This window comes from Dermacentor albipictus, chromosome 1 (genome assembly GCF_038994185.2).
Source record: "Dermacentor albipictus isolate Rhodes 1998 colony chromosome 1, USDA_Dalb.pri_finalv2, whole genome shotgun sequence".
Taxonomy (NCBI): domain Eukaryota; kingdom Metazoa; phylum Arthropoda; class Arachnida; order Ixodida; family Ixodidae; genus Dermacentor; species Dermacentor albipictus.
This window is the reverse complement of record NC_091821.1, coordinates 246330311-246450111: the sequence shown is the minus strand read 5'-3', so window position 1 is coordinate 246450111 and position 119801 is coordinate 246330311. Positions and strand designations below refer to the sequence as shown.

The following is a 119801-nucleotide window of genomic DNA, read 5'->3' as shown; positions in this document are numbered from 1 at the left end:
ATGACATTGTCCTGTTCAGCAACACTGGGGACGAAGAACAACGAATGATTACGAACCGTAACAGAGAGATTATAAGAGGAGTTGAAGATTAATATGCAGAAAGCAAAAATAATGATCAATAGCCTGGCAAGGGACAAGAGTTCAGGATTACCTGTTGGCCTCTAGAGTTGGTGAAGGAAAACGTTTACCTAGGTAAATTGTTCACAGGAGACATTGATCATGAGAACGAAATTTTCAGAAGAATGAGAATGGGTTGGAGTGCATACGACAGGCACTGTCATCTCCTGGCTGGAAGCTTACCATTATCATTGAAAAGAAAGATGTACGACCAGTGCGCTTTATCGGTGCTACAGTGTACTAAGTACACTGTATCGGTGCTGACATATTTGGCAGAAATGGGGGGGGACTGACAAAGAAGCTTGAGAGAAAGGTAAGGACCGCGGAAACAGCGATGGAACAAAGAATGGTAGGCGTAACGTTAAGGAGACGGGAAGAAAGTGGTGTATATCAGAGAGCAAATGGGGATAGCCGATATTCTAACTTACATTAAGAGAAAAAAAAATGGAGCTGGGCAGGTCATGTGATGCATAGGTTAGATAACCGTTGGATTATTAGGGTTACAGAATGGGTGCCAAGAGAAGGCAAGTGTAGTTGACGATGGCAGAAGACAAGTTGGGGCAATGAAATTAGGAAATTCGCAGGCGCTAGTTGGAATTGGTTGGTGCAGGACAGGGGTAATTGGAGATTGCAGGGAGAGGCCTTCGTCCTGCAGTGTACATAAAATAGGCTGCTGCTGCTGCTGCTGCTGATGATGATGTTAACTTAGACGCCGCGACTTCCGCCTTTGGTGTTAACGACGAGCTAAACATAAGCCAAACGCGGTTGTCCTCAGCGAGCGAGTGGACTCGTTGAGGCACCCCGCGGTGGCCGCGGTATCAAGGCCGCGTATCCGACCGCAGCTTTATGCCAGCCATCGGCCAATAGCAGCCGTCTGAGGGAATAACTAAATAAAGCGTCCAGAAGAGAGTGAGGACAGGGCCTTCTGTTGAGAAGAGAGCGTTTGAGAGAAAGGTGACTTCGCGAACCGCTTGCGAGCTCCGCGTACGACAGCAAAACTTCGCTGAGATGTTCACTGCAGCGTATGTTAGCTGCGGACTATCTTGTTACACTAAGCCCGAGGGGTGCTTCAGGGCCCCTTTAATCGCACATGCTCCAAGCATCCAATCACATTGTTACATGTGCACCCACAGATTAAAGCAATCCGCGCAAAAAAACAAACAAAAAAAAACACACACACTTATCGCTATCCATTAAAGAAATGTGCCACTTACGCACGCCTTCCCTCTAAGAGATACATATAGAAGACTTCCATCAGCTCCCTGCAGGGCAGGACGTGGTACTGCCTTAATTGGCTTTTACCCAAGATAATCTTTTTTTCAGAAATCCGGAACGCACATGCAGTCTTCACAATGTGCAGGCAAATGAGCTATCCCTTTATTTTTAATCGAACGTTCATGTTGCCTTGCGTGATCGCTAACGCAACGCCGGTGGTTTGCCCTACATATGGCTTTCCACAATGTAGCGGAGTACGTCTCGTAGACAACGCCAACCGCGCATTTCACCCACCCTGAACGTGCTTTTGGCCGCAACCTCCGGGTTCTTTCTTCTTTTCAGTAGAGATTCTAGGGCAAAACCCAGCCAGCTTGCTGGGTTTTGTTAGACGATCTGAAGCAGAGCTGCAGATCGTCTAATGTTGCTATCGTCTCCCTTGCCGTCAAAAATCTTGGTTCGCTGACAGGATCTTCATACTTGTCACCTTCATTAAGATTCGTGTCCTTCCCGCCTGGGTGGCTTTGAAGACGTCAGTCAAGCTCACATCATGTCATCAACTGCGACGTATTCGTCAGCCGACGCACCGGTTGATGCGTTAAACAAGCAGCGTACGAGTTGAGCGAGCCCTGTAGTTTAGCGTAGCTAAACTACTACTGATATATCGGCACGACCGTCGAGTGTGATGCCGCTATCGGAGTGCCCATCTCGGTCGCGTCTTCGGAGGGCAGCGGCGTCACCCCTTCGTGGAATTCGCACAAAACCACGAATCAGCCGTCGGGGACACCGAAATGCAAATTCGTTGTCGTGGTCTTGATTGTACACGCGTTCACAATACATATGAAAGATAAGAATCTGTCCGGGACGTAATCAATCCTTCATTGTACAGGTCACTTCGCCGCAGCTATTGGCCCGCCAGGCGTTGGTCAATTTACTGCGAGTTCCTTAAAATATCAAGAGCAGCACTTCGTTCGTACCGCCTTCGCAGAAAGCCTCGAGCAACGCCATTGACGCCAATGGAGTGCTTTGCTTAGGGAACGCAAGATGCATCGAGGTGTTGGGCGACGCAAACCGCCAGGCTTACAAAAGAACCCAGTGCGAGCACAAAAGAGCTCGAGGGATCCCCACAATGGAGTTCGCTTACCTTAACCCAAAGCTCTGTAATGTTACTCCAAATAACCTTGACTGCCGCTGCGCCGCAGTGTAAACAAATATTTGTAAAAGTTGAAAAGTGAGGCGAATGCACCAAACAAAACATCTGTTCGCAGGCGTTACTGACCGCGATCATGCAATCTAAACATGGGAAAGCTTATCCAATTATGGACGCTGCGCCAATAATCTTGGCGTTCTTGACGAATGTGCTCGGTTGTCATGCGCCTTTCTTATCTACCCCCAATTAGACGTCGTACGCTTCCGTACCATTTTTGGTTTAAAGAGACACTAAAGCGAAATACTGCATCATTTTATAATAATAAAATATTCTTTGGAAATCATATTTTCGTAAATTTCGCGAGGAAAGGTTTATTGTAGAATGAGAAAATAAAGTTGAAGGCTTCATTTTTTTTTTCATTTAGCGCTGAAACTCTAGCGTTGGAACATTAGTGTGACGTCACGGACTTCAAATGAATTTTTCATACTTGGGCCGTTTTGGCTCGGTAAGTGTTCTTGCAAGTTGCTAAGTTCAACTTGCTAAGGCTTAGAGTACAATGCAGTCTATCCTTACCAATACCGAGCGCAGACGTTTATCCAACATTCAGTTTTCTTTTGGGGAAGGGGGCGGGGGGAGTGCAAACACACACGCACACACACACACACACACACACACACACACACACACACACACACACACACACACACACACACACACACACACACATATGTATAAATATATATATATATATATATGGGTCATTCGACCTCAAGTCTACTAGGTGTTATTCGATCATCTCCGATTCTGCTGAAAAAGAAAATACTATTTTACCTCAATGTCGGTAGTAACTATTCAAGCGATTTCTTTCTAAAAACTTTTATGATGCCGTGGGGGTGCTTCGAAGGTTGCGCACACAAGGGAAACTACGTCGGGCATAAAAGTTTCTGCAAAATTATTGCTTTGACCTATTACTGCGAATTTTTAAAATATATGCTTCAGACGGCACTATTTCATGACTATTGCAGTTAATTACTTTTTGGTTTAATTGACATTTTCAGACATGAGAAAAAGTCGACAATTGCCGCATATGTAATATTTTTAGAGAAATAGCTAATTGTTCTATGAGGAATATTCACAATATTGGCTTGGTATGCGTGTATACTAGATGATAAAGATACTCTGAGAAGAAATAAATGCTAAAATTTCTGTTAAAGTAATGACAAAAACAGAAAAAAAACGATGTTCTGACTTACTTTGTGGCTTCATTTTCACAAAGTAGCGGTCCCAGTAAGCACTCAGGCTATATTTGTGCAAGCGCAGTTACCACCATTCAATGCGTGCATACGTCAAGTTCATCCTTCGAATTATGTATTGCTGGCCTTGAAATTGAGTACGAAGACATCTTTCCAAATAATGGTAAACTATTGCCTAGCAGACATTGAAGTGATGCAAGACCACCTATAAGCCAGCTCTCTACTGACAACGTAATGGCTTGGCGCTTTGTGCAATGAGTATAGGCAAGAGTGGGGATCTCTGAATCTCTTCAATGGTCTTACATCTCTTCGTCTTCCCGACTTGACACCCATAGTTCAGGCTGAATTACTGGTGATTGTATAGCATTACGAAAACTTCTTTAAAATGCTTCGTTTAGCTATTATTGTGACAGGCTCGCTTAGCTGTACATATGTACATCACGTACTGCATGCTCAAATGCGACAATTCTGCGAGCATTTTGTTGAGTGATTCACGTGCTCTTACGGCAGGTTCCCTTGTTTTGTGTACCAGGGGCGCTATAACGTAAAACTATTCCAAACTTTTCTATTCCAATTCTGCAATCAGCCCACCGCGATTGGGCAAAAACTTTTTTGGACCACTCCCACTTCACCTGTCTGTCACGCGACGTCACGAAAACCGCGATAGCTCCCCATCTGATATGACGTGAACATACTGATTATGCATAATTTGACAGAACAAAACAAAAATAGTTATTTCTGATTCGACGCCTTTTTGCCATTAGCCCTCGGCTATTCGTCAAAAGTTTTCGGGCTGCACCCACTTCACCTGCCTCTCACGCGACGTCACAAAACCGCAAAAACTCACCGCGTCAAAGTGACGTGTACGCGATAAAGATGCATTAATATGCCGAACAAAACTGAATTTTCTTCTGAATAGCCGCAGGTTGCCCCGTTCCGAAAGGAATAAAAGATGGCTGCCGCCGATCGCTCCGGCACTGGCTACTCGCCCCTAACGCAGAACACGTGTTCATTTGCGCGCAATAAATGCTTTGCGTGGCCGTGTAACATTTTCGAGGACTTTCGGCACGTTAATGACCTCGTTCTGCCAACTGTTCTTTGCTGAGGATCCGTTTTAGCGTCATTCTTAAGTTTACGTAGCATGCAGCCGCGATTGTCGACGAGCCACCGCAAGCTAAGAGAAAGCGGACCAATTGCAGACGCCGGCACCACCCTCTTCATCCGGTTATCGATATTCAGTGCAGTGGCTCGGCCCCATCGATTCTCTTTCCACATGAGCATGCTCCTCGCCTCTTGCGTGTCAATTAGATAAGACAAGCCACTCAGTGCAGGTAATGTTATTCGTTTTTCAAGCAAACAAAAGTGACCTCCTATGAACGAGGAGAGTGTTTGATTGGTTTGTTCAGACAACCCTGCGGGCGACGGCCCGATGCTTGCGTCGGCGGTTACGCAAATTAACGTCAGGAAGCTAGAGTAAAAACATATTGCAATAGTTTTACGTTATACGGCCACAGGTCACTGTGCATTGTACTTGAATGAAATGGCGGAATCACTGCACGAACGTGCCTCGTTGGCCCTGTTATCTCTGCTCTACCGACGTCGGCGTACGTAAACCACGGCTTGGTGCAGAAATTTCTACACATCTCACTATTCCGCATTCCTCAAAATCCACCCTCACATCGCCTTTTTTATCATACGTGTTTCCCAAGGAATAATAAATCAAGAAAACGTGAAGTTTCTTTTACAAAACTGCGCTGCCGTATACCAACGACTAACTTTTATTTGCAAAGGTCTGGTCTGGCTTTGTCCCCTTTGTGTTATTTTTGCAGTGTACTTAAATCTATTGCGCATTTTTTTTTTCTATCTGGCCGCCGATTTACAGGACAAAGAAATTTTCGCTACCTTTCACGCCACACCGCTCGGGGCAGATCCCGGCGGTTCCACCTAGGAAGAGCAGCAGCAAAGCTGAACTTGTAGTTTGTCCCATCATGAGCAATAACTTGTTTGATGGCACTTATGGCACTTTCATGGTCCTTGAATCTAAGCAACACTTTGCCTTCACGGCGGTCAATGAGCAAAGCATCAGGAAACAGCAGTTATATTTCGCCAACTTGGGCTGTCTAACTTCGCCGGCCATTCTATTTCTTCGGGCGTCTGCATGCACTGGTATTCAGCCGCAGGGACGCTTTTCTTGCAATTTACTGCTTTATTGAAGAAAACAAAACGATTACCTGATTAAATTTCCAAAATTAAATTATCTCGACATTCATTATCTCTTTCTTTTCATTTCGACATTTTTATCTTCTCCCGCCCACTTATAGATAATATTGTTTTATTATCTTATTGTTATTATCATCATAATATTAAACACTCCTAAAAGTGCCTGCTTCTTAGCTAATCTGCCGTAGTGGGTATGGGTCATGGATGGGAAAGGACAACAATATCAATTGCTTTTATTTTGTCCCCGTTTTTGTCGCGTTAACTTCAAATTTCGTGAAATTGACCGAAAGAGTAATAAATTTTCGTTTGATAAAGTTCCATAATGAGCGATCAATCCTGAGTCCGAAGCAAATTGGTTTCAGATCAGGAAACGGCATCAGGAAACAGCATCAGGAAACAGTGCTTAATATGGCATACTCATATTGACCTTGAAAGCCGTATACAATTGGAATGGTGCCAAAGGCAGCGTGCGGCATTAGTCACTCTAGACATATCAAAAGCATATCAATCACCTCCGAAACTTCCTAAAATAGCTTCAAGCATGCATTACAGAATTTTTAAGGAACAGATAATTTTAGTGTTTCCGAAGCGGTCTTTCTTCGCCTAGGTACGCGCAGGAAAGAAGCATTCCACAAGGGCCAGTGCTTTCTTCAGTCTTATTTAATATTTTAATGAGCTTTAGCCCATGTCATGATGATGACCTAGCGTTTTCTCTTCGGCAAATTACATCCAAAAACTTTATCGAATATTACAGACGTACTTGCCCGTTATAGAAAGATGGCTTGATACGATGCATCATTGTCTTCATCATTGTCTCAACGTCAACAATTGATCTGTGCTAGCATTTCCATTAAAAGGCCGCATAAATATTTTTCTCTCTTCTCATCTAGATTTCGTCCCACAAGTAGAGACTGTCAAGTATCTTGGCGTGACATATGACGGTTCTCTGTCTTGGAAGGCGCACATTGGCTATATTGCAGCAAAGGGTGTTCGTGCGGTTGGTTTGCTACGTAGGCTGAGCAATAGTCGTTCAGGAATGCGAATAAACACGCTATTATCAGTCTACTGCATGTATGTTCACCCGGTATTGCAATTTGGGTGTGTGTTGAACTCTGGAACTACTGCATATAAACTTCGACTCCTTGTTCTTCTGGATAGGCAGGCCTTGAGATTATGTGTAGGGCTACCTATATGTGTAGCAAATAAAGTATTACATTTGGAAGGTATAGGATCCCTTCTCTCATTACGCGTTTTTGATTGTTAGCTGTACAATCATTTTTAAGGCTATATGAATCTCCTTAAAGGCGTTCACAGACAGTTTTTATCTCCCAGTCCGAATTTTTTTGGGCTTGTACTGGCCGAGATTCCACGCACCTCAAATTATGTTCATGAACATTCTCATTGATCAGTAATTCTTTAGGTGACTCTTGTATGCTGCAACACCAATTCTATTAAGGTGCAGGTTGATTATACTTTTCCTAAAAACGCAGAGGTACTATCTTATCGCATGTTATACTCTATCGTAAACGATTACTTTTGGCACATGCCGGTCAAGAGAGTGACGCTTCCCAAAACGAAAAGCGTGCAGAATTGGAATATTTTCTCCTATTTTCAATTTGTAGTTTTCGGTTCGCCTCCAAAACTATACCTGTTTTTCTGGCGATAGCTTTGGCTGTAATTCTAGCACTCCGTAAATTAAATACATCAACATGTTCCACAGTGGTCGTGACGGATTTTCTGTCGTTGTGCTTCTCCCTCACTACTTCTGGTGAGGTTTTGCCAGATTTCAAATCATTAGTGCCCCTTCATTTAGCTTTGATTAGATTGGTTTGGGTTCCAGGGCATAAGGGCCTATTTCTAAACGAACTGACAGATTCGTTGAAGTGTCCCTTAATGGTCCGGCTGTTCAAATACTACCGGTATCAGATTTCATCATAGAGGCTAGATTTCTGAGGAAAATGATGTTGCGTGCATTTTGCACCCCGTCTTGAACAAATTCATCAGATTTTCAGCACTTGTCACATCATTGGAATGGTAAGCTCTGTTAATAAACACGAACACTGGAAGTTGCAATAATCACTCTGTCGAATTAAATTTTTTTACCTGCACACAGAGCCGGTCTGGCACCCTCACCGAAGCGTTCCTTTTGCGGCGAACATGACATATCATTTTCTCAGTGATTGTCAAGTATATTCTAATTTGCAAAAATGAAGCTTATAAACACGGTTCTACATTCTCAGATTAGACTTGCACGTTCAAAATTTACTATCGATGGGGGCCTCGATCCTTGGGCACAAGGACACGAAGGTTGACGATGCCATCCAGGATATTGCTGCAGGGTCTAACGAGATTTAGACATAAAAATCAGAACTTAAGATTTGGTTATCTTCGTACAAGATACATCTAGGTCAACTGTATTCTTGCTTACATTTATTCCCTAATTAAAATAAAATCATTAGCTACAATCTATCTTAATTCTCATTTACCTATCACACATCTTTTTTACATTCTCCTACATTTTTTTCTTATTTTTATATTGAACTGCCTAGGTCTTGGCCAATCCCCCAGAGTGGGTGTGTGCCACTAACATCTAGGCTTCACATCTACACTATGTGAGTGCTGCACAAACCACAAGATCAGGGAACAAAATGTTAGGTGCTACTGATGCTTCCCTTTTCGTTTTTGGTGGCTTATATAGTTTTAAAAAATTAGGCCCCGTATGAGTGCAGCAGATACCGCTAAAAAGTTTACTGGTGTTCCGCAACCGTTTTCCAGGCATTCCTATAGTCTCCAGAAAGAAAAATTTCGTTTGCTTTGCAATGAGATCAATTGCGCGTATCTTCACAGTGCTCAAGCTGTAGCAATGTGCAGAAGTGCACTGAAGAATGAAGCATCTCGCTGACTATAGTCAAAGCAAAATGAGGTTTCAAGATCCATATTCCTTCTTCACAATGGAAAGCCGGCTAGACAGAAGGTTGTCAAGGATAGCCATGAGCGCACGACACAGAGTTTAAGAGCGCAAGTGATTGAGGGCGCCAGATGATACATTCATTGCGTTTTTTATAGTTTTAATGATTACAGGTTCAAGAGTGAGCCTTGTTGTCAAGTTCTTCTGTGTGAATATGATATATGCGCGTTGTTCCAGTTTATTTTGTGACCCGTCCTTTGGGCATGCTCCACGGGGACATTTCGCAGGGCTTGGTTTTGGTGACACCATTCTTGTGCTGCCTCATGGCATCGATCTTCGAAGTTCAGTTACCTGATTCATTCCTAACAATAATTTTACTTGATCAGACGGCATTCTGTCGAAATGCCGAGTAGAACTGTACCTGTGTACTTGCAAATGGGTTGGCTTCTTTGACATTAATTTGCTTTTCACTGCTTGCTCTTGTCAGTGGACGTACCACTGGTTGAAATTTGCAGTATGAAACAAAGCAGCTTACGACACGTCACTCTTCACAGACCATTCACTAATAACTTTCCGCTTTATGAAATAAGAAAAATAAAATTCAGGGACGCTTTAGTGTTTTTCATTTGTTCCTCTCACTATCACCTTTACATGACCATTCATCTGCACCGAGAGTAGAAGGGTAATTGCGAGAGGCAAAATATACCTCAGCAGCCGCGCCTGTGCTTATTTCGATGACTATTCTTTGGCATTGCACTGAAAAAAAAAAAAGGTCGATCTAGGTATCACGTTGAGAAGCGATTGCCTTCTAAAACTCGAGATTAAAAAGTTATGCAGATCCAACGCACATTTTGAAATCTTAAGCGAAGCAAAGCTTTTGTAAAGCGGTTAAAGAAATGAAATAAATTTGCACATTTCAATTCTGCGTCGTTGGTGTAAAGGAAATTGACGCTAGCTCATGTGCTCTCGCGCCGCCGTGCTACGCGCAATGTGACGACTATTTTATTGCCTTGTATTTATTCATTTATTCTTATTAATTTCAAAGGTACCGACCGCTTCTTTGCCAATCACCCGTTGTGGGTATGTGTAGGGAAATCTTCGTCAACACGTCGCAATCATCTCAAAGAGATAGTTGGCACGATAGAGGAATTCGTGCGATTTTGGTCTAATTGTTAGGAAAGTAGGCAAAGGAAGGTTAGAATGCTTTATTAAAGGTATTGTGCTCTTGATGACGTATATATACATATATTTTTGCAATCACCGCGCAATCAAAGGCGGTCGTAGAGCTCAGCAGGGGAGAACGCGCTATCGGGAGCAGGACGTAACAACCTGTGATGCTCGGTTCTCCGCATTGCACACCTATGTACGAGGCTCACCAGAGAGCTTGTAAGTCCGACCCAATCTGCGCGTTGGTCACAGGTCCAGGACCGCTACGCGTCGGACACCGGATGGTCTTCAGCCAAAGTGTTTCCGCATGCAACGGACGCGCTGCATACGAAGCTCGATTTTAGACGGACGATTATTTGAGCGGATAGTTCGTGCTCTACTTCGAACGTTTATTGCAACAGATACTACGCGAAACAGCAGTGCCAGTGTTGACGCGTAATACGCACTGCAGTAGCTTTCGCGGTCACTGCTTCGCTCTCTGAACCGAAACTACTTCTTTTTTTTTTAATTTTTAAGTGGCATATTTTTTGCGTTGTATTGCATGTTGCATAAGTATCTTAACTAATGGCAGAAGCCTGAATTGCTGTTGATATTGAGGTTACGGACTGACATATGCTACCGATGTCTCAATATGAAGTCTCATATACGGTACTGATGCGCTACTTGTTAGTTGTAACTGCATGTTTTTAATTATCATAGACATTTTTTTTCAGAAGGGATCGGCGCCAATTAACATTACAGCAGAAGGGATAGCAAAACTCATCTCATATCTCAAAGTATCATCTTCCACAGGCACAGGTAACATGAATTCCAAGGTGCTAAAATATACCTTGTCCATAGCTAAATCACGCGATCGTTGTTAGGACTGCTCCCGAATGACTGAAAGGTTGGCAAAGGTTGGTTGGTTGGTCAAAAGTGGTAACAAGAATTCGTCTGAAAATTACCTCCCTATCTGACTAAACTGCACCTGTTGAAAATTGCTCGAGCATATATTTGCATCTAATATCTTTAACCACCTCGAGTCCAATAACTTTTTTATTAATCAACATGGGTTCAGATAATCATTTTCGTGCGACACGCATCTATGTGAGTTCACATCCGACTTGTATTTTAACATGGATAATAACCTTCAAACTGATTGTATCTTTCTAGACTACTCTAAAGCATTCGATCGTGTTGCTCAGTCTAGGCTCATTTCAAAGTTATCTGCTCTTGAACTTCACTCATATACGCTATCTTGGCTTCGAAATTTTTTTCCATTTCGTAGGCAGTTAACAGTTGTACATTCTTCTTCTTCTCTTTCTCGTCTGACTTCTGGCGTACCACGAGGTAGTGTTTTGGGTCCTCTGCTTATTCTAATTTACATTAATGACTTACCATCTAACACTCCCCCCTGCATGCGACTATTTGCCGACGATTGCATTATATATAGAGCTATTAAAAGTCCTGATGACCACATCTGCTTTCAAAACGATTTTAGCCTAATGCATTCCTGGTGTTTTAATTGGAAAACGACCCTCTACTCATCCAAGTGCAAAATAGCCTCATTTTATCGTAAACAGTCAAATTCAAACTTTTCCTACTCCATAAATAACTCTCTAGATGCTCAGGCACACTCGTATAAGTACTTGGGCTTAAAGGCTTAAATCTCACGCCTAATCTTTCATGGAAAACACATATCATTAGCGTGTGCTCTAAGGCATCACAAACACTAGGTTATTTACGTCGAAACCTACGTCACTAACTGTCAGTACACGCATATTAGCTTACCTAACCTTCGTTTGTACGCAACTTGAATTCGCCTCGTCAATTTTGTCACCTCATCAAGATAACTTAATTTCAATCTTAGAATAAGCAGTGCAAAACCAAGCTGCGACCGGCACTCTAGTGTCACTAGAATTAAAGCAGGCTTATCCTTTAAAGAATTATGCACCCGTAGAACAATCGCACTGTTATGTTTGATGCACAAATGTATTCACGGCACAACAAAACACAAATTGCCCCTTGCAACCCCACTGCGTATCTTCATAATTATCTCAGCCTCAAGCGAATATATTGCATATAGAAGCAAAGCTTCTAATTCCTGAGCGTTGCCACAAGCCATTGCACTCTAGAATGACCTTCCTGACAGCTTGTCTCCATCGCTAACCGTGAAACATTCCGCCAGAATTAGTACACTCACTTCTTGTAAAATTGTGCGTTAAGTATTGTATAGAATTTTTATAGTCGTTAACAACGTTCATTTGTTCCTGTTTATGTTTATGCAATTTTGTTGTACTTCCTTATCACTCAATGTTCTTATTTGAACCTGTGGTGTACTTATAAATAAAGAAAAAAAATTGAGGAGCCATTTCACCCTGTGAAGGTGGTTGACCAGCAAACCTGCTATGGTTGTATAAATCATGTTGGCGTAGGTTTTTTTTTTGTATTCAACTATTGAGGCGTACTGATCACGCGTGGTCTTCCCATAGCGAACGGTGGAGCGAAATGGTGCCAAAATTCCCTTTATTCGCCTTATCAGGCGCGCACTACGTCACGCATGCATAGCTACCGCCGAAGAGCTTTAACGACACCGCTCTAAAGACGCAGGTATTGTCGAGACAGCCACTGCGACGGAGCGCCGTTTAGACGCAGGTGGCCGTTATACCGAGCCTCGACGCGAGCAACGATACGCGTTGACCGGGGCGCAGTTCAAAGGAGTGCACGAAACAAAACACGTTTGCTTGTAATTTGCGATTGAGCATACTTCCTAGTTAATTAGCTGAATGAAACTTGGAAGAACTAGAGTTTTATACTAGCGGACAAACATGGAGCTGTCCGTTTCCCTCCCGCAGAAGCCCATGTATTGACAGCACTCGGGAATTCCGCAATATCTATAAATTCACTGTGAACTACGTAATTAAGAAAAGTAAATGAAACTCAACGTGATGTTAGAGTCGTGCTAGGGGCTAATTGTCATATAACTTGTTTCGGGATAGTTTCTATAAAAGAAGAGTTACAGCCGTTTTCTGTAATCATACTCCATTCGTAGATGCCCATGTATTGACAGCCGACGGGAATTTTGTAACGTTTACAACTTCACTTTGAGCTAACTAATTATGACAAGTAAATGAAACTCGGCGTAATGATAGAGTCGCCTCAGCGGCCAATTTCAGTACAATTTTTTGCAGGATACCTGCGTTAGATTGAAAGCTACAGAGCATTCGCGAGAAAGTTGGCTTTGCCGCAAGGCGTTTGCTGTTCGCCCCCACGATTTTTCCAGAGGGTAGCCGCAGACAGCTTGGCTGTAAAAATCACTGCTTCAAATGCCAACCTTAAATAAAAGGCTTGTCTGGACGGGGTGTATGCGCGCTACAGTGGCCTTGTCCCTGATGCGCAATCACAAATCTGCAGGCTGCTCCACAAGCTCTTGTCACGGAAAGCGACGCCCTTGACCAGCGGAACAAAACAGGGCTCCTCTCCGAGAGAACAGTCGCGCGGGATTCGAGGAGCGGCTTCCAAAGTCAGTCGAGCCAGCGGAGACAATCCCTTGTTGACTCGCGCGGCGCCCGGTGCTTGCCGGGACGATCGGATTGCGCCGCTTCTCGTGTTCGCATCCCTGCGTACCACACCTCGGCGCTCACGCATTCGCGCGGCTGCTCAATAGCGACGGTTATCTCGTCTGCCTCTGTCCACTGCGTGATTGCGCTGACGACCGCCCTCAATTCGCTCCGCAACCGTAAGTGAACACCCTGTTTACATCACTGTGCGTCACCTTCATAATGTCGGATTACTAGCACACCGAGACTGGCGATGCTCTAGAAGGATGCATTCCGAACCCGAGAGCGCTCATTGCAGCTAAAAAATGGAAACACCACACGTGACAGTGATTTGTGCTTTGAAGGCTTCAACTTTTTCAACTGGCCAAAAATGAGATGCCGTCACTGCAGCGTGTGGTAATCTGTTAAGGGGCGTTACTGCATGCCTTTGCTATTGAGTAGGCACCTTTTTGTCGCAACATAAACGGTAAAAATCACTCAAGAGTCGTTTGAGAAATAGAGCACATCTGGTAGTACAACGTGTTGGGTCTGAAGATTTGATTGATCGCTTTATTCTTCGCCGACTGGGCATTTAATCTCCTCCCTTAAAACGCATCCATGTCGGAGCGTTAATCGCGACCTGAACATGTCGTATACGAGTAAACGTGTGACAGCGTTTGAAAGCTTCACACTACAGCGCTTTGCATATGGGATTTCGTTCTTTCTTTCCAGATGCATGTACAGTGTATTGTGCCCTCTGTAAACTTCGAAGTTCTGTTTGTTTGCAGAAGCTAGGCGCGGACCTACGCTTCAAGGCGCACAAGCTGGTAAATCTGGCAATGTTAGGTACACATATTATAGGGTGGCGCTTCATTAACGGCAATATCTCGTGAGTGAGATGTGCGAAGGTTGCCTTTCGCCTGAATTATAGAAGTCTTTGTGTAAACATTTCCTAGGCTGTATAGATTATATCGCGGCTTATTAAAGCACTGCGTTTGACTCGTGCTTCAAGCGTTTGAAGACGCTAATCCTCTTATGTCTGATTGCCTGAGCCCTGTGGACAATGAAATACTTTGGCATTTAGGGCGTAGTGCATTCCATTCAGTTCTGCTCAACAACAGCTTACGACTCCGTAGGCTTCTTTCTTATGCCCATGTTGCCTTTCTTTCCTGTCCTTGATATTCTTTTTTACTTGCTCGTTTATGTTAGCATTATTCAGTTCCATCGTGCATTCTAACATTCACTGTGCTGGAAACAATATTGTTCACTCTATATTGTCACCCGCTGGGTGTTTTTTGAACTTGAAGATGTACACTCATGTCGAGTTCACAAAGGCCTTCATTCTTGTAAATGCAGCGCGCTCGCGTACACTTCGACGAGCACAAAAGCAGACAAACACGTGGCCATTCGACCCCGCCCTTCATTTCACCTGCGCATGCGTTGTGTTCAAGCATGAACATAAACGCTTCTCGCACAGCAATAAATCTTTAGTCGCAGTTCGGCGCTCGTGTTTGTATTCTTTAGTGTTAGTCCGTGAGTCCACATGCGCTGCCTTTGCAACAATAATGTCCAACCGACTAGCCCACCAATATCTCAACAAACGTCTTCGTTGCTGCAATCCGCCCGTTTAAACGTGAGAAACTTTGGTGGGCTAACGATACAACCACTTGGCCTGAACTTTTTCACTGCTTTATTCTTCCAACTCTTTAAAACGTAATTCTCCATAGCGCACTGGCCAAGGTAGCCTGTGCTGCCCGAACACGCGGTGCTATCGCTGCTGCACTGCACGTTGGCTTTCACTGCATACTATCTTTGCTGAAGAGGAAGCATCTTGCGTGAGGTTGGTACATTTTGCAGTTCACGCCGATGCCGAGACGCAGGCGGCACAAAAATGTTGCTTCAGCTTGCGGTATCTCAAGCGGAATACGAAGCTGGAGACAGAGGCCCACGCTATGGAGGCGAGTGTTCGTAAATTCGGTATTAATGTAAATTCACCGGCCAGTGAAGGAGGCCTTGTTCCTACATCGGTTCTGGACAGTAGTATTGCAATACAGTGGACACCATCGTGGGCGGATTGCCCCAGCACCTGCCCCCTTATTTGCAGGTAGTATTCATACAACGGCCATTACAGGTTGCTATCCGCGTGCTTTTAAACAACCAGTACACTATGTCTGCTCAAAGTGCAATGCATATACACAGAGTGCAGTGCTGGCACCCGTTGATTACAGAATGCCCCACAAGTTACCATCATTTCCTGCACGGAAAAGCCAAAAGTAGCCTTATCGACTGCCAGCAGAAGATGGTGCGCTTCCTTCGAACAACTGCCTGTGCGAACGACTGCACGCCCCAGAGTGCTTTTTGCTCAGCCTGATATTACAAGCCCTATCTTTCTTTATCTTTTATTTTCCCTTTTCCCTCCTCCACTGCAGAGTAACAAACTGGATATTGTTGTCTGGTAAACTTCCCTACCTTTCTCTTTGTTCCTCTCTCTCTAATCCGCACGGTCGTTATCAGAGATTCTGCTGTGGCCCGGTGTACACCGTCAGATGATATTGTCTCCCTTGTCGAATGTGTAGTGTTGAAATTTTAAATTATATAGTTTGATATGAGCTGTTCACAGGTAATGATGAAACGGCATCACTGGAGGGATGCCTTAAAGTCACAGAAGATGGACATTGGACAATTACTGATGATTGCTGAACAATGAACTCCAGAGTAGTACTTAGGGCTGCGAAGCTCTCCAGCCGTCGATGATGTCAAATGAGATATGTTGAATTTGATGATGATGGATGTCAAGGGAACGACCTTGCACCTAGCGAGATTGCAGAGGAATTAACCAAAGTAGCCGTGAGAACGCGAGGACATCCACTGCGATTTCCACGCAGCAATATTAGCAATGGCCTGATGGAGGGCCAATTTAAGCTTTCCTTTTGATGCCAAGAATGCTGAGGAAGGCTTGAAGTGGGTGCAGGCATCACAGCTGTAAAGATGGCCTTGCCGCAATCGTGACGCTCGACAGTGCATTTCGCGGTGGGAAGCGACAATAATAGCGCTATACGCTGAATGCGCATGGTCTAGTCGCAGGAAGGGAGATGAGATGGTGCAGTGGAAGCGGGGCGAAGTGTCTGAGAGGGACCCTGAAACGTCGGCAAAAGTGTACATAGCGATGTGGTGTCCATGTGTGATGAATGCAGTTGTTGCCGTAAATGCACAGCTGGGAAGGTCAAGGCATTCCAAGGCAGGGCTTGAGCTTACGCAGTATGCTAGGCACTGAGGCTTGTGCTACACGCCCCTACTGAGTACAAGCCAGCTAGATCGTATAGGAAACACAGAAATAGTGCGCTTTAAAAGTTTTAAAAGAGACGCACCACGCAACCTTCCGGTGAGAACTTATGAAACACGGGTAAAAGTAATGTTATTTTTTTTCTTTAGGATACGTCACAGCTCGAACACATGTTGCAATTTATTATTGCTCCGGGAATGCGGCGCGTTCTTTCATAGGTGATTGCTTGTCAGTTTATTAAAATTACGGTTTTAATGCATTGCGTGTGAAAGCAACCAAATAGAACTCCTATAAGATATATCCAAATCTCTTCCTCGAAGAAAATCTGACGTCAGCGTAATCGCTTCCTGGAGTCTAGTAAGCGCATCTGGACACGTCACTCCAGATGCCAAAATACATATATCACTTGCATACAGACTGAGGCATGAGTAAATCGCAGAAGGGAATCAAATATAGACCGACGAGCACTAGGGTAAAGAGCGGGCGACTCGGCAGTACACCTAGTAGTACTTCTCAGTAGCCTTCATGGTGCGATGTCACGTCATCCTTTGCTTCCACGGAGAAATACCTATCCTTCAAATTGCTCTGTATCCGTTGAACGGCACATCCACCTAATTGGACATCCTCTAAGGTGTCAAAATGGCTTGGTAAGTAACGTTATCGTAAGCTCCAGGCGAGACAGGGTCAGTGATGTTATCTATAGCTCAACGTCCGCAGCAGGTCATAGCGTCAGTGTGTAGGTTTAATGGTATAGATTCCACCCTGTGCACGCCGGTAATGTTATCTCGATCACATTTCCCAGGCAACTAGCCAAAAGGAATCTGGCAACAAGTGTCCAATGGTCACCGAAGTAGATGCCTGAGCTTGTTTAATGCAAAACTAAGAGAACGAAAGCGCGCGCGCGCGCGCACGCACGCACGCACGCACGCACGCACGCACGCACGCACGCACGCACGCACGCACGCACGCACGCACGCACGCACGCACACAAGCCCGCACGCACGCACGCACGCACACAAGAGAGCTGTGTTGTCCAGCCCTTTCTTTGTGTCCTTTTTTTGCACTGTTAGTTTTAGCAATCTACGGGCCATATGCCTGATTTGAGCAGCGGCATGAGGAGACTAGAATTCCATGCTGAATGAACCATACCTTTACACCATGAATCGTACTTCGTGCTGTTTGGTGGGGGTTGTCAAGAGGCTGCGTATATAATACCACCAGGTCCAGGCGATGAGGAACACATGCACGCTGCCAGTGCTGCTTGCAGCTCCTCAGTGTAATAAGAACTGTCCATACGCGAACCCTGCGAGAGTGGAGCGCCTCATGGATCATGCGCAGTGAACGGGGACAGTTGACCGGTAACCTCAAGAAGTGATCTGCTACGTCAGTCTCTTGATGACCTTCTTATAGAGCAAGGCATTTTGTGGCGAAGTTAGAGGATCACGCACTGTTCTCATTATTTACGACAGTGACTTGAGTTGATCAAGCGAATCGTTGAAAGACTTTAGCCTTAGAGACTGCGGTGCATTGATACAGCGCTGAATCTCCTGCGTACGTAAATGGACTTGGTGCGCATATTCTGCACAACGGTGAATCGTTGAGAGCCACTTCAATTTATTTGCAGGTAAAAAAGAGTTAGATGTTTAACAGTGTATGTATAGCATATAGAGCGGCATTGTTAAGCAAAATTAAAATTATGCAGATTACAGGAAGAGGTTCACAGAAAGACGGCTAATGGTCATATTGGCGCTAGGTCAGTAGCATTTGGAGCAACCTTGAAACGGTTCTTCACACGACCGTAACTGTGCTATACTCTACACTACCCTGTACTCTGTAATGCAAATGAGATGGTGGGGAAAGAAAAAGTGCCACTGAGTGGTTACGCAGGAGTTTATTGTACTCACTCGAATAGAAACTTATACTATACGGTTCCCTTTAAATGCTATATTTGTTGATTTCTATAAATATTTCGATGACGAAGGGCACGTTTTCTTTATAGTTAAATATGTTTCCCTGTTTGCCTCAAAAGGCCTCGAAATGGGAGGTTATATGGTTGCGCAGAAGACACTAGCCCCTTGCAGTCATATGAGGGGTCAGGATTGAGGCAACGACACCCACAAAAGGAAGAAACGGTTCTTCAGTGTATTGATCATACGAAGCCGAGACAGCTGTGAAGCCACGAAAACAACAGGGAAAGACTACTCGTTTTTCATCGAAACATATAATTAATTAGGAATGATGAATAAATTTGCGCTAAACTTCGTTATTCGCAGAAGAAAAAAAGAAAATGATGAGAATTGGAATGAAAATAAAACTTGCAAGAAAAGATGATTTACCGTTGGTGGGCGCCGAACCAGCAACCTCCGCTTGATGCGGGCGGAGCTCTACCAGTTGAGTTACGGCGACGGCTCAGTCTACTATCCTGAGCACCTCTGTACATGCATTTATAACCTCGCTCTAGAAGTGTTAGCCCGCACTGCTCACGAACATGGCGGCGGGTGCGGAATGTCGGTTAGTAAACCACATGCGTTATGTTGCACGCGATATTAGGAGCAGGAAACTGTCCAGTAATCCTCGTGCGCTACCACAAGGTATCGGCTGCCATAGAGTCTAAACCATCGCTATGCAATGAAGCGAGAATAACCAGAGGCTTATATTTTTAGTAACAACGATGTGAAGCCAACAGGTAATGAAGCCAAGAAAAGCACAGGGTCAATTACTCCTTTTTTAATGAGCTGTATAATTAATTTTTCTTGTTCTTTCACTGATTTCAGTGTTTGATAATTTTACCGCATGTTTCTGCGACTATTTCAGATCATTAAAAATAGCGGATTTGAGACAAAAGGATAATTTGATAACATTTACTGATGAGGCTTTTAGCACTAGTCGACATCGAAATTGGTGCAATAATCGCTGATTTAATTACTAATTAACAGCATTTCACTAACCTGTGCATTACTGACTTTAGAAAAAACTGCAGAAATAAAGGCAGCAAACTACTGCTGCGGCTCGAGGTGGCGTGTGGGCCAGGAATCCACCAAGCCCACCGACGAGCACGTCCGGTAGTAGGAACGAAGAAAAAAAGAGTTTATTTTACATTATTTCCACTAGCTCCAGATACGGAAGACCACTCCATGTAGGAGTATATTAAGCGTCTGAGTTCACACCTAGGACACGTCAGCCCCACTTTAGAACCAAGGTCTCCGCTTTTAATCCTGTCGTCTTCCCTAACCGACTGACTAGGGAACCTGATGACTGTATCGCGGCCAACACAGTCGTCGAATCGGTCGCAAACTCGCGCCCATGCCGCCGCACCGTTCCGCCGGATTCGCCTCCTATGTTGCACTTTCGTCGCCGCGTATGGCGCAACTGCGTACACTCCTAAGCAAAATTACACCCTTTTGGCACACAACGATAATCGTCATCTATCTTATCCGCATTTCCTTTCTTTAACGCGGCGAGCCCGGTACTTCTAAGCCCCGAACGGCATGTCCGTTATCAGCATGACAGAGCATTCTCGACAGGAAAGTAGCGAGCGCAGCGTTTTCAAGGAAGGAAACGCAAGCAAGACAGATGCCGATTATTGTTGTGTTGTGTGGCAAATATACACCCTAAAGGGTGTACATTTGCTTAAGAGTGTAGTAATCTGGGAATACGAGGTCGATGCTGTTCTCACGGTAGCCTTCGACGTTGGCCCAGTTCATCAATTAGCTCAACTTGTCAGGCTCAGGCAGAGGAGTCTTTGTTGAATCAGCAGTCCACGTCAGCGCTGCGTCGACTTCTGGATAGGCGCTGATGAATGGGGGGCGAAAAGGGGGGCGGGAAGGGGGGGGAGGGCTGCCCCATGGAGAACACCGAAGGAATTCGCTTTGCCGTGTTGAGACGTAACACAACTCAAAGCTTAAACTTTTGATGTAATGTTCGTAGCTAGCAGCAGTTCCTAAAAAAAAAAAATGGAATGTGTCGTTTGATGCACTGCTCAATATTTTTCCGTACTGCGTTTTCCCACAGTGCATAAACATATGAAGTGGAATCACCTGCACTTCGCAACATATTCTGTGTACCTAATTCTCGAGCCTAGTGAAAAGCACAGAGTTTAGTTAACTCTGTAATAATAATATACAATCGTATTGGCGATTACAGCTCAAATTATGGTGTCCGTCGCTGCTATGAAGCTTGGCGAGCGAAAATCAAATCCAGCCTCCCTGTTCCCCTGATTATTTTTGCTTCACTGGATTGACCAGATATGCACAGAAGGCAGCGAAACTCTGTCCCTAAAAGAATCAGAAAAATAACCAGTGAAGCGTTAGTCGTGGCACTTATGCGCTGAAGCAGTAGCGAGAAGTGGGTAGATAAGCAGAAAGCAAGATAACCAGGCTAAAAAAACGAACACAGCACGAAAGAAAAGGGGGTGGACACGGGACAAGTGCTTGTTGCACTCAATAATTATGGCTAGTATAGATATGCACCAACTAGGTCCTCAGCAAGTCCTTTTGAGATAGCCAATGCTCGACAGTCGACAAAATAAAGAGCGGTTCGGGACGGAGATGATGCCAAGAGAGATTTTTCAACGTGAGAACAACGTCCATGAGTAAAATGAAGATGAATTGCAGTTTATTGGTTTTGCCAAATCAGAGACGTTTGGAGCGCAGCGAAGAGCACAGTGAGAATTGAAGAAATGTTCAAGTGGGCACCAATATACCCTCATCAAAACGAGATCTTCAGTCTGTTAATTACGCCAATGCAGCGCGTTGCGCAGCCTGGAAATCGTGTCTACTGTGGAATTTCTAGGGTATTCACTGCACATGATCTATAGAGTATCTAGTTAAAGAAAGAAAACGTAGGGTCGAGGAGCTAGGAAGCCGAGCGGTGTTCGCGTATCGAAAAGTCAACATCCTTAATTATTCAAGATAACCCATTTGCCCCATAGCCCCAGCATCCAATGATAACTTATGATCACATGGAATGATGTATGAAAACCCGTATGGTCTCGCGTCATGCATGGCATTATTGGTTATGGGAGTTATGACGCATGTCGTGCTTTTTTTTTTATAGGGATCCGTTGATTGGCAGTTAAATGTCAGAAAGCCGGATCACATCGGCGTATATGTGTAACGCAATATCGTGCTTTCTAGTTTCAGAAAAGTCCTTGACCTCTGAGATGTGTGCTTGTGCAACACGGATAACGTTCGGTTCTGCGCGTGGGCACAGCATCGCCGAGCAATTGGCAGCAGTGACTGGCGAACGTATCTCACCTGTCGTTGACTCGGGAGAGGCGATTCCGCGACAAATGGGCTCTCAAGCCACCCTCGACCTTGCTCGACGACGGATAGGGAGAAGCCTTTGTATCACGATCTTTCACGCTCACTTCGGCCGACAGCGCACGCTGCTGCTGTTGAGAGAGATAGATGCATGCATGCATGGGCCATGCGCCAGCTAATGCAGGGCTGATAAGGCACGCGTCAAAAGTCGTCTGCGCTGTTGGACGGCCTGCCAGAAGTCCTCGGGCGGTGCTGAGCGGGGTGAACATGTGGCTGCGAGCGAGTGCCCGTGGCCTGGCCTACGGCAGCCGCGCCGGGCTGGAGCCGCAGCAGCGAGCCGCGGGCGGTCGGAGGCCGGCGGCGTACCGCAGCGAGCTGGCGGCCGCGCGACGTGTGGTGGTCAAGCTCGGCACTGCGGTGCTGACGCGCGAGGACGAGTGCGGCCTGGCGCTGGGTCGGCTCGCCTCCATCGTGGAGCAGGTGTCGCAGCTCCACAACGAGGGCCGCGAGATGCTCGTGGTGACCAGTGGCGCCGTGGCGTTCGGCAAGCTGCGGCTCAACCGCGAGATTCGCATGTCCATGTCTATGCGCGAGACGCTGGCTCAGCGTGGCGAGAGGAGCTCGAGGCTAGCCGCCGAGGAGGCGCAAAACCCCAAGAAGCGGGCCGCGGCTGCTGTAGGTCAGAGCGGGCTGATGGCTCTCTACGACGCCATGTTCAACCAGTACGGAGTCAACATCGCCCAGGTGCTAGTCACTCGGCCAGACTTCTACAACCCGGAGAGCAGGCACTGGCTGCGCAAGACGTTGCTGGAGCTCATCAGCCTTAACATCATTCCCATCATCAACACCAACGACGCTGTGTCCTCGCCGCAGCTCGAGGATCTGGTGAGTGAGTGACGGTCCTTTTGTGCAGTCACTGAATTTAACAGAAGGCTGCTTAATGACATCATTCGAGCACTGTCTTGGTGTTTCCGCGACATATCATGAGCTAATCGCGCGCAGGCACATAGCGACGAAGTGGGCCTGACCGACAACGACAGCCTTGCGGCCCACCTGGCCGTCCAGGCAGATGCCGACCTCCTGCTCATGATGTCCGACGTGGAAGGAATCTTCACACACCCTCCAAATCAGGACGGTGCAAAACTTCTACACACTTACAACCCTTCCCTGAACGGGACCATCAAGTTCGGGTCCAAATCTAAGGCAGGCCTCGGAGGCATGGAGTCCAAAGTGAGCCAGGCTGCACTGCGTGCTAGTCGCGAGTTTGCTAATGCTCTCTCTCTCTCTCTCACAGATCAAGGCAGCTTCGTGGGCGCTCGAGCGCGGCGTGTCAGTGGTTATTGGCAGCGGCTTAGAGGAAATGGCCATCACGCGCATCGTGCAAGGCAAGCGCGTGGGCACTTTCTTCACCGAGCACCGCTCCAAGATGATCCCCCTCGAGTCGCTGGCCGCCGACGCACGAAAGGCTAGCCGCACACTGGAGTCCTTGACAGCGGCGCAGCGCTCAGAGGCAGTGATGGCTATGGCTGGTGTTCTGGAAGAGCGCGCGTCAGTCGTAATGGAAGCCAACCAGCGCGACTTAACCGCAGCGCGGGAGCAGGGCCTCAGTGCACCTATGCTGGCGCGCCTCGCCCTGACGCCAGCCAAGCTGTCTTCGCTGGCTGACGGACTGCGCACTATCGCACACATGTCTCCTAATGTTTTGGGCCGCGTCGTGCGCAGGACGCGCCTGGCGGAAGGCATGGAACTGAGCCAGGTGACGGTGCCCATCGGCGTTGTTCTCGTCATTTTTGAGGCTCGCCCGGATTGCTTGCCGCAGTTGGCCGCACTTGCGGTGGCAACAGCCAACGGACTTTTGCTCAAGGGTGGTCGTGAAGCCGCTCATACGAACCGCTGTCTCTGGGAGCTCCTGCAGGAGTGTTTGAAGCCGTACGGTGTTGCCGACGCTCTCGCCCTTGTCAGCACGCGTGAGGACGTAGACGAACTGCTTCAGCTCGAGGGGTACATCGACATGGTTATACCCAGGGGCTCAAACCAGTTGGTGCGCGAAATTCAGCGTAAAAGCCGTGGCATTCCCGTTTTAGGTCACAGCGACGGCATCTGTCACGTGTACGTGGACCGAGAAGCGGACCCGCGAAAGGCCGTGCGTATTGTGGTGGACTCCAAGTGCGACTACCCGGCAGCCTGCAACGCCATGGAAACCTTGTTGGTGCACCGTGACCACGTGGACGGCGGCTTGCTCTCGGAGTTGTGCTCTTCGCTCAAGACGCGCGGTGTGAGCATATACTCGGGCCCTCGCTTAGCGCAACTGCTCACCTTCGGACCACCGCCGGCCCCCTCCATGCGCATCGAATACAGCGGGCTCGAGTGTGCCGTCGAGGTGGTCGACTCTCTCGAAGAGGCTCTCGAGCACATCAACACGCATGGCAGCTCTCACACAGACGCAATCGTCACGGAGAACAGTAAGTGAAGAATTACAGGCCTCATATTAGCGTTGCTTCAAACGGTTCCTTGCCTTGCAGAGGATACAGCAGAGCGGTTTCTTCAGGGCGCAGACAGTGCCTGTGTCTTCCACAACTGCAGCACGCGGTTCGCTGACGGCTATCGCTTCGGGCTAGGTATGTGTTTCCACTTTCGTCTTGTCAAGACGCCGTGGGCGGCTTGCCGGTTCGTACTTTATTCTTGTTTTTATATTTGTGAGGAGAACGGACCGCACACTCATCATACATGACAGGCACAGCAATTAAGCAAATACACTACGCGCCAGCAAGCAAGCAAGCTGTTTAGTATGTCACAATCAGTCACAAGAACATGGAGACTCGAATTGATCAACAGAGGATGAACACACAGCCGCATCCCGAAGGCAACGTTTCGATAAAGGAACTTGTCTCCGTCAGCATCCTGATGAATTCTCCTTGTCGAAACGTTGATTTCTGGCCTAACGCTTCCATTCTTCGCAAACTGTTGATCTAGAAGCGAAGGCGGGACGCGGCGCATAAACCCATGATTATACGATAATAAACAAAAGAGGCACTTTAATAATAACACAGAAGAAAAAAAACTAAGGAAATAATTGTTTTTTTTTTGCTAGCTTTATTAAGATATCCCTCCTAAGTCTGTGTCATCAACGTGGTCCGAACAGACAAATTATAATAGGTGGTAGGCAAATAACATCTGCGACGTCTAACCCTTATTGCCGAACGCACGAATCCTTTCAGTCGAGTAAGTCGTGTCTAATCGTCTCGCCTTAAACTAACCTCTGTTCAAGAGTGTTAGAACTGACTGCAAAATGACTAGCGTATTTCCTGCATACTTTAAACTTCCTTAAATGAAGGCATACATATCATATTTTGCCTCAATGTACAAACCCTATAGTACTACTAATAATTGTGAGACATGCACATGAGTATGTGTAGTGCTATCGCACGTTAAGAACTCAGGGCTATTCGCTCTCCTCAGCCTCCTGGTTCCTACTCAAAGTCGTTTACATGAGATCGCCGTGTAAACAATCCGCTACCAACGCCATAGTTAGCAGGCCGAGTTAGAATGCAACGCATTGGGCTCAGTATTCATAACGGGAGAGAAGAAACGCGGTGCTACGTTCCGAGGCCTACACATAAGTGAGTGACGCGAATATTTTGATAAGTATATTTATACAGACTAGTTCCGTTTTCCGCTTCATCGTATAGTTTGTATCGCGACTGATATGGTGTAATTTTATCTTCAGTCTGGCGTAATCGACGCATTAAGAACGAACAGCAAAGATTGATCGCCGCCGAAGTTACCGGTGGGACAATTGTGCGGGAACCGCTTAGCCATGATCGGTTCTTCTTTTCTTTGTTTCGTTTGCCTAATGATTGCAATTCCATGCTTCCTACAATGTCCCTCAAGTGAGACGACAGAGTTGATAAGCAGGTGCAACCTTTGCCTCAAGTTTCGAGGCCATTGTGCTCGTGACAGGAGCTGTCGCCGGGCTCCGCGTCAGCGCTCCCGCAGCACTCGTGGTAAGGTGCCTGGATGCCCTCCCTCCCGAAACTCCGCAGCTCAGGGTGTGATGCCATCTCTGTACTCCGTCTCACCAACTGTGCGCAGTGCAGCGAGATATATACGGGTCGCGTCAGCCAGCGAGCCAAAGGTGCTCGTCCTTTGTATCTCGCTAATCCGCTTCTGCGCGACGCTGGCTGAATGGAAGGGCCGTGGAAGGATTAGTGACCCCCAATGAGCTTGTCATCCTCCATTCTCTGAAACATTCAGACGGTTCTCATTTACGATTGGCTGACACGAGCCGTAGCTAACGCTGCACTGCGTGCAGTTGCCGATATGAAGAGCTCTGGAGCATCGGACGCTGAAGTACGTGGCCCGGCGGCAGAGGATTATTGCAATTCATTGGTGGCGATAATTCGCTACATACACACACACAGTTACGGTTCGGTAAGTTGACAGTCACTGAGTAGCAGCTTACAGCTAAGTGCTGTTCATTGTCTTTTAGTGGGTTTCGCTCTCTCCGATGCTTAGAGAGCCGTGCGAACTTGCTCCCGCAGGTGCCGAGGTGGGCATCAGCACGGGTCGTATCCACGCCAGGGGACCCGTGGGCATGGAGGGACTGCTCACCACCAAGTGGTTGCTCAGGGCGAACGGGAACGTTGTCCAGGACTTCGGGGACTCGGGCTCCTCGATTTACTTGCACGAGCAGCTTCCCGCGTCCTGATCCCACTGCCTTACCTGCCACAGCCTATACTGTACATACTCGTCTCGCGGACCTTGTGCATTGCAGATAAATTGCCCGTAACCTCTTCACACCACTTCACACCACTTTCCCGCCGAGGGCGGCGTGTGGCCTGCACGTGCACGCGCCGATAAAGGACACGAGTGCACGTTGATCCGCTTCAAGGGTCGACCGTATCTATCGCTCAGTTATCACCGCTTGCGATTCGCTTTCGTCACAGGAAGAGAACGAACCGTATCAGGCGCTCCCTGCTGACACAAGCTCTTTTAGCCTGTACTGCAGGTTAAAAGCGCGATGTGCTTTCACGGACACTTTGCACACACACACATATATATATATATATATATATATATATATATATATATATATATATATATATATATATATATATATATATATATATATATATATATTACCGCCGCTCGTATTGTTAGGCCACAGCTACTCAGCTTGTTAGCAATAGATACCGCCGTCTTTGCGCTATCGCATAGCACACGCGCTGTTAGTTAACGTGGATGCACCACTTACTCCATTTACCGCTGAGGGAAAAAAAAAAGACAAAGTATACTTGGTTGGAAAGCACGTACAATTTACTTAACGTTTGGTTTCCAGATGATGTTGGCATTGAAGTTGAGAGAGAGTAGAAACGATTTCCACACGTAATCCAGTGCATCTATCCAAAACACGTGAAATGGTGCCGACCAACAGTGTTCCGTAACCAGCTGGAAATAAATTGAAACTTTTAGGACACCCAAGGGAACTATTCGTGCATACGTGGTCGCTTTTCTATTGAAGATAGATATCATGTCTTTGATGTCTTGGTGTGGATGTAATCTTAGGCGTACAAATGATATATATATATATATATACCAGGGCTATATATATATATATATATATATATATATATATATATATATATATATATATATATATATATATATATATATATATATATATATATATATATATATATATATATATATATATATATATATATATATATATATATATATATATATATACATACATACATACATACATACATTTAGTGCGCGCAAAATGTGCTTCATTCCCGATTTGCTAAACCTGATATGTACAGTCGGCGTAAAAAGTTTGCGGGATACGAGTTTTCGCAGCCAGTAAAACAACATAGCATTATGTTGGTCATGTACACTATATATAAACGGGAAAAATGCCGAGAACTCACAGGATGCCACGTTGTGTAGTGTTGCTTTTAGCAGCGAAAGCTGTATATGACCTAACCCTCCGCAGTTTTTTTCGGCGTCCGGCAACATTAAAAAAACATCATGTGGGCCGATCCTGGTGATGGCGCAGAATGAATGAATGAAAAACTTTATTTTCACAAAGGAGGTATCCCGGCGAAGGTGGAACCCTCAGTCCAGGGCCCCTATGATCGACACTGCAGGAAGGATCCAAGCTCAATGCCCCATACCCCTGTGGAAAGGACTTAAAAATTATCGGCACCAATTCTTGGCCGGGATTTGATCCCGCGAGCCCGTGCTTAGCAGCGCGATACCATAACCGATAAGCTACCGCGGCGGTTGTCAACGACATGGCAAATATTCCTCCACTTCATTCAGCCAATTCATTTAGTTTCCATTTTTATTTCTATGTCGTTTTCTGAATAAATTGCCTCTCTCCACAAGAGCCCAAGTCAAAGTCGCGCGCGTGTATGAACTCCTGAGTCTACCGATCATTATATGAACGAAAGTTTCAGCTCAGTCTTGTGCGATACTTGTGCTGCGCCCAAAAAATACGTCGAAGAGATTAATTGTTTTGATGTATATATATATAAGCATATTGTATTTGAAAGTATCGAAATTAGTTCCGAAAACCAGTGCTCCTTTAAGATGCACCAAAAGTTCGGCCCCCAACTCGGCATACGGCATTACGTTCTGGCCCCATCATAACGCATCGGTCGCGCCCATCATGCCGCGCTACAGAATGGCCCTGGGCCACTATGGTGGCTGTCACGGCGTTCGATCGACGACATATTCAGTTAGGCCCCATTAACGCAGCCGCGTCATTCGTCCTGCCCCGTCACCGTCACGGCAATGGTGTCCGTCAGGAGAGAGCGTTTCTTTCGCCGGTGTAATTCCGTCTCAAAAGCGGAACGCCGGCGACATTGACCGGTGCTTTTACCATCGTCGAAGTCCAATTTTTGAAAAGAAGTCTGTGATGCCGGTGTCGAGACCGTGATGAGACAGGGCGCACGACGGCTGCGTGAATCAGGCCTTACGCAACTCACCCAGGGCCTATAACGTCTCTGAAAGGCATCTCAGATGGACAAGCGCAACTGCAAAACCTGTTGTGTTGGTGCAAGACCTAGATAGCGAAAAAGTGAATGATAAATACCTACCCCCTCCGCTTCCAGGCGCCGTTAGAAAAAGAAGAAGAAGAAAGAAATGAAAGCGTTAGCCAGTGCAGCCGAATATCCCACCTTGGATAAGTAGCTTGCGTAATGAATTGAGAGCTGGAGCTGGCACTCTCTTGGCAAGTTCGTTGTCGCGTCCTTCCCGCGGCGTAATTTAATCTGAGCAGCGGCTTTCACAATATTGATGCGGCCGAAGAGATCAAAGACTCAGCGATGCAATCCAGCGGATGCGACAACCGCACATTTGGGAACCACGTGCCAGATATACGATGGACACCTAGAGACGAGGTGCGAGCGCTCCCGCTAGCGTGTAGAACGCTGTACGCATATATCTTAAATAACGCACTTGTGATAAGGCGAAAAGCTGTGAAGTGGCACACGAGAACATTTATTTTCACGCGATGATGTTTGTGGCGGTACGAGTGGATGAAATTGCGACGGTTACAATCGCTCGGCGCCAGCAAAGAATCTGGCTCACGCTGCTTGTGCCGCCGCTGGTATCACTGCGTCACCCGTGGACGAATGCGAGCACGCTCATAACGACCAGGTTACGTCAGCATGCATGCCCGTGAACAGATGCTCACGAAACGACCTACGAAGCTCGCTCTTTCTATTTTCTTTTTCCTTGGAGCTGTTCTGTAAGCACACATGCATACGACTGCAACGCTAAGAGTGGTCGCAAGTGCGCACATTGTCTTTCTACATTTTCCATTACATCTTGTACGCCTTGCCTACAGCTAGAGGACCAAATAAAAGACCTTTGCTCAGAATTTACGCAACAATCTTCATCAGGGATATCTACACGTATGGTTTGCAGCTTTCATAAGCTATGCATTCTGCAAATGCGCGCATAAGCGCGTTTCTTTCTTTCTTTCTTTGTCTAGCCCACCACGGTTATATGTATAAAGGTTATATGCGCGCCGGTTTATATAAGCACTGCATGTTGAACTTCAAAATATATAGTGCCATTGCGCGCACCTCCATTCTGCGTAATCAAATTATACATAACGACATCAAACATGTGCAGCACTCATAGGTTGAAATGCGACACTCGAAGTGCTTGGCTGCCTGCGCTTTTTGAGCCACCCGTGGGCGGTATATGGATACCGAGCCGATGCATTTCTGTATCACATGAAAGCGAAAACGTTTGCGATGCATTGTCACTGCACTCGGCTCCTCAGCGATTACCCAGAGATCACCTGCCTGGGGTTCAACAAGAACGCCGGCCGCCATGCGGTCTGAGTATCGCGTTTCAATCGCTGAGCACTGCACATATAATGTCGTCTCATAGGTATCTCTAAACACCGACCTCTTAATGGAGGAGCGAGTGATATTCAACGGCTTCTTCGAAATTTCTTATATTTGGCCCATCCCTATTCGCGGGACACTGCGTGGCTGCCCACTCCTGGCCAATTCCCCCAGAATAGGCATACGCACCACTGTGAGGCAGGCAGCATAGGAGCCCTAAATGTACTTGTTTATCTGCACTGTGACATAAGGGGTATGTTATACGTGTGTGTCGTTTGTCTTCCTGCATACGCTTATCCCCACACTATTCTTTCCTCGACAAGAATCAAACATCGCCGACGTCTCACAGTGTACATGCAACTTACCTGGTGCAGTTGCACTTCGGCGAAGCTTGTGAACAGTGCCGTGGATAAATATAAACATTGCATAACATTAAAGTTCTCATCATGTGCGGTGCATAAACACTGTCTGAGATTACACGTAAATGAAAGAAAAGACAATTGTACGCATGGCCTTAAGTTGCATATATCATTTAATTAACCCCTTCAGGATAGCTTCGCTTCACATGATAGATTCCAACACGTGCGTTGTATCTGCATAATCTTTGTTTCACAGCGAAGCTGTTTATGGCTAGAGTTCCGTGCATTTTTCGTGTCCGTCAACAAATCTGTGTGAGCAAAAACTATATCATCATCAGCAATGTATCGTGCTACTGCTCGCCCGTTCGTCGTCGTCGTTTTCTTGCACAGCTGGCTCCGTTGCCGCTCATCATGATATATAGCGTTCCTATATGCCCCTTCATCTGCGAAGGCGCTGACAGCACTGGTCCACTGCCAGTGGGTGCGGTTATTTCGGTCTCATATTCTTTGCCTCAATATATCGCGAAATGAAAACACAAATGTATATGACGAATGAACGCGAATGTACAAAACAAATGTCCGTGCGTAATTTTCGGCGCGATGACCACCGATCACGACATTAAATGCGTTCGTACCTTTGTTCAAAACTATTTGTCACCTCTTTGACGTGTGCTACACAGCTTCGCTGGTCATCCATCTTCCCGGAGTGGAATGGCTCATGATTTTCTTTTAATGCGAAGCATTCTTTGCCTCATTTCAGGCACTTTGCAGGAGGTCGGTCGGTAGGCATAGATAGGCAGTTAAGTAAGCCTTTCCTGCCTGGCCACTCTTAGGACCTCTGTAATAAAAAACGCATAAACCACAGTTGAATCAAACCTCTGTTTTCGAGCGCGGCCAGCCCAATGATCTAACCACTAGTATATTATTTCTTTTTCTTTTTTTACTAGGACATGACAGCACGTGCCAAAGCCCTCGCGTGCCAAAGCCGACTATATATAGTTCTTTGAGACATTTGACGCGTGCGTTCCGTGCCACTTCCTCGTCTTCTTTCCTCGCGACAGCTGGCGCTTTGGGCGCTCTGTTAGACTTAACTATCTCTGGGATCGGCTCACAAGCTTCAGTAACTTCCTCGTAGCAGCCAGCGCTACTTAGAAACCGTGCGACGTTGCGTCGCCTTCATAAGCCCAGGCTGATGACGCTTTATCATTTCTTCGCAGGAGTACAAATGACATCGTCGTTTTAACATAGATCTCACGACATAAACATAGGTACGCACGATCGTAGAACAGTTAGAGACCGTTTATACTGTCCCTGTGTATAGCGTCCCTCCCACATGCACTCAGTGATTACTCTCTCCCTTCTTTCCGCTTTCTATGCCCCTTTTCCCCACCACCAGTGTAGCATAGCAAACCGGATGCTCTTCTGGTTGACCTCCCTGCCTTTCCTGTCCTTTCTTTCTCTCTCTAGCCGCAGGTCACGTCACAATCCATGTTTCGTTCGCTGACGCCCCAGTGCAATACCCATGCAAAACCCAACAATGCCCATGCATAAATTTGCGTCTAACGTGCGAAGTAGAAATCATGTCGTTGCCGTTGTACGATTGTTTTCAATATGGTCATAGTGTTGCTTCTGTTGTCACACACACGTACACACTCGCATCAAACACATAACTACTCTATATACAAAAACAGGTTGGGCCACCTGGTAAATCTTTGCGGAACCCCGAACAATGCTAGACAGGCAGCTACTTGCAAAATGCTCCGCATAACGTCGATTCCCACGGTGCGCGAGATCTTCACTATTCTCTTTCTTTCTTTCTTTCTTTCTTCCTCTTTCTTTCTTTCTTTCTTTCTTTCTTTCTTTCTTTCTTTCTTTCTTTCTTTCTTTCTTTCTTTCTTTCTTTCTAATATTTCCGTAATGTTTCGCTCGTCCTCGGCTTCATTTTACTGTGTAACTAGCGGCAGCTGCGCTAATGTGCGCCTGGAGCCTATCCACGTTATCCACCTAACCTAACCTAACCTAACCGAGAACAGTGGTGATGCTGCGGCACTGTAAAATACGTCGGGCCGACACCACATATGTTAGATAGCAGCCAATACTATACTTTCCGGCATTTCTCATCGCCGCAACGAGATTGGCGAACGACTGAAGACGTCAGAGTGCATTCGCTTAGAATCGCGCGCCTGCACTTGCATGCCCTGAAGATTCAGGGACCGTATGCCTCGGTCGATGGTTTTCCAGGATGTCATTTGCAGTGAGCGTTCATAGGTTAAGCCAACGCACAGGGGACGCATTCTCAATCGGACTGTCACTTTAGGCGATATCACTTTCAGTGCGCGCTGATTGGCTGGTTGAGCGAAACCTACTGAATCATGCAACGCGTCATGTACTACGTGACGCGAAAGCCATAGTATCGCCGAAAGTGATCGTCTGAGCATACTTCCCCAGGACACCCATCGCAACAATCAGATCGCGCTGGCCGGTATAAATGTCACGCAAATGTGACACTATGCCCTGAAAGGATAAACCGTCAATGCGGCTCCAGGAGATTAGATTATGGGGTTTTACGTGCCAAAACCACTTTCTGATTATGAGGCACGCCGTAGTGGAGGACTCCGGAAATTTCGACTACCGGGGGTTCTTTAACGTGCACCTAAATCTAAGTACACGGGCGTTTTCGCATTTCGCCCCCATCGAAATGCGGTTGCTCAGCAGCCTAACACCATAGCCACTGAGCAACCGCGGCGGGTACGGCTCCAGGAGAGGCAAACCATAAAGCACATGGCGTTCGATTCTCGTGCCCCAATCATTCGGCGAACACAGAAACCGTCAGCCTGGCTACAAAGGTGACAAAAGTTGAGCGCGCCCAATACAGCTACGACGCACTTGCGGTCATTGGAGGGTTTGTAAACAGAGATAACACGCTTCCAATCTTGGGCAAAGAAAAACACTCCTTCTTGAGGAAATGTAACAGAGGCTCTTACCCGGAGTACTTCAGGAGGCAAGGTGCCGGCCATAGGGTCGCTGGCAACAGTCAGGTAGGAGCAGAGTTGACCGAGGTAAGCGTATTTGATAATGATTACAGTGCCTTGCTTTTGGTGTTGGGACATTTGCCTGCCACATAATGTTTCGGGTCAAGCAGGAAGCACACAAGAAAAAAACAAGGCTTATCGGTATGTTGGGACTGCTCGTCGAAGCTGAGGAAGATGTTATATAGCATGGGAACCTGACGACGGCGAAATGAGCCGACAAGTAAATGATTCACTTCAAATAAGGGTGAGCGAATATTCGCATTTCCGAAAACGAATCAAACTTTCATTGCTAGTTGATTCGTACTCGATTCTAAAATTCGCTATTCAAATTTGTCGAATATTGGTTTCTGTTCGAATGCTATGAAAGATGCCAACTGTTGTGGCAGTCTACAGGGAGAACAGACGCAGGTGGGGATTGTTCTGAATTGTACTGGTGCAGGAACACCGTGGTTGTGGCGCAGACGCACCAGTTCCTCAGCAGATGCATGGAAAACAGGTCGATCACTTTTGCATAATAGTTTCCAGTCGTTAAATAAGCATGCCTCACCCATACGCAGCCTATAAATTTGTTGTCCCAATTTAGGCAAAGGAACTTATTATTTGGCCAATCTCATCATGTTTGAATTCCTTTAAAACGATGTGTGATGCTGTATTACTCCATTTAATTAGCTCCTTCGACGAGCACGACACTCGACTATATGCATGCATCTGGTGACGTGCTGTTCCTTTTTTTGATTACTGTCATTGTCATATGGCGCATCAGATACGATCACCCTTCAGATGGCACTTTTACCTGTGGACTTGTCTCTTTCAAGGCGACAGATGCTTTCCTCGCCCCAATATGAATAGGTCGGCTTCTTCTAAAAGGGAGAGGGGGTGATGCGGGTGGGTGCGGCCACGAGCGAAAGTGTGTTAGCGGCGAGGGTGTACAATTGAGAATAAATTAAAAGGCCGGTGACACGGGCGTCTGTCAATCATGTTTCAACAGCCGTGTATATCAGCCGGCGTGTAAACGGCGTGCACAGCAGCCCTCTATTACCTGTTTCGCTGGTGGTCGTGGGCTATCGTGTCTCTGAAAGAGATAATAGAAGGAGCGGCAGAAACCGGTGCTCGTGAAAAAAAAAAAAATATTTATAAAACAAGATATTGGAATGGAGTAAATAAATAAATAAAAGGGAAAAAACTGAAAGAAAGGAAAACACACACATACACACACAAAAACCACTAAGCAACCAAACTACGTATTGTTGCCTATAGCTATAGGTTGAAATTTAGCATAGCGAATAGATTCTAAAGCTTCCTTTGAAACGTTTATGCCTGTTGGTTGCAATGTCTTGAACTATGGATAAGGTATGATTCTCTGTATTTTCTTTCTCGTTCAGAACGAAAATTTTACTGTAAGATGTAGAGTTTAAGTTCATGAAAGGTATGACCTGGTTGGTTGAAATGCTCGGCGACAGCTTTGGGAAGCTTTTTAGCTGTGTCCGCGCGATATATTCCTATAGGGCATGCATTGTCGCGATTGTGGTTGCCGGCCTCCTTTTTTTATCAAGCGCGTGTAATCGCGGAAGGCAAAGATAGAATGTAGAAAGCGCAAGAAATTTTGAAACGTAGTGCGTCAGTGTGACTTCGCTTCCCCTGTCAACGAAGGAGTGAGATTCCTATCGCGAAATAAGTGACCCGTGTGGCGAGTTATCTTCCGCAGAATGCAATTTTTGCGCCTCACCTCTGTTGTTTCCTGTTTTCCGGGTGAAAAGTGCATTTGTAGCTGCGCTGAGAAAAATAACGTTCAGTCGTCAGTTCGGCACTGTGTGTGTCCTTTTCTGTCGTCCTGGTTTGATGTGCCCGGGAGACGTCGATTACGGTCCACCTAGATCAGTAACGTAGGAGCGCCACGGCTGTGGCCAACCGCAGGCGGCACTTACTTAAGAGAGTTTTGTGAATTCGAACCTAGAACCTCTGCTGATTCTTCAATAGTATCCCAGTGCAAGTGCACAGCGCAGGCTGTCAGGAGAAAGGGTACAAGAACGTGAACAGTACGTTGAACAGCACTTACAGTGAGTGTGAGCACCGCTCCGGACATGAGGGGGCCTGCGTTGGTTTTATGGACGCGCTCCTTGCAAAGAACGCTTCCTTTCGGTGTAAGGTTCCCCCGTCTGGGCGCGGCCGTGAGAAGCGTGAGCATTCGCTAAATGTACTGTACGTCACAGGGCGAGAAGAAGCAGGGTCCGTGCTCTCAAGGCAGTTACGGCAGTTTGCAAGAACAGGCGCCAGCCAATCCTGACAGCAAACACGTTATTGGGGAGGGCGGCCGGCCAAGTAGTGATACGTTTTTACGAATAAGAAAACTTTTATAAACTGGGCCTCAGTTTTACAGTCCGGGGACTGTTCGAAATAGGATTCCCCCGAAAGGTGCAGCGAGTTTTGAGGAGTGTTTTTTATCAAAGAGCGCACGAAGCGGGAGTCCGACAAAGGGACGCGCGTGCTCATTTTTACTACTGGGTTATTCGGGTTGACCTGGAAGGGCTTGGGTGCGGGCTAGTTGGCCCAAATCACTCTTTTTAAGCAGCGCCAAAAGACACACGGACAAGGAAGATCACAGGACAAGCGCTGACTGCCAACGACATTTTCATTGAAACGTGCACAAATATATACTATTCGCAACGGGCTGAAAGAGAGAAAGGAAGAAAGGAAAGGCGAGTCATCGTCAATCAACTCTTGCTGCGCATGTGTCAGAAACGTACAACTGTGCAAATGTAAACTACGAGATATGGGCACAACTGAAACTGATTAACTTCTAAGGTACTTAAGTTCTTTATCGCAAACAGCTATAGAAGGGGCGCTTAGGCAAGTGACTCCTAAGTCACAAATTGATGATGATTTGCCTTCCCTTTCTTCCTTTCTCTCTTTCAGCCCGTTGCAAATAGTATATATTTGTGCACGCTTCAATAAAGATGTTGGCAGTCAGTGTTCGTTCTGTGCTCTTCCTTGTCCGTGTTTTTTTTTTTTTTGGTGCTGCTTAAAATGAATGAATATTCGGGTTGACTTAAGAACTACATAAACTCCTTTTACAGCCAGCGCGATTGGCCGGAAGAGCGGAAGACAGCTGGCAGGGGTGGCTACATCTAACTTAACCACTATACTCATCATCAGCGTTACACCATACCTGAACGAGAGCTGGAAATCGAAAGCAAGCTCTTCGTCGTTAAAAAGCAGTATCACTACTACATCTTTTTAAGCACGTGATATGGACACATATATTTCTGTTAGAAATTTTAGCAAACGACTTCCCGCCTGTAATAATCGTACGCGCGATGCGTATCTGCGGCGTAAGAAAGTTGAATACCGACATTTGGTTGGAAACCTGCCTGCTGCGGACTCAAAATTATCTGTGGCCTATATTTCCCAAAGGCCCATATCGTTATCGTCGAGTGTGTTTCATCATCTTCAGTTGCTCTGAGCTGACGTTTTCGTTCTGCACATTCGGGACTGCGTTTCTTTTTCTCGCCTATGTCAGAAACGAATAACAAAAGAACCGAGGCTCCTTGCGAGTCAACTTGACTGATCGGTCATCTGGCAGGCATCCAGAAATGCCACCGCTCGTCGAAGAAACACGGAAGGCGCCCGAACACTATTGTGCAATTTCTCTCGCGCACAAAGCGGCAGAACAAACGGCGCACCCTGAAAAGTATAGGCGTCTGCGCGCTCTCTCTCTCTAGCGCCTTCGAACCCCAATTGCTTGCCAGAACTCAAAGAGCTCTCGACCCGGCCTTCTTGCCAAAGAAATAAGGGTCGACAAGTACGCGTGTGCTTCTGCGTAAGGGACGCGTTAGATAATTGACCGGGAAGTGCGTTGCGTGCGCTGTCTACGAGTTGTGCTCGGAGCCCGGATAAGGTCGGAAGGCGCAGGAACCTCTCGTATCGTGATTGCTCATCCGATAACGTGTCACCCCCATACGACGTCAAACCGAGCTTCATCAAACCGAGCAATTGAGCACATATTTTTTGGCCACACCAAGTGCGTGCAAAAGGACAGACTGATGGGCGGCATGGTATTGCGTGATGCGTAGCGCCAAGTGGGGCACGGCAAGACGGCAGAGGGTACGAAAGCGCGGCGCTGCTAACGAGTGATGGCTTGCTGCTGCTTACAACCGCATCACACGCAGTGTGCAGCAAGATGACCAGTCGTTGCGGTTATAGGCCTTCGTTCCGTAAAGAGCAAGTACTGCTCAAGAACGCGGTAGCTGACTAGATAAATCATAGAAGCATTTGAGATAAACAGCAGAAGTGAAAATTGCGCGATTTTCCCATCTATTTCCTCGAAAAAAAAGAAAAGAAATCCTGCTCCTTTCGCGGTAGCAGCCTGTGACAGATGACTTTGCTGGTATGTATATATGTTGTGTTGTTTTTGCTTTTTTTGTTTTCTGTTGTACGATGTTATATATGTGTTGAACACGTGCAATAAACCATCAGTTACACCATGCCTTCGTCTTCTCTGTTGTCTTGCGTGTTCCGTTTGGGCTACACATCATATAACTTAGATGCAGTCTGCTAGTCATTACAGCTAAGGGCCTGTGTTTATATTTTACAGCGAAGCTGTCTATGGCTAGGATCCCGGGATTTTCTTTCCGCCTCCGTCACGTGGACAGAAAAAGCAGATGGGCCGATCACGGCGGTGCGATCAGGGCCTGAAGCAATGGCTCATACCGCGGTAAGGCAGAGGCGTGAAGCGCACATACAGCACAGCTTTCGTTTCACTACAAAACGCACAAATAAAAAAAAGCCGTCAAACCACAAGACTGATGACGAGGCGCGCGCACTTCCGTGTGGATCAACGTGCGTTGCCGCCAATACTTCGCCGGTGGTCGTTGTCGGAGACTTTAACTTAGACACCTCAAAACCGGAAACAAAGCAGTGGTTGACCCACTTCGTGCAAGAGTTTGGCCTCGGTTACTTGAACGATCAATCAACAACCGTACAATCAGTCCATCAACAACCGTACACGCATATCGACCACAAGGCAGTTACACCAGTTATTTTAAAGTAATAAATAAAATAATGGTTTTGTAAACTGCATTAAGACGTGTTTCTGTCATATGTCACTTTGAGAAATGTGCGTAATGGGGGCGCATCATGGGATCGATGTTTAAATAACTTGTCCCTACATTAGGCGCAACATATATACAGCTTCGCTGACCAACCACCTTCACAGGAGTGGATTGGCGGTGTATTTTTTTTTTTTCTCTGACGATCTGCTTTCTCGTTTATGTTGTTCTTATGTGGGATTAGTGACAGATAAGCCACATGTAGGGGTATAGAGAGAAATAGAAAGAGAGAAGTGTACTGGTATTATTTCTAGCTCGTCTTCATGGTAAATGGAACGCTAATGAAAGTAGAACAAAACACACCACGCCGCAGGTGGCTATCACGCATTCCGATTGCGGCGGAATGAGAAAATGCCCGCGTTAGATTTAGGTGTGCATTGAGGAATCCGAGGCGGTCAAAGTTAACCTGGAGCACCGTCGCCTCATGCTCTCGTCAAAGCTAGCGAATGGATGCAGCGTATTTTCACTCTAAATGTGAATATTACGCATACACTAAATTCACGCGTTATATGTGTTCACGTATATGACAACCTGCACCTCGGAAACAGTAATACGGTATTTCGCGTGATTACATGTCAAGCAAGCAATATTGACGACAAGTGTTAATTACAAACTGCGCTGCACATGCTATACATGCGCCGTCTGCGTAATCACGCAAGTGTAGGCGCTCTCTGTCCCTACTACATTGCGCGATATAATAATAGGTGATCAAGCGCGTATTGTCACGTCTCTACGTTGCTTCACGAACACCGAGGAAAGTGAACGACTATGGCGCGCTCGCGCAGCCATACAATGGCATCGGTCAACCTACTCCCGACGACACTAGAAATTTTTCGACTGGGTGGAGTGCAGTGCGCACTAGCGACATATTTAAAACAGAACAGCTGATTTGCATCTACAGTAGCCAATTATCTTTTTTTCTTTAGTATGGCCGGATTCTGCGATGGCAGGGCTACTTGGCAGTTATAGGTAAGTGATGTCTGAGATCATATGTCCACACTAAATGAAGTCTGCGCACCGATTATGTGTTTCTTTTTCATGTTTGAGCGCCCTGTACGCTTTGATGATGACAGCTGGTTCCAATAGCAGACAAGGAAGCGCCCTTCGGTCCATAGCTCTCTTTCTTTTTTACACTTTCGCTCTGCTGCGACGCACGTCACATGCTAGAGGAGCTAGGCTTTCCCGCACGCACAAAGGCTCGGCAAGAAGCAAACTCACCTTCAACGGGGGTTTGTAGAGCAACATGAAAAACTCCTGCAAAGTGCCTCGAGCGCCAGTCGCGCGGTAATTTTGCGTGTATTTCCCGGGTTTCTTTCACGCTAGGAAAAACTTTTATGTAGCACATATTGGGTAAGAGAAAGCCGTATCGGGAGTTTTTCATGTTGCTCTGCAATTTTCTCATTGACACTGTTCATCTAACTTTAATATTTGAGAAGTTGATTAATTAATTAACACTAATTATGTAATTAGGCGGAATGAGAAAAATAATTTATCTCCAAGCGACGGCAAACAACGTTGCCTTGGGTAGGTCGAGGTACGTGGCATTTGCATATTTTTTAAAATCTTGGTGCATGATAGTTGGGACACCCCGTATACCGGCAGTTACGTGGTATTATAGCATATTGCGGCAAAAATCCCCGCGAGATATCGAACTAATCTAGCAGTTATAGCGTTCTGGAGACAAGCCAGGAAACAACGGAAGTCGTCCAAATAAATAAACACGAAATTAAGCTGACGCCAAGTGTTAGTCAATGGTTATCACAATGCGTGAGTACACTTCCGATACTTCCGCATAATTTATCTTGTAGTATTTCTTTATATATATATATATATATATATATATATATATATATATAGAGCTATAGGCACCGCCTATAGAGCGTTATAGGCAAAACCACTGCGATCAGTACGAAAGCAAGAATGACCGATAATCGGAGGCACTTCATTCATGGCGCGTTTCACAGCGCCATCGATTTGTCTCAAATTGCGCAGAAATACATCTCCAGTATAAACGCACGCATCCAGGCACACGATGATGCTGCCTTTGAAGGCACGACCGCATCCCATTGCAAGAGAATCGACAACTTTGCCTTTGCCTTTTGCTCCTGCTCGACACTTCAGACACGTTTGGAGAAGGAAAAAAAAAATAGAAAAGAAAAAGAAGCAAAGAGAAACAATGAGAGAAAGAGCAGACTGAGACATTTGTTTTGTTGTTGTTGTTCTAGCGCGCACGTTATCGGTTTTATTGGATGCTATACGATTCACATACCAGATCTTTTTCTTTGTACCAACAGCAATTAAATTATCGTCTGAAATACAGTTTGTAAAAATACTATAGTGAATATATATTAAAATAGAGTCGTAAAAAGAGGGAGATCACAGAAGGAACAAAGGGGTTTCAAGGTTCCACGTTTCTGTCTACTCTGATACAACAATATGGCACAGCGAGAAACAATTATTGCCCACAGCGGACCCCCCCTGCCCCCATGGAGCGGGGAAGGGGCCAGCTTGTCGATGCCGGTCAAGCCAATTGAGCGCCGTCGCACATTGCAGCCAATCCACAAACACATATTTCTCCTTCACCTGGCTCAGTTTGATTTTCTTTGCGGAACAAAACGGGAGGGGGGAGGATTATCAAATCTTTCGTTGCTTCAGCCAGTGTACATCAGGAACCGCTTTGCATTTAGATCAACCACGTAGCACGACGTCTCAACCAACGAATGCAGTTGTTCTTTGGCATTTTTTTTTTTTTGTGGAGGTCACGAGTATTCGACTAGTGTTGCACGCCTAACTTCGTCGGCGTGCGACAATCTTCTACTCTTTCGGCACTAACCTTTAATGCTCAACAACTAGCCGCGCGCGAAAAAGAAAAAAAAAGAAAAGAATGAAAGAAACGGTGGCCGAAAGAGGACCCGCAACATCACCAGTCTTTGGTGCAGAATTGCATGGTGCGAGCGAACAGGGGTGCGGTCTTTCGCCGGAATTTAATGCTCGAGTGAATGTGACTGCTCACGCGACGACATACACAGGCGTGGAACGAAAGACACACAGTTATGTGCACCGCCGTCAACGCGCACAGGCGGCGCTGGTGGCGCCGCTCCGGGTCGGCTTCTCCTCGACGCGCCCAGACCCCGAAGCTTGGAGGCGAAGCGCGCTGGGAGACAATCGCAGCGCTCTGCCGCCCTACTTGTGTATCTTTGATTCTGTCGGTGGCTCATCAGTGCGCCCGGCGCGCCACATTGGCCGCGTAAAGAAAAAAAAAGAGAGAGAGAGAGAGAGAAACACGCTCATGCGTCTAACAAAGTGGACGCGCACACACACATAGATAAGACTCTACAGCGGAAGCCCTGGATGTTCCGTCGGAACGAACGCGCACTGGCCGACACACACGGTCGTGGTTTCGGTACACAGAGAGATGGACAGGGCCAGCGGCGGGTCTGAGAAGCGGACCGTCCTGTCCTCCCCGAAACAGCAAAAATACGTGTACTCTCAATGTAAGACATCTAAAGTTACCCAAAAAGTTTACAGACACCGAGAAGGCATGCGGATACCTCTGCGAAATGGAAGACATGGTTAATCAGGAGTTTCCAGCCCTGACTTGATCACAAGAGAGCGAGGGGAGCGCCGCCGCGGCAGCCCCTCGCGCGTGGCTTGCTTGCGGCTGCTGCTCGCAGCGGTTGCTGGCAAAGCGCGCGCGCGCGCGCGCCGGCCGTGCGTCAGCGCCGGGAGAACACAGGCAGCCGAGCGCGCCGGTCCCACTCCGCCGGAGAGAGGAGGGCGCCGCCCTGCACCGCCGTCAACAGAGCGCGGCACGGCGGCCGGCGCGCGGCGCTCCGTTGTTTATGGGCGCCGCTGCCCAGCCGCACAACAGTCACCGGGTTGCTCACTCCACGCACTTAAAAAGCTACTCGCCCTGCCGACGGTGTAACGTAGTCCCAAAAAACCAGGGCTTAGCTCGCTGGGCGATGGGGTTCGTTGGCTGCGATCGTGGGCGTGGTTCGCCGTTGCCATTGCCGAATCTGGTTGCTCGTGCTTATAGCAACGCTTCATTAGATACGCTGGTCGCTCGTCACTGGCCAAGTGCAGTCATATAGGCTCTGCGAGGAACAGATCGTGATCCAGCTCAAGCTTTTTCCGCTGTTATCGCCCAGTTAACACTTGTAAGGGAGTGTTGGAGCAGCCTGTCCCATATTATTGGCTTAATTGCTTTCAGTCGAGGGACTGTTGGGCATGGGACGATGTTACACACTTAGGGGCGTTAACACATCAAGCGTGCGAGGAGCGGGTTAACTTTGGAGTGCATGCTTTCTGCTTTCTCGTGCAGTGGCGCCTGAAGAAAACAACAACTCACGAGGAACGCTCGGGGGATAATGCTCTGAGTGGAGCCGCGGCATAAGTCGACAGCTACGGCCAACAGCAAAAACAAAAAAAAAGTTAAATATCCGCCTATCTTCGTCTAGGAAGTGTGCAGTTTCACAGACTTACACTGCACCTTGGAGGATGCAACAAGTGGTGTCTACAGAGCCCGTGGGTGCTCACAACAGCTTGAGACGATATGTTGTCACATTCTAACGCCACCTTTGCCCGTTGCTACAACGGCACGCCTGTACAAAAAAGTGCTGCTTGAAAGCGGTTTTGAACGCTCGAACCAAATGCTGCGTGCAACCAAACAAGCACCATATGTAGGATCTGTGCAATTCAGGCGTTCGAACCAATGGCTACGGTCTCGTAGAAACTGTACACATCGTGTGCCTCGCATGTATGCAAAAAAATAACGTGCAGCTCCAAAGCGTCGTCAAATAAGCGGGGCGCGACAACACAGGATGCTAATGACAACAGTGGCGCTCCGCGGTGGCTGAAACCGAAAGGCGGCCCTACGCCTTGAGAACGGACTGCAGCAGCATCTCCCTGTGAGAAGTGCGCATGTGCCGGATCAGGGTGGCCTCCTTGGCGAATTTCTTGTGGCAGTGGCCGCACATCAGAGGCTTCACTTGCAGGTGAATGGAGCGCAGGTGCCGGTTGAGGTCCCCTGCAGAGCGACAGTCAACGCATTCAGTGTACGCCTCGCGGGAAACGGCTGCCAAAAACTGACGTGACTGCACTGGTGCAAGATAATCGACATGTGGTTTGGAAACACGCTAAGCTCCGAACAACCGTTTCTCTGGTGTGCAAACGAGCAGGGCAAGTTGATTCGCATCTTGGTGAATATGGTAGTCACTGTTGCGAGTGCAACACAGGTCATAACCTCCTTACGTTAATGGAAAAGAATGTCACTTGTGAATCAGTTCTTCTTAACTCTTTTCCAAGGTTACACTATTTGAGGCTGGTAGGAAGGCTAGAAGAGCGGCCACAAAGAAGCCCGATTTGCGCATTGTCAAGCTATAGGCGACAGCTGGCTAGAGTCAACACCTGTCTGTCAAGTGTCCGTGCAGCGACGCAAGACAGGGAAATCACACGAGCTCTTAAAAAGGCTATTCTCAGAGAGACCATGACAGCAACTAGCAATTCAATACACGCGTCGCCTAGAATTTCGCGGCCACCTACTAAGTATAGCGATGTTGTTTTGTCATCTTGTTCTTCTCTACGATCCCGTAAATGATCCCTTGATTTTCCCTTATTGTTTCGGCGGGGGCTGAAACTGAAAGGCGACCCTACGTCCCACTGCTTACCACCTTAATGCGTGTCCTAAAATCTGCCAGCTTCACACCAGTCAGCAATTTCATCTCTTGACAACTGAAAAGTGTTTCAAGACCCAGTAAGAGACACCTGCTGGCTCGTTGTTCCATCAACCACGCACTCAGGCGCCCCCCCCCACACACACACATTTCTTCAGTGAAATTTGTAGTAGGACGGTCTCCCCAAGTACCTTCCTCACGCCTCATTACATAACAGCGAGATTTCCTTCTACTCAGACAGCATTACTCCTCGCATGATCACTAATTTCGTGAGATTTACGTGTGCTGAATACGCGCAAGTTTTCGAACACGGATTTTTATGCGTTTCGTTAGATACATCGTCCACCAACCTCCGCTGATTTGAACCTGCGTCACTGCAGTACCCTGCCTGCCTTTATTACTTACTAGTGAGCTAGTTCCTTCAGGTGTACCATATTACACCGCAACGGGGCTCTGTCTTCCAATGGACTTCTTGCGCAACATGGACCACAGCCATCGTCATTCATCTCTCTTTTTTCATTACCCTTTTCTGAACCAAAAGCCAGGAATCAGGCCAGAACATGCTGATACAGGCCGGCTTGTTGACTCTTCTGACGTAGTAAATCTCTCACTTCTTGTTTCGGTGCAAATTTTTTTTTTCGTTTTTCTTATTTTCTACTGTCCAACTATCACGCTTCGCTGCACAAAAACAGAAAGAAAAACGAAAATGCATCATAGCTTGATCCAAATAGTATGACTGGGACCACTAGTGAAAAAAAAATTGACATGAAATTCGCCATTTTGTCATCTTTTGATCTTGGTAGCTTGCTTGATATTGTGCCACAAATTATGCCCTAAGCTAATCGGACACGCAACGCAAAAGGAATGGCAAAATTTCAGAAAAGTCCTAGTCCCACACTTTCATGCATATGTGTCCGCTGACATTCTCTGATATTAGGGACCAAAGCACAAAATAAAAGTTACGATGCGCCTACCACCCCCCTCCCCCTCCGTAAATTATGCACGTATTAGCGAAGGCGCACGCCTAGGTATTGTTTCTCTCTTTCTCAATTAACGCTTACTCACATGCTCCCTTTATACACAATATAACAGTACAGTGCCACTTTTTGCGTTCTAACTGGTGTCGACAGCACCACCAAAGAACCAAGACGTTTGTTTATAGACGGTTTCACCAGCGCGATAACAGCAGCGAGACAGCGGCCCCAAGAAACTTCCGGTGACGGGTCTTACCACTCTGCTGCGCCGGAACACAAAGCGTGTTTTTAAGTTCGTTCACTGTGCGAAAAGTCTATTTTTAAGCTTTGAGATAAAAGACATACACATTACGCTTTAAAATTAATACATAAAATTTCTTGTATAACTTACGGCAATTTTGACTAGCAAAATTGTCGTTATGTACAGAGGAAAAGTGTTGAAAATCTGCGAGATTAGAGTTTAACGCACTCCTGATGCTCGATATAGCCGTCAATGCTTTTCTTGCTCGCTAGATTTAACGGACTACATCAGTGAGCAAAACCGGAAGCCGCCCAGGGCCCATGTTTGTAAACAGCGAAAGGGTATATACAGGGTGTTTCAGCGAACGCTTTCAAAAATTCTTAAAGGTTGCCTGTGGCCAGGTAGCACAATTCTAGTTCCTGAGGTGGTGGACTCGAAATGGCGGACACTACATGAAAAAAAATTGAAATGCGTAATCAACTAATTAACAAAATTCACTAATTAAGTTTTCAACTAATTATCTTATGGCCCATATCGCAATTTACAAATTATAGCCGTGGTGTTCGCAATGCAGATCCACTTGGAACGAATTCTCAGGATGACACCAGTTTCGAGATATGAATTCCCGAACTTTGCGGAGAAATACATTGGCGTTCCAGTGACTTTTTTATCAAAACACTGTTTTATGCATTCCAAGCACAAAATAACTGGAATGCGAATTTCGGGAATTAATATCTCGAAACTGGTGTCATCCTGAAATTCGTTCCATGTGGATCCGCCTTGCGAACTCCACGGCTGGAATTTGTAAGTTGCAATATGGACCATAACATAATTAGTTGAAAACTTAATTAGAGAGTTTTTGTTAATTAGTCGATCGTGCATTTCAATTTTTTGTGCAAGTAGTGTCCGCCTCTTCGAGTAAGCCAGCTCACGAACTACAGTTGTGCTTATCAGCCACAGGCAGCCTTTCAGAATGTTGAAAGTGAAACACCTGGTATTCTAGGTACTTTAGTATTTTGTTATCGCAAAGCCACAAAAGCCACACTGATCGAAGACAAATCCAGTGCACGTGTCGGTTTCCTTGCTTAGAGCCCAACAGCGCAATACAAACATTTTCGCGGTCGTGCGCAATCAGCTCCTAATACGCATTATCAGTTGACACAACCGCTGAGAACACAGCACTTTAGTTGAGGCCATGCTAAAGGGCTGTGTCCTAGAGAGGTGCATCAACGCCATGCCATTGCAATTCGAATGTTCGCCGATCCGTCAGCCCAATGGTCATCGTTCCCTCAATACGTCTTTGTTACGACGCGACCCGCCAGCAACGGGTCGAGCGCGCCCGAGTTGCTTCCGCACTGAGACGCCCACCTCTTTGGGAGAAGCCCTTGGAGCAGTGAGGGCACCCGAAGGGCTTCTCCTTGTTGTGGAATCGCTGGTGGGTGACCAGGTCACTGTGGCGGATGTAGCCCTTGCCGCAGAGCGAGCACCGGTGCGGTTCCGTCCCCGTGTGCACGTGGAGGTGTCGAGTCAGGTCGCAGCGCTGAATGAAGCTCTTCCCGCACTCCTTGCAGTGGAACCGCTCGTCCTCCTGCGAAGACTGCTGGGATGTGGTGCAGCCCTGGATAACCAGCAGCATTACTCACCTTTGTGCGTACCGTGTGGATCTTCTGGTGGCGTGTGTAGTTTCCCAAGCGATTGAAGGTAGCGCTGCACATCTCGCACTGGAAGGGCCTCGAGTTTTTCGGTGGGCTCTCCGGGGTTTTCTTTAAGGATCCTGGGCTTTCGCCGGCACCTGAATTGTCTTTGTTCGTGGGATTAGTACCTTCCAGCTTGCAGATGGCATTGATGCTCACTTCCTTGATGGTGGTTCCGTCTTCATGCAGAATCTGCGATAGCCGCCGCGAAGAAAGCTGCCATTCAAACTCGCAAGTCTGTTCACGTCGTGACTTACCTGAAATTTGACCGGTGACATCGCGTCAGGCACCAAAAGAAAGTTCCCAAGGATCACCGAGTCCACTGGCAGCACATCCAGGTTGAGACTGTGGGCCAACTGGTTGCTGGCGGTGATCTTCAGCTTGCCTTCGAGCATGGCCTGCGGCTCGGGCTTGTCGCGGGAGGGCTCCGGCTCGTCTGGCGCGGAGCAGCACTTGTCCTCCTTGGCCGGCGGCGACGCAGGCCGCCTGCTCTTGAGCTTCTTGTTCTCCTTGCCGTCCGGCTGCGCGACCAAGCTGTTGGGCGCGTTCTGCTCGCCCAGCGGTGTCACGAAAAGGTCGGTCATGTCGGCGGCCTCTTCAAAGGCCGTGCTGTGCTTGGTGAGGTCTTCAAGCAGCATCGACGGGTCCTGGTTGATGGTGCTCAGGGCCACGTCCTTGCTGTTCTCGTGCAGCAACGGCGACTCGCTGGCGAAACCGTCCAGGTTGAGGCTGTGGTCTTCGTACGCCTCCACCTTGATGAACTGCACCCCTGGTGGGCAGAGCGCGGTGCTCAGCGCACGAGCGCCACGCCGAGGCGAGGGCCACTCACCGCTGTCCTCCTGGGCGCCGAGGAAGTCCAGGCCGGACACCTTGACGGCGTCGCCGGCGACGAGCAGCTGCTGCGGGTCGGCCTTGGCGTCGCGGCGGCCCCCGAGCGCCTCGTCGTCCTCCCTGGAGGGCCGCCGGCCGTCGTCGGCCGCCAGCACGTAGTGCACGTCCTGCTTGAACTGGCTCACCAGCTCGCCCAGGCTGGGCACGAGCAGCAGCGAGGGCAGCGCCAGGCCCCCGTCGCGGTGCTGTGCGCCCATCACCAGGCTGTTGATGTAGTCCATGGCTGGAGGGCTCTGCATGGCCCCGCCAGGCGCTAGGGCCCGGCTCGCTGTGGATCACCGCTCGCCCAGCGCCGTCGCATGGCGTCTCGGCTGCGCCCTGCAGTCGCGGCCCTGGGGCCCTCGGCCCGGCTCCGTGCCACTCCGAGCGGCTCGGGAGCGCGCCTCTGGCGACGATCGAAGAGGTCGCCAGTGCGCACGCTCGCCGCCCTGCGCACTGGGGCCGCCGCTGACGCCGCCACTGGCGCCGCATTGATCGCACAGCGCGCGCGCGCCTCCTGTTTACATGCCCCAATTAGCCCGACGCTTTCCCGCTGATGGTCCGAGGCCACCTGCCCAGTCGCTGCTAGTCTGTCGCCTGCTCAGGGCGCGTCTTCCTTGCGGTCGGCCGCTGGCCTACAGTCGTGGCCCGGCAACGCTCCGAAGCCACGGCCGGCTGTTTGTCAACGTTGCCATCTGGGCCGTCGAACCGGTTCGATAATCTTCAGGAGCACGCGCTCAATGCGCATGTGCCGCGATCGATGTCCTGAGGATGGAGCCCACATTACCACCCAAGGCCGAGCATAGCTTGGAGGCGCTCTGCAGAAACACCAAGTTCACCAGACACCAGATTCAGCTCATGTACAGAAGCTTCAAGCAGGTGAGTGCTCAATTGTACTGCTCAGGCTGCGACAGCCGCGCGCCTCTGTCGGTGCCGATGGCCGGAACGGAGCCTGCGGCGGCGCGCGGTGTCCCTCGCTTGCGTCTTACCGGCCGCTGAAACGTCAGCTTACCGCCAGTTTTACCCAAATACTCGGTGAATGTCAGCGAACTGCAGTTTGTCGCGTCGCTGTAGGACATTAACGACAAAAAAATGGCTATGCATTAAGCGTCATCGGTACATTGTGCGCGCTCTATATCTTCAGAGCAATGACTGCATGCATCGGATGCGTGAACGGAGATGACAGCCTCCTCCCGCATAGAAAAAGTCCGAACTTGCTTGAGGTATGGGAGCTCTTTGGAATGTCATGCTGATTAAGTAGCTGATTAAATACGGGAAAGCGACAAGCACAAGTTCCCGCAATTTACCACCTACTCCGCCGACATGAGCTGTCTCTATCACAATACCACCAGCGTGACGAGGCGTGCCGTTTGACACGTACTCCGCTCTCTCCATTTTGTCATGCGCACAATAGAATATTATCGTTAATCCTGAAATTAGTATGATGACGTTATGTTCCTCTGTGTCTGTCGTTCAACGTTTCCCGCCATAACATTTTAATGGCGGAGGAATATGGGCCGCAACAACGTGGGCACGACATCAAGCTGTCCAGGAGCAACCCGCGCATTGTAGCGCGTGCAACAAGCGCAGCATGTACAAAGCAAATGTCTGAATGACATGGTTCGACGTGGCAGTGAATGACTTGGTGAAGGCATGTGAACATGATCCGTTGACTGTTGCAGGAGTGCCCCACGGGTTTCGTGGAAGAGGACAACTTCAAACACATCTTCGCACAGTTCTTCCCATATGGAAGTAAGTATGCACCATGGTATCGGGTTCGAAAAAAGTGATTCTCAAGAACTTGCCCCTGAAAGCACGGTTACATTAATATGCAATCCAGATAGTTTTTCGGTACGCCGGTACGAGTTCCGTTCGCTGAATCTTGAACGCCGACGTTAACGAAGCGTCCATAGCCAGTTAGATAGTTTGGTTTTTTTCCTTCAAAATTTTAAACAAGTACTTAACTTAACTACTCGCATACCTGTGTGTATAACGACTTACATAAAAGTCACGCACTAAGTGTTTGGCGCCTTCTGACTTTTGCCTATGTATGCGTGCGCGCGTGTTCCCGTGCGTGTGGGCGTTCGTGCTTGTATTGCAAATTCGGTGCACTTTTATTTCCAGAGCACACGAGTAACATTTTCACGCATGCATGTTTCTCAGTGCCACTCATGGTGCATTTGAATCTTCCCAGTAATGTAGGAAAATTAAAAAAAGATAATTATTTGTGAAAGACAAAAAGCGCACTGCACTAATTTGAGCTGTATTCCCCCCCCCTCTTCCCACAAAAAGCTTCGTAACAAAAAAAAACATCACATCGGTAAAAGTAGAAAATGAGAGCCAGCTGTTCCTATATATATATATATATATATATATATATATATATATATATATATATATATATATATATATATATATATATATATATATACTTCTCAGGCTGATACATGCGCCCTGTTAGGTATGTCGCTCGCAGAGTTTGAAAGCGATAGCGTTTGATCACCACTATTTGCACAAGAAAGTATTGAGGACGGCCTTTACCAGGGATTGTTTATAAGCATTGACGAAGCTCATGCGACAACAAGCACAGATGGAAAAAAAGCTGTCTTTTTAATTCTACACGCCATCCGAAAGCATCACGTAGAACGTTCGGCAATGTCCTCCAGCCAGCATGAGCCTTATCTCAGCACTCAGGCGCCACGTGTAAACGCGGCTTATAAAGTGAAACATACGATCAAATATGTAGAGGGCCTGCGCGAAGTATACAATATTATAAATAAAAAGAGACAAGGTAAAGTGCATCAGATAAGATGGGGAAAGTCTCTCTCTCTCTCTCTCTCTCTCTATATATATATATATATATATATATATATATATATATATAATGCTCTCTTTCAAAAAAGAATGCATTTATTGGTTAGCTTCGAAAGACGCAGATGTGGGCGAAAGTGCGATCGCAGAGTCTGGGGGCATGCAGCCCGCTTGAACGTTAGGCGCATACGTTTGCATGGTTCCGCGGTTCCAAAGGCATGGCGGAGCAATGGGATCATAGCTGATGCAGCGAATTTCATAGGTGAAAGCGACAAATGACAAGCACTCGCCGTTTCGACAAACCTTACTTACACCAATAAGACTTAAGTTTCTGGCGTTCAGCGCTTCTCCCGGGAGTTCTTTTGTCTGGTATTTGAGGCCGCTCCTTAAGGCAGGAAAGGGAAAAGGGCGGCGGGAGACGTGATTGACTCCTGTCAGCGTGGAAGCGGGGTTTGATCACAAAACGAGCCCATAATGCAGAAGCAAAGCAATGGCGCTATTTTGTACATGCATGAGTTTATACACACTCCACATTCCTCATGCGAGTCCCGTCGCCGAGTGGCATAGCTTCTTCGTCCACGCAACGATCTTCTCGCTCGTTCCTTCACTCTAACACATGGCTCATCACCTAGAGACCGATTATCCGGTCCTCTGACTTTACACTCGATTTCGCGAAACAACTATTCGGGAGGCCCAAACTTAAACACTTGAACGACTGCTACTCGAAAATGAGAACGCTTCTGAGCAAGCCTACAAGCGCAGGTCCTTCCGACACCAATTGATATTGGCCCACGCTCCCGACTAGACCGAACCGCTCCTCTCCACTCCGGGTAAAAAATACAACCGCACTCCCGCGAAAGGCGCTCTTTCCATCGGGTCTGACGAAGGTATGATTGCACGAGGACCGCTAATATCGCAACCTGTCACGCGGGCGCCGGCCACGGCCTGTAAATAAAGAATTCGATCTCATCCTTGGCCCCGCCGAGAGGGAAGCCATGCGATGTGCGCCGCTCGGGAGCAGCGGGAGCGGGAAAGGGCAGCGCTGTGTTTGTTGTCGCCGGCCTGGAGCCCGGCGGCGGCGGCCAGGGTCGCGTGGATCAATGGCGCGCCGGGAGCAGGCCGCCTCTTTCCGCGCTCGTTTAGGGATTCCTCCTCTCTGCCCGGGATGCAGGCCGTGGCCTTGGCCGCATGCCTGGGTCGCCTTGGGCCCGCGGGGTCAGTTAGGCTTCTCGCGGAACGAAGATTTGCATACGAATGGTTTCTGTGTACGCCCGGCTAAAAGCGGCGACCTTACGGAAGCGCTGCGAAACAAAACGCGACAATCGATTCGGACAAGAAGAAACACTGAGCTACGACAGCTCGTCAACAAAACGACCCTCAAACGCGCGCGCAAAGGCACGCGTCGGGCACACAAAGTTGCGCGACACATGGAATCGCACATCCTATTCTGTCACGATTTAAAGCTATACACGGTGATAGAAAATAATGACGTATACTTCTCGTGCACAAAAAAAGCCAAGAATGCGTAACTGAATTCTCTCTCTCTCTCTCTCTATTATGGGGTTTTACGCCGACGGCGGCGCCAGCTTTCCAGTGGTGGAGTTCGCCTCCAATAGCATGCGCCATTCTGTACATCGTTGACTTACTTCAAATAAACCAATCTGTACGCCAGTAGAAGTTTGAGACGCAATTTCAAGTGTGAGTTGAAGTTTGGAACCTAGAAAGCATTCTTTTTGTTTTTCACGGGTACTTAATGGTAGCTCTATCGAAGTCTATCTTAACAAAATTCATGCTCTGAGATTCACGGGAATTAGTTTGTGCTCGGAGTCAAGACAGCGCCTAACAATAGCAACTCAGTTGCACAGTTAAATGCTATGGTTTCAACACTGAATACGTATACCCTGAGTAATGGTCTGCCCTGAGTATACTACTCAGGGAGTACTTCAATAGCTACTCTTCCGTGGTAAATGGTCATCCAGATCTGATTTTCCATGTAAGCACTTAGCTGTAACGGTTGAAAGGAGAAAGAGCACGCCTGAATCTTGCTGAAGAAAGCTGGTAATCCGAACGTTGTGGAGAAATGCATTGGCGTTACAGTTAATTTTTTATCAAAACGCCTTTTTATGCATTCAAGCACAAATAACTGGAACGCCAATGCAATTCTCCGCAAAGTTCGGGAATTATTATCTCGAAACTGGTGTCCTCCTGAGAGTTCGTTACAAGTGCATCCACCTTGCGAACACCACGTCTAGAATTTGTAAATTGCAATATAGGCCATACATTATTAGTTAAAAACTTAATTAGTGAATTTTTGTTAGTTATTCTGTTACGCATTTAAATTTTTTTTGCTAGTAGTGTCCGCCATTTCGAGTAGACCAGCTCACGAACTAGAATTGTGCTATCTGACACAGGCAACATTTATAATATTTTGAAAGTGTTCGCTGAAACACCTGGTATAGCGAATGTAACATCTGCAAAACTCACGTGGCCGTGGCAACAGATGCGTGTAATTCAATTATAAAGCAGGGCGTTCATTTTCTTTCATCTGAACTCTCGGCCAGTATACACTTTTACGGAACAGTGATATACGTTATTGTTCCGTAATCTTGAAACGTGGCAAAATTAAAAGAAATTTTTAAAAAATCCTTTTAAATTTCTCGCAATTTTTTCGCTTCGTATCATTTTTATGAAATTCGTAAGACGATATTGACGTTTTTTTACACCACAAGTCACGGAAAGAGTGAGAGAGAGAGAAAGATAAAGACGTTCATTAATTGAAAAAAAATTTGCACATATACAAAAAGGCAACGCCAGTGGTTTTTCCTACGAGACGCCTAGATCAGGTGAATTGCATCTCCCCTTAATAGATAGAGCAGCAAGCCGTCGTATATAGCGTTGCGGTGTTCACTGAAATTTAGCGTTCTAAAAGGGACACTCGAGAGCAACACTAAAATCTGTTTCAATGCTGCTACACTAGACTTTCTAAATTATACGTTCCTTAACTTCGCGGAAAATTGTTTATTACAGTAGCCAAGAGTAAAAGCCACTTTATCTTTGTCTTTTAAACTTAGCACCGGTATCTCAGCGCTTGCGCGTCAATTGAATGTCACAGTTTTCAGAGCATTTTCTCGTATTTAGGCCGTTTTGGTGCAGGAAAAGTCGTGGAAACGTTGCTAGGCCCTGTACTTGATTACTTTAAAATGCAGTGTGGACTTTTTTTTTTTTTTGTCCAAATCCATCACGCCATGCGTACCGATGCGGGAACTTGAAGGCGGTGTCGCCGCCGCTCTTCTGCGTTTTCCTGACTTTTACCCAAGTCTCCTCTCCCGGTAAGAGTGGCCGCTCTACCACTGCAGAGGCGCAGTTTAGTAATACAGTTTAATTTAATATTCGCTTCTTAGTCACGTTATGAATGTAACAAATTTCATTGAAATAGGTTTAGAGGCTGCCTAATACGAATTTTTTTTGTTTTTTTGCCATATACGTGAACTTAAACAGCGAAGGCCCGAGCGAAATCTTTATAGAAACTGACATCCAACTACCTTAAAATCCTCGCTTAAATCCTCGCTCAAAGTATAGGCTAGAGAAATTGCTTCTTGGAATCCCTAGATTGCAAGTGCCGCAAAATGCGTGTGCGGTCAGCTTTAAGCAGTTTGTTAAATCATTTCTGGCGATTTCCTCAAAATGACGTCATGAGCATTTCCTTTAAAATGATAATGATGTACACCACTGTCGTGTAAAGACCATATTGCAAGTAATATTGTACTTGACCCTGATTATCCCCACATACTTAAGTACAAGAACTTAGTGTCAGGGCCGGTACATGCACTGGTTTCATGTATATATGATGATGGCGGCGCCCCAATCATATGTTCTGTGCATTGTTTGTAGTAATCGAAATAAGCAACTAGATCTAGGTGCCATAACAAGTTGCGTCGATCTATATATATATATATATATATATATATATATATATATATATATATATATATATATATATATATATATATATATATATATATATATATATATATATATATATATATATTCCAAGGAAAATAGGTAAACTGTTATACGAGTCATTGCATACGTTTATAACAGCATACTTCTATAACAGTAAACCTTTGTACGAATATATCATCGACGAAATAATGCACCAAGAACTAGATCCCCAGAAAAAAAATAAAACGAACAGAACACCGAATAGAACACGATAGCTACAGGCAACGGGGAAAAGACAAGTAACCGATATTGTGATGGTGATGGAGACATTGACAGTTATCAACAGCCGCTGCGGCATCACAGTTCGTGAAAAATGTGGCAACTTGCGAAAGAATTTCGAACACCACCTGCGTTGTGCGACCCATCTTAACGAAGGCTGACTTATATCTCATTGGTACGACGTCTTCACAAATTGATAGTTATAGAAAGAGTGAGAAAGCACTGGGACGGACAGGGAGAACACGCATGAGGTAAAGGAGCGAAAAGATAAGGGGATACGAGGACAATGAGTAATGAAAGTAGACGAGAAGACAACTTGCCGAAAGGTGGGTGCCGAACCCACATCTTTCAGGGCGGAGCAACTCAGGCGATCGCGTTTAAACGTGCGAGTTACGCTGACAAGAGTTGTATACAACATGTCTCCCTCCGACGCCCCCCTCCCTTCATTTCCTCATCACTTTTTTTTTTCAGAGCTCCTGAGCGCTGAGTGAGCCCTAATTGTTGCAGGCGAAACATGGTCACGCACATGTTTCGTGACCTTCCTCGCGTGTCGCACCGCACTGATGCCTCACTTGACAGTCGTTACTTCTACTTAGGAATACATCTACTTAGGACAGGTAGTGACTGCGGGTCCGGATCATGAGACTGAAATAATCAGAAGAATAAGAATGTGCAGGGGTGCGTTTGGCAGGCATTCTCAGATCATGAACAGCAGATTGCCATTATCCCTCAAGAGAAAAGTAAATAACAGCTGTGTCTTACCAGTACTCACGTACGGGGCAGAAACCTGGAGGCTTACGAAAAGGGCTCTACTTAAATTGAGGACGACGCAACGAGCTATGGAAAGAAGAATGATAGGTGTAACGTTAAGGGATAAGAAAAGGGCAGATTGGGTGAGGGAACAAACGCGAGTTAATGACATCTTAGTTGAAATCAAGAAAAAGAAATGGGCATGGGCAGGACACGTAATGAGGAGGGAAGATAACCGATGGTCATTAAAAGTTACGGAATGGATTCCAAGGGAAGGGAAGCGTAGCAGAGGGCGGCAGAAAGTTAGGTGGGCGGATGAGATTAAGAAGTTTGCAGGGACAACATGGCCACAATTAGTACATGACCGGGGTATAGTTGGAGAAGTATGGGAGAGGCCTTTGCCCTGCAGTGGGCGTAACCAGGCTGATGATGATGATGATGATGACTTGTCGCTTCAGGCATAGCTGCGGAGCAGCGAAGGTACACTCCAAACAGCACACTAAAAAAAGTGCGCTCAAACACGCACAAAACTGCGCGCGTCCCACTTCGCCAGAAAGCCCTTCTAACTAAAGCTGGAGCTTGATTTTCGTCCATTTCAGACGCCTGCTCATACGCCCGCTACGTCTTCAAGAGCTTCGACCGGAACAGGAACGGTGCCATCAGCTTCAAGGTGAAGTGCTGGTCCTTTCTCTATAAAGGGGAAATGTATGGTCATCCATGCAGGACAGTGATTTCAGTCTGCCTGATCAGGCTCTTTGGCTCGAATCTTGCCCGGACACTGCACTTTGTAGCCAACTTTAGCCAACTTTTTCTTAGTACCACGGCCTAGCTCGGCGGGTATTCAGTGACCGACAACAGTTTGTCCGCCAACCTATATGCTGGTGGATACCGCCAGGTTAATGCTTGAACAAGCTACGAATGCGCCGTCTTTGGGCGAGATGCGAGCGGGACGGGCCATGCAGCTTGCAAGCAGATGCGAGTTGCTTCCTTATCCGAGCGAAACTTGCAGGACCTGCTCTACTGCCTGTCGCTGCTGTGCTTCGGGAGCGTGCAGGAGAAATTGCGTTGGGCCTTTTCGCTATATGACGTCAACGGCGATGGGTTCATTACGCGCCAGGAGCTCAGGGACGTCGTCTGTTCGGTGTACGCGCTCCTGGGCCGCCGCTCGAGCACGGACGAGAGGGCACTACGCGAACACGTGGACCGCGTATTCCAGGTAAGAGCGCGCTGTAACTTACGAACGCCCCCGCCGCCTTCCCAAATCTACCCACGCAGGGACGAACGTCGCCTCAAACGCTGCGAGGTCAAAAAAGCCGATAACTAGGTATTGCAGGTGCTTTCTGATGGCGATCACAAGATCCTCGATTCGAATGCTTGTGTAGGGCTACTAGTATAACTATCATACTTCACAGGTGCGCGAGGGAGCTACCAAGAAGAGTTTCCCACGCTGCGCAAGCCATTGCTGTCACTGTCAGCAGTGCTTATGAACAAGCCATGCAGTCAAGGGATATGGTACTGTTCATAGTGCAGTGCTCAGTGGGATGCGTTCATATGCCCCTGGTGGCAGTTCTTTAGGCTACCCACAGCTAATTTATGTGCACGCGTTATCTTACCGAGCATACGTGGGAATAATGCACTTTCATTTTTATGGCTGCTTAACCTCATCAAATCTGCTCTGCAGAGAAAACCATCGAGCTCGAAATTTACCCCAAAACAGGCAGTCATGGACAGTAACATCCACAGGGTCATATGCATGTAATTGAGAAAGGAATATACCACCTTCCCCCCACATCTCCCCTGTCTTTCCCAGTCACGTGTGTGCTATACATGAACAATAAAGAAATTTCTCTCCTCTTTCACAGCGAGTCAAAGGGCGCCGTTGCCCACCCTGTGAGCAAGAATTGACTACAGCAGCATGCCAACATGTAAGCTTGGCAAAAGTTGCCTCCCCCACTATACGCCTTGAGGCGTCCATACAGTTTGAAAAGTTCGTTCATGAAGTTCGTAAAGAATCTGCATAAAAGAGGGCGATAATACATGCGTACTGACGTGCGCGTCCCATCGCCATTCTTCACTTTAGAATGGCTAAGTTTTCGTCGGCGGGAGTACGCTGTAAGAGTTGGGGTCGGGCATGTAAAAAGGGGTAGCTGGCCCATGCCGTCATCCGACTCATCCACGCTAAGGACGTTTTTGAAGGGAGGAACGTGTTCTCATGGAGAACGAGGAGTACTGGATTTGTTTACAATATCTACATGAAGAGTCGAGAACGTTATCTCATCAGTCTAGCATGACTGAAGTGAAGCACACCAAGGAGCCGCAAACGTCCGCTTAAGTCCCCTCTGTACTCCCCAGATCCCTAGGCGAGGGAATCAGCTGCTACCCCCCCCCCCCCCCCGGCACCTTTCGTCCAATCGTAGCGTCCAAAGCCGTCGAAGGACCCGCGTTGAGGGGGAAGGTTCACACAATCCCCCTCCCCCCGCATCTTTCTTGAGTGATCACACAGGAAGGAGGAGAGCTTCGTAGACGGAGATTGCTTCGCATGACGCAAGCTGGTGCGTCTTGGTTCCTGGGATGACCCCACAGTTAGCTGGAACGTATGTCAAACGAACGTTGCTATTACCGGAGTCCGCGAGGGAACGCCTTAAAACACCCTTTTCTAGAAGTTTTTCTTGCTCCCATTGGTCCGTGACGGCGACAATGAACGAACAAATGCTCGATCCACCAAATGTGTCTCGCCTTGCTGGAGTCGCTGATCTGTCCGAGAGGGACGCATTGTTAGCTTCAGGAAGCGATTCGTCGCAGTGGAGCAGGACAGGCTAGAAGTTCACTAACCCCCGCTGCAGCCGCTTGCAACAACATGCGCTTTGCAGTTTTGCAACGCTGAGGGAAAAAAAAAAGCATCGAAATTGCGCAGTAGTATGCTCACAGACCTTATTACGGCCGCCATGATGGTGAAAAGTTGTCCGTTAATCCCGTACCCTAGCCTGCACCTGTATCGCTCTGAAAGGTGCGAGCGGGACACAGAGGAGACACTGCTCAAATATAGCCTCCGCAACGTCGCGGGAAAGTTGAAGCATCCGCCGCCGCGATCAAAGCTCACGTGGTACTAACTCGCGGGAAGCAACGAGAAGAAACAGGGATGAAAAGGGAACGATGACACGTAAGCGGCTTGATGTTACACAATAGGCGTCCATCAGTATCGCCCACTGGAAGACTGCTTCGAGCACGGCTCAGTCATCACTTGACTGCAAAGCGTGCCATTTAGCGGCCGCCTTCTCAAAGTTATATACTGCTCCTCCCAGTTGCCTAAGATTTCACTATGTCAGCGCTGTACAGTGCTGATATCGAAGCTATCTCGCTAGTTATTTCTTTTTTTTTTGGAAGTCAGTGTCCTCTGGTGGTCATCAGTTTCTGCAGTGGCGGCAACACTTTTTTTTTCCAGTGGACGAAGACAAGAAGGGAAGATAAATGAGGCTTTGTCTCGTCATTTGTTTCCCCTTACAGGCGCCAGTAAAAGCGTTATGATCAAGTGCTTATTGCATGCGTGCATACACGTGGTAAAGAGGGAACAAAAAAGAGTGTTTCGGCGAAGATGAATTCATTATTAAAGGCAGTGCAGGAAAGAGAATTTACTTTCTCGGCGACGCAGTATATCGCCCCCGGGATTTCAGAAATTATGCGATAATCATTGAACTAGAATACATTGTGCCTCCCTAATAAACTTTCGGTTTTATTCGAATCTATTTTATTTCTTTAGGAAACGCGCTACAATTGTGAAGCCAGCCAGTGCTCAAGATATGCGTGCATAGTATATACATAATGAAGTAAAGCAGCTCGCAAAAAATGGGCATGGATAGAACAAGCGACACACACCACAAGCGCTGCCTCGCAACTGAAGGGTTTGTTGAATCATTCACACAAATATAAACAAGCACACAAGTACACGTAACAGGAGATGCCGCAGCCTTCTAGATCAGCTCAAGTTAGGAAAATATCTGCTCCAGAAAGGTGAATTCATTGTCATGCAAACCAAGTGACGTTCGGCTAACAGTTTTCCTTTTCTCTGCTTATATGACAGGCTTCTATCACTTCCCAGGGAGTGTAATATTCATGCCTAAATAATATTTCAATGCTCGTAAAAAGCGGTGAGCAACTACCGGCAGTGCAAGACTATAGTATATACATCGATAATATGGCACCAGCTGCGAGATATGCGCCGGTAAACTTGCAACGAAACGCATTGGAAACCCATTAAGGATGTACCCTCACGAATGGCGAGACAAAAGCGGTGTGGAACACCAATGTATTTCTTGGCAGGTTTCCGAGACGAATATTTCTAGAGAGGTGGTGTACAGTCTCATGCTTATTCCTAGTATTCACTCAAATATTCGTGGTACACTAGGATGAAGAAAGAATAGTCGAGATAAAGTGCTCCGTTTAAGGAAAAAACCAGTCACAAAAGACAAAGGACAAGAAGAGAGGTTCACACCACAACGACTGGCCTATCAACTGAGCTTTATTAGAAACGGCGTAGTCCCAGCAAGGCCAGCAGAGCATGCGCAACAACACCATCACTAATCACAGAGCATGAAAAGCCAAGTTATCGCACCTATCGTGACCGACCTAGAAAGGCAAATTCTTTTACAAGTAAGCGCACCGAGGTTGTACTAATGCAGCCGTCACCTAATAAACTGATCTAGTACGCTTCCAATCGTTGTGGTGTGAACCTCTCTTCTTGTCCTTTGTCTTTTGTGACTGTTTTTTTTTCCCTTCAACCACGTACCAACTGGCCCGGATTTCAACCCTTCTGCTCCGTTTCCACTCTTATATCTTCATCCCAATGTATGTGCGCTGCGAACATCTTAGTAATGGCGTACCAACAAGCCGAAATTGTCACGACGGTTTCCTGGTATATTTTCTAGCGCAAGCGTTTGGCCTTTTGTGTTTGTATTGTCCTCTGACTTGCAATACTATTGCCATTTACACGTGCTAGAAATGCAGCGGCTGTGCCTGCTGCCGATATGAGTGCTGTAAAAAAGGCGCGGTGCCCGGTCAAGCAAACGTGCGACTGTTGGCTTTCCACCACGCACCCAGCGTCCTTTTTAAAATGCAAAAATAAAGTTGAAGTTTCTTACTAAGTAAATAAATACATATCGCGATGTGGTTTTCTTCAGATAGCAAGAATGTGCTCCTCAATGTACAGGGTGTTTGGACAATATCTTCTTCTTTGGCAACTTCAAACGGGTTTGGCGTACGTGAAATCTGGGTATCTATGTTGACTCTTGGTATTAAAAAAAAAAGAAAGAAAGAAAGAAAGAAACCCTGCCCTTTCGCGCCTCTAGAGCGTCGTAGCGGTTCGCAAAAGGTATCAAGACATAGGTTTGAACGAGAGAAGAAACGAGAATCCGTCGCAGAGTAGGTGAAATTAACTCTACAAGCGTAGTTAGAGCTAATATAATAGGTAAAATTAACCCCATTGCGTCATAGACAGCACTATCTCGAAAATTGGCCAACCTGGCCTCTCGGTTAAAAAAAGAAAGGAAGACAAAGAAAGAAAAGAGAAGAAGAAAAGGAGGCAGGCGTGTCAGCCTAAGTCGACGCGAAAGACAGCATCGACGTATATGCGCGTAAAATAAAAATTTTAACAATGCGAATGAAAACGCTCGACGTATGTGTCTTACACTTAGCCCTATTGAAACAACTGGCCCCAATGTTCCGTTAATAATTTAGTTAATGAATTTTTTTTATTAATCATCGGAAACTCACGTTATTACGACGAAATATGTCCGCCTCGCCTTACAACGCCTTTGCGAAAATGTCAAGTTCGATACGCTCATAGCCGTTTTATTTTTAAAAAATGCATTGTAAAACAAGTAAATAAATCAATAAATAACACATTGTATATGGAGGAACGCATTTTTGGCAACTGAAAAACAAATCACGATATGAATTTACCGCGCACATCGCACTGCCGCCTTTGTCAAAGGTCGTGAGCCAGCACGTCGCTATAGGAATTATTATTGCATAATTAGACCAAGGACTTTCCTCAGGACAAGGCGCAAGGGAGACCGGACGATCCTTAAGTATCCATTTTGGCGTATTCGCAGAAAATGGACGTTAACCAGGACGGTGTCGTCACCATGGACGAGTTCATGGAGATCTGCTCCAAGGTACGCAGTCCAGGAGGTTTTACTTTCCCTTACACTGTGACAATAAGGAGGAGGAGGAGGAGGAGGAGGGGGAGGCATGTTTTAAGGCTTTTTTTAAAGCATGATTGACGCTTTTGCTATGGGCCCACGATTGGGGCTTCGACTGGACCAGGTATACCGTTCCAACCCATCCCCCCTGAACTCCTGCCCCCTTAAAGCGACACGAAACAGCCACATTACAGGGACGTTAAAGGGCCATTCCACGCCAAGTGTCCCACACGCGTGACACTTGGCGTGAAACCACGTGTGAACATGGTTCTACGAGAAACTTAAATGTTATTTTGCTATGTGACGCTGCAGAACTTCGCATGCTAAGCCTACAAAGGTTTGTCTTCAATGTGTGTTATACGCTGCGCCGTGCTCCCATATGGGCTGCAGAATTAAGCGTAATTTTCCTCTCCCAAATCACGAAAAAGAAGAAGGCTTCAATGTGTAGCGATGTTTATTGGCAACTTCGGTCGGAAAAAGGTGCCTTAAGAGCGCAAATGTTTGACGAAAATCTGCCGATTTGAACATTCGTTACTCGCAAAATTACCACGAATTTGCTATTTGTATTATTTTACTTGAATTTCTTAGCGCTGTACTTTACAGCAAAAATTACTTAGTGCCAATACATCGTACGGATTTTCTGAAGAAAAAATAAAAGAAAGACAAACATACCAAAATGTCAGTTTTGATCCACTTTCAGTCCTGATTTTCACAACGATGCAGTCCACGCAAACATGAAAAAAACTGTATTAAACAGGCCTATCTGTTGCCCTTTCATTTTCGTGATTATATCATTTTTATTTTTTTTTTTATTTTTAGGCGAGATGTGAATTTGACCACTGAATCATTCTCGGCGCAGTCCCGTATCACCGCTTCACCGCACAGCGCAATGGCTTCCGTGCTTCAGGGTTTTGTTATAGAGGCTAGAAAGGAACCTTCTAGCCTCTATAGTTTCGTGCTTGACGCAGTCTGCACGCGCCGCATGGTGCTGTAAAGTGAGTTTCCTCAGCACCTGAGGGCTTGACTGTGTTGCCCCAGTTCTAAAAACCATTACAAGCGTTGTATTTGCCTTGTCTTCTATCGCACCTCCCACAGCTTGCCAGAAGCCTAGAGGTAGGACGAGTGCTCACGGAGTTCGATTCTTTTATCGCAGCCCGCCTTTTTCTTTTTTTCTGTCTCAATTTCCGATTGACACGCCTCCCTGAAAAACTTTAGCAAGAACCTCACTGCGCATGTCGGAGTTGTCGTGGAATGTTTATCCCAGACAGTGGCGTAGCCAGAAATTTCGTTCGGGGGGGGGCTCACTTTGCCGCTCGGCCTCCTCCTTACAGCATTAGTCGAGGGATCTATATACACACATATATATATATATATATATATATATATATATATATATATATATATATATATATATATATATATATATATATATATATATATATATATATATATATATATATATATATAATTCAACAGTCTTGTTTACATTTTCGTACATATGCAACGACCAGGGGAAAATCTCAATGACGCTGTCCTTTGTTAGAATGTATTGCGCAGGAGCGAGCAATTGCTCCGAAATTATAGTCGCAACAAAGAGCACATGTAAAAAAGCAGGAGTTCTGCGAAATATACGAGGGCGAGTCAAATGAAAGTGAGCCAATGCGAATATATGATAAACGGGGTACTTTATTTAAAAGTAGTCACCATGAGTATTTAGTCACTTGTCCTACTAACGAGTCGCGTAATTCCGGTCTCATAAAATTCCTTGGGTTGCTGCCTCAAAAATCTGTAAATGACTACACGTCATCTTCCGACACGAATCTGGTTCCCTTGAGCAGTTTTTTTCAAATTTTACCAAATGTGGAAGAGGCAAGGAAACAGGTCTGGGCTGCATGAGGAATGTTGCAACGTTTCCCACTTGAACTTTGCCAGTTTCGTATTAACCACATCAGCGACGTAGGAACGGGCGATGTTGTGAAGCAACATGTTCCCAATGCTCAATTTTCCACGTTGTTTGTTCTTCATTGCGACACGCAGCCGATCCGACCTTTCACAATATCTGAAACGATTTAGAGTCTCTCCAGGTTTAGGAAATTCGATCAATAATGGCCCCTAACGATCTAAAAAGAAGTCAACACTTTTCCGGCAGAAACGACGGCCTTTGTTTTCCTTGGGAGTAGTGAATTCAAATGCTTCCACTGTAAGCTTTGCCGTAGTGTTTCAGGCTAGTAGTAGCGGCACCATGAGTCATCCAGGGTCACAATTGCAGACAAAATGTCGTCACCCTCATCTGGGGTTCTTTGACGTGCACTTAAATCTAAGTACGCGGGTGTTTTCGCATTTCGCCTCGATCGAAATGCAGCCTCCGTGACCGGGATTCGATCCCACGACCTCGTGCTCAGCAGCCCAACACCATAGCCACTGAGCAACCACGGCCTTTTCAATTGTGTTGGGGATGATTGCACGGTGGCTTTGGCCCGGCCATGGATCGTCTTTGTAACTTTCATGTCCTTCTTTGAGCAGTTTGCTACAATGCTTCACAGTGGCCAATGAAACGCAATGTTCAACGCATATGGCAGCCATATGGCGAATAATTTCTTTTGGGGAAACATCTTCATTTGTCAAAAACCTCACGACACCAAGCTTTTCAACTTTTGGAGTGTCCTTTATGTCCCGTAACCCTGTTCAACCCAGTGTATGAGAACATTAAAGAACATTTAACCTCACCTCTGCATGTCACTTGTATATGAGATGCGTATGTGCTACGCGCATGCCTCGAAAATATTGAACCGAACCATTATTGCGCGGGGCGGGTTGTCTCACTTTCATTTGACTCGCCTTCGTACATTAGAAATGCGAAGATACAATCGAATATACATATGTGAAGATACAGCGTGATACAGGGCAAAAATTGGCACTGGAAACGAAGTTCACTGCGCATATACAGAAAAGATGTTTAAATATACGTATAAGTCTCCAATATATCTACGCACCTAAGAAAAAGTCACTATATATAATGCGTCAAACAAGGCAAGTAAACAGGTTGCGCAACCACAGATTCACAGATCACAGCATCCCCCTCTTCCCTCCACTCCCAAATTGTACCGCGTGCGACAGAAGGCGGCGCGTTTCCTCCCCGCTTTTCTCCCTTGCGCACACAAGCGAACGCGTTGCAATCCGTCGAGTCCCCGCAATGCTGGCGAGCGACTATGCATTGTTTCTTTTTCTCGTCTGCTAGCCAGAAAGCGTCCAAAACTCTGCCAGGTGAAAAGGCAGTCGGTCAGAGAAAAACGAACGCGCATCCAAGTGCGCCGCGCGGTTGTCGATGCAGCACGAGAAAAACGCATGCGCTCTGGCTGGATTGGCAGCCCGCGAGTTGCGAGAACACAAAAAAAATAGATGAGAAAGAGGCTTAATGTACCCTCGCGAATAAAAGTCTAGGTAGAAAAATAAATAAGAACTTAGTTACAATGGTGGCTTTAGTGTCTTGACATGGATGCTTTGGCGCAGGTGAAAAAAATTCACATTCTTTTCTGTGACCTGATGGCACAAATGAACCACCACAACGCTTTCTCTCATTGGACCTCGCTGCGTGCTTTGTCAACTTGTCTGATAGTATGGTGATTTGGCTTGTCTCGTTGTATGGCCCGATGTACGACTTCAGAAAGGTCGATGCACCTTTGGCGTCAAATGTTTACAACAGCATTAAACCCACAAAACTGCGGAATCGAAAATCTAAAGCGCGACTTTGGAAATGTCAATGCACCTTTCGCATCAAAATGTTATGAGAACTTTATACCCACAAAGTTTCAGAATTGAAATCCAAGCGCTCGGTAGATTCCGCGGCCTCCACGAAATGCCGAGACGAGCCCGCTCGCCATCAAATCGCCCTTGAAATTTTGTGCTCGGTGGGGCTCCTTGCGTTACGATATGTGACTCCCGATGCATGGGCGTTTCCGCGAAATTCAGCCCGATTTCGCTATGTTCGCGCTAAAATGTCTTTTCGAGCATGAATTCAGGACATTCTAGACAAAATCGAGCATGGTTTCCGGCGCCGGGAGTTGTTTTGGTCGGCGGCGCATGACAGCACGAAAAAATTTCGGGGGGGGCTCAAGCCCCATAAGCCCCCCCTCTGGCTACGCCCCTGATCCCAGATGAAGGTGCAGAGAGCGGTGAAGCAGTGCCGACGAGTTGTCCCTCGCACGGCTGCGACAAAAACCTGGTGACAAGGCGTGCATGGGCAGTTAAGTGGACTCCTGTTACGAGGCAACTAATTCTAATGTCAAATGCAAGACTGCTACAGAATCGTCGTCATGATCACCATTGTTTGCCTAAATCATATACACTGCAGGAAGAACGTCTCTCCTTTCGTTCTCTAAAAAACTCTGTCCTGTGCTTAACGTACCCTGCGAATCTTTTTATTCGACTAGCTTCAGACATCGCAAGTCGAATTTGATTTGCCGAAATTTCCTTTGAAGACAGTTTTCGCAGAGTTACTTTTTTAATTACACACTATATATATATTTTTTTTGTTCGCCGAGAACGATGCCAGTTCGGCAAAGTCAGTGCATGTCGAGAACGATTCCAAATTGAGAAGTTTTCTCGTTTCCTTATTTATAAGGAAGGGCTGCACTAAACCTACTTGCAAGCAAAACGACTTTTTTTTTCTTCTTTCTTGAACTGCGATGATCGGCACCCGAAGCATTGTGATGTCTTTGGGAGGTACTACAGGAAGATAAGGCAAATGTTTACAACGGTTTTTAGGACTGGGCAACACGGACGAGCCCTCAGGTGCTAAGGAAATCGGCGTGAGTCCCATGCTGCGCATGCCGACTGCCTGAAGCACGACAGCCATAGCGGTACGCGCTGAAGTATTAGTAAGGAATTATGCCGAGTGTGGTGCACGGGCCAAATTAGAAAAAAAAAATCGTATGTCGCTTAAAACAAAAATCAAGGTTAAATGATGGCGGGAATGGAACGTCAACCAACAGGCCTGTCTAATGCACTTGGTATCATATTTTTACACTGACCACTCCATTGCGAAAATCGGGGCTGAAAGTGGATCAAAACAGACATTTTCGTATTTGTCATGTGTATGCGCGTTTCCCAGAAAATTCGCACGAAATCCGTACGGCGCAAGAGAATTCTTACTACAAAGTACACCTCTTGGACAGCCAACTAAGTACAGTGAATAAATGAATATTAATTTAGCCAGTAAAAAATGGTAAATTTGGCAGATTTTGGCAAAATTTGGAGCTCTTAAAACTTTTTGCGGACGAAGTTGCTAATAAACACCCCTGTATATTGAAAACAAGCTTTCCTAGGTTAAGGAGGCGAGGTTGTGCAGCGTTGTCCCAAGAAAACAAATTTTCAGGCAACACGTGGTGGTATTTTACCCTGAGCAAACGGTAAATAGCTTTTTTTTTTTTTTTTAACAAGCGAATCTGGGATGGAGGAGCGACACGTCTCGGACGTGTGCAGTATTTCATGACTACACAAAAACTATTTGAGCTGTATTAGTAAATTATGCTGCTACAATACCAAGAAGCCAGCCTTACCACGAGAATACTCTAAGTAAGAAAATATGCAAAAATAATAGATGGGTGGCGACGCTGAAATTCCCGCGCTAGCCTGCCGTCCCGTCATGGATTTTGACGATGCCTGCTAGGTCAAAGTAAATGTTTTATCACTAAAAATGTACTCTATTATATTCTAATGGAATCAGAGAGTGAACATGGAAAATTTCGAGAACTCTCAAAGCGCTACAGCGGCCCAAATACCTGGAAATAATTTCAAACCTATGATGCCACATTAAGGTTTCGGCGCAAAATTCAAGAAATGCAAGTTTTTTTTTTTTTTACTCTTATAGTGATTAGCACCTTACCGCCAACTTATCGATCAGCCTCAATTTAGCTTAGCCTAATGAAGCATCTTCTTCAGACATCGGTGCGCATTTACTTGGCTAAGAAGGAATGTTGCTTAGCCTCGAATTTCGCTCCCGAACTGCAGCGTTGGTACGTTGGTACGTCCCGCATTCTGCACGTTTGGGTAGCTTTTGTTGGAGAAAAAATTTCTATAAATGACTAGGTTAAAAGTCTTTTGTTTCATCAAAGTGCCATGCAATTCTCCTTTGTCGACAAACTATTAACTACCGTGCAGACGCTGTCCAAATCTCGTGACATCACAAGGGGATAGCGCAGGAACTTGAAGCCCATCTTCCGTTTTCTGCGTTTCTGGCTTACCAATTCTTCCGCTTACGGTAAAACTGAGCTTTCTGGTACCTTAATGAGAGCAGCATTCCGGGCAAGTTGGTAATCCATTACTTAAATTACATTATTACATTACATTATATTACTTTCCCCGAAGAAGTGATAATCCCATCCTGTGTTTCCTTTCATGTTCGGTGCACCATTATTCTAGTGCCCGTTTTCTCAAATAAACGTGCGACCAAGCAGCAACTATGTGCTCCTAAAATTTTACAAGGACCAAGAAAATTTCAGATCAACAGATAACCGCAAGAGCGGCGAGATGTGAGCGTGAACAGAAAGATGTGAGTGAACAGAAACGTTCATATTATGGCCAAGATGAAAGGCACTTTAGCGGTCTTTTTTTTTTTCTTTCTAGACTGTACCTATTTTTTTAAAAAAAACGCCTGTGGCAGAAACCGATACTCCTGGACTACTCGAAGAGTCGGACATTACTTGTATGCGAAATCAAAATGCGTAATTCGCAAGCTTTCACTAATTCCGTTTTTAGCTCATTCCTTTCCACCACATATTACAATTACGAATCGTAGCCGTCGAGTTCGCGTGGCGTATCCCCTTGGAACTAATTCTCAGGATGACGCGTTTCCAGATATTTAGAAAGTGTAAGACGAAACACGGGCATTTCAGTTACTCTTGTGCTTCTATGCATTAAGACAGCATTTTCTTAAAAAAAAGTAAGTGGAACAGTGCATATTTACTGCATGCTTGACGGCGCATATCTCTAACTGGCGTCGTCATCAGAATTCGTTCCAAACCGATATGCCTAGCAACATCATCGGCTAAAATTCGTAAACTGCAGTACGTGCCGTACAGTAATCAGTAGGAGACTTAATTAGTGCAATTTTGTTCATTAGTCATGTCCGCCTCTTCGAGTAATCCACGTCAAGTATTAGGATTATGATATCTGCCACCACGCGATGTTTAAAAATTCTGAATAGTCTAGGGGGAAAAAAAAAACCCTACCTGTGTCCGCGCGCGCGCGCATGCGTTAGCGTCTTGCTACGTTTGAGCACAACTTGCAATTACATTTCGATTGCCCTCTTAGGAAGGTGCGGCATCGCTGCTGAAAGCGTTTGCGCTTACGGCGTAACACAAATATAAGAGGTGTTACTGGAACCATTTTCCTCTATAATTTTCCTGCCGAACATCGTTGTTCAAAGAGACGGATAGCCTAGCAGGAAGTCGATGTATTCATCTCCCCTTTCTGCCTTTTTCTGGACTATGCGTTGCAGAATCCCCACTGTTCATAAACCTGGCACTTGCCTAGACTATACAGACGACCTTCATTCGAACCGAACGCTTTGTCAAAACTTACGGCGCCCGTCAATATCCAGCTGCGATGACAATCGTACAACGTGCCATATGCGACGTTAGAAGAAAATAATAATAATGCACAGTATTTCTGTTTCTGAAGAATCTCTTCTTCAGCTTTAGTTAACTTCCACTTGCGTATATTTACTCGGGTAAGCAAACATCTACGCAAGGTGCCCCATAGGAATGCTTCAGACATCGTTTAAGGTGCCCGATTTTGTCTCCCAGGACGACACCATCGCGAAGTCCTTGACTCTTCTGGACACGACGCTGTAGCACTGGTCGTCGAGGGTTTCTTGGTTCTTCTGAGAGCAGAATCAACGAGGAGCTCCCACTCGAAAACTCACCCTTCGCTTTAAGCTTCGCCGTCCAGCGACTCCGCGGGCCACCAAGTTTGGAGCGTACGTCGCATGGTTCCCTGGACAACCTACACGTGCGACTACATGTAAAAGAGTACAAGGCAACGCGCTTTCATGACGAGTATGCTAGTGGGCTCAGTTGCGTATCGTACATTTATGTTCGGTTATCCATAATAGTTTTGCGATAGTGTAGGAGTTACGTGACGATGGGGCCGCAGAGAAAAAAAAAATTATCGAGAATTAATAGGGCGAAGCTTCTTCGTCCGCGGGCCCAGCCCTGCTCAAGCGCAGTAGCCTTTTGATGCAATCACTTTTAAGAGAGGCGCACCGAAAGCTGTCGTGCGTGCTGTGCAACGCGCTTCACGGGAACTCGCACCACGTAATGTCGATACACCGCGGGTGCGCATGTTCAGGCCTGGCCAAAACTGCTGCTGCCGCCGACAAATCTGCAAGGTACAACACGGGCCAGGCTAGTCAACTACGAATCCGCAGTGCAATTCTTCGACAAACGACATTGTTGCGACCAAGTACAGCTTGAGCGCGGGAATACGAACATCGAGCGACCTGCTTTAGAAAGCCGTTGTGCATTTTATTTCCTTCTTACGGCGAGCTAGAGCAGAAGACCGGACATGACTAGTCCGTTAGCTGCACTTTGTTTTCTTTGTTTAGGAGTACTGACACAAAATGCCAAAGCTGAAACACGTCCGTCATTCGATTAATCTGTGCACGTGGATATACACGAACAAGTATACTAACTGCACGTGAAACATTGATATTTTAACTGGACCTTGTGCTCAGTGGCATCGACAAATTTTTTTCGGTAGGTGGGTCACGTGACCAGTGACCCCCTCACCTCTGCTACTGCTTGTGGTCAACAACTTCAAATCGTTCCTCTTTAGGTGTGGTCTGACACAATGCATTCCGCGACGCTAAAGTTTTCGATATGTTTAGCGAATACTAAAAGGCGTTGGCATGCAAGTACGTGCAGGAAGCATAAGTCAGGAGACTAGCTGACGTATGTCCTGCTTTTGCACTGCAACAATAGTACAATGGATAATTACGAACTAGCCCAATTCATCAAGCTCCTAGGACAAGTTGGCATGGGCCGCTTTTCGAAACTAACTCCTCTCTCACTCGAGCCAAATAGCCAATCTATTAACACAGGTGCATACCTTGTCTTCACTTTGTTAAGGGTGGATTTAAGCAGCATTTTATCGCATGTGGAATGAGAAGGAACTTCAAATGAGGTAGAACACGGAAGAAAAACTAGTCGGGTAGAACATGAGTGAGTTCGAAGTGCTTGAAGTCCCCTCCATATGTTTACTTCTGTGTCATGTGCTCCCCATTGCATCCTGTGTGTACAGCAGCTTGTGGTATCATGTGATCACCACCCGTGTTGCGAGCAATTAAAGGAGAGTGTAGCCATTCCTTCCATACTGCACACTGAGGCAAGTGACATTCTGTACCATTGTCCCTGGTTTATTGTGGCGCAAGAAGCATCCAAAATTTTTGTGTCAGTACTCTTTTAACTCTGCAGTTGGCGCTTTCATGTCACATACCGCCCATTACTTCGAGCCCCACCACACTAGCCTTGCTGATGGGGTTAGTCAAAAACAATGCAATGAAAAAAAAGAAAAAGAAAAAAAAGAGCTTTTGCTTATACCAACCTCCACGCATAGCAAGGCTAAATCCTCCAACTGCCCAGGCAAAATGCCCATCTGCTTCCAAACACAGTAATGGGAGGCATTCATTGAACAGTTTAGTGTTCCATGTAAACAGCCAGCAATGGCTTCCAGTCTGCACTTTCAGGCACAACTATACCACAGAGACTGCAAAATGTTGTGTAGCATTGTGCCACTGCTGATACAGTTCGTGCTCACAAGGACAAATGAAAGTGAACTTATACCTCCTCTAGGAGCATTAAACTGACTGACAAATCATTGGTCATACCAGCTTATCAACCACACTACATTTGGGTGGATTATAAGGGGAAGCCAGACTGTTGTGTGCATGTCGGAGTGCAGACACAGTTAGCAAGCAACGCGACGTTCATCCACCCAAAGTTAAAAGCCTTGCCATTAGCCAAACGGACTTCAGATCTGATGCAAGTTCTCTTCATAGACAAGGTGTGCTCTCACGCGGCTGTAGTCCACAATGTGCACAACATTGTGGAGGAGAATGCTTCCTATTTGTGGTGACTGCACGAGGCAGGTTTTCACTACAAGAATGCAGGTGCAGCAGTGGTGCTCATGCATAGGTCGCGTCGTAACTACTTGTGGGGCTGGGCACACGGAGTGCATTTACAGCAAAAACAGTGATCGATGCACTACATTGCTAGCGTCATCACGTCCAGATACTCACATTTACAGGGAGAGTTGAGACGGCAAGCAGGATATGGCAGTCTGTGCCTGCACAAGCCTACAGTGAGCAGGCACATATAGCAAGACAAAAGTCCAAAATTTGGGGATTGTCTGTAGCATTTCTGCGGACTAGTGAAACAGAAGGCTTCCATTAAAAAAAGAAAAGATGGCAAGTTATTCTAGTTTTTGGAAGTGTCACATTATAATAGTGAAGGCTTGGCATAAGTAGTCTTCTGTGCACCTTGCCAGATATTCATATATGTATATATAAACAAAAAATATATGAAGTCCTGCTATTTTTCTTTCACCCAACCCTCTTACTGTGAAGGGGTCCTGCAAATAAACTGCATCTGTCTCACATCCCTTTTCCTTTCCTACCAAGCACATCACCAGGCAACTGACAGAACATCTCTCTTACTAGTGAACTGCATTTCATACAATGCTACAAAACCGTCATCTCTTTGAGAAAGCATGGCTGGCACAATACTCTAATTTATTTTAGAGTGAAAACAAAACACAAATCCTCAAAAATGAGCAGGAAAACAGTGTAACTACTCCCAAAATGGACATAAATCAGGTATAAGAAGATCCTATTTCAGAACGCTATTGAGCTGCTATCCCATTTCAATGCAGCATCAGTACCCCATACCAAAGTATTCTGCACAAAAGCCTGCTTTGTTGGTGAAACAGGGTCAAGCTGAGAGTAATGCAAAAGCAAGCAATGTTCTCTTAAACAAAGGTGTGCTTGCAAGGAAAGAAAAAGAGATGTGAAGGCAAGGCCAACTATAAGGCCAATCTGACTGTTTTCCAAGACACCTGTGTACAGAGTAGGGCCCTGCCAAGGTCCACCAGTATTAACTGGGACTGTGCTGTACTGGCACAGTATAGCTTGCCAGGTAGCTATAGCATTAACATTTCAGGTTGTTGTGCCTAGCCAGAGAAAAAGCGTGACAATTTAAGAGATAGCACGCATATTTTAGAGGTGTTGTACGTCAAAGTGGAAATTCAATGCCAACAAATTCTACTATGTAGAGGGGACATGTGCTTTCAGAGGTGAGATTTAGTGTAACACCTTTCTGCTGGGAAAGGAATGAAAGTGCGAGGGCAGGAAACAAGCAAAGGAACGTCAGGTTTGGGGCCGATGTGAGTGTCGTGCACAGGCCCAGCATCTGCACCAGAGCAGGCGAGTTCCAGTAGGCAATCAGAGAGCAAGAGTGTCGCAGACAGAACTCAGGCACAGAGGCCGTTGCAGCAGCCTGTTGCCTGCAGGGGCAACACTCCAGCAGGACCAGGCAATTGCATGCGGAGACAGTGCTTTTTTATATGAGTTCAAAGTTTATCAAACCTTTGCATCAGAGGCAACAGCTCTACCTGTTTGCTGCCGTATGCTGATACAAAGTCGCCTTACTGTGTTACAAAGGTGTGTTTGTATGTCAGTCAAGATTATGTCACCCGCTTCATGTTTGTATAAAGATCGCTATTTTTATATGTGGACATAATGAGTAAGCCCTTGCAACATGCTAACCTACCCATCTCTAATTAGGCAAGCCATATGTTCTTCCTTGCTGTGTTTCCAAAGTATATGTACTTGGCCAATCTTTTTGCACCCTCTCCGGTGGTTTGCAGAATAGGGCTCAGTATGGCCGACTGTTCTCGAGTTGTGTGTCCCTTCCCAGGCCTTGTCGTGTCTTCCATGTTGATGTTAAATAAATGAGCCCTCAGGATTATTTATGCAACCATGTAACCTGCATGAGAACCGTAGCAGTATGGCTCCAGTGGCCCAACTAACTTGCATATGGGTAGCTTTGGTGGACTTCTATCTGCTATTTTCTTTCACGGATAAGTCTGTGTTTATCTTGGAAACTTGCATCTTGTAATAAAAGCAGCATCAAGATTCTGCTGCAGGCCAGGTACACTGAGAGCAAGGTGGACCTCTTACAACACAGGGGCATTTGTATGCATGCCAGCTTAGGGTGTGTGTTACAAGTTTTTACGTCCTGGCTCATGTCCCTCCATGTTTGCAGTGCGTGACTCTGTTGTATGTGCAATGATCGTGTTTTCTTCAGCTTACTGCATGCCATCCTTGTCAAAAACCTGGTTGGCGCTGGTGAGACGGCTCAATAAACTGGGTTTCTCAAAGTGTGGCCTCAGGATTGTGTCACATCATTCACAGCCATGCGAACATCATGGGAGACAACAGTATGTTTTTATTTAGCTGCTTAAGTGCACCAAACGAACCATATCACCTTCATGTTCAAAGTACCTCGTGTTGGAGAGTACTTTGTCAAACTTAGCCTGCATTTCTTCATCTGAAAGATGCCCACCTTTCTTGCGACATTCTTTGAAGACCTGCACAAATAAGGGAACGGTCATTAGTTACAAATACCAATTATACAACATACTTTGTTTTCTGTGCACTAGAAAACAAGATGGGCCTAAAGGCACAAGTGTATTAGATCCCCATCGCTTATTTGGTTCTTCATTTCTTCAGTGAGTGTATGAAGGACGAATAAGTTAACTCAGCAAAATGGAGCCCAAGCAGAAGATGTTAACATCTGATGAATAAACAACAACTAACTTGCATTTAGTTTCTGTTGACTGTCAAGAGAAGAATATGGCAAACCAGGAATCAGGCCCAAGAAGGTGCAGTATGTCATGCAGGTACAGTACCAGGGCATGCATGCAAACCAGTCAGACTTTGCCATAAAATTTGTTTCAGCAGCACTGCAACAGTGCTCCATAATGTATTTGGCTTGGGCTCTTGGGGTCATATGCTTAGACATGATAAGCAAAAGCTCACAACTTTAGCCTATGTCTCTTGTGCGCTATAAGCAGCTTACTCAAAGTTATAATGAAGCTGAACCAAAGCCAATAACTTTTCTATTAATATTTCTCTGGCAAAAAATTGCTATTACTCATTTTAGGTCTGCTTAATAATGAATTGGAGAGAACCGTGCAATGGACAGGTACTGTGCCCTGTTTGTTGTACCAGTTTCTTTGCCTCTGTCCTGTTTCTAGTGTGCTTTTGCAAATTTAATAATGCCATGGAAGTATAACACCCAGGGGTTCCTAAATTGGGTTCCAGTGGGGCCCAAATTAATATGACACCGCTGCCCCATTCTTCGTTAGCTTCCTTACTTTCAGGTTTGGCATTCATGCTCGAAAGGGCAGCCTGGAGCACTCAAGAGGGAATAGATTTGAGGTTCTGCAACTGGAGAGCCACAAAGCATGTTTTTTGCCGTAAGTTAAAACACACACACAAGGAAGACACATAGAAGACAACACAGACAGCACTTCTAACTGATTTAGATTGGGCGTGGCATATTTGCGTGGCGCATTTGCCAGCGCACTGTAAGGCCTGCATGTGCAAACCCCATTTTTACGAGATTAAGATTCTAGGTAGAAGCAGAAATCAAACAGCATGTGAGCTAATGGAAGCTTATTATATAAAAAAGAAAGGTTCAAGTTGCATTAGTGATACTTCTGTCTTGCTCTACAAATCGGAAGCAGGATTGTTTGACCGCTGGATAACATAGGTTGATGAACAGCCTGCGCATGCGTGTATGTGTATATATATTCCTGGGTCACTGCCCAAACTAAATCAGTTGGGAGAGCCACCTGTGTTGTCTTCTATGTGTGTTTTTAACTTGTGGCAAAAAAAAAAAGAAAAGAAAAACATGTCTTATAGTAAGCACCAACTAAGCCAACAAGCAGTTCTGTTGAGCCGCAGCCAAACACCTATGAGGTATCACTCACATTTCACTCAGAAAAAGCAGCCCCCCTCTCAAACTAATATGACACAGCTGCCTCATTCCTCATTAACTTCCTTACTTTCAGGTTTAGCATTCATGCTCTAAGGGGCAGGCTGGTGCATACAAGACGGAATAGACTTGACGTTCTGCAACTTGAGAGCCACAGCCAAATACCTATGAGGTATCGCTCACACTTCACTAACAAAAGCCCCTTCCCTCCAAGCAGGGTAAGAAGTTTGCTGGCAAGGAAGAATGTAAACAAGGAGGAGGTACAATGACTAGAAATAACACTGTGCCCCATATAGCCCATATGTCGCTTCGGGACGTTAAACCAAACAATTTGCCACTTTTCCTAGTAAAAAGTATGATGATGATGATGTGGCACAGCCGTGTGCCATGTTCTGCTACGTACAGTAACCACATTTAAGAAATTCAAAGTAAACGAAACGCTATGACACCTTCATTGCACTAATCGTTGCGGAGTGCTTCACATGTGTAGCATCTGTCGTGTCATATTTCTCGCTAACCATGACGCCGCCTGCGAGGCGAAAAAGTTATAACGTGAAATTCAAGCTGCGTGCAGTTGCATTTGTACAAGAACATGGAAACGGGGCTGCAGGAAGGCAGTTTGAGGTTAGTGAGAAAATTATACGTAACTGGCGCAAAGCCACCAGCGTGCTCCAATGAAACCGGCTAAGAAGGCCAACCGCGGCAAGAAAGCACGCTGGCTGGAGCTTGAGGATCATCTGCGCACGTGGCTACTCGAGCAACGAGCCGAAGGCAGGGGGCTGTCTACAGTGTAGCTCCGTCTCAAGGCGAAGACCCTTGGAACAGAGATGAATACTGTTGGACTTATGGGCAGTCTGTCGTGGTGTTTCCGCTTTATGCAGCGCAATAAGTTGGTGAAGCAAGCGCGGACGACGATGTGCCAGAAGCTCCCTGACGACTTTCAGGAACAACTGAAGAACTTCAGTGCATTTGTCAAAGAAGAAATTGTGACCAAGGACATCTACGCGAGCCACACTGTAAACATGGACGTCCCACTTATGCTTGATATTCCCTTTGGGAGGAGCGTCGCCGAGAAACGGGAAAAAACTACAACGGTGAGGACAACTGGCCATGAAAAATCACACTTCACTGTTGTTTTCGCCTGCTACGCGGACAGTACGAAGCTGGCTCCAATGTTAATTTTCAAGCGGAAGACGCTACCAAAAGACTTATTTCCTCCTACTGTGGTAGTACAGGCCAATGTCAAAGGATGGATGGATGAAGATATGATAAGTTTATGGCTCGACGAATGTTTTTCGCGTCAACCAGACGGATTTTTTCACGTTAAGAAGGGAATGCTTGCGATGGGACAGTATGCGGGCACGCATCACAGATTCCATAAAAAAGAAGATTAGTGCGAAGAAATGTGTGCCAGAGGTGATACCAGGCAGCATGACGAAGATGCTGCAGCCACTGGAGATTTCTGTGAACAGCAGTTTCAAAGCAAAGCTTCAATGCTTCTGGGAGTCGTGGATGTCCGAGGGTGACCACAGTTTTACGAATACAGGACGCATGAGACGCGCAATATTCGGAGAGGTGGGCATATGGGTCTCCAATGCTTGGGACTCCATTTCTACAAAAACAATTGTAGCTGGGTTCACAAAGGCCGGACTGATCCCGTTCGCGAGTGGTGACGACGTTGGTGAAGAAGACATCAGTGAATCCGAAGACGACAGTGATGCGCCGGAGGGGACTCCCACTTGAAGTTGCTGAATTATTTGTTAGCAACTCGGAGGAAGAAGGCTTCGATGGTTTTGCCTTAACACCGTTTGTAAGTACATGACATCTGTGCGTATCAATAAACCATTTTTGAAATATTAGTTCTGTCTAGACACCGGTGCGACTTATACACCAGAAAATACGGTACTCACGGTCAAATTTTGAATAGCGGTGTTCACGTGGAAGCTATGCGAACAATTAGTTCCCCTCGGAAGGCTCCTTAAAACCGAAACTGGCTGGAAAAAGAGCGCCTGTGTCGTCGATGTTGCCCCCCCTCCCTGCCTTTCGTCACATCTCTGAGGTCACCGCCGATACGGCCCCGTGAGCCGCTTGCGTTATCTGCTTGCTGTCTGCGGCGTTAGCGTAGCGCTTGAATGCCAGTGTGCCACCAAATTTACTTATCATTCCGTTGGGTTGGACACCATGGTGGAGATGTAGCGCCAATCCCGCTCTTTGGGTGTCTAGATACTGCAGGCACGGCGTCATATCAGTCTGTAGCGTTGCCCATATGGTATTCCTTTCTTTTTACAGCGAAGCTGTACACCTCTACGATCCAAGGAAATTTTCGTGTCATTGTTGGCGCGGTAAGCAAAAACACTCCCCATATTTTTGCCGATCCCGGAGATAGTGCAATGCTGGGCCGAATCGCAGTGGAGGTGAAGCAGGCATTAAGCACTCACCATATATGTGGGCCAATCCCGAAAATAAGTGCAATGCTGGGCCAACCCGCGGCGGAGGTGAAGCAGGCGTTAAGCACTCCCCATATGTGGGCCGATCCCGAAGTTAGTGCAATGCCGGGCCAACCCGCTGCGGAGGTGCAGTTCGCCATTAAGGGGCCCACATACACATCTTCACTAGTCATCCTTCTTCATAGAGTGGAAGGGCACCGAGATTTTTTTCCCCCTTCACTCGGCGAGTTATGTTCCCATCTGTTTAAGTTTACGCGTTTTTATTTACACAACTCGCACACGTGCGTTTGAGACAACTTTCCCAGAGAAAGTGAATGTTGACTAAATGTCATTCGCATCCAAAAGCCCGAAACGGCATTTCACCGGTGGAAATGGACACGTGGCACTTAACGGAATGACAAAGTAAACTTGGAGGCCTGCCGGCACTGAAACGCTTGGCTAACGCCACAGACAGCAAGGAGATAACGCAAGCTGTTCGTGGGGTCGGACCGGTGATGACCTCAGAGACGTCACGAAAGGCGGGAGGGGGGCGACATCGACGACACACACTCTTAGAGAAATGTACACCCTTTGAGGTGTATATTTGCCATGCAAGAAGGATCATCATCTGCCTTGCTTGCATTTCCTTTCTTGAAAATGCTGCGCTCCCTACTTTCCTTTTGAGAATGCTCTGTCATGCTGATAACGCGCATACTGTTCGCGACTTGGACGTACCGTGACTTGGACACCATAGCCACTGAGCAACCACGGCGGGCTGTTTTTAGAGATATCCTAAACCATATCATCACTATGCTCATCTTTGTGGATGCTGTGGGTGTTGCTTCCGCAAAACTGCTCTGGGCTGACAATGCTGTGATTCAGCTCTGCAAGCTTATCATAACCATTTCCTGGTAAAGGCCCAGCTGCCGCATGTGTCTCAAATGGATGCCAAAGTGCAGGTAAGACCACACATAACTCATTATAGAACACTATAAAGAATTTGTTTTCTGTAAAATTATAAAAGAAAGAGAAAGAGAGAGATGTGACTGCAGCCCTTTTTACTGAGAGGTGTTACCAAGCCAAAGCACTGTTATGAACTAAAATAACAAAAGCAATTCCAGTTGCTGTGTGCATGCCTGCCAGTTGGACTTGCTTTCCAACCAAGTAGCGAAGTCCTAGGTTTCTGTTTTTGACACTATCGTCTCTTCGAATTTTGCAAATGGTGGACTGGTTTTTCATCCTGAAAAGGTCATGCCTGCTGCAATAAAACATGCTTTTGTGAGGCAGGGGAAGTTTTTTTTCAACTGTGAAGTCCCAACTGCACTTGCCTATGGTAGTAGATCACCACAAGATTATATCCAGTGCTATTCTATACAAAAGAGAAAATTATGGCCTAAGAAATTTGTTGCACAACTCCTTAGTGCACAGACCTTCAATTTCTTGTAAGCAAATTAAACTAGCCTAAACACACAGGTGAGTTTCAGTTTCCCAAAGAAACTGCGTGGTTCTGAATTTATGAGCAAAAACTTTTGCATACGACATGCCATGCAGTCATGGGAATATTTCATGACCTTACAAAATCTGACACATAAAACCTTGCTAAAATATCGAAACAATGAAAACAAGCAAAAGGTTCTGTTTAAAAAAGCAGCAGTCTACTTCTCAAAATGTCAAATTTGATGATACCATCTTAATCCAGAGTTTTGAGCAGGATTGCTAGCACTATACTGAGTAGACTTCCTGTTTTGCAGTCTTTAGGAGATATATGCACAGTTGCATCACTATTATTGCACACTGTGTCACCAAATTTGCCCCATCCGAAAGAAACTGATCTGTGCTCTAACCTTACACAACAATCGGCAATTGTTTACTGTATCACATATGACCCAAAAATAAGTCTTTCACAAAGTCAACCAAAGGAGTGCCAAACTAAAACCCTTACATCAGACTTATAAATAGCAAATGCCCACGAAAACATTTTTACGACATTCTTTACAGAATTGAAAGGTATCTGTAGTGCTACAAGACAAGGACACAAGAAGAAACGAAGACAAGCGCTTGTCTGTCTTCATTTTGTTGCGCTACACAGATGCCTTTCAATGATGACCGACCAACCAGCCCATATCGCTACCCTCGTCGATTACTACTACACATTTGATTGCTCGATATGAGACCAACACCAGCTAAGTAAGCAATATTATTTTTTTACATGCATCAAACACAAGCAGCAGTTTACTGGGTGTCACATGACACACAATGCTAAGATTCATTTTCTTTTGTGAAATTTAGTGAGTACACAGACTCAATGCATCACCTGCTACATACAGCTTCAGCACAATAACTGGCATCTCCAATTTTTTTTAGAGCAAAGTCATCATCATCATTAGCAGGAGCCTGTTTTATGTCCACTGCAAGACGAAAGCTTCTCCCTGCGATCTCCAATTACCGCTGTCCTGCGCCAACCGATTTCAACTAGCGCCCAAGAATTTCCTAATTTCACCGCTCCACTTAGTCTTCTGCCGTCCTCGACTGTGTTTCCCTTTTCTTGGTACCCATTCAGTAACCCTAATGGTTCAACGGTTATCAAACCGGCGCATTACATGACCTGCCCAACTCCATTTTTTTCTCTTCATGTTAATTAGAATATTGTCTATACTTGTTTGCTCTCTGATGCAAAGTGCTCTCTTTCTGTCTCTTAACGTTATGCCTAGCAATCTTCGTTTAATTAGCTTGTTGCGCGGTCCTTAACTTGTTCTCAAGCTTCTTTGTAAACCTCCAAGTCTCTGCCCCATATGTCAGCACTGGTAAAATGCACTGATTGTTCTCCTTTCTTTTCAATGATAATAGTAAGCTTCCAGTCAGGAGCTGACAATTTCTGCCGTACGCGATCCAACTCATTTTTATTCTTCTATGAATTTCCTTCTCATGATCAGGGTTCCCTGTGATTAATTGACCTAGGTAAACATACTCCTTCACATACTCTAGAGGCTGACTGGCGATCCTGAACTCTTGTTCCTTTGCCCGGCTATTTATCATTATCTTTATCTTCCACATATTAATCTTCAACCCCACTCTAACACTCTCTCTGTTAAGGTCCTAAATCATTTGTTGTAACTCGTCTGCATTGTTGCTGAATAGAATAATGTCATCAGCAAACCGAAGGTTGCTGAGATATTCACCATCGACCCTTACTCCTAAGCCTTCCCAGTTTAATAGCTGGAACACTTCTTCCAAGCACATAGTGAATAGCATTGGAAAGATCGTGTCTTCCTGCCTGACCTCTTTCTTTATAGGTATCTTCCTGCTTTTCTTGTGTAGAATAAAGGTAGCTGTAGAACCTCTGTAGATATTTTCCAAGGTATTTAAGTAAGCGTTCTGTACTCCTTGATTACGTAATGCCTCTATGACTCACTCTTTTTCGCAGCAGCTTCCGAGAGAGTTGGTGTTCATCAGCCTCCAGCAATGCCACCTTGACAGCTTTCTTCCATTTAAACTTGACCCTATCTTCCGATTCTGCAGCGAAATAGCATACGTGTGGAAGAAATAAATGGTCAGAAACTCACCCTAGTGCAATTGACATGCATGTATGAAAGTTTGCAATCCTAGTTTTCAACAATTCCAATGGGAGGGAATATGCAACAGGTCATCTGTAACATGCACAAAATGGAAATGCCACACTGGATACTAATAAGCTGCAAGAGCAAATAAAATATGAAAAGCCAAATTAAATTAATATATACACATATACTTTTGGCTTTCCATGTTCACAAGCGTGACACTGACATGATTCAGACTGAACAATTTTAGGCCAATTGAACAATTTTAGAACAATTGATGGCCAGTTAGCACACAATGGGAACGGAAAGTGGGAAGGGACGAGGTGATCGCCCAACTGAATTCGTACTGCAATGCACATCAGTGTGAGCTATGACAAGATAAGGATTCTGAGTAGAAGTATGGTTGCAGCAGCAGCATATCAATTATTAGGCTTTTCATATTAAGAAGCGAGGTGCATTGTGTATGAGCGACACATCAGTTGCCTTTTTTCCTTCAGAGAGATGTTTAATCGACAGCCGAACACAGGCGCAGTGATGCCCATTTTTTAATTTGCTCTGCAGTGCACACTTCTATATACTGGATGTCTTTGTAAGCAGAGTAAACAGTTAAAAGTTAGCGCTCGCCTTGTTCCCTCCCACCTCTCTGTTTCCATTTTGCGATAAGTAGCCATAAATCTTATGGTCTGAAATTGTTCAGTATGAATTGACTAGCCCAGCAGCCATTGAATTCAAACTGAGTTTTGCTTATGCAGGAAGCCACACTGTTCTCTCATAGTGTTGCCACCAGGCCAGTTTTCTACTGGCACTGCCAGCTTTTCCATCATGGAACTGGATACAAGTTCAATCCTCATAGCCCACCTTTGCTGTTTTTCTAGTTATCCCTGAATCACCAGATTATAAGTTGCATCCCAAGCACTCTGTCGGGCGTTCGCATACATAGTAGACAACTGAATTGTTGCAAGCAGATTCATTCCCAATTCCTTAAACTTTTCAATGTCATATTATTGAAGTTCAGCGATTGAACCGTTCATCTTTTAGCCTCCCTCAAGTGAACTTTCTCCTATGAGTCGAAGGCACCCTCTGCTTATTTTTCAGTACGATTCCTCAGCGACACCCACTGTTGGCACTCATTGCATCATTTGGCATACATTGGTTTATCACACCTTTATTTTGTTTCCATTTAATTTGTATTTTCACATACAGTACTACCCACCCCCTTTACAGTAAAAGTGGTAACCCTACCCTCTTAAGCAGGGTTCGTACAGGTTTCAGAGACAAAAATTCAAGGGTAATCAAGGACTTTCGAGGCCCCACCAAAGCTTTTTCAAGGGAGCATAGCAGCATCCCATGTAGAAATTATTACTATGATGTTTCCAGAGCACAATAAGTTAAGATGCAAAAATTGCATTGGAAATGTTCCTGAAAGCATATTTAGCGCCAGCAAACAAGGACGGAAGGGAGACGACACCACAATGCGCTATAAAATGTCAATGCGCTGGAAATGTCCCGCCTTGATCACTTCAAGTTCCTAACATGGCATGAAGAAAGCAGCTTAAACACGGGAGGGGAATTAGCCCCAAGCTTCGGTGTTTCTCACTGTCGCCCACCGTGGGGCTTTACACTTCCGTGCAAGTCACTGTACAAAGTGGAACATTTGTACATTCATGCCGGCCTTATTTTATACAGTCGAATAAACTTACAACAATCTTCAAGAGCAAAGAGAATTCCCCTGTTATAACCAATAATTGTTGTCAGAGGATTGCATGAAAAAAGCAAAGGTGAAAAACATAGAAACATTTTAATTAGACAGAGAGAAGGACAGCCGAACCAACTTATAGCATTACCAATCTTTAACAATATTCGGATGTCAAAATAAGCAGCCCTGGCGCAGTGAACTTCTGTGTGTGTTCTACGGCAAAATAAACTGCATTACTGGTTAAAACAATTACACCTCGCAACTGGGTGTCTGCACTGAAAGGGGGGGAAAAAAAAGAAAAAGAAAAGCGAGCCACCGCACTGCTTTAATGCCATGCACCCAGCACAGCATGAATTTACCGCATCTGGTAGTGAATAGAAGGAGTGGAAAGGAGTTGGGAGAGAGGCGCACAAGTGTAGGACTCCAACGAAGGTATGCGGTGTGGGGTGCACAGCAGAGGAGGATGTGGTGACTCACATTTATTGTTTATTTCCCACGGATTTCACATACCTAGTCTTTTTTTTGGCGCAAACGCCTAGTAGCCAGATTTATTTGTTATAACCAATAACACACTATGGTCGCATTCTAGTAAGCTACCTACTTTACCATATATAACACACAAAAGTTTACCGTGCTGCAACTGCTTATTGTTTTATCCGATATATTCTTAAAACCGGTAACATCTAGTAAGTGGGTTAAACTTTACCACTGTTACTAGAATAGGAAGCTTCCTGGGTTCACACTGATCTGCCATAGAAAGCAGGTCACATAATCGATCTTAGACTGTATTACTCAAGAAATTCAAGGGCCTTGAAAACACACTTTTCAATTTCAAGGACATGTGCACACCCTGACACTGCTGTGGTGTACAATTTATATTTCTTTAGTTAATGGATCTCAATTTAGGCTGATGATTCATACATGCCACTATACAAGTCAAGGAGCCCATACACACTGAATGGGAAATCAATGCATGCTTTTGGCTTGAGAGTAGCAAAACATTGATCTGCTTACCATCACCTCCTTCAGCCTCTTTATCAGCCTCCTGGTCCTGCTGCTTGAACTTCTTTGTTGGCTCCTCGTTCTGTGTGTTGCCTTCACAGTCAACAGCATCCTCTTGTTGCCTCTTCTTTCGTTTTCTCTTTTTTGCACTCTCTTCACTAACATCATTCACAGTGCTATCCTGTTGCTCTCTCTTTGACTTCTTGGCCAGAACTTTTTCATCAACAGTGCCGTTCTGTGGTCTCTTCTTGCCTGGAGTGCTTTCCTGACCTAGAGCTTCCTGTGGTTCCCCATTTTCTTGCTGCTGGTCACTTTCTTCATTGCCTGAAAGCTGCGGTTTCTTGTTTTTTGAAGCATTCTCATCAGTGACAAGCGACTTTTCAGACTGCTTATTTACTGGCTGCCGTTTCTGCACAGTCTGCTGGGCTTTCTGGATGGTCTGCCAGACGTCTTGAGCTAAAGATGGGTTTCGCACTCCCATGCTGGACTGGAGGAAGTTCTGAAAAAGTGTGATAAAATAAATATAAATATATTCTATAAAGAAACCATCTCAGTACTAACAAATATGAGCAGCTCTTTTATACAATACACAGACACTCAATGCAATGAGTTTTTTTGTTAAATGTCCAATGGTTCCATAATGGTCCTGTTGACACTTCTCACACAACCTACAATCAAAGCAGCAACAACAAATTGTATGCTGCTTAAAATCTTCAACAGACTTTAGAAACAAAGGTGTGCAGGAAGTAATAGATCTTTGCTAGTCTTTAGTAAAACTCATGTTAGTTGAATTAAGTAGGAGCCCGTCACAGTTGCGCTGTGCAATGTTCACTAAAAACAAACATGCTCACCAGCTTTCCCTATCTCTTCTCAAACTTAATTTTCAAGGTGTAAAAAATAATGCACCCATCTTTTTTATTTTAGGTGCCCCTAAGGCCTAGCAAAAGATAATACTCCTTCACTTCACAGAAAGAAGAGGCAGCAACAGCTTTCAGCGCATTCATAGCTCTTACAAGCACACAAAGATTAGCGACGGCTAGGCCCCTGGTCGTCTCAAGCAAGCATGGATGACAGTGGGCTTTTGTTTATAGTGGGCCTCTTCGATTTTCTACTTCTGGCTACCTGCGGGCTGCCAGAACCAGCCAGAGCGCCTTCGTTTTTCTCATGTTGCTCTGCCCACCGCGCCACGTACTTCCGTCAGGCGTTCGTTTTACTCGAGCTGGACGGTTCTGGCTACCCGCGGGCTGCCAGAACTAGCCAGGACGATTTTGGTCTGGCTGCTCCCTGGAAGTCCCCTGCTAGCAGATGACTAAAAGAGGCCATGAGTGCTTGCTGCCATCTTTGCGGGGACTTGACGGATTGCAACACAGGTGCTTGAAGACTTTACCTCACTCAGCCAACTGGCTACGGTTATTTTCTAATTTCCTTACTTCTAGCGCTATCTTCTTAGGTTTTAATGCACCGTTCCGCATAGCGAGGCGGTACAATACGAGCGGCGGTGAGCCATTTGAAGCTCTTGTGTGTGTGTCCCGTGAAGGCTTCTTCCCAGTGAACAGCGCGCCACGCTCTCATGCGCGCATGTTATCTGCAAAGTGGTCCACACAAGTTGTATATGCTGATTCAAACACATTGCAGTGCATTTCCAGTTCATCTTTCTGTGGTGGTATTTCTTTTAACATATCTCACGTATACATGTGGTGATTTCTCCTTTTGCTGCAGTTAGCAAAGGTGTCACAGCTAGCTTGTGTTCACTCCGTCTCTTGTATTCTTGGGTGGCAACTTGAAACCGATGTGTGTTTTAACTGCAGGCTGTTGATGTTAAGAATGCACTCGTTGAGTAATAGCCACGCGTAGTACATTAGCTTGTTGCTCTTATGTCACAACTAATATTGTTTTTCGTGTGAAACTTTTCACTGGTCACAGGTGCCGTGCATTTTCATGTGCCAGCCACATCCCCAGCTCCTTAGGGTTATAAGTGAAGCACCATCAGCTGAAACAAACTTTCTGAAATCGAAGCCCAACCAGGTCAGCACAAAATTATATGCGTATAAGACATATCCGATATCCAGATTTTTCATGTCTTGTCAAGTGATGACACAACGCCAACTCATCAAGGTTGCCGGTGGGCAACGTGATCGCTGCGAGCCAGCATCCTCGAGGATACAATCACGTGCAATTTCGCGTCTTGGCATCGGACGCGTCGGAAGCCGTCTGTTGCACTGTCCAAAGTGCCCAGTGCGTGTCCTGTGCCAAGTCGCGCGAAGTCCCACGAAAGTGATCGTATCCCTCAATGCAACTATATATTTTCAAGCTGGCAACGCATAAATGGGCCAACTACGCAGAGCGCAGGTCGGGCTCACCGGGCGGTGCCATGCTGGTAGCATGTGTAGATTTATCCCGCGGCCAGCTGCCTCGGCGTTCGATTTTGCAAACTTTGGGCAGCTTTGGGTTGTCTTGGGATCCCAGCCCACCTGACTTTTTATCAGGACCGGAACTAGCTGGCTGCCAGAACTCCGAAAATCAAAGAGCAAGCAGTCGTGGAATACGCCATCGAAGGCGAAGAAATTGACCCCACGGAGCTGCGCGATGGTATGTGGCAGCACCGGAAATGTCTGACCGACCTGCAAGACCTCCAAAAGCGATTTGCCTGCAAGAAAACCGACCCCACCGAGCTGACTGGGGAACTAGGCCTCGCCGGAACCTCGGCTCCCTCCAAGAGCAAGTTACGCCCACCGCAGCTAGCTTGACGGAAGCTTATGCCTTGACTGCCAAAGGAGGATTATAAAATTGTGTTGTGACCCAAGTGTGCCATGAAGCTGACCAACATTGGACTTGTTGCGCTCTTGGAGGCGATCTACGTGACAACCAAAGTCAACCAGGCGCAAGCCGAGCAAGCTGACCAGGTGAGGGTGCACCCAATCAGAAACACCATCACCATTAGTACACCTGATAGAACGAGGGCGGACGCCTACAGGCCCCTTGAATTTTTACGCTACAAAGAGCATAACATCGACATGCCGGTATCGGCGTACGCACTGTCTCCGGACGACTCCATATGGAGGGGGGGGGGGACGACTGGTATACAAAGCCTATACTAATGAAACGGACCAAGCCATTCATGATGAAATATCGAAAAAGAACCCGCAATTACCTATTGTGAATGCAAGAAGACTGGGTAATTCAAAACACTTTGTGATCACCTTCGCCGGCAGAGACTTACCGCCCTCGATGCATTATCGGTGTTTCACCCTAAACGTGTGCCTCTTCAGGGAGAGACCGGAAGCTTGCGTCAATTGTCGGAAATTAGTTCATTGCTCCAACGTATATCCACAACCCCGACCAGCAATCCCCAGATGCCGAAGATGCAGAGAAGAGCCCTCACCTCTACCGGAGGGAGGGAAACCGACCTGCATCCCACTCTGTGTCATTTGTCATGGGCAACACCCAACAGGTAGTCGAAACTGCAAACGGTGCTTCATGCAGCCAAAACAGACCAAGAGAACAACGTCAAAAAGTGGTACCAAGACAACCAGAGAGACCAGGCATTCCCACTAAAGAGGGCAAACCCAAGGCATTTTTCGAGACTGCTCCGAGTCATTCCCTCGTTTGCATAGCAGAGAGAGAGAGAGAGAGACAAGTCCGCCTCAGGAGGCAACAACTCCCAGCAACATGAACCTGCCAATCACGTAGCCTGGAGCAGCGGTAAATATAACTCCCTCTACCAAACAACACCACAAGTGACCCCCTCGTTGGGGACACTGCTCGAGCAGCAATCATGAAACAGACGGACAGTGACGCAGACAAGGGAAGAGCGTTCTGGCTCCAAGACCAACCAGGCTGCCCGAGAAGAGGGCAACCCCACAAGGCACCAGCAAAACAAGCTACAACAGCAATAACAGGACCAACAGGTGAGGGAGCTGGAACAGCATTTCTAGAACAACAATTGGCTGCTCCTAACAACAAAATTCACCAACTCAATATCAAACCAACCCCATTTACTAACTCACAGAATTTCAGTTCGAACAGACCAGTGGTTTGCGCTCCCAGTAAGACAGAAAATGTGGAAACTTAGGCAACTAAAGGCGCGAAACGGAAAGCAGCTAGCCTAACAGAATCGACATTAGATAAGAAAGGTACATCGGAAGGGATAGATGCGTGCGTAGCTCAACTAGAAACCACAATAGAGCAACTTATAAATGCCACAAGCAGTTTAGCCAATCAAATTAAGCAACAAACTGAAAACATTGTTATCCTAAGCACAACAGTGCAGGCCCTTGCCACCCATACAGGCCTAGACATGACACATAAGCCGCCCACAAATCCCTCACACCTATCGAGAGACAATGACTCATCTGAAGCTTCGACGTCGAAGGTAGATGCTTCACACCCGGCAGGGGGACCAATCAGATCGCACAGCGTAGGCTCGGCGTGGCTAAAGCACCTCCATCCACGTGCCACCGCCGCTTTCTTAAGTAGCGACAACCTTTGTTGTGCGCTGCCTTTTCCTCTCACACCAAATCCGGTTCCGGCGTTTCCACTTCCTGGAGTTGTGCTGCAGGAATTTCCGCTTTGACAGCTGTTAGACGATGGTGAGACGCCCGCGTGTGCTTAGCAGAGCTGTGGCAGTCACCATAAGAAGAATGCAAAGGGGACAAGCTGTCGTATTCCACTGAAGTTGTAGTTCGCGGTCGCTGTTTTCCAAATGCACGAAAAACGGCAGTGGTCTCCAAGTGCCCAGGTACTACTACATTCCACTGTACGTTGTCGCTCGTGCCACAACTCGTCACAGGTTGACACGAAGCAGCGAACACGAGCAGATCGCTGGTTACAATAGGCGGTGGTTCTTGGATGGAATCGCATTCACAGTTTCAACCACAGCTGGAGCAATTAAAGCCTCTCCATCGATGCGAAAGTAAACAATGCTAAAAAACATAGCGTCACTTCCACTCGGAACAGGAAGCTGCAGCTACGTAAGTTCCGCTTGACACCGGAAGGGGGCGAGTGGGAGAGGAGCGTGGAGGAGGAGGGCAGGTTGGCGGTACTTAACCTGGTCGGCGTAAATGTGGACGGAGGGGCTTTAGGCGTGGCTGGATCCTTATAGACGTTCATGATGGCTAGAGCACCGATAATTATATGGCAATGGAACTGCAGAGGGTTCAGACAAAAACGTCGAGCTCTAGAATTCACAATTCAAGATGCGCAAGAAAAACTCGACCTTTTGGCACTCCGAGAGATTGGCATTACAGCCAAATTAACAAGTTATGCAACTTACACGGAAATTCTTCGATGCGGCCGCTCTCCGGCCACGGCACTTATCGTGCATAGAAATCTGACAGCCATTAAAATAGTGTTGGAATGTGAGGAGGTGGCGTACACATTCCTTGAAATTCTGCCTAATAAACGGGCCAATCAATCACTTTTCGTTTTAAATTTGTATAATCCCCCCTAAAGACAAAAGTCCATCTGCATCGGAAATGGATGATCAAAGCCAATAAGCACGCCGATAAAGCACTGCTCGTAGTGCTGGGCGATTTTAAGGCCCGGCGTTGAGCCTGGGGCTACCCAAAGGGTGAAAATAAAGGCAACAAGATCCAGGAAATAGCACAAGCCTATGGCTTCACGAACCGGAGCACCCCAGGCACATTGGCAACAGTGCGAGTCCAAATACATCCCCCGACCTAGCTTTCGTGAAAAACGTAGCAAAAACCACATGGGACCATACTGAAATGAATGTGGGAAGTGATTACTACATTCCAACTATCACGGCTTTTCTAAAGGGCTACCGGAAACGTAAACTTACTATTTGGCATACCAGGTGGGACACTTTTCGTTATTTTCGCGATCATCGAACTCCCGCACCCATCACCAACCTCGAAGAGCCCGCTGAATGGATTGATACCATACTCCAAGATGCCAACAATGCAACCATAGAGACTGAAATGAAAGACGACAGCCCCACTACAGACTTGACACTTTCACGTATGGGAAGCACAAAAGAGCATACAAAACTGATGGTCGTCACAAAAGCATAACAAAAGCCTTTGCAAAAAGCTCGTACAATTAGAAAGGGAAATTGAGCAGTACTCCCAGCTCCTAAGTCTGGAACACTGGCAATAAAACCACATGGTTCTTGCTTATATCGTAAGAAGCCAACAAACACTGACACCAAGGACAACATAGGGGAAATTACTTGTGCTTCAAAAATGAAATAAAGAAATGATAAATTAATGGAAATTAAAGTGGAAGAAGAAACAACTTGCCGCAGGTGGGGAATGCATAATGTGAAGGTTATGGGACCGTTCCCCACCTGCAGCAAGTTGTTTTTTCATCCACTTTCGTTTCCATTAATTTCTTGTTTCTTTAATTCATTTGTTAAGCACAGGTAATTTCCCCTATGTTGTGCTTGGTGTCAGTGTTTGTTGGCTTCTTGTGATACGACTAATAAAAATTGGGCCCCTCAGTTAACCCCCTTTCTTCTCATCTATATACATACATACATACATACATACATACATACATATATATATATATATATATATATATATATATATATATATATATATATATAAAGGCCAACCTGAAGGTTTGGAAATTCGTAAAACTATTGCGGCGGGGATGGGAGAGGGGGGGTGCGCGGCAGCACTTTTTTTTTTTAAAGGGGTCTACCTTTTGCGACAAGCTTACTCACGTTTTCCCAACCACAAGCGAAATCCGTGTCTTGGAGAGTAAAGAGCGAAAACTCCACTGGGGCACAATTTATTTTTGCAATGATTTTGCTGTTGCCGGCTTTGACTTCTTCAGAAACTTCTGTGTGTAGATTTGCTCAAGGCAAGTACCACTCTGGTGCCCCTTGACCATCAGCAGACTTTCCAGTGTTTTCTCACACACAGATGAGCGAAACTCCATTCGAGTTTTGTTCACAGTGCTGAATATTCTCTCACATTCAGCATTGCTGCGGGGAATGGAGAGAACACCCAGCATAACCACTGAAATTCTGTGGAACCTGAGCACTCCGTTGACACTTCGAACACTTCCCAATTGCGACCACTGCATGTCGCACCATGGCTCATTCAATATGTTGGCTGGAATCTGATATGCTTGCAAGTTGGCAAACTTGACTTCAAGTGTGTTGATTGCTTCTTTTGATTTGCCACTCTGCTGGGGTAGGATAGCAGAGAACGCCATAATAAAATGACGTACGCTATTGAATGAAGCAGTTTGAGCAACTTCAGCCACCTTGAGATTTATGTCTTCTAGCGGGAATATATAGCAAATGTAATCGCATGCTGCCGTTAAGTACAGATGTACAGCAGAGAACTGCTCTCTCTCAATGGAGCTCAGTGTCAACTATAGAGTAGGTTGTGCTGCCAATGAGTATGTCTTCATCACCTTTCTGGTTCTCTGGAGCTCCATAGTCAACTTCCAGCAATGAATGACATGCCTTGACAACACCTGGGCACACAAATCTAGTCAGGAGATCCTCAAAAAGGCGGTTCAAGAGGCCTCTCAGTACATGAATCTGAGGAGCCTGTGCCTGAAGAAGGCAGTTTGTCTTCTCAAAAGCATATAACATTTTGGAGAAAAAGACAGCATGCACTGTTTAGCTCCGATGACAGCAAATAAAACAGGCACTCCTCATGGGTCACGTGGCTGGCTTCCCCAGAATCCTTGGTATGAAGTTTCAGTTTTTTGCTTGAGGTCCAGAATGAGCTCCTTTCCTTGTTCACGAGAGTTTATCGCCATCGGTGCTTTTTTTCCTGAGGCCTGCAGCAGTCTTGTGAAAATGTGTAGCAGACTTTGGGGTCAGTGCAGGATTCTTGGGAGATTGTGAGGAAGTCTTCGGAATTTGGTATGACTCCAAACACAAGCTCTGCTTGTTGGACTGCTTTGTTTCAGATTAAAAAAAGCTAAGTAGTGGTTTCCACTGGTCGAGCAGCCTCTTCAAACACTTTCCCAACGACAGCCAACGTGTCGGCGAATGCTTAAACATCTTTCTGACCTACGAATCATGCATTTTTTAAAACTTTTAAGTCGATCTTTCCGTTTCGAGCTTTCCTCTAGGTAAAAAAAAAATGTCAACCAAAGCCTCATCAACCTTTACAGGAAGACATGAAGCTCCTTTTTGGGTGGCCAAGTTGATGAGATGGCACGGGCAACAAACCCCTATTAAACCTGGTTGAGCCTCTCTCAATACAGCAAAAACACCGTTTTTCTTGCCAATGACGACATTGGCATTGTACGAACACACAGCCAACAGGTTTCCAACAGGCAAATTCCGAGACTTTATCTCGTCCAGAACCAGATTTGCAATCTTGTGACCTGTCGCTTCCCCTTGGATTGTCCCGAGGCAAAGAAGGCAGCTTTCGACTTGACTCATTTCTTTAACGAAATATGTCGCAACAATAGGGTAAAGCTGCGTGTCCCTATTGTTACTGCCATCCATAGCGACCCAAAATACTTGCTGTTTTAGGGCATCTAGCAAAGGAGTCTCCGCATTAGCGGCCATTTCCCGAACAATTGACGTCGTCTTTGTTCGTCCACAGGTGTAACGTTTCGCTTCTTCGCACTTGGGGAACATTTTCCAGAAAAGCGGTCCGGCATGATCACTGACACTCAGCGGGAAGTTGTGTTCAATTAAAATGCCGTGAAGAGGCATTCTACATGAATCCCACCGAGGTCATTGTCGCTGCATACAAACTTGTTAGGCTTGGCTGACTGTCCACGGCTCGCACTTATCCCTGATGCCTTTTCGAAGTGATGTGGACCTTGATGGCAAACTTATCGCTATGCGAGAACTTCACATCACATGCACACGTGGTGCAGAATCCGAACTTCTCCCCTTCTTCGACGGCACGAAGCATGGAAATTCTGCCATGTACGATTTCAAGAACACTTGGAAGCACTGTTGGGGTTCCGAGCCCACCATCGCACTGCAAAGCCGCTGCAGGCCGGGGTCGCACTGCGTCCGACGCGGCAGCTAGTCACACAAAAGGCAAGGCCAACACTGCATTGACCGAAGCTGACGGAAGTTCGAACCCGTGCGCCAGCGGGAACAAAGGCAACAGCATGGCAACAAGTTTGCGGAGGCACTAGAGGCGCTATTGAGATTTGGATATGGATTCTGACCCTCCTAGTAGACGACAGAAGTCACAACCTTGCAGCTGCTGATATCACGCATACGTATTGCCCGTCGTTGCGGCGCAAGGTACCAGGGTGTAGTTTCACTACATTTTCACATTTTTTTTCGCAAATAAAATGTTTTACGCAATATTTCAAGCAAGATACGTAAGATTGTAAGACTGCTTGAAATTCGTACATTTTACGGAAAATTCAGAAGAGTTGGCAGGTATGCTAATGAAGCACAAATAGCGACGACGACTTGCCACTTCGATTATGAAAGGTCACTAAAAAAAAAAAATTCCTTCTGTGAAGGTCAATTCTGCACGTCTCGTTTTTTCTGATCGCGAAATTGATCGGCGTGCTATGTTTTTCTTTCATAACTCAGGTGCATGCTAGATTCAGGTGCGCTCTCATTTTATTACTTCAAACCCAAGAAAGTTGGATGAGCGTTAAATCAGGGGGTGTGTCAGAATTGTGTACATGGTAGATACAATGCCGTGTTAACAGAAAATGTGAAAAAGTATGTCAGTGTTTGGCTAAACATAATTTACAAAGGGGCAGTTACCTTGAATGGCTTTTCTTTCCTGGGTACATTGTTGAAGTTCTGCATTCTTTCGAAGACTTCTCTCACAGGTGGAGCCATGCCTTGTGTTTCAATAATCTTTGACAGAAGCTGGAATAGAGGCATAAAAAATTAACTTTCTTTTTTTATGCTGGGAAGCTAAGTTTTAGTTCACCTGCACCACATAAGTAAACAAAGCAGCTGTAATCCTATATGACCGTCCCAGATTAAATTTATTTTGTTCTCCCAATATGCTGTAATATCAACTCTTTAAATATTTGGGCAGTAAAAAAGGAAAAAAAGAATGCCTAAGTAAATTGCTTCATTTCTGTACCACATAAAAAAAAAGAATACTGAGAATGCTTTGGCAGTTTTCAGCACAGAGTTGGAACTTATAGAAAATAAGCAGAACGGACAGGTTTAAAAACCAGATGTCGTTTACCAAGAGAAAAGTCGTTTGCTGCTATGAAAAGTACTGCTGCCATCAATTTTCATTTTGATGGGCATGGCTTAGGCAAAGATAGCAACAGGCGTATTTCCCCATGTGGTACCCAACAATGGATTTAACTGCCATGGATGCAGCATAGCAGTCAGTAATAGGTGTAATTACATTCACTACCCAGAGGTGCGGAACACCATCCCTTACTGCTGTCTGGGAACTAAAACCAATGTTCTGCAACTCAAGCCCCTGTCTTCCGCCAGCTCCCTGACTATTAAGCCTATGTTTGCCAGTGGCAATACATCTCTTGCACTTGCATGGCAGCACTACCACTTCCGTCACAACCTGCACCGTGATGCTTAGAAGCAAGTGCCAAATTTTTTGTCTGCAGAGGTAGGCTTTGCTAAGCTCTTTTTACCTTATGAGTAAAAAGTAAAACAAGACCGAGCACAAGGTACAGACAAAAGAGAGAGAATGTTGAAGATAATGCAAGTATGCCTCAGCCATGCCAGTTCACCAGTGTGCCATATGTCATGTAGAAGCTTAAAGTGTTTTTGCGAGTGGTAGACAAATCAAGAAAAGCAAAATGTTAAAAAGAAAAAGAAATATAAATAAGTATTGAGAAAAAACAACGAATATTATCTGCCATTAGTTGCCTGTCACATGACACTACTATGGATATGTAGAAGCTTTTGCACACCCGCCACTCCTGGTATTCAAAATAAATGAACTTGGAGGCTGATAATTATAAAATGGTCAGTTCTTAGATATTCATTTGCCTTGAATTAAGGGGGCCTTGAACCACGTTTTATTGAAGTTGAAAAATGCATTTGAAGTTAAAATAGACTATTTCAGAAATACATTGCTGCAAAAACATGGTGTCTACCAAGTTGACATTTTCAAATTCATCGAGTTTTCCAGGTTTTCTCCGAGTACCTTTGCAAAATTCCCTGAGTGACACAAAACATTATTTTATGTCAAGACAGGCTGACACCACGTTGCCTGATGCTGTCACTCTCAAGTAAGTATTTTAAAAAATAAAGAAATTGGAAAGTCAACCTCAACTGTTTTCACATACTCTCAGCCCGCGCACAATGCCTCCGTTTTGCGTTTCACTGCTTTCAAGAGTTTATTTTGGTTTGGATAAGGGTCAGCTGCATCGCTGCATCAGTCAACACTTTGCTTCTTGAGCTCAAGCTCCTTCAAACAAGAAGCAGCTCACTTCTTTTCCCGATCATTCCTCAATGCGACAGTCATTTCTGTTCTCGTCCACGTTTCGCCACACCCACGGACCATTTGAAGCATCCTCTTGGTCGGTTGTACAGTCAACGTCCGATTTTTCGGACTCCCTAGGGGCCACAAAAACGTCCAAAAAATTAATGCATGTTTTTTACTGCCCCTAAGGACTCAAATCGCCACAGGCACGTCCGAAAAAATCTGAAGGTCTGTCAGTACACTTATTAGGCATATCGGTGCTCATACTGGCGGGTGTCTGCGTGTATAATTATGGAATACGTACTGTTTACCGACACAACTGCCCCTTTTCCCGCTCTCGCTTTATCGCAATACTTCACCTACGCTTCACTACGTAACAACACTGTGATGAGGCAAAGCTGCCTTTCAGGAACTGGCATTATGCAATGCGCCATGCTTTCTAAGCTTTGAAGCCAATCGCGAGGATTACAAAGGCGGAGTAGGTGCCATTACTGACAGCGGCAAATTATTCAAATGAAAAACACGGCACTGAACGGCAACAACCTTAATAGCGATTGTTGAGGAAGCTAAGCCTTGCACTGCCACGGTGGTGGCTACGGCTGCCAGCGGATCTGCATGCGAGTGCGCTGGTTCAAGGCGGCAAGATAATCAAAACTGCGCTGTATTGGCTTTGATTAATGCCGTTTCGGACCAGCGGTCAACCTGACAGCGAAAGGTTCTTGCATCTGAAATTACAGACATTTTTATACATTGACTCTATGGGGGCATGTGGTGGTGCAACGAAGCCGCCCACATGATCGGGCATTTCCCAAAAATCGGTCGTTGACTGTACACGGGCAACTCCTCCAGTCGACGACACAGCGTTGAAGACAATTCGCTACATTTCCTCTCTTTTACTCGGGCCAGCAGTAGGGTGACTTTCGTTCCATTTCAATGAAATAACTGCCACTTTTCCCTGATTGAAACACATATTCCCTAAGTACTTCCAGACTATTCAAAATCCCTGAAAATTCCTGGTTTTCCCGGTTGGTAGCACCCTGAAAAAGTACTTCAATGTGTTCAGCAGAGACGGAGTTATTGGCAGTCAAACATCTCCTATGTGCTGCTTACGCTCCCTCTCCAATGACTTGCACTGAAAGGCTACAGCGGAGTGGGGTGTGCCCACAACACACCGCCTACTGAACGTCGCTGTAGCGCGCAGTTCAAATTATATTTTGTATGTTCACGTAGACGTCACTACTCCTGATTTGGCACCTACGGCACACCAAACGCGGTTGACCTCAGCGAGCCGCAGTGCACTCAGTCAGCTGACTCAGTGCAGCACCCCACGGTTGACGCGGTAGACTGCAGCTACATGCAATTGTAGTGTATATTCCCAGCATTTGCTTTGTGCACAACACAGCATCAGTGCATGCTCACGCTCATATGCTCCAGTCAGGCCGTGCTACGTGGTGCGGACCGGCTTTGTCTTGCACCAGCTTGACTGATGGATAGCAGCCACATCCAATTTGCACATTTTTAAGCGCTATCAATAGCTCAATACAAAGCGAAGTCTGCCAAGGCACCTAACCAGGAGCGGCCAGGAGTAAGTGTGTGCTGGCAAGCATGCATATGGTCTGGCCTTAAGTTTCGCGTGGTTCGGGGCTAGTTTAGCGTTCAAAACTAGTCAAAATTATTAAGATCTGACGGCTACGACACCGATAAGCAAGGTGGCCAAAGTTTGATTCCTATGCAGGTGGCTGTGGCCAAGCGCAAGGAAACGATAGTCAGCTTCTTCCTGAAGTCTGTAATATTATAAAAATCTGAGGGTGGATTTTTGCCTGTTCGTTAAACTACATCAATAAAGATACACAGTAAAGTAGGAAGAAGCGTTCTCATCCAAATGCCCTTCTTGATTGATGTCAGCTATTGGCCAATTGCAGCCACGTACAGGAATCTGCTATATTACGAAATAAAACATCGAGAAAAGAGTGAGGAGTAGGCTTCTAAGTTCTGTTGATGAGGAAGCATTTAAGAAAAAGGTGATTCGTGCTCCACGCACCACGCACAACTGCGAAATTTGGCTGAGATGTTCACATCAGTGCATGCTGTCTGTGGACTGTGTTTTTGGAACAGTACTTGGAACATTGTTCATATTGATGGCAAAAGAAAAGAAAGAAGACAAGTTTCCCTGGACTAAACTTTATTACGTAAACATTGAAATTAGTTTAGCAAATAGGAAGCACAAAGCATACCGCATACCTTTTATTTCTGCATATAGCCTGTACATTTGTGCACATTGTTCTATTCCAGACAAATAAATGCCTCCCAAGTATAAATGGAAAAACGTTTTGGGCCGTTCAGACCCAGGTTTGCCACCTGTTGTTCTTTGGCTTCTGCAGAAGTAGAAATTACCTGCCTTCAAAATTTTTCAGACTGCACTTTGTGAGCTTTTCTGCAATTTTATAAGCAAGAGCACACAGTTGCAATGTCTTTTTTTTTTTTCGTTACAAGGCATTCCACCTTTTACTATGATGCACCATACCTAATAATAAATACGTGATAGTGTGTTGGAAACATGATTCTCACTGCTAAAGTCAACAGGTGATGCTGTGTGTTTGGCTTGAAGGTGCACTACACAATTATGGCTTATAGCAATGAGTATGAGTATGTTGCTCAGTGCAAGATGCATCGGAATGAATCTTCGGTAAAAGCTTACCTCGGTCCATTCTTGCTGCTTGACTTCTCCTTTAAATACTTGTGGTTTGAAGTTTTTTCCTCCATACCGTTCTGCTTCAGTAACACATTTGATGTGTTCCTTGTAGGCATCTCCCCTATTTTCACAAGACAAACAAAGGCCATCATCAAAAACCACAGCTTTGGAAACTTTCAAGTAGCAAGCAATATGAACACAGTAAGGACACTGAAAGCAACAGCTGACTGGAAAAGATTAGGGGCATTAACGAAAAATTTGCATAACTCTTAAGGTGTAAATATGTAGAGGATCTGTAGAGGATATGTAGAGGATATAAATATGTAGAGCACTTGGATCTACCATACACCAGGGGTGGGGGGGTATTTTGTGAGTGTCCACGCAGTGGTATGTCCATTTTGTTTGCTGCTGAAGTTCTGATTAGCAGGGCTGGGGCACGTGTCGGAAAGCTACAAGCACTCCCAGCCAATCCACACATAAGCAGCAGATGAAATGGACATGTCCACTAGGTGGACACTTACAGAATACCCCCCAAAACTGTGCGAAGCCTAACAGTGTAACCACAGTGCAACAGCAACACTACATCCAGAACAGGTTAAGACTGCAGAAGTATTCCAAAAGTGTGTAATGCCTGCTCTCCATGCCTCTCCACCCTCGGAAAGTAGCTCCCTTGCAAGTAGCAGGAAGGAAAATGAAGTCACTCAACAACAATGAGCACACCATATGACACACCACATGCATAAACTGACAAGATCAACAAGTGTAATGGCGGGGAAGACTGCGCACAGCTTAAACATGTGCACTGAATTTGGGGACTAATGAAAGGGTATTAGTAGGGAGCTACCTCACCTTGCTAGAGTTTAAGAGAACCTCCTCACACACAGACAAGAAGGTGCAACATAAACGGTGGAACTAACACGGTTATGGAGAGGTGCATAATGTGCACCTTAGGAACATCAACACCACCCCAGCATTCATAAGGGCAGTGCCTGAGTTGGGCAAAGATGGGGACGTGAGTAGCAAGAAGAAGGAACTAAAGGAAAGTCAGACATCACTTGATGTTTTATTTTTTTTTTATCTGACACAGACTAGTGATTCAGCACTATTAAATGTAGATTTGTGAGAAGTCCCAGAGCTACATGTTGAATGTTGCATCCTGTGACAGCGGCCTAAGGCTACAACTGGTAGTCACCATGCGTCTTGAAGGATGGCAACTACCTGTTCGCCTTGGTTGGTAAATAAGCTCTGAAATTTCATGGCGCCATCAACTTCCCAAGCTCTGAAGTTAGCCAGCACAAACACACAGACTGAGAAGATAGGATCAGCGGTGAACTTAAAAAATTAACCAGCAACCAGTTCAGCGCTTTGTATCTTTAACACGTCTCTGCATCCTTGTCTTGTGTACCGCATAACATCAAATTACGCTGCACCAGCTAGCTCAAGAATATACATTCGTGCGCATCAGTCATGCTCAACACTTTTGCAGCATTTATTTATTTATCTTTTTGGATGTAACACAACCATAAAATGTCCTGCGAGCCGAATGATACTGAAACTGTTTGGCATGATGTAACCAAAAACATTAGCACGGCCACTGGCATGTCATTACCGATCAATGAACTGGACATACATGATACCGGTGTCACTTTCGTTCGCGATCCGAATGAGCTCGATCCGGATCAAGTGCTGCTACACGGACACTTTCGATCGCGATCTTGCTCTATTCGGATTCAAACAATCGCGATCGGCCCTTTTGATCGCGATCGTAGGCTGACGACCATGTAGGTCTGAGAGTTGCAGACGATGATTGCCCTACCAACAATGGCAAACGAAAGTTTTGTATTTCAATTACTGCAGCATATTATACAAATTCGACGAGTGCTTTCGACCAACTAACGCCAACTGGTGCGCTTGAGCTCACCCCACATGGCTCAACCAAACTCGATGCGGATCGTTCGGCCGTGTAGCATTGTCGATTGTGATCAAAAGTCAACGTGTGACACCGGCATAAGATAGCGTCACTTATAGCCCGATCACACGCGGCACATTTGATCGCGAACGAATTTCGCCATCGCGATTGGCTCATTTGCGTAAGCTAAGGGAAACCGAAAAATTCGATCGGGATCGGGCTTAATTGTGATCGAAAGTGGCCCGTGCGACACCGGACACAACAGGACAGAGCAGCTTAGTTAACGATGGTCACACCATCACAACAGCCAATATGTACGAACGCAAACGTTATTCAGACAGGGATGCCGGTGTAAAACTTACCAAAAGTCTTTGTTGCAGTCGATACAGGTAAGCATGTTGCAGCTCCGACATTTAGAGTAAACGTGCTTTTCGACTTGGTTCTTCTTTAGCGAATCACCACACGTGTTACACGTAAAGACTACCATGCTTAGTGTGAATTATATTTCACACCTTCGCACGAGTTGACACGGGCAAAGTGAGTGTGTCTCTGCGGACTACTACACCGCAAACACGTGTTCGGACGTCCACTCAGCAATGCGAGAGTTAGCTACCACTGCAGAACGGAAGTAAGCGCAGCGGCGGCGTCATGAAGCAAGAAGCGGAAATGCATTTTATGTGCAGACCATGTATAGACTAACGTTTTTAGATTAGTAGGTTGTATACAGACCATAGTGAGACATCGGAAAATCATTTTAAAGGCTAGGCGACTTTATCACTGCAGCTGGCCTAACGTACCATGTACTAAATTTTGGTCATTTTATCGCCGCGCTTTAGCTTCGCGCTCAGTGCAACACTTGTGAAACTCATAATTGTACCAAACAGAAAGCTTCCGCAGTAGGCGGTTGTTTGCAGTTTGCCAGTGCCGCTTTAACATTTTAAGGGACTATTATGGGATGCCGTATGCAGTTTTGTCTGGCGTGACTTTATTAGTGTCTTGAGCTACAGGCGCTTGTCCAAATCGTCTACTGGTTGGTGCGCGCCTCATTGAAGTGCGCGCCTCAGTTAAAACGGGCCGCTCGAGTGAACCATGATTATTTCAAGTTTATTTAATTTTGCAATGAAAGGTAGAACTGTAGGCACCAATGGTCAAAACTCAGCATAATGAGAGCGTTAAGGGAAATTTGGTTTCCAATAATAGAAACCTGCAAAGAACTAAGTTCGCGTATTTAGTATCGCTCAAATAATGCCAAAAATGCCTAGAAAAGGAATATTTATTGTTAATAAAATAATACACACGACTCTATATACATGGTTGTTAGCTCTTAAACAAACAATATGCCATGAAATGGAGCGCAAATCGGTGAACAAGGTGCAGTGCAAACAATAATTTGTCGGGTGGGAAATTCTGTTCGATATGCAGATATTTCTAGGCATACAATGTGATGTGAACAATTCCTGTTTTACATATACAAACGCTTCATGTTGGTCTTCCTGATATAAACTTTGCAGTTATGCAGTTATGTTGTGCGCCTCAACATTGAGGTACTTCATTTTTTCTCGCTTCCCTTGCTTCGATGCGTTCTCTCCTGCGACAAGGACATGCAACCTCGTGATGACAAAACACCGTATCACTTGGCTGGTGATTACTACGCTATGCTGCGCACAGCCAACCATATATCCAGCTTATTTATTGACAGGCAGGAAATAAGGCCCATGATGCTGTCAGCCTTCAACTTGTTAAAGCTGAAACAATGCGTGAAGGCATCTTCCATCGCAGCAACCAAGTCTTTTAGTGTCTGAGGTAGGTAAAGTAGGCCACCTCTATCCATGTGGTTGGTAAGGCACGACTCTTCCGGAAGCAAGAGCGAGTCTTTTGCTTGAAGCAACAGCTAGGGAACACTCTTCGCACTTTCTCATTAGCATTTTCCTGGTAACATACCCGCTAACGTAGTAGGGTATGCGAGAGTCGCTATTTGATCCCACCATTTCACGATGATCTGGCATCGCATCACAATGCTTTACCATCTCCTGAACTTCATTTAGGTGGACCACATCCAGGAGATCATCCAGCTTACTCTACATACCGACCAAATTTTTCCAGTGGCGTGGGTCAAGAAGGCTACTCAGAACTCTTTATCACAAGCAAACAACAGAGGGGGAAGGCGAAACTAACTTCACCACAGACTTCAGGACGCGCGCTTGGAGCCGGAGAAATTGCTCAAACACATCACGCTAGGCATCTCGGAGACGACGAGTGCGCCACCTGTCGCTGTCATGAAAAAAATACCCAGCCGATGCTGACACCTCCCCCTCTAGCCACCATAGCTGCGCGGCGCCAACACTCGTTCAAAGACTGGCCACTGGTGTCGCCTTTATGATCCGTCGGCATCCATCCACTCATCCATCTACATTTTAAATGAAGTTTTGAACGCTTTTTGCTATTCTGTGGCTTTATTTTAACTTTTTTTCTTACTTGGCTTGGCTACAAACATTGTAACCACCTCACTAAAAAAAAAAAACAAAGCCACATCATCATCAGCAGCAGCAGCATCGTCTGCTACTTTGCGGTCAGCTGCGTCGGAAATACAGTGAACTGTAGTCCGAAATAGGAATGCTAAAGCCGGCCGCTCCGCTCACATTTGGTAATTTTCGCGAATACACGGGCTTTAGCTCGGGCCCAACTCCGACGCAGCCTATTCAAATACACGTAAAACACAGAAACGCTTCATCACAAAACTACTATGCGTGAGACCTGAGCAAACTTCCCCATGCGTGTCAGTGCCCCACACAGGTAGAGTGAATAGTGTCCACTTGATTTAAGAGCTCTTTTTCTGTTCCGTTAGGGCTGACGGCGGAAGATTGGTTCAGGAAATGAAAAGTGCGCTGACTTTGAAGGAAGCTGCATTCTAAAGATGCTTTTGAAACCACGCGGAAAAGTTTCCGACATTTTCACTGTCGCAGACAAAGTCTGTTTCAATGCACATGCTACCAACACTAGCAAAAGCATTGCAAAATGTGAGGCAACATTGTTGATTACTGTCCAACGTTACGAGCCCAGTCAAGTTTATGACTATGATAACATGCCAGACATGGCTTGGCATGCCAGAACGGCCAAAGAGCCATCCGTTCAAATAGTTTTGCTCCCTCACTCAATCACTATAAAAAAATAAAAGCTGAGAAATATGGGACTGCTTCTACTTGACAGTCTGCATCACTATAGTGCCAAACGTTTGAGTATCCTTTCTAATCGATAGAATTTTGTAATTGTCTGTAATAGCATTGCATTGAATGCATTTTAGTATCAGTGAAAGTTTGCAGTATATGATATGTTCTCTGTATTCTCAATTGTACTTGCATCACAATAACCTGATCGTACTCCAGGTTTCCACACACAATCTGGTACTCTTGTTTTGCAGTGCTTACTATTGGTATTGCAGCTGATGTACATAGACATTACATATTGTCACAGTTCACTTGATGTACTTACAGTTATTGTAATGTTATTATTTCAGTAATACTGAGCCTTCGTTTGAAGCCCATTGGCAGGAGTGGGCGTCACATGAAGCACAGAAAGGTACAAGGCAATAATAAAAACTATTGTGTGACGCCACTAAACACCATACTTAAAAACAAAGTCACGCTCAAGGAATCACCAACAAAGGATGCTGCACACTTTATATAGGGCCGAGCCTTGCACACAAGTGATGTGCCCAATGTTCAGATTGAAGGTTATAACATCACTATCATACTCTCGCTATCATACTTCCCTATCATACAACACCAAAACGAAAGGGCGTGTAGTGCTAATTCGCCAGTGATAGCAAGCAGGGCCGGATTAAGAAAAATGGGGGCCCTGGGCTAATACGCATGCAGATCCTCTTTCTCTATACTGACCGTCCCCTGTCGCCTGCTACGCTACTGGAAATATGCCATGTAGTATAAACCCCATGCAAGCGATCTTGCGCGCGACAGCGACAAGCGACGCGATGGAGCTGGCTGTCCGTTCGCTCGTCGCCTACAAGTCGTACCCCATGCGAGCGACGACTTCGAGCGACGTCTCCCCAGTGTTGGTGGCATGTGGTTGGCGTTATGAGTGCCGCAATATATAGGCGTCGAAACTAGCGTGACGCGTGCTTTATTAACTTAAGTTGACGTGTTTTACTGTAAAAAGCAGCATAATATATTTCTGAAGGTCTTGCAGTAGGTTCTTATCCTTTCACTACAAAAATTCAATTGTTTGGTCGTTCCGCGCCACAATCGGCAGTACTTGAGTAATGTACATCCAGTTCGGGCTTCGCGCTCTTGGCTAATCGCTCATAGCACTTCCGGGCGACGAGCGACGAATTCTAGATTTGCAGAACCGAGCGATCGCACGACAAGACCGAGCGATCTGTTCAAGCGACGGCCCAATCCGTCGCTCGAAGCCGTCGCGCACAAAATCGCGCTCATGAGGTTATTATTATAATGAAAACAATAAACTTGCTTGAAACGCGTGCTGTTGTAAACACCAACACATGTGTTGGTGTTTATTGTACTTGTATTGTGCTGGTGTAAGCTGCATTCTGTTTTCAGCAAAAGCTAAGCTTTAGGGAAAAGTTTAGTGCACTCAGGACGAACAAGAACGTAGAAAAGACAACACAGCTCTGACGTCGATCCTTCTGAAGCTAGGCTTTGTTTGCATCACTAAGTTTAATTCCGTGAGGAGACACATGGTTGTATTCAAAACATTCTTTATTAAAATTCAAGCATCAGACTGCAGTAATCGTTATACACGTTACTCTATAAATATGCAATATATATATATACAACACTTAAGGCAATACAAACACCATAAAAATGCACTAGAATACAGAAGAAAATTACCAACTGTAATTACATAACATTATTTGAAATTATTTTCGTTAAGATAAGACAAGCACGGACGACACCAAATAAACGTGGCACTATCAAAAACAACAAAAATACAGTTCTTTATAAGCACGGTCAATATGACAAGAAGAACAAACAAGAGACGAACAACGAAGATTTGCATATCTTGAATTACACTGCTCAGCGTTTCATTGGCAACGTGGAGGCTGCGAGGCGACACAACGAAGTTATTGGAACTATTCATGTATAGCGCAAACAGTCCTCTTTTAAAATGGCATATTTCACGCCTTCTCTTTGGCGAAATCAGGTATAGTCTGTTCGAATGCTAGATCGCGGAGGAGGTCACTTTCAATGGACATGGCAGTAAGCGAGTTCCCCTTGTCGTCAAGGGGGCTCGAACGAAGGCGATTTTTTATCAGCGACAACTTGGAAAACGATCGTTGGGCCTCGCAGTTTGCCACGGGTATGCCTAAGTACATTCGCAAAAGCAATAGAAAGGTTCGGAAACACATCAATAAGTTTTCTTTCGTGCAGTAACTTCATTATTCCCAGGGGACTCGTGTCCTGGCACACAGAGTTGTCCAGAAAATTCGCAAACTGAACGATTTCAGCGGAAAATGCTGGCTCCAAATCATTTTTTTAGGCTTTCACCAACTTCTCAGCTTGCTGTGCCAGAGAGGCCTCGCTCCCAACTTCTGTCAGCAATTTTAAGAATCCGAACATTTCGCAGAGTTCAGTGTAGGCAGCCTTTCGCACTCGCAAAGCGGAGCCTAGGCTGTCAAGTACAGCATTGTAGGTCTCTACGATAAACTTTTTTCTACCTTGTAGCTCACTATCGTTTTTTCCGTCCGGGTGCTTACTCAAAACGATGCATTTGCCCTCATCCTGATAACGTTTATTGGTACTTAGCGTGCGTGCTCTCTCTTCGAAGGTATCAAAGAGAGGCAGCAAAGAATCAACAAAGCCTTCTAGAGAGCTCAGCAGGTCTACAGCAGTTGAAATGTGTAGGCCTGGTTTCTGAAGTGCTACGGTCGTTTTGCCGAAGCGCTCCAAGATTTCACTCCAGAAAATCGCCATGAATGCAGTCTCTAGTTTTGTCATTTTCTTGAAGAGAGAGTGCGCTTCGTTCCAAGTGTCACCGTTTTCTTCCTCGTTCTTTAATATAGTTTCAAGGCAACACAAGACTGCATTGAAATTTTCAGAATGGCCTTACATGATTCAGCGTGTATTGACCACCTGGTCTCAGAGAGACTTTTCAAAACAAGCTCCTGGCCAGTTCCGCCCATGCTGTCCAAAAGATACCTCGATCGCTTAGGTGAGGCAGCAAAGAACACATACAGTCTCTGAATTACAGTGAAAAATTTGACTGCCTCAAGGCAACTGTCAAAGCTACACGCGCCAACTAAATTCAGTGAATAATATTTGGGGTTTTACGTGCCAAAACCACTTTCTGATTATGAGGCACGCCGTAGTGGAGGACTCCGGAAATTTTGACCACCTGGGGTTCTTTAACGTGCACCTAAATCTAAGCACACGGGTGTTTTCGCATTTCGCCCCCATCGAAATGCGGCCGCCGTGGCCGGGATTCGATCCCGCGACCTCGTGCTCAGCAGCCCAACACCATAGCCACTGAGCAACCACGGCGGGTAAATTCAGTGAATGACCAGCACACGGGACGTAGACTGTAAATTCGTTCAGGTGTTTGATTTGAGCTTGCAGTACTTTGTATTTTCCTGACATATTACTCGCATTATCATAAGCTTGGCCCCTACAATCATCAATTGAGATGCCATTGGTCGTCAAGATGGACATACGCGAAAAGATACAAGCCGGTATGCGATTCAATTGGAACAAATCCAAGAAAGCGTTCGTACACTTTCCCATTTAAATAGTATCGTAAAACAACTGACAGCTGATCAACGTGAGTAAGGTCTGGAGTCGAATCAACAATTAAAGAGAAGTATTTTGCGCGTTTCACTTCGTCAACGAGACGTTCCTTGACAGCATTTGCCATATGCTCGATAAATTCATCACAAATGGTTTTTGACAGATACGATGGGTGACCTTTTCCTTTGTTCCCGTAGCGTTTGATGCATGTGCTCCTGTAGAAAGCGATCAAACTTGGCAATGGCCTCAAGCACTCCCATATAATTGCCATTTCTCGGTGAACCAAAAATCTCACTGCACCTAAACGCTAGGTTGTGCTCAGCTAGAAGCTTAACTACAATGACTACGCACTTCAACACCTCTGTCCAGTAAGCGGTCTCAGTGACAAGATGCTTAACCAGCTCCTTGTAAATTGTGCTGCTCGAGTTAGAGCGGGCAAGCCATGCTGCCACGTATAGTTCCGGTGCTCGACGCTATTTTCATGTGCGCAAACCTTTTCTTCTGCTCTTTTCCAATCAGAAAACCTGTGCGTGGTGAAAGCACTGGGGTTGCTTGAAATCGAAAATAGTTTGCGCATGAAACAGTAAACGGAACCTTTAGACTCCGAGTACATTAACCAGTGTTGCTCATACGCCTCCCCTTTTACAGCCTTTCGCACGAAAAGATGAGGTGACATATAGCGTTTCTGAGTTTTGTAGTGCCTTTCGGAAGACGGAAAATTTTCTGCCCGATTTTGAAAATACAATGGCCCTTTCTCAAGGCATACACTCCGAAAGCTGTCAGTAATAACGTCCGGCCACTTAGCAGGGTCACTTCGGAGAATCTCGCAACGTACCTCTTGCTGCGGGGGTGTCTGTACTTCTCTGTTGCCGCAACGAGAAGTCGTCTCATTCATCCTCTCGAGGCACACTTTGTTGGTGGGAACATGATTATTTGAAGCCAAACTAACAGGAAACAAGCGATTCGGTTCTTGGAGTGTTGTTTCCTGGCGCTCGTCAGTAGGAGGAGGCTCATCGGGGAGGTTTGGCACCTATTGATCAGCAGTAGTAGAAATTGGGCATGGCGGACCGGACACCTGGAGCTCTGTGGCAGGTGCCCGGCCGAGTAGCATAGACGTTGCTGACTCAGGAACAGGACAGGGCTCGGTTGGCGTCGGTTGCTCAGAAATATGGAGGACCGAGGTTGGCACCATTTTCACAGGATCCAGACAACCGAGATGAGTCAAACCTTGCTTTTTGCCAGGAAACCATGGTGATGGAGTTGGTAAGTCCTCCACAGAAGCACAGTCGGTACTATTGAGAGTTTGACACGGACTATGGGTAGAGCGATCATACTGCTCCGCGGAAGCTGCATTCAGTAGGTACTTTGTCATCTTTGGTAGCTTCTTTTCACGCTCTTCTCTTTCTAACTTCGCCTTTCGTTTAGACGCACTACTTTAATGCTTCCGACCGAGCATTTTCGCATTAATGAATGCTAATTGTTCGCCGGGCACTTCGTCAGTCCGACGCGACAGCAGGTGTCCAACGGTGGCCGTCCAGATGACTGGCGCACGCTGCCTGGATGGCCCGTGGCTAGCCGAGAGTGGTGTGTCCCCTAGGAGCTCCTCAGCAGGCGGGCTTATGCAAGCTTAACCGTCGGCTCGGGGCTGAATCGCAGCCCGCGATCAACTTCCTTTTATAGACGCGCGCCGCGTCTGTCTGTTACTAGCGCCAAAGCAGGCGTTTACATACGCATAGAGTTCCTTATACAAATTGCCTCCTTCTCCGTACAAACTCACTCCTTCTCCCGTTCCGGTCTCATCTTCCTATTGGCTAGGAGCAATCGTCTGTTCTGGGAGGTTCTCGATTTTTCTTTCGCCCCGTCGACGTCGAGCACGAGAACGAAGGGGAGAGGGTGACTCCTAGCGCGGGCGAAGTTAAGCGCCCTCGGTCGCCTCTGAGTCATTTTTTTTCTACTTCTTTTTGGAAAGTTCGGCGGCCAGTCTGACCTACTTTTTCCGTCGAGCGCGCGCGAGGGTGCGCAGCCACTAGGCAGCAATGCGCCCTGGAGACAGGCCTTTGTGTCCAGCTCTGCAATTTCCCCCTTCACTCTTCCACAACCCTAGCCCGAACAGTGCCCTACGGCACTCGGACAAAAGTACGTGTGATGTCTTCTTTCCTTTCCTGCCTAGACTCTGCCATCACACTCATCATCATCTGCTATCGGAGTCATCCTCCCGCGCCCAAATTACCATCACGGTAAAGAAAAGTCGAATGGGAGGCACTGTTGGGTACTACAGCAAATCCTATCTATGAGAAGGACAGCGGCGGAACTATTTGAGAGGTGGAGGATGGCGTGGTGGTGACGAGAGGCGAAGGAGATTTAGGTCCTCATCCCACATTACGTGTTTTAGGTGTTTCCCCCTTGACCCTCCTCTCCAGACAGCACTGGACAGACGGACTGACAGGAAACCACGAAAACTCTTCCAAGCAAACGCACCTCGCTTCGTAAGAAAGAGGGCCCCGTCGGGGTGGCGGGGGATTCCTGTTTTTGCAGCTCGAGACGCTTTCCCCAAATGATCAGGGCCGCTATTTTGTAGCGATGCCTTATGTTTTATTCTATGCTATTCTAATCATCCACCACACACGGCCGCCTGATCGCGTTGATATTGTGGGCAGACCGCCGCTCTGACCAGTGGCCAAGCGCGAAAAGCCTGAAAAAGCATAGAATCGGAAAAGGCATCGCTACAAAATACCGACCCAGGCTAAACGCATGCTGTTACATTAGGCGAGGGGTCCCGTCTGCTCGTTCTGGTTTTCTCGCTTCATACATGTCACTCGAAGTTCCGTTGCCCACGGTTCCATATACCAAGCAGTTTAGAATAAATGGGCTCCCGTCTCCTACTGTCCGAGGTGAGGGCCTGGGCTGCAGCCCCCTTAGCCCCTTCCCCCTTAATCCAGCGCTGAATTAGCAAGTGTAGCGCCATATCAAGAAACCTGAATACGGGCATGCGCACACGTGCAGGCAAAAAGAAAAATAGTGAGACTAACTGAGTGAGATAATGAATGATACATAATGCAAGATCAAAGCTAAAAGAAGGAAAAGCAAAGGTAAGTGTAAACCAACAAAGTTTCAAGAAAAAAAAAGAAATGATTTAAAGCATCTTCAAGAATGTCTCGAGACTTGGACACTCCACGGCATCGCGGCAAAGACTATTCCATTCTCGAACGGTTCGCAGGAAAAAGGAATTCTTAAAACTTACAGTCTTAGAAGCAAAGCCTTTTAGCTTCTTAGAATGATGCGATCACGTTGAGCGCCGAGAAGCGTGTTCAATGTAGTGATCTCTGTTTAGCTTGAGCTTACCATGGTAGATCAGGTGCATGTATCTCAGTCTTTCTCGACATCTTCTCACCTGCAGTGTTTCTGGGTTAGCTATATCTAAAAGAACACTCGGAGATGATTTCCTACTATAAGAATTATTAATGAATCTAACTGATTTTCATGTAAATGTTCTGCGGAAACCCGCAAGGTGGAGAAAAGTAATTAATTAAGGGAAAATGCGACATCCACCCAAATGTAGCTAAGTGCTACAAAGGAAACCCATACAGGTTTCTCGAAAGAAAAGCTTCGTAGCTGAAGAAAAATTCGTCTTAATCCGGGACTCAAACGTAGCACTACGTTTGGGTGGATGTCTCATTTTCCCTTTATTAACTAACTGATTTCCATTGAACATTTTCTAGTTTAGTTATGTTTGCTTGGGTGTATGGATCTCAAACAACCCCGGCGTATTTCAAGATATATGCCTAACGAACGTTTTATACGCTCTTAATTTTACTTCATGTGTCGACTGCCGCAAGGACCTTCTTAAAAAACCTAGTTTGCGCATAGCTATATTTTTTATATAAGTAACATGGTGATTCCATTTGAGATCTGATGTGATGATGACGCCTAGATACCTGTAGGTACCTACGAAGAATAAATACTGACCGTTAGTCATATAAGAAAAGGTTAATGGCTGCTAATGCGAATTATTCTCATGGCTACTCTTTTTTTCTCATTAATTTTCATCTGTCATGTTGAGCACCAAGACTCAATTTCGGATAAAGCTACCTGTAGGAGGGCGTGATCGCTTGGGCTTTTTATCTCTTCATAAAACGATACAACCGTCCTCAAATAACTTAATATTCACAGGTATATCATGAAGGATGTCGTTAATAAAAACCAAAAAGAAAAGTGGGCCCAGCATGAGCCATGTGGTATACCTTATTGAACTGATGCTGCACCGGCACTTATGCCTTGAAAAAATACACTCTGTTGCCGATCACGTAAGTGTAGTCTCAATCCAAGCAAGCAGCGTACTGTTTTTCAATATGGCTCGCAGTTTTAAAAGTAGTTTCTGGTGCGACACACGATCAAAAGCCTTCTTCAAAATCTAGATATATGATATCGATTTCGCCTTGCTTATCCAAAACTTCAGCGAAATCATGGATAGTTTCAAGTAACTGCGTTATTGTCGATAGCCCTTTCCGGAAGCCATGCTGTCTGGAATAAATTATGTTATTTCTTTATAAAAAACTTGACATGTGCTTGAAGATGATATGCTCGAGTGGCTTGACGCACGATGATAGTAAAGAAATCGGCCTCTAAGAACCACGTAGCAAGGTGTTTGGTTATTTAAGTATAGGTATTATCTTCCAGTATTTCCTGTCTTTTTGAATGCCTGATCGCAATGACGTTTTATTGAACAATACGCACAAGTATTTGAGCACCATTCAGCATATCTGACAAGGAAGACATGGGGTACACCATCTATACCTAGCGATTTCTTTTTTGCGTCAGTGTTTAACAAGAGTGAGAACACGCCCTCTTGAGATATTTCCACATCATCAATTGAAGAGCAGTCATCATTATACAGTTCGAAAATTGGCCTTCTACCGTTATCGTCCGTGAACACTGAACAGAAAAACTAGTTGAACGAATCTGCGATTACTGAGTGGTCTGCTATAGTTACTCCATCGATGCAAAGGTTTACTACGGACTTCTTTTTAAGCCTGAAATGTCGAAAAAATTTTGCTGGGGACGGGAGAAGAAAATTTTTCGTTGACACATTATGGTAGTATTCTTTGGCTTTTTTATGGACTGCTTTAGCTGCAGACGCACCTCAACCAGTCTAGAAGCGTTATGCGCGGATGGGGGGTTTCGGTGCTGTTTTCTTATCCTTTCTGTCCCAACCGTGCCACTTGTTTCGTCATCCACGGGTTTGTGGTTCGCACTATTTTGCGTTTTTGCCTTGTGCATAGAAATATTTGTTCTAATGACGCTTCTGGCCACACAGTGCATGCATGTGTGTGCCCTTCCTGCTGTTATCGCTTGAGAGATTGGGAGTACTGTACAAATGACTATTCATCAACTGAAAGCCGAAGAGATTTTCTTGCAAATCCAAAAACCTTCTTGGTGTTTTGGCAATTTCAAAAGAAGTTGTTGTAGTCAGGCAATGCAAGGTTATGGGAGTCATTATTATACCAATTTTCAGTAAACATCGTCAAATGAAATGTCCCAAGCATCAGCGATTAGCATTACATTACGTTTTGTGCACACACACTCAGCCTTTGTGTACAGAACTTTGTCTTTTTTTATATATACATGTTTGGAGCAATTTGCACATTGTGGGAAGGAGGAAAGCTTGAGTTACACTTATACATGTTACAGAGTAAAATGAACTAATTACAATCACAATTACATCTTTCAGAATTATAATTAATTACAGTTACCAATTACTGCCCTACGAATGTAATTGAGCAATTGCTAAATTTAATTGATTACTTTATCGTTACTTTCCTCTCTACGTTTGGGGGCACGACGCTCTTTTCGGCACAAACTCACGCTTCTTCATGTACCAGGTGCTGCTCGGATTCTTCGCTGTCGTGGCGAACGCCGACTTCGCGGTGGAACATAGCTTCATCAAACCTTGGCCAGATGCTGCTACAACGGATCTGCAATCATCTTATCATGTCTTACACGGTCCGCAAGATTATTTGCTGGAAATCGTGTACGATCTCCGACGCATCAAAGTGGAATCTGCGCATCGGGGAACCTTTCCGGTTCCGCTGCGCGCTGGCCATATAAAGGACCAGCCAAGCCTAGATCGACTGGGGCACGACGCTCTTTTCGGCACAAACTCACGCTTCTTCATGTACCAGGTCAGTTACCTAAATGGAACTAAGTGTTATCGCTCTAGCAACGTTATGCTTTAAAGAGTGTCGTGCCCCATTCGCAAGCGACAAATGATTGAGTGTCTTGAACATGCCAGCCTGTGCTTCGTTGATGCTCTACTATTCTCTCTCTACGACGGCTGCCTGACGCTTTCCCAAATCTTATTGCTCCTATCGGGGGATGTAGAACTAAATCCAGGGCCCATGAATGCAGTTGAACGTAACCAAATGACAAACATTGAAAGGATTCTCTTAGAGATGAAAACAGGCCAGGAAACTGTGCTTGCGAAGTTAACGGAAATTACAACAAGACAATGTGAATTAGAATCCAAAATTACGGGCTTAATAGAGAAGACAAACAATGTAGAAAGTCGTATTGCTCGGGTGGAAAAAATGGAAGATAAATTTATGGCTAAACTATAGACGACTTGGAAAATAGAAGCCGTAGACAGAATCTGGTCTTTTTCGGGTTGCCTGACAGGGAGCATAACGAGACGTGAGAGACGTCTGAAAAACTAATAAGTGGAATATGCAAAGATTTGATGAAACTTGATGATATTTCGGTTGAACGGGCTCATCGCGTAGGCGTTTTCAGAGAAGGCAAAAACCGACCCATAGTAGCATGCTTTTCAAGGTGGAAGGCTAGAGAAAATGTCTTTCAAAACGCTTACAGACTAAAAGGCACTTCGCGCAGCATCTCTGAAGATTTCAGCCGAGCCGCACAAGAAAAAAGACGTCAGCTTTGGAATTATGCGAAAGAAAAAAGAGAGAACAAAGAAAATCGTGCTCGCTTGAGTTATGATCATCAATGGGCAAACGTTTCTTTGGGATAGCGATATGCGGATGCCAGTTCCACTTCAGGCGCATGCGCGACTGGACAGAGGCAAATGACGCATTCCGAATTCCGTTCCTCCGAAAGCTAACTCAGCACGTTGCTCGCAGCCTGAACGGCTCTCTGTTCTGCTTGTAAATTGTCGCAGCATAAAGAACAAAGTCGATAACTTCATGTCTTTAGTAGCCACTGTTAAACCTCAGATTGTGATGGGCACCGAATCATGGTTAGACAAGGATATACCTGATGTAGAAATCTTTCCGCCTAGTTTTACTGTCTATCGGAAAGATAGGCATGGACATGGCGGGGGAGTATTCCTTTTGATATCAAATGCATTGTCAAGTACACAAATTTTATTTGAAAACGATTCTGAGTCTGTCTGGTGCCTTGTGAAATTGCCTAACGGAAACAATGTAGTCTACGGGACATTCTACCGCCCACCCGGCAGCAGCGACTCATTCGGATTGCTGTCTGAGATGCTATCTCTCCTGCCTAATAGCGTATTTCTAGGGGGGGATTTCAATTTGCCAGACTTCAACTGGAATGCCGGATGTGTGGCTGGCAATAGGTCCCGTATTTACACAGAGTTCGAAGAACTGCTCGGATTAAATGGATTGCAGCAGTACGTACTGGAACCTACGCGAGAAAATGCAATTCTAGACTTAGTGCTTTGCAATGAGCCGAACATAATATCAAAAGTTACTATTTGTCCAGGTATTAGTGACCACAGGGCAGTTGTCATAGAGCTTAACATACAGCGAGTACGGATGGCGCAAATTCCGCAAAGAAAAGTGTACAGCTACGACAGAGGAGACTATGCCGCTATCAGGACCGAACTTGAAAATTTCTTTCCTACTTTCCAATATATGTCAAACGCACGCTGTCCGCTAACTTTGTGGTCAGCATTTCGGGACAAAATACTTGAACTAGTCGAAAGTCATGTTCCATGCAGGTACCTGCGGTAACGAAAAAAAAACAAAAAACCTTGGTTTAACGTAGAAATACGTAAACTTATAAGGAAAGCAAGACAAACGTATAAAACATTTTCTGCCGACACCAGTCTGGCAAATCAGAAACGCTTGCAAGAGATAAATAAGCTATTGAAAACAACAATAAAAGCTGCCAAAGATACCTTCTTTGTTAAATTAAACAAGGACTTGAGAGAAAACCCAAAATCTTTTTGGAAATATGTAAAACAAAATCGAATAGAAGACATATCGATACCATCTTCAACTGTTGACGGCAAAACCGTGACGTCGGACTATCAGAGGGCGGAATGCTTCAACAAGTACTTCCAATCTGTGTTTTCGCTATTACCTGCTGGGGAGACTTCTCTTTTGAACAACGCCAATCAAGCCGATATGATGCCAGACATTGAATTTGATGTTAGTGGCGTCGACTCTTTATTACGGCATTTAGATGACACAAAAGCAATTGGACCTGATGGAATATCCCCAGTAGTCCTTAAAGAGTGTCATGGCATCATTTCTCCGTATTTAACGATCATTTATAGGCTTTCCCCTGAAACAGGCCTCATTCCCCAAGATTGGAAAACGGCAAGCGTGACACCCGTTTTTAAATCGGGCGATAGAAAACTCAGAGAAAACTATAGGCCTATTTCACTAACGTCACTATGTTGCAAAATATTCGAACACATTTTATATAGTAACATATCTGCATTCCTTGACTCAAACGCTTTTTTTACACCTTCCCAGCACGGATTCCGAAAAGGTTATTCCTGCAACACACAACTAATAGAATTCCAGCACTTCTTATCTAAAACCATTGATAACAATAGTCAGGTAGACGCGGTTTTTATTGATTTTCAAAAAGCTTTCGATATTGTGCCCCATAAGCTCCTAGATGTAAAGCTCGCTGGATTAAATATAAACGAAAATGTTCAAAATTGGATACGAAACTGCCTAAACGGAAGAACCCAGTCTGTTGTCCTAAACAACGTTGCATCTTCACCAATAACTGTTTCTTCGGGCGTTCCTCAGGGAAGCGTACTGGGGCCCTTGCTATTTTTAATCTACATAAATGACATTGTCGAACTAATTACATCACCCACAAAACTATTTGCTGATGACTGTGTGATTTACAGAGAAATTACCACTGAAGATGACATAGATACATTGAAAACAGATTTAGATAAGGTAGCGATCTGGTGTAAAAAATGGAACATGAATTTAAATATAAAAAAGTGCAGTAGCGTAAGTTTTTCCAGAAAATTATTCAAATTTCAGCACCGATATAACATCAATGGCACGCTTATCGACATACAGTCGGAATATAAGTATTTAGGAGTCTATTTTACCGAATCACTCACTTGGCATAAACAGATTGACACTGTCATAGCAAAAGCTAGCAGGATGTTACATTTTATTCGCAGAAATTTTAAACAGGCAACACGCGAAGTTAAAGAAACTTTATACTTCTTACATGTTAGAACAATACTTGATTATGCTTGTGTAATATGGGATCCCTATCAAGATTACCTCCTTAATAGACTGGAAAAACTACAGAACCAGGCAGCAAGGTTTGTTTGCAATAATTACAGCCCGTACTCTAGCGTATCCGTAATGGAGGCCACTTTAGGATGGGATCTACTACATATGCGTAGGCAGAAGTTAAGGCTTAAACTATTGCACCGAATATATAATAATCAGACAGGTATTAATCGCTATAACTATCTCCTGGAACCAGATTATATATGGACTCGCTGTGATAACAACAAAAAGATCTTAGCCTATAACTGCAGAAAAAACACTTTTTACTACTCTTTTTTCTCCAAAACAATTAGACAATGGAACAGTTTATCAAATGATATAGTAAATGTGTCAAATAACGAACTATTCTATTCAGTGCTGTGACGGCGCTCTTGTAAAACAAATGTATGTGTTATATATCTTGGAACCTGCTTGTTTCACGTTACTTGTATGCCTTTCTCTAACAGCTATTGTAGCGATTCTGTTTGGCAGTATATCTGTCCGAAAGCTTCTCTGTATTACTGGTTATATTTTGTTCCCCCCTACGTAATGCCTTTATGGCGATGTAGGTACTCTGTAAATAAATAAATAAATAAATTGAATGGGGTGGCCTGGCTCTTTTAGCGTGTCCTCTGCAGCCCAATAAATGTTTATCTTCACCTAAAATTACATTTCAATTTTTTCTTTCCCGTTTTCCCTCGTTTTCTTGTAAAGATACCTGCAGTGACACTAAAAATTCGCTCAATGCACGTGCTCAAGAGAAGGGCTGTGTTGCAATGCACGAACCACTCACAAGGCTGATTGCTCAAAATGCTTCAATACTTGGGTCTTGGCACTCTATGAAGCGCAGCACTTCAGTGTTGCTGGGGCTAGGGGAAGGCGCTCCTGATAGGACCAGCGAAAACCTGACAAATCGTACATAGGTAATTCCCTGGCATCAATGTTCGAAGTTGCCGTCGTTATCAACCATAGAATCATAGTTTCGATTTGTCAGCCAACATCTGGTGAACCTCCTCCCGGCAACCTTCACTGGTTAGCCATGTAACTGACTGACTTTAAGACGCCACCAAACGTTCGTGTTCCTTCAGAAGATGGCCAAATCTGTAATGCAATTTATTATAAAGCTGCTTATTATTCAGCTCTAAAAATACTTTATGTGTACAATCAGAGAAATAGGGGTAACAGATAGAAACATGCGTGGGGGGGGGGGGGGTACCGGCCAAATACTTCTGTCTATATCAGATAAGTCACGAATGCCTTAAGAGAAAAATAATCAAACAGAAGCTCTTACCACCTACGAAGGCCATCTAAAAGTTCCAAGAGAGGCTCAGAGGTCGAGCTTGCACAAGGGGTATGCAAATCTGCAAGCGTGCCATGTTCAGGTGATCCAGGTGTAGCTGCAGGACGCTGAATGTGGGAAGGAGGTAACCCACGTACAGGTTTTTTCCCTTCGGACACTGTAATGCGCGCCAAATTAATGTGCTCAAAGGCGTGTTGGCTGTTATAGCTTGCTTCATCAAAATGTAACTAGTTACATGTAATTTATTACTGAAATAATCAACTTAATTACAGTGAGTGTTGCCGAGTTAAGGAAGTAACCATTAAATTGAAAAATTACAAAACATAACTGATTACAAGTCATTAATTATTAGAAATTCGTTACAAGTCTGGTGCAGGTCAACAAGGGATGCATCAGGCTTGTATCTACAGTGAGAAAGAAAAAGGAAGTTAGCCAGGTTGCACTTGGTCTGCTACCCTATATGCACTGCATGAGGGGAATGCAGGAAGAAAAGGAAAATGGAGTGTGAAAGGGATAAGAATTGATGCACATGCACACACAACAGCATTAACCATGTTTTCAAAGATATTCACAGAGTCCAGTCTTTAAAAAGTCAGCAGTGCTCCAGTGGCTTTCTTTGCAGCTGACGGTTGAGTCCGTGGTCCAAACAAGTTTCCTCCAATGAACACTCAGCAGCCCAGTCATCTTAAAGCAGCATGCCAAGTCTGCTTTCAACATCAAAAGAAGGTTGTAGAGGAGGATATTGACGAGGTGTATAGCAGCAGTGAATAACCAGACAGTGGCAAAACTGTGCGTTAGGATTATAACTGTTGTGTATCAGCCGGGCACCAGGGTGGAACAGACAACGTTTATTGATGCAGTGCCCTTTTAAAGGGTGATGAACATGTGATCCGTCGACTGCTGCTTGCGTGGCTGATAAGCGATACTCATGAAAATGCAGTGTCAGTGTGACACGCGATATCAGTACACAACAATAACTTTTTCGTAATAACAACCATGCTGTAGTCAAAGGCGCAATAGAAGTTGAAAGTATGGTAAAGAGAGTAGAGTTGCAGCTTGGCACATTCCATTGCAGTTCAATATTGTAAAGCATTGCAATGAGCAAACTTTCCACACTGCATGGGGCCTCGACAATGACACACTTGTGGACTTGGTGGGCAGAGCGTGCT

The 119801-nt window shown here is 45.7% G+C and overlaps 5 protein-coding genes across 9 annotated transcripts; 3 read left to right on the top strand and 2 right to left on the bottom strand.

Annotated features, from left to right (window-relative positions):
* The first annotated feature begins 13639 nt into the window (after nucleotides 1-13639).
* P5CS (Delta[1]-pyrroline-5-carboxylate synthase) lies at nucleotides 13640-26891 on the top strand. The gene is made up of 6 exons (XM_065439744.1): nucleotides 13640-13745; nucleotides 22265-22974; nucleotides 23092-23319; nucleotides 23384-24551; nucleotides 24612-24707; nucleotides 26631-26891. The coding sequence occupies exons 2-6, from the start codon at nucleotides 22357-22359 to the stop codon at nucleotides 26795-26797; spliced, it is 2277 nt and encodes a 758-aa protein (XP_065295816.1). The 5' UTR covers nucleotides 13640-13745; nucleotides 22265-22356; the 3' UTR covers nucleotides 26798-26891.
* Nucleotides 26892-41187: 14296 nt separating this feature from the next.
* On the bottom strand, nucleotides 41188-48934 carry LOC135907938 (uncharacterized). Of its 3 annotated transcripts, none has more exons than XM_070531141.1 (4): nucleotides 47796-48934; nucleotides 47488-47754; nucleotides 47213-47441; nucleotides 41188-43983 (listed from the first exon to the last, which is right to left on the bottom strand). In XM_070531141.1, the coding sequence occupies exons 1-4, from the start codon at nucleotides 48666-48668 to the stop codon at nucleotides 43829-43831; spliced, it is 1524 nt and encodes a 507-aa protein (XP_070387242.1). In that variant the 5' UTR covers nucleotides 48669-48934; the 3' UTR covers nucleotides 41188-43828. The 3 variants fall into 3 exon arrangements, with proteins under 3 accessions (XP_070387242.1, XP_070387243.1, XP_065295813.1); XM_070531142.1 differs by having other exon boundaries at nucleotides 47213-47432; nucleotides 47796-48932; XM_065439741.1 differs by having other exon boundaries at nucleotides 47488-47730; nucleotides 47796-48932.
* Nucleotides 48935-48943: 9 nt separating this feature from the next.
* LOC135907940 (A-type potassium channel modulatory protein KCNIP1-like) lies at nucleotides 48944-72848 on the top strand. Of its 3 annotated transcripts, XM_070531143.1 has the most exons (7): nucleotides 48944-49287; nucleotides 50091-50160; nucleotides 56790-56860; nucleotides 57200-57406; nucleotides 58053-58115; nucleotides 62298-62360; nucleotides 70193-72848. In XM_070531143.1, the coding sequence occupies exons 1-7, from the start codon at nucleotides 49180-49182 to the stop codon at nucleotides 70238-70240; spliced, it is 630 nt and encodes a 209-aa protein (XP_070387244.1). In that variant the 5' UTR covers nucleotides 48944-49179; the 3' UTR covers nucleotides 70241-72848. The 3 variants fall into 3 exon arrangements, with proteins under 3 accessions (XP_070387244.1, XP_065295815.1, XP_070387245.1); XM_065439743.1 differs by lacking the exon at nucleotides 58053-58115; XM_070531144.1 differs by lacking the exons at nucleotides 58053-58115; nucleotides 62298-62360.
* Nucleotides 72849-74870: 2022 nt separating this feature from the next.
* Nucleotides 74871-101691, bottom strand: LOC135907937 (cell growth-regulating nucleolar protein-like). The gene is made up of 6 exons (XM_065439740.1): nucleotides 101425-101691; nucleotides 99160-99274; nucleotides 94811-94918; nucleotides 85138-85624; nucleotides 82283-82383; nucleotides 74871-75032 (listed from the first exon to the last, which is right to left on the bottom strand). The coding sequence occupies exons 1-6, from the start codon at nucleotides 101547-101549 to the stop codon at nucleotides 74895-74897; spliced, it is 1074 nt and encodes a 357-aa protein (XP_065295812.1). The 5' UTR covers nucleotides 101550-101691; the 3' UTR covers nucleotides 74871-74894.
* A 7377-nt stretch (nucleotides 101692-109068) lies between these two features.
* On the top strand, nucleotides 109069-116409 carry LOC135907956 (uncharacterized). The gene is made up of 3 exons (XM_065439771.1): nucleotides 109069-109083; nucleotides 114954-115557; nucleotides 116357-116409. Exons 1-3 carry the CDS (start codon nucleotides 109069-109071, stop codon nucleotides 116407-116409), a joined length of 672 nt encoding a protein of 223 aa, XP_065295843.1.
* Nucleotides 116410-119801: the final 3392 nt, after the last annotated feature.

Bases quoted from the DNA above. Each gene is read 5' to 3' on its own strand.
- LOC135907956 (XM_065439771.1), top strand. The intron at 115,558-116,356 runs GTATTAGTGACC...GATCATTTATAG, and splicing joins AAAAGTTACTATTTGTCCAG to GCTTTCCCCTGAAACAGGCC.
- LOC135907938 (XM_070531141.1), bottom strand. From the start codon at position 48,668: ATGCAGAGCCCTCCAGCCATGGACTACATCAACAGCCTGGTGATGGGC. The intron at 47,755-47,795 runs GTAAGTCACGAC...TTTGAATGGCAG, and splicing joins TGTCACCGGTCAAATTTCAG to CTTTCTTCGCGGCGGCTATC. The intron at 47,442-47,487 runs GTGAGTAATGCT...ACATCCCAGCAG, and splicing joins TCCACACGGTACGCACAAAG to TCTTCGCAGGAGGACGAGCG.
- LOC135907940 (XM_070531143.1), top strand. From the start codon at position 49,180: ATGGAGCCCACATTACCACCCAAGGCCGAGCATAGCTTGGAGGCGCTC. The intron at 56,861-57,199 runs GTGAAGTGCTGG...CGAAACTTGCAG, and splicing joins ACGGTGCCATCAGCTTCAAG to GACCTGCTCTACTGCCTGTC. The intron at 62,361-70,192 runs GTACGCAGTCCA...TTTGTCTCCCAG, and splicing joins TCATGGAGATCTGCTCCAAG to GACGACACCATCGCGAAGTC.
- LOC135907937 (XM_065439740.1), bottom strand. From the start codon at position 101,549: ATGGTAGTCTTTACGTGTAACACGTGTGGTGATTCGCTAAAGAAGAAC. The intron at 94,919-99,159 runs GTAAGCTTTTAC...CCTCTATTCCAG, and splicing joins AGCAGCAAGAATGGACCGAG to CTTCTGTCAAAGATTATTGA. The intron at 82,384-85,137 runs GTAAGCAGATCA...ATTTCGCTGCAG, and splicing joins AGAGGCTGAAGGAGGTGATG to AATCGGAAGATAGGGTCAAG.
- P5CS (XM_065439744.1), top strand. From the start codon at position 22,357: ATGTGGCTGCGAGCGAGTGCCCGTGGCCTGGCCTACGGCAGCCGCGCC. The intron at 23,320-23,383 runs GTGAGCCAGGCT...TCTCTCTCACAG, and splicing joins TCGGAGGCATGGAGTCCAAA to ATCAAGGCAGCTTCGTGGGC. The intron at 24,552-24,611 runs GTAAGTGAAGAA...CTTGCCTTGCAG, and splicing joins CGCAATCGTCACGGAGAACA to AGGATACAGCAGAGCGGTTT.